This window comes from Protopterus annectens, chromosome 7.part0 (genome assembly GCF_019279795.1).
Source record: "Protopterus annectens isolate FY-2018-M chromosome 7.part0, PAN1.0, whole genome shotgun sequence".
In the NCBI taxonomy this organism is placed as follows: Eukaryota; Metazoa; Chordata; order Ceratodontiformes; family Protopteridae; genus Protopterus; species Protopterus annectens.
The window spans coordinates 1409698186-1409842364 of record NC_056739.1 but is presented as its reverse complement, the minus strand read 5'-3'; positions in this window follow the sequence as shown (position 1 = coordinate 1409842364).

Sequence of the window (144179 nt, the reverse complement as noted above, 5' to 3'; positions counted from 1 at the left end):
TTCAAGTCCAAATTGGCCACATCTACTAGAGACATTCATAAGGCCTTCTTCTCATATGTCCACAATCTCAAAGGAAGCACACAGATCTGTTCAAAACTGGTGGTCAAAGATGCCACAACATACACAAATGCTGTAGATATAGCCAATCTACTGGCTGACAGATTCAGTGAAAACTTCTCTCCTTTGTCCCCACATCAGTAAATCAGGACATCCCCAGTACCTGCCCCCCTCCCCTTATCTATAGGGAACAGGTCATCACTGCCCTCTGAAAGGCAAACAATACAGCCTCTGTGGGACCTGATAACATCCCAGGCTGCATCCTACATGAACTCAGGCATGAACTTGCAGCACCATTAGGCACCCTATTCAAACAAAGCCTGAGTACCTGCTTTGTCCCAGAAGAGTGGAAGACAGCCACTGTCATCCCTTTGCACAAAGGTGAAGTGTCCACTGATCCAGGAAATTATAGACCTATCAGTCTAACTAGCCTGATCTGCTAGGCCATAGAACAGATTATCATGGACCTCATTAACAGCGACATTGGCAACCTCCAAACACTCAACCCCACACAGTTTGGCTTTGTAAAGGGGAGGTCTTGTCTGTTTAATCTGGTTGATGTCTTTGAGACAGTTACCAAAGCCACGGATGAGGGGAAGATGGTGCACACCACCTACCTTGACCTGGCCAAAGCCTTTGATACTATTCCCCACTCGGGCATAGTAGAAAAACTCTCTCAACTAGGCATCAATCCATATGTTACCAGATGGATATCAAACTGGCTCACTGATAGAACCCACCTAATTAAAATAGGGGAAGCCACCTCAAGCAGTAGACCCATAATGAGTGGTGTACCCCAGGGATCAGTCTTGGGGCCTCTGTTATTCAGGATATACTTCTGTAAGGTGCAGGCCAAAACCCGTGGGCTATGGCTGACCAGGTTTGCAGATGACTGCAAGCTGGGCACAGTCATCAATTCCCCAAGTGATTTGAAGAAGCTCTTCTAAAAAGAGGTTATATTTTATTATTATACGTTAACCTTTCTTCACAACTGGAGTTTTTTTTGGCTTGCCTACCTTTTTCGTTCACGCTGGTTGGTTTTTTTCTGTTGTTCCCCAAGTGATTTGGATATCTTCCAAGAGGGTCTCACCCAAACAAATCACTGGTTCCTGAAACATGGCCTCAAGCTGAATGCCAAAAAATGCATCATCATCATCCCCTTTGGGGTGAGTGATGTCCCCACATATTATCACATTAATAACAATGTCCTAAGTCCACAATCTGACTTTTGACCACCATGTTGCTTCCATTTTACGGAAAGCTTTCTACATGGCCCACCTCATAAGTATCCTGGATCTCATCCAGGGACAAAGAGGTCATAAGATTCTTGCATTCTTCCTTTCTTCTTCTTCTTCTTTTGGCTTTTCCCAGTTAGGGGTTGCCACAGCGGATCACCTGTCTGCTCATGACTGGCAGTGGAGTTTTACAGTGTTGAGTTGTCAGCCCGGCGCTCAACCTTCCACAGAAAGCACACACATGCACACACTCACACCTAGGGCCAATTTAGAGTATCCAATCCACCTACTGCATGTCTTTAGGATGTGGGAGGAAACCAGAGCACTCAGAGGAAACCCATGTGATCACAGGGAGGACATGCAGACTCTGCACAGAAGGCACCCCAGCTGAGAATCGAACCGGAGAACCTCTTGCTGTGAGGCGGCAACGCTAACTGCTGCACCACCGTGGCTGCCCTTTCTTGTATTCTTCCTTTATAAGGCTAATTATAGAGTACAATGCCCCCTTTGGCATGTACCTTGCAAAGCACATGCAGCAGCTGGAGAGACCACAGAGGTTCCTCACCAGGAGAATATGGAGCCTCAAATACCTACCCTACACAGAAAGGCTAAAAGCCCTGTCCCTCTACTCAGTTTCACACAGACTCCTCAGAGGTAACCTCTGTATGGAATACAAAGTAATCTCAGACCCCGGCTTGATGGTACAGCTGCATATCGGCAAGTCAAGCTACACTCAAGCAACTCATATGTGTGATCTCAACCTGGTCTGTGATATCAATAGGACTTGCTGGTGGGACAGATTTGTATCACACTGACTCCCCATCTGTGGAATAGACTCCCTCTCCATGTCAAGCAGAGTTCCTCATTATCTCTTTTTAAGCACAACCTGGGTAACTGGATGGGAAACAGAAAATACACTTCTGGGATTCCACCTGTGTCCCTGCTGGACAGGGGTTCTGGGTACTGACTTGACTAATTATGGGCTAAACACTTGGCTAAGCTTATAAGGGTCTCAGAGCCAATAGCCTAGTAACCTCCTATGATCCTATGAGCCTATAAACAAGTTTACACTGGGGGCCAGAATCCAAAAGACCTGCTTTCAACCTGCTCTCAGTGTTAGTGGTCACTTACACTAAGAGCAAGTCTTTTGGAATCTAGTCCAAAGTATTTTACAGCTTTAAATTCCACAAAACACATAGTGCTACCACACCGACAGTGGACAAATGCCTAGTGCCCCTCTGAGGAATGAACAGCTTTAAGAGCTACAGACTTTACCATTCTTTTATATTTCAGTATGTTTGACAACAAAGTGTCCTACAGCTATTAAAGCTGTTTTAGCTTCCCCGTGTTGTTCTGCCATGACTAGCACCGGCCAGTATTAAACTCAGCTATGAGATGTACTCAGCAAAACTTTGTTAAGTACCTGTCTTACAGCAGAAGAGTGCTTAACAAAGTTGCCTTTTTCCCAGATTCAGAGTGTAATCATGGTGCTCCATCCAGTACATGTAAAAGACATGACAACTAGAGTATAGGAGGATTAAGTTATTGCTTTGGTGATGAATCACCCATACTCTTCTAGGTGACAGTAGTACTCTGAAAGCATGTCTACTGGGTAATATTAAATAGGCACTTTTTATTCTGAGGCAAAAATTAGTGCAGGAGTCTATGGGTTTTATATTTGGAGGAAGAGATTAACATTTTTCAGATGTGAAGACTGAGAAGAAGTGATCTATGGAACAGATGTTAATTCAAAGAAGCTAAAGTTTGGGGGCAAACACTGGTAGGATCTCAGGTCTGCCAAGCAGAAGGGAAAAGAGTTTAGATTATTAAAAAGTAAAGTCATTAGTAGTGTTGATCTGAGTTGCAGTGGTTGATATTTTGCCTTAGAAAGTGTTGTGCTTTATATCAGATGAGATTTTATACATCTGCAAATATTATTTGATGTTATGTGGAGTAAATTCACATTCTTTTTCTGATGCAGCTGCAATCATATAGGAGTCCATACTCAGTCTGTAGAAGAAGAAGATCATAGCCAATTCCTTTGCTAGCAGGGGAGAGTAAGTGAATTTTCTTTTTAAACCCAAAAGAGGATTTTTTTTACTTCAGCATTCATAGCTTGAGTATGGTTAAAAGATGGGTCTTGTGAAATTACCAGTTAAATAAATACTCCCCACTGTCTCAAAAGGCTCAGTATTTCTGTAAATAACCCGGGTTTTAGGTTTTTTTTGCCAGATTTTGGGTGGTTCCAAAAAGCATAGCTTGATGGTGTTTCTTTGGTTAAAGAAGATAAATTTGCTTCCTTTTAAACAACTCATTCAGATGAACAATTCATACAGTGTAAGTCTTTGGCACATTGTAGTCATTTTGATTTATATTCATACAGTGTAAGTCTTTAGCATACTATAGTCATTTTGATTTATAAACTGCTTATCCAGTAATTTTCATGTTTGCAAACATGTATTTACTGACCCCAATGTGACATTACACTGGGTCCCACTTACAATCCCTTGTATAATCTTAAAAAACTCGAACTCCTCCCTTACAATCACTTTTATAGTCTTCAAAATGTGTAGTATATTAATTTTGGTTAACATAATTTCCCAAAGCAGTTATTAAACTATGTTTTATACCAAAATGTCAATTCTATATCTGTCTTGTTCTCAAAAATATATGGTAATCACACAAGCATTCATATTTGATTGTACAAGTTTTTTTTTTCAATCATAATGTGCCACTATTTTTTATTTTGATTTTTCATTTTCTTTTCTCACATACTCTTCCAAGATTTATTTCTGGGGTTGTCAAAATTCACCTGTGCACATGGTCATAAATGTGACTATACTGTGCCTGATCTGAGCGGCAGCAACATAGCATGCCAGTGAATAAGAAAACAGATCACATATAAGTTCCATGTTGTTTTTGCTGCTGAGGTATAAAAATAAAGCAGATGTGCCTTAGCCAGGTGCATATATAGATGTGCACATGCACATGAGGTCTTGCATGAATCAGAGATACTCTATACATCTCTAGTTCGAGAGTATGTGACCTAATATGTTCCTCTCCAAGGAGATTTCCGATGTTATCTATAGACCTTTGCACCTTACTTATTATAAGCACCTTCATTTAAGCAGATGCTGTTCGTTCACAGCCAGAGGCTACAAGGTAATTAGTGAAGCTCAGATTTTATTATTATAAGTTGGAACTCAGGCAGTATAGCAGGAAATACACCAGGGAAGATATTATTGAAAGATTCATTAACTATTGTGATGCCTTAAGAATAATCCACATTGGTTGTGAAAAGAAGTGCAGACTTCTTCTCATGTCTGATCTAGCTCTTAGTAATGATTCCCTATTTTGAAAAGATGCCTTAGGAGTGCTCAAAGACTTTCTTATGGCAGCTAGTGCTGTTCGTTCCAATTTCCTTTGCCCATCTTTACTTAGTTGAACATCCAATTATTTTATGCCCTGTGTGATTCTTTCTTTGAAGAGGAAAACAATGTTCTAGCATACATCTTAAGCCTAAAGACTGAAACTTAAGTGCTGAGATTATTGAGCAAAAATAAGTAAATACTTGGCCACTTAGCCAGTTTAATGATGAATCATTTGTTAAAGCCCGTAAAGAATGTGATATGATCATTTTCCCAGATAGCTTACAAGACCTAATGAAATCCAGTGAAAGACTAAATTTTTACTCATTTGCTAAAGGGCACTCGTTAGCTAATAAGTGATAATAAAGCCAAAGGCTTATTTCTTTTGCATGCATGTACTTTAAAAGAGTAAGTTAATACTATAGTACTTAATAATACTATTCTTTGTCCTTCCTACTGTGCCACTTAATATTAACTGTGATGTGCATGGCAGACATTTTTTTCATAGTACTTGTCAAATAATAATCCTTCACATGCATGTCAAAGATAAAAGCTACATAATGTCATCTCTCATTTAGATAATCTAACAAAATGGGCAGCTGTATTCATGAAGACAAATAAAGTCATAGTCAAGTAAGTCATAAATGTATTGTGAGTAGGAATGCAAATTTTCAAGCTTAACTGCCTAAGAGGTAAATGTAGAGACGCATAAAACCTAACGACCTCACAATGTGCAAAATTATGTGCATCATGGCTAAAGTATCCATTACATGAGTGTGAATTTAAATAATCTGCTGCTTCTTCATTTCAAAATTAAGTGGAATACCGAACTGCTCAAACACCTTTAATAGCACCAAAGCCATTGCATGCCCTTTATCGTATCATAGCTTATTTTCTGCAGGTAATTGTTTAACAAGTATAAATGTGCCTGTTCAGTAATTGCCTTCCAGCTGTGTATTAAAAATGCATCAGATAATTTATTTTATTTACATAAGTAATGAAGTATTAAGCTTCATGACAAAATGCTGATCACGAGACTTAAATGATGAGATTTGTATTTGTATTTTACATCATAACAGAACAACTGAATTTGATGAAAAGCACTGACATAAGGCAACAATATTACAACTATGATGTGACTGACATATACTACATTTTCCTTTCAGATGCCTTTATGGGAGCAGATAGTTTTTTTGAGATTATTTAACTTCAGAAACATACTTTTAGTTATATACTATTGAGCGATCTCAGAGTTGGTATATTTAGTAATGTAAAGTAATGTTTTTTTGGGTTGTGGCCGAGGGATGTGTTTCCCTGGGATGTTCGACATTGTCCAGTTCGATATTAGAAGATCGATGTTTACGTGTTCGATCACCTAATCAGTCGGTCTTCTAATATAGACCCCAAAATAAAATGTGCGATATTGGCAAGGATACGGCAAGATTGCAAAAATAACCGATATGAGTGCTTACAATATGTTAACTGCAAAATAAAATATCAAATGCAATGCAAAATACTGTTCTTTATAGAAAGCAATGTTTTTTTTTTTTTTAGAAATGGGTTTATAAACTGCAGAGAGTCAACTGGTTTTATTAAACACTAGTAACAGTATTCTGCATATTTTTAACAAATGAATCAGTAAACACTACATTATTAAAATTGATGCCTTGCCCGAATAAGTTAATAACTTGTACTACATCCTGTTCATAGAAATTCACACTTATGTTGTTGGGGAAAATGAGAAAGTAGAATCTCTTCATTGCTTCTCAGTGAATGACCAGTTTACCTTTCTTCTCAGCTATGCTATTTGGAGAACAACAAATAGCTGCTAAATATATAGTATTTTAGTTTCTTAAACATAGTTTGCTTTATCAAACACCTTGTTAGATTTAAAAACGTTTACTCACAAGTTTAATTTATCATTACTGTTTGAGAATATGAATGGTAGTGCTGAGAAAGGAATGAATTTCAAAAAGGAATAGTATATATATATATATATATATATATATATATATATATATATATATATATATATATATATCCCTTCACTACATCCTATAGTAGGTATGCAATGAAAACATTTGTGAATATTAGTTGAGAAAAGTTAACAGGATAAAGCGTTGTTGGTTTAATATGTCACAACATGAAAGGGAGTTACTGGGTATAATTTCCAGGGACAAGAGGTATTGGAGCATGAAACCTGACAAGGGAGGCGGGTTAGTTATTATAAACTAGGAAGAGTATATGAATAAGATGGATTGTATTTTGCTAAGCAATTCACATATTTTTAGGCATCTCTTAATGAACTGAATATTGTATACAGAAATATAGTCTTGATGCAAAAGTATTTATATTTAAGTAATGTCATTTGTAAAGATTTGCTTAATTTCTCAACTGGTAAAAGGTCAGTTATTGCAAGTATTTTTAGTAGACCAAAGATCTAGATATCAGTTTACGACACACCTATGTGTCCTATAGTGAATGCCCATGGATATGAAGCATAGTCACTAGCTATTTTTGTAGATTTTAAACTAAAAGCTTTTATGCATACAATGCCTTATTTTTGAAAGATGCTTGGCAATTTTTAAAGGATGTTAAGGTTTACCTATTGATCCCAGTTTTATATTTGTTACTATTGATGTAATTGATTTGTTTTCAGTTATTTCCTTTAGCCCAGGATTACAATGGTTTAGCAAAGAGTTTCACAATTAGATTTTTATTGATACTGTGAATTGAATTTTAGATTAATTATTTCATTTGTGGAAACAGTGCTCAGAAAAAAATTGATTTTCTTTGAAGGAAAGTATTACAACATACAGGTGTCACTATGGCAGTGGCATGTGCCCCAATTTACGCAAATATTGTTCATAGTTTTTTTAGGGGGGCAAGTTTGTTTTTACCTCAAAATTTGGTCTGGAAATGAAACTGACTTAAAAGAATTTATAGACTTTCTTAGTAGCACTATGATTTTTTAAGTTTCACTTATAATGTTAATGTAGATTACATATAGTTTTTGGATGTTAAGCTAATGAAAAATAATGTTAAAATTCTCATCCACAGTCTTTCATGAATTCATGTATTTCAACACATTTTCATTTTTAAACAGCTGCTGTGCTTACAACATAAAACAGTATAGTTAAGTGCCAGTTTGTTAGGACGATGTGAAGGATTTTCAGATGAAAATATACTGCTTCAGGAAACTTCTAAGCTGAAGCAGATGTTTATGCACAGAGCCTACACCAAGATTCAAAGAAGATTCAAAGATTCAATGAATCTTTATAGTCATTTAGGACCACACAAGTGCAGCCTAAACAAAATTACAAATTTCGGGCTTCTAAAAACAGAGGTGGTTAACTTTACAACACCCATGCAAATGGAAAATAGGTGCATGACTGCTGAATCATACACCAATGCACTGTATGAACACATAAACAAGTGCATGGAATGGGCTATACCAAACAGAACCAAGACACTCTCCTCCAGAAAAAGGAAGCCAATCTGGTGGTTTCCCACCATAAACAAACTCTACAACAGAGGACAGAAGGAAAAAAAAATTGTTGCAGAAAAGGGTGAAGTCTCAAGACTGGAAAAACTCCTTTGTTAGCTACAGCAAAAAATGTTATCCATCATCAAATCCTCTAAAGCTAGCTATGAAAACAAAATTGTTGCAGATTCTAAAGACAACCACATGGCATTCTATAATTATGTCAAGAATCTACATGGCAATACTCAGATCTGCTGTGAGTTACAGCACAATGGCAATACATACACAGAACCAACTGATATTGCCAACATATTGGCTGATAGGTTCAGTGCAAATTTTACCCCCTTTTCACCCCCTAAAGCGCCTATCACAGTACCTGAGGAATGCCAAGTCCCTATTATCATGGCTAAACAGGTAAAAAACACACTGTCCAAAGCCAAGAATACAGCTTCCATGGGACCTGATAATATCCCTGGCTGTATTCTACATAATTTATTTATTTATTTATTTATTTTATTTTACATTTGTTTACCGGGCTAGTCCAACTGGATACAAATCCTTTTTCAGCAGAGGCCCGGGGAGAAAAGCTCCACAGTCAGAGCCCGGGAGAAAAGCTCCCTGATGATCAACATACATTTAGAATTCATAGTAAATTACAGTTTTGTAGGAGAACAAAAAACATGTGAGGCCAAAGTATACATACAATTGAATTGGCTAATTAGAAAAGAAAGCAAATAATAGAAAAGATAGTTAATTATTACAGAGTCAGTAGTATATAGGAAAGGGAATAGGTTAGTGGTCAGCAAGAAGGAAGGCAGTGATCAAAAGACTTAGTCTGGTTTAGTGCATGGACATAACCAATGAGAGCTAAGGAAAAGTTTAAGGTTAGTTTTGAATTGGTTGAGAGAGGTAGGTAATTATTAAGTGAACTGGCACTACACCTGAGTACCCTGTTCAATCACAGCCTCATTTCTGGCTTTGTTCCTACCAAATGGCACACTGCTATGGTCATCCCACTCCACAAAGGGGGAGCAACTACAGACCCAGGGAACTACTGCTCCATTAGCCTGATGAGTCTGATATGTAAGGCTATGGAGTGCATCATCATGGCACTTATAAATAAGGTATGGTTGTTTACTTATAAATAAGGACATAGGGAATCTCCAAACTCTGGACCCCATGCGGTATGGGTTTGTGAAAGGTAGATCATGCCTGCTCAACCTAATAGACTTCTTTGAGTCTGTCACCAGAGCTGTGGATGAGGGCAAGGTAGTTCACACAGCCTACCTACATTTTACCAAGGCCTTCAACACCATCCCTCACTCAGGAGTCATAGATAGACTAACTAAACTAGGCATAAACTCCTATGCAATAAGATGGGTTGCCAACTGGCCCACTGATAGAACCCACACTGTGAAAGTAGTGGTCTCCAAATCTGACTGCCGACCAGTTACAAGTGGTGTCCTACAGGGATCAGTCCTAGTTCCTCTCCTGTTTGGCATCTACTTATCTGAAGTTCAAGCCAACACAAAGAGACTATGGCTGACCAAGTTCACAGATGATTGCAAACTGGGAGCCATTATTGATTCTCCAACTGATGTAGACATTCTACAAAAAGGCCTCACTGACACCAGTGACTGGTGCCAGAACCATGGCCTAAAGCTCAATGCCAAAAAGTGCATTGTCATTCCCCTTGGGAAAAAGTTGGTGCCGATGAACTACCACAAGACAGTAGTCCACTAAACACTGAAGGTGTGATAAGAGACCTGGGGACACAGGTTGACAGCAACCTCTCCTTTGATAACCACATTTCCACTGAAGTCAGAAAGTCCATCTATGTGGCACATCTCATTACAAAAGGTTTCTCATCCAGAAAGAAAGAGGTCATAATCCCTCTCTACTCATCCCTCATTAGATTTATTATAGAATACAGCACCACATTTACCTCACTAGACACCTACAATAAGTGGAAAGGCCACAAAAATACCTCACTAAGAGGATCTTAGGCCTTAGACACATATCCTATACCAACAGACTCAAAAAACTCCAGCTATATACTGTCTCTTATCACCTGCCTAGAGGGGAACTCTGCTTGACCTACAAAGCCATGTCTGACCCAAAGCTGCAAGATATGCTACACCTAAAGAAATCCCAATCCCTCAGTGCCACACGCTCCAGGGACATTAATCTTATTACCACAATAAACAGAACATGCTGGAGAGACAGGTTCCTAACCCAGAGACTTCCCATACTCTGGAACAAACTTCCCATTCACGTCAAGCAGAGCACTTCACTGGCCCTCTTTAAGAGAAATCTTGACGAGTGGGTGGGCAATAGGAAGTTCACCCCAGGGATCACTTCAGTGGCCTTGCTTGACAGGGGCAGTGGGAACTAACTTTGGGCAGATTACAAAAAATATATACACCAAGTGGAAAAACGCTAATTTATTTTACACAAGATAAAGCTTTCGGGAAACACCCTTCATCAGTATTCAGAACTCATTTAACAAAGTATTTATTAGTTATTTATTAGTTTTTATGAAAAAAAAAGATTTTTCTATGATTTTGTATTTAAATGTATTTTTAAGTATATGGTATCACTTTAAAAGTGGACATGATATTAATTATTTGTTCATTGTTTGCTTTTTATTATTGGTGGCTGTGTCATATGGTGTGTTTAATTTTGATATATTAAGTAGTTTGCTAAATGAGTTCTGAATACTGATTTTGAGTGTTTCCCAAAAGCTTTATCTTGTGTAAAATAAATTAGCGTTTTTTTCACTTGGTGTATGTTTTTTTTGTAATCTGCCAGCTAATATCTTGTGGATGTAATTGCAGTAAATTCGACTGTTTCTTCTAACTAACTTTGGCCGGCATGATGCCAGGGAATCTTATTGAGATAGGCTTATATAGGCTCCATGGCCGTTAGCCTAGTACACACCTATGAACTTATGAACCTACCTAAATATCAGCTCACAAGAGAAATCCAATGCAAATATTATAGATATAGCGGTATCACAGAATAACATAAGAAAGAAAATAACATGTATGACATGCAAGTAGTAGTTCACATTACAAAAACACACTCAATACCCATTATTCAATGATAAATAATAAATAAATACCCACCACCAAACCCCTTTACCATTAAGATAGAGAATAAGTAGAGACTAATGAATAGCAGCTGTTTAGTTAATGTATTGCAATTGTTAACCTCAGATGTGACTCAGTATAGCCACCATATTGCAGAATAGTGATACTGGTGGTAATTGCTCAAAGCAGCAGGATTAAATGAAAAAAAGAGGCTTCAATGTATCAAGTATCATAGTTGGTGTCTGAGTTAATAAGCCTCACAGCTGTAGAATACAATGAATCTGGCAGTCCTACAGCAGAAACTGTGGTACCTCCTTGCAGAAGCAAGTTGTGAGAACCAGTTATGGGCTGGATGGGTTGAATCAGCTAGTATTATGTATGTTCTCTTTCTTGTTCTTATAAAGAAAAGCTCCTGTATAGAAGGGAGGTTTGTGCCACCCTCATTACCCTTTGTAGTTTCTTCTTCTCAGCAACTTTGCAGTTGCTGACCCATGCTATGAAGTTGCTAGTGAGGATGTTTTATGATAGCTACCTTGTAAAAAGTGGTAAGAGGAGACAATCAGAGCCTGGCCCGTTTGAGCTTTCTCAGGAAGTGAAGTGTCTGTTGAGTTTTCTTGACTATGTACTGTAGTTGGCATTAACAGTCCAGGAGAGGTCATCTGGAGATGTGAAGGCCCAGGAACGTGGTTGTTTTGACTTCCTCTCCTTTGATAGTGAGTGATTGGTGAAATGTTGCCTTTCTCCTGAAGTCCATAATAATTTCTTTGGCCTTGTTAACATTCAGGTCCAGATTGTTCCTGTCACACCAGGCAAAGTCTTCACCTCATCCCTGTAGCTATGTTCATCCCCACCACTAATGAGACCCACGACTGTGGTATCATCAGCAAATTTTATAATATGGTTTGAGTTTGTTTTACAGTACAGTCATGGGTAAAGATAGTGAAGTGCAAGGGGCTGGGCACACAACATTGGGGAATACCAGTATTCAGGACTATGCGTTGAGAGGTGTTGTTTCCAGTGCATGTCCATTGGGGTCTACCAATCAAAAAGTCAAGAGTCCAGTTACATAGATGCTTGTTTATCCCGAGTTTCACGAGCTTATCCACCAGTTACATCATTATCACAGTGTTGAATGCAGAACTGAAGTCAATGTACAACAACCTTGTGTAGTTCTTCCACCCTTCTAGGTGTTTTAGTGCAAGGTGTAGTGCGACTGATACCATACCCGCAGTCAATCTATTTGCCTGGTATGCAAACTGGAGTGGATTGAAGAACTTGGGCAGATAGATGTTGCTTCACAATCCTCTCAAAGCATTTCATGACATTTAAGGTTAAGATGACTGGTCTGAAATCATTGTGACAGGTGAGGTTGGATTTCTTCAGAAGTGGGACAATACTTGTTTCCTTGAAACACAAGGGAACCTTTTCCATAGCAAAGTCTTGAGTTGAAGATGTCTGTCACTACCTGACATAACTGATCAGCACACACTTCAACACCTTGCCAAGTATGTTATCAGGTCCAGCAGCTTTCCCAGGATTCACCTTCTTAAGCTGAAGTCTCACCTCTTCTGAGTTTAAGGTGCACACTATCTCCTCTTTGTCAGTGTTTGTTTTAAAAGGTAAGTTGGTGTACTTCTCCTCAAATCTTCCAAAGAAGGAGTTCAATTTGTTTAGGAATTCCAAACTGTCATCACATTGAAGTGTTTTGGTCTTATAGTCCATGAACTGCTGTATCCCCTGCCATAGGCTTCTCATGTCCCTCATGTCTTGGAAGCAAATCTGAATTTTCCTCCCATACTCCCTCTTTGCCTCTTTGATGCCCTTTTTCAGATATGACCTGGCCACCTTTAATGTTTCTTTGTCATTTGCCTTGAAGGCTGTGTTTCTTTCCCTCAGTAGCTTGTAGACATTCCTGGTGAGCCAGGGCTTTTGATTAGCTCTTATAGTGATGGCTTTCATGGTGGTTACATCCTCTATGCATTTATTTATGTAGGCAAGATCTGATTTGGTATAGATGTCTATGTCTAACTGGAGGTTGTGCATAGCCGCTTCTTTGAAGACCTCCAAGCAGGTGGTATTGAAATATTCCAGAAGGCAATCCATGAAACCCTCCTGCCAGACTCAGATCTGTTTAGTTGTTGTTACTTCTCTGATCAAAGTCGTCTTATAAGAAGGCAGAAGTAGGACGACAGTGTGATCAGAGCTGCCTATGTTGGAGTGCTTCAAAGCTTTAAAAGATCCTTTAATATTGATGTAGGCTTTGTCAAAGGTATTCTTCCCTCTGGTGGGGAAATCCACATACTGATAAAATTGGGGTAGCACCTCCTTAAGCTCAGCTCTGTTGAAATCACCCGCTATCACATGTGCAAATTCTGTGTTTCTGCTTTGTAGCTCAAAGATAATATTAAGGAGTTTATTTTGAGCTCCAATTGTGTTAGCACTGGGGGAATGTACACTGCTGTGACATATATCCCACTGATTTCCCTTGATACATAGAAAAGTCTGCATTTTAGTGTCAATATTTCCACATCTTCAGAGCAGTATGATTGAACCAGCTTACAGTCTTTGCACTGTTGTTAACATAGATGCACACACCACCACCTTTAGCTTTAGCAGTCTGTGCTGGTCACAAAGTCATTTATATAAAAGATTTGGGATAGAGTGCTTGGTAGGTTTGAAGGAAGAACTGAAAACATTAATACAATGTCGGTAACACTGAACACCCAGTAGACATTGTGAAAATTTCATTACCATGTTCTCTACTAATAGTGTGGTTCTTACACATATTATAAGGAAGAATTGAGAAATTTTTAAAGTAACGACAGTTTGAGTAAATCACTTCCCCCTAAAGTAACAGCTAAATTCAGGAGTGGTGCAAATATTAAGAACTTGTTGCACAGATCATTCTCCATGAAAAGAAATGAAGGGGACATTTAGAAGCAATGGCTGCACCATTTGCAACTGCATTATACAGGGTGACAATTTTAATTTAGGAAACACAATGGGTACAACATTTGTCACTTGTCACTCTTGTTCAGCTTTTTATATAGGAAAAAACAGGACATTAAGGGAATGTGTACTTGACACATATATGATATAAAAACTTAATATGTTAAGAACGTCTTTTACATATTTTATTATTTTGGAAAGAATAACTCCAAATCTGAGAGGGGGGCTCTGGGTGCAGACAATAGAAGTTAAGGAACTTCTATGGCTGATGAATCTACATATCTGTCGACCTCCGGGTATACATGAGAATGTGTCCCTTGTGTGGTGCCTGAAAATGAAGGTTGCCAGATTGTGATTTTGAATACAGTTTGAAATATATATTTTTTCTCTTTTCATTTTTTTCAATTTAATATTTTTACATATGACTATGTTCGTAGTTTGCTATCTTGTAGTGTGCTATACTAGGACATAGATTTTAGAGCAGCATACTTTTCTGCATTACTGTCCTTCACCTTAAAACCTGATTCACCTAAAAAAAGACTCACAACTGTTGTGCAAAAAACTATCATCAAAGAGCATGACAGCAATGGTTTTAAAAATAATGAGTCAGAATGAGAATGCAGCAAAGTTCCACAGAAAAGCAAACAGAAGGATGTGATGTTACTGAGAAGAAAAAAAAAACAGATGTTTTTAGTCAACGTAAATATGACACTTAGAAACTTTGTCAAATTTAGATAAATGCAACTGTTCCAAGCAGGTCCACACCAGTGAAATGAAAGAACAATTTCTTTATTACCACAGTAGTTTTAGTGCTTTTGTCTGCTTATACCACAAGACTTCTTCAGAATCTACCTTCATACTGTTCAAGCACATTTGGAACAACCTAAATAAAGAATAAGTTACAGCAGGGCATGGTATACACAGAAGGATTCCTAAAGTATATACAACATATGCAGAACCCCACAGATCTACTGGAATGACAGTGATACCCAGAGGGGGGCATCACAGTACAGGCATATTCAAATATGTGGGGAACAAATAATGATGTGGAGGACCAGCCAAAATGCAGCCCATCGGTAAGAAAACAATAAGGAATGAATACAGGTGTTGGGGTTATATGTCAAGACACAGGAAATTACCTTTACAAATGTGTTACCTAAGAACTAGATTCCCAGATGAGACATAGTGCCAGTACACATCCTGGTACCACTTTTTGCAGTTCTTCAATGACCATCTCTGGTAGGATTTTACAGTGAAACCTTAGAGTAACGCCTAGTACATATTTCTGAAGAGTCATCCCGCCTCATGGATGCCCAAAGGCAATCTCAAGCAATGGCTGCCACAGCTACCCTTCCAACCTTTGTGATATTAGGGCACTGAGGGAACACAGCAGTCTCCCCAAGAGTTTGCTTAATTGTAGGTCTGTGTGACTGTGAATGTCTGGAATCTTAGTGGGATGAAGAAGGCTCCAGAACACGATCCTACTTTTTTCACCTAGATGTTCTCGCCTGAGAGTTTTCTGTGGAGCAAGTAGTAGGCATGAAGACAATGTTATATTGAATAGTGAAAAATTTTGTGGCCAAAATGGGGTACAGCAATCTGAACATGTAAAATAGCGAACACAGAAGAACAACAAAACTCAACTATTTGGTATTAGTCCATTTTTCTGTATGTCTGCTAATTTGAGATGTGTAATTCAATCAGATGAATGTGAAAATGTATTTATATGTCAAGGAGTTAGTATGACTAAAAAATGTATATCTCTACATCTCTAACAGTTGTATGCATCTGTGATACTAGATCAAAAAATGAAACCAGATTCAACATCAGACTTAGCAGTTGATGCAGGAAAAATCTACAGTGGTATGGTATCTGCAACCCAACAACAAGCAACACCTCTGTGTTACTGTCAGTTCATATCTACCAGAAACATCATCTAGTATGTCTGCCACACATCTCCTTGTGAAAAACTAAGTTAAAATGCTACACAAGAGATATTAGCAAATGCTCCCATATTACTCCTATAGAAATTGCATGTAGACCTTAACCATTCTTGAATAACAACAATATTCATGATTCTTCTTAACAGTTGTCTTTTCTTTCTGTTGTGATAAACATTTTAACAAAACAGTGAGATTACAGTTAATGAAAACAGCAAATACTACTTTTATAGATATTCTGTTTTCATAAATATTACAAGATTATGGTTCATACCATCCCAGCTGTATTCAGATCTCTCAACCAATCAGGGACAAATTTGAACAGAATCAGGGAAAAGTCAAGAAAAAATCAAGGACAATCAGGGACACTTTTAAAATATTAGTGTTATTAAGTTGAAACAATGAGAGAGAATCAGAGCATATGAATGAATACACCTTTTCTGAAGTAAAAGAAGTGTATAATTCTTAATTATTGTCATTATTCATTAAGTGTAATTCTCCACCTTTCTGCCCAAAGTTTTAGGAGGGATTCAGAGGGACAGAGCTAAAATTTGAGTCAAAATCAGGGACGTCCCTGAAAATTAGGGACAGCTGAGAGGTATGGCTGTTTTCCAAGTACATTGTATACAGTGAGAAGGTTTTATCTTCTTCTAATATGCATTGCACTCCAAGTGTGAGTCAAATCCCAGTAAACAACAACAACTGGATTTTTATAATTTCTTCTATATGTCTTGCATGCCTGCTGATGATAAAGTCACCACTGTCATTGTTCCCATTATTTCCCAGTCACTAGTTCAAGAGCCACTCCTGGTGCATCTGTTATTCATCTAGGCAGCTATGAGATTTTTTTTTTAAATATCTCTGACTGCACCCCAGTGGTTATCATGTAGAATCACATACTCATGAGATTGCTATGTTTTCTCCTGTGAGTGTATGCATTCCTGTAGATGTCCTAAGAAACCTGGCTTGATGGACTAACACAAATTCCTGGCCCATGCATTGCATGGTGTACATCACCTCATCAAGCGCTGTCTGCATTACTGTGGATCAGATTACCTTCTTCACCTCAGGATGCGTGAGCCAACATTGGCTGCTCTCTGCCATACCCCTCCTCTAAACTGGCTGCTCCTGCACTCAGATCACTGGACAATCTCAAGTTCTCTGAGTCAGCGTCAGGGTTCCAGTCCTCTAAACTACAGTACTGCCTTCCCAGTAAAGAGTGTGTAATCTACTTTGAAACAGAATGCAGTGCAACTAGGACATGCTTAAAAATTACTGACACCATTTATTTTTGCTTTTAAGTGGAAAATAATGTTAACTTTTTACTGTAAAAACATTATTAATTTTTCTGAAACAACAATTCATAAATGTAGTTCAGTACCATTACATATGTACAAAGCTAAGCTTTTAGTAAATCTTATCATCATCTACATATAAAGATGTCATGTGTTTCTTCCTCATGTTGTCATGCTTATAGTGGCTACAAGCGCATTATTCTTGGCAACCATATAAACAGGCATGCCACAAAACATGGCTAGGTCTTCCCCACTGAACAAAATCTGGGCAGAAAGATGTGAATTGAATTATATAATGTCACTATTTAAAATAAGCATGATATTTGTTGTTTTGTTTGTTTGTTTTGTAATAATGAAATGGTATAACAAACACATATCATTGCATGGTTGTGGGGAATTCATATTCCTGTTTTAGGGAAGACTGTAGCTTGGTCAGCTTAATGACCAAACATTGTCCCTCTCTCTGGGTACAATATAAATTAAGCTCTCCATCCAATGGTGGATTGCCACAATGTCAACACATAGTTCTGTGATAACAATGAAACTGTAAATGCTGAAAGGTAAACTACAAATTAAAAAAGATATAAAAGGATAAAGGCTGGACATAATAGATATATATCCTCTAAAAATGAATCCCAGCAAAAGTATTACTTTCTGTCTGCATGACTTCATGATTTGATGGCTGAGGCCAGTACGTACTGTCCTGATGGTCAAATGCAGTTGATGTGTTGTTTGTTCTTTGTTGCAGCAATATTCTATAGATGAGATGCAGGAATGGATGTTTTCCTTCTAGAATGTTTGCTCTTTGTGGTGCAATGATGGATTTAGTATATGTAACAAACATAATGTGCTGATGTCTAGTTCACTCATGAGAGCTGTAATAAAATGCTATATCTGTGCATTCCTAGTTTATGGGGTTCAGTATTCGTGGTTTCTGTATTTGCAGTTTCATTGTTAAGACACAAATCATATATGGACAGCAATATATCATACAGTGTGATTACAGGTTGAGTGATTCTCACTTTAGTACTATAAACAGATATGCACACATTGCACATTTGTGGTATAGCATTGTATAGTTTACAATATCAGTGCTTATATGTTCATCATGTGTATTGTTTGGAACATTATATGTTTGTGAGGAGTAATCTGCCATGCATGGTGATCTTCTAATGAATTTAATGTGTTATCTGGTTTGCCCACAAGCTTTGTTTTAGAGATACAGGTAATATGTCCCCTCACAATGGTCTTTTGGCTGGGTCTACTGTTGTGGTACACTCTGTGCCAAGAACAGCAGCAGTAATGGATACTTTTTAATCCTCACTGGAGCTCTACACTTAAGATGTTTGATCGTGTTTCAGAAATGCAGAGTACAGCCAATTTCTCACAGAAGTCAAATCTTGGGGGTATCCATTCACCAATTTACAAACACGTTTGAGTCTGTCAGTGTGGAGATATTTATAGCACAGTCACTGATTGATTCTGGATTGAGCTCCTTTAAATGAGAAGTACAAAATGTCTGGAATGCTGTCTTACAACTGACTCCTCCGCAGGATGCACACGAGTTGCATGTAGTCGCTTGTGGAAAATCACCATTATAATGATTAGAACCCATCAACTTTTTAGCATGAAGTCTTCAAGTTCAGCACATATGACCTAGACATGGTTTCTGTTCATATGGTTGTCTTGCACTTCACAGATCCACCTGTAACTGATGCTGTTTTTTCTGCTACACAGTCTTTCAATCATATGTCACTGCATGATGTGTCTCTCCTATTGCTGTTACTTTGTATATGATGATGACTGAGACATATAATGCCTGAATGCAGTAATGTCTGTTGCATAGTATACGTGGATCACACACTGGTCATCATACTTGCTTCAGTCAGTCAAGGCAAAACCCTGGTTGTATGCATCATTTTACTGTAGGTGCATTCTGCACATATTATTGGTTATAGCATAACCATTTTTTTCAGATGGTATTCTGCCTTTAGTATCTGCATATAATGGTACCATTTAACACTGTCTGGTGGTTGATGAGCCTTTTTAGTGCCTTCCTCCTCTTATTTCAGATATAAGTCTTCAAGAATCATGGGCTGCAATGGTAGATATGCTTCCATTTCTGGAGGATAACCACTGTTCTTGGCTGCTGAGTGGATGTGTAGAATCATAGAGATGGAGAACATCTAAGATATTTTTTCATGCAGATGCATTAATGCAACCCTGGATATTTAATTGCAAGAACTGAGACTTAAATGTTCTCCGACATGCCTGGTTTGCCTGTGTACATCATTGAGTCTTTCTTGTCCTGTCACTTTTGGGCTGCAGATAAGAATGATAAGCCATGGCTTGAAAGACTAACCATTACCAGCTGCTGGAGAAAAAAAAACATACATGTTATCTCTTTTCACTGCTGCATGTCATATGAGTAAAAAATGCCAATTATTTTGCATCCTTTGATTCATATAGAACTATACTAACCCAACAGCTGGCCATGTTAGATATATTCATCCTCAGGTATTGAGTGCCAAGTGTATACCATCTAGATGTGTGCATTATGTATTTTACATGGTATTAAGCTCATATTCTACCTGTTACACCATTGGCAGACCAGACCATCTACGTACTACTTGTGTCACCAACCTCCATGTCGTTGTGTTCAATACTGACTATATATTAGAAAAATCTATGCTGTTATTTATTTATTTAGTCAGTTAATTTATTGCATATTTATTTGCATGCAGTCTACCATTTCAGTTGTGTCATAGTTACTAGTTGTGATATTAATTGTAAAACATCTATATGTCTCACATACCACAACTTCTCAACTATGCAATGTGAACAAAAGCGCAGTGCAGTAGATTATATTGATTTCTGACTCCAAATTAACTGTTCACAATGCAGTGAGTCAGACACTAAGCAGGACTAGAGAAACCATATGTATGAGACTGGCACACCAACACAGAATAACAATGTAAAACTTATAATATTCTGCTTTAGTACCATGCAAGGGCAAGTTCTGAATAGTTCAGCCCTTTTAAACAGCACAAGAAATAGTTTAGTCATAGAAAAAAGAAGGGCAGTAACTCTATTTGCACATATTCATAAACAAAGCAAGGAGATTATTTTACATTAATTTATAAAATTAACATTGCCTGTTGAATTAAGTTGTGTTTATCACACTGATTAATCTGTTAATCAGCATTCTAATAAGACACTTTTAAAACATCATTAGAATGTAAGTGCAGGGCTTCAATAATACAATGCAAAACTGAGTCACCCTTGCAATTAATTATACATTCAAGACATTAAAATGGGTCTTGCATCTGTACCATAGGCTCATTCTGAATAACAGTATCAGATAACTTGTATTAATTCTGAGTACAAGTAAAAGTGGAGAAAAAGCATTATAGTTCATAGGGTCATCCTTCAGTAGGAAGTGACCATTAATCTCATTTAGACAGTACCAAGCCATTATTGCTTTCCTGGAAGAAGAATGTCTATTTTTAAATGCAGATTGTTAATCCTGTTTATCTGTTTTATAGGCTGGGTCCATTCAACTTTCCATGCATTCTCGTGTTTCTAGGACCATAAACATAATACCTGAAAATATATAGCACTTGTTTTAATGTCACATGCTCAGATGACAATAATTGTCTTAGCATACCAATATGTCAAATGTTTTGTCAGGAATCTTTGGTTTATTTTATGTTATTTGTTTAATTCTTTTTACTTTATTGAGGTTGAATAACTATCTAGAAGTAACAAGGATGTAATAGCATGATGCAGAGGTAGGAAGAAGTCGAACAGCAGTTTGTATTTATGTATCATGCCTTACCCCAAAACATTTTACGCAGTACTCTGACATGTAGACAAGTAACTTGGTGTATGACACCAACCTATATGCATTTGGAAACTCAGAATGAGTCTATCTATCTCATTCATTAATATTAGGGGATGATGGGACATGACTAAGATAACTGGGAAATTTGAGGTATCTCTCAAATAATGATTTGGGGTTAAGAGGGGATCTTTTACTTCTGCCTGAATATAACACAATTGTAGCACTAAGAATTAAAAAATAAAAGACCTTCATTGCTGTCTCATGCAAACTGTGGTCCCTGCCCATATTGCTGTACTACTTATATGGTATACACAGGTGCCATGATATGAAATGTAATATTAGTCTTGATGTCTAACGAGAACCAGCAGCCTTGCAGTTTAGAGGTAGCTGTGCTACAAACTCAAGCCTATATTTCTCATGTTATGGCAGAATATGCTATAGATGGTGACAGAAAGCATAAATGGAAACGTGTTATATCCATGCATACCAAGCCAGGTAACCATAATGATCCACAGTATCTAGTTCGTGTCCTAAATGTATTACAGACAGGACTGGTGTGTGCAGCGTATGTTTTTATTTTTGCTAATAGCTCTTTGATAGCAGTAAAATGAAGAGCAACATTTTTATCTTTGACTACATTCCTTAATCTACTGTAAATACACACACAGCTTTATGAGATTCATTTTTTTATTTAAATAATTAGTAAGGATTACATTTTAGATCTGTGGAAGATGAATTGAGCTCAAATACTGCAGTGGATATAAGGCATTTCACTGAGTTCCTACCTTAGACTACAGTGCTATGGCTGAAAATATTTGTACCTTCTGTGATAGGGTGTATAAAACTTGCAGCTGTCATTTCATAAAGATGCAGTAACATTTTGAAATTTTAAAAAAATGTGTTAGCTAAATTATGTTTAGAAGAAAAATGAAAAACCCTATAAATACCAGTTATCTTTCATGAAAAAAATGCATCTGAGTTGCAAAGAAATGTATCAAAGCTGTATTTAATTCTGCACATATTTTTATGTGAAACTGTAGCTGTTGTTTGTATTTCGGCTTTTCCCGGTTAAGGGTCGCCACAGCAGATCTCCGGTCCACTAATGATTGCCAGTGGATTTTTACAGTGCCGAGTTGCCAGCCCAATGCCCAACCTTGAAAGAAGGCACATGCATTCACTCACGTAATCACCTACCTGCATGTCTTTAAATGTCACTCGACTGCGGGTAGAACATGCAGACTCCACACAGAAGGCGCTCCAGTATGTGAAACTGTAGTATGACTTTAAAAATGAAACTGTTCACAAGTAGAGAAACACATTAGCAAAGTTTTTTTCAAGAATTCCAATAAGTGGGCTGCAACTTCTCCCAAAGTTAAGACATTCTTGAAACAGGAAACTTACATTTAAAATTTAAAACAAACATTAAATAGAGAAGCTGAGACATTTATTTATGTATTTATTTTTACTTTAGATAGCAACTGGTGGGTAACAGTTAGACTTTGCCTTCTGAAGTGAGCACAGAGAAACTTTAGAATAAAAGATCATCCCTAGGATTTATTAACAATTGTCTAAGTGCCACACTAAGCCTACATGATATAAGCATGATAGCATGAAAGGCAACAGTGCTAATCAAATATGCATACTGCTCATCATGCCAACATCTTTTCAAACACCTTTTTATGGCCACCAATAGTTTTTGCAGCCATAGAAAGGTACTTGCATGCATGAACAAGGAATGTAAACAAAATAGCTTGCTTATTGGCAAAGCTGATATACGAGCATGAGCTGTAGCCCCGAAATATGAAGGGCAAGTATAGTAAAACAATTCTGAAGGAGAGGAAGTGAAATGGGAGATTGTACATAAAGAATAATGGCTTGCACTGCATAATAATTAATAGGGAAGATGAAACGGGTAAAGTGTAGTCATGTACCCCATCAAATGTGCTGAAATATCTAAGAAATGTTCCTAACATAAATCCTGCCATATTGATGTAATGATAATTAAAATGTCAATAACAATACCAGTGTGATGCAGATAAAAAAATGGATATGCTGACAAGGATGTGATAGGGTTATGAAGCTGCAGTGTAACAAATGGAATGTAAAATGGGATAAACATGTTAATAAAATGAGTTGAGGTAGCAATTAACAAGGACAGAAGATACAGTATGGAATGAATGCACAGACTGTGTAGTTATTGTCTATGAGATATATAGACCATGAATTTTTGTAAGCAAGATGACAGCACAGCTGTATTCTCCACCTCAGCATGTATACACAAAAACAAATGGAGATTACAGCTTTAATGTCATATTTACTGGAAATGGACATGTTTTTGCAAAGAAATTTAAGTGGCACCCATAGGAAAGGGGCTTATTGCCTATAACCATGAAACAGACAACCAAGTGTTGTCTATTCATGTAAATGCTAATTTGTAATACGATAACATACAACATGCATAACTGACAAATGACAACACAGATCAGATGAAATGTCATGATTTCGGGTTTTACACTGATGATATACAAACATGTCAGAGACCATTATACTGGACATGCTCACATGAAATTACTGGGAATAGTAACATAACAGCAATTTAACAGCATCAACACTGAAGAAAGTGTTGTAACACAGGACCAGTCACAATTTCTTATGGTCTGACTGCATACCTCACAGTAAGAAATGTTTACTGAACTGTCATCTGGCACTAAGCTGTATAATGTAATGAAAACAATAACAATAATAAAGAAATGTCTGGATTAACTCATTACAACTGTGCACCTCCAGGCATTTCTGCAGTTACCTTCTACTGCGACTCTAGGCATCAAATATTGCTTGTTTAGATTTGCATTAATAATTTCAAAACCATGCTACATACAAGGTATTAGAATATTTTATCTTGAAGTATACATGATGGCAAATACAATTATATTGATATTTGATCTCTGTCAATGCATATTTGTTACATCTGTAAGGTGATTACTTCATTTTTTTAAAGAATTAAGCCACACCCTCTGGGAGTTAAATGTACACACTCAAAATAGCTGTACTGGAGGGAATTTGGTTTGTTTGTGTCTTTCGGCTTTTCCCAGTTAGGGGTCGCCACAGCGGAACTCCGGTCCGCTAACGATTGGTAGTTTGATTTTTACGTGCCGAGTTACCAGCCCTGACGCACAACCTTCAACGAAGGTACGCCCATTCATGCATGTCTCCACGCAGAAGACGCAAAGGGAATATATTAAAAGACCAAAAAATTAAAACCATGAACGCCTAAAGAGCAAAAGAAATGGAACCTTGAACTTGTTATTCCCCCACCCCACCCCCACTAAATATATATTCCAACTCCGAGATTGCACTGCAGTGAAGAAATGGCAAATATTTCAATCTTCACTGTACAGCAATCTGACAAACAGCACTTTGAGGTTCCATTTTTTTCACTCTTTAGGTGTTCGCAGTTCTGCTCTTTCAGTCTTGTAATATAGACCCTCTGTTAATGCATGCAATACAGAGCATAATTCTTTTGGGATTAGGTAATGCCTCTGAGCAATGAATGACATAATAAGTATTCTGCATCAAAAAAGAAAAAAAACAACCCAACCAAAAGTTCCACACCTTTTCACTTATAAATATAATATAAAAAATAATCTTAAAAATGCTAAATGCACTTCATCAGACCACAATAACTCTTAAGAACACACACATTTTAACACACACATTTTATATAATATAATTATTATATTTTAATTACTATAATACAATTATTACCTAACCTATGTAATTAATATCCTGGCCTTCTGTTCTTTAATGCTTAATTTAAATCAGCACTCCCTGTCCCTTTTATGCAAAATAATCTTGTATGCAATAAATTAATGTGTAATGGCTTGGATGGGTGTACGGTTTGTGGATTTGGGTGGTTGGCCGGTGGCCACGGGGACAGGCAAAAGCACGGTGAGCAAAAACCAACGATACCACCACATTACAGTTATATTATTATCAATATTAATATTTGAAAAAAAAAAAAAATTTTTCTTTAAATAATGGCGTTGTATAATGCCTCCTCTTGCTGCCCTTCCAGCTGTCTGGTATTTCCATGAAGTTCCTGATGTACTGCGATGCCCTCGCGGTACATCAGAGCTGTGAGCAAAAGTGGGTTTAACATGGCTAAAAAAAAAAAAAGCAGCGTAGCAGCTCAACAGCTTTTTTTTAGCTGTGTTATCGCTGTATATTTACCCTTTTAACATTTTGAAATTTTTTGAAAAACAGAAAAACAAAAAATCTCTTTTTTTTTTTGCTTTTTACACATATGCTATATTAATAAGGAGTTATGGTAGTGAGAAAAGCAACTTTAAGAGAGAACAGTTTCTTTTGCTGTTTTTTAGCTATGTTAAAGCTATGTTAAATGACTTAAAAAGACAGTTTTTTAAAGACTTAAAAAAAAAAAAAGTCGACACGGACGGACCCAAAATATATAAGTCGATCGATCTAACGCTACGCTGACCTACAGCGTTCGTTTCGTTAAATATTAATGGGAAGCGGTCATGGTATAATTCATACTTTTGACATGTTTATTTAAAGAATTTACTATGGTTTTCCTTCACTCATTCTCATTTCTTTAACTTGTTTCATTGATTCAGTCACTTCTTTATTCCTATAACCGCTTGTTACTCATAATATCAAAAACTTTTTCAACTTCATAATTATTAGTATGCAGTCTAGAAGCTCTTAGAAACTGCCCTTTAATACATTATTGTAGACATCATTTGGATACATACATGTGCGATGCAAAATTTAATTTTTTCTAGCAGCTTTTCCTAAAAACACTTGTTTCTAAATCCCCTAGCTGATTTTTAGTGACCTTACATCTAAAAAATCAAAAGTATCATATATTACATTAACTGTAAATTTAAAAAAATCAGTACGTATTCAAATGTAATAATTGTGATTACCAGACTTGAATTGTCCTTGACATATTATTGCTGTTAATATTTAATAAATACTTATCCAGTAATAAAAACTAATTGCTGCTTCTGGGAACATTTAATCGGATGTTCTCATTGTCTTACTCAAGCAGCAACAGTTACTAGGGAGACCATGCATGCTTGTGCTGAAGGATGAGGTACGCCTGCTCCAGATGCTACTGATTGAGGAAATGAAAGTAAAGCTCTTGGCTGAATTTGGTCTTGAGTCATAATTACCCCATGCCTCTCTGAAACAAGTTAATGTCTCCTGGTGCACCTCACAGTTTGCAGCTATCTTCTGTGCAGCTGTACAGTACTAAAAGAAGATAAATATGCATGAAAGCATAATGAGTACGTGAGTTGGCTAACTATCTTCTGTGCAGCTGTACAGCATTAAAAGAAGATAAATATGTATGAAAGCATAATGAGTACATGAGTTGGCTAGCTATACCACTAATGCCATATCATAGACAGGTTATGGGTCAATATAGTTACACAATTGATGGATGTTTACAATCTTAAATTCAGCCTCCCATCATCTTAGGAGGGTCTGCTTGCACTTCGTAAGGTCACTATAGTGGTGACAACATTATTCTTCAATGTGTGGAATGCTAGTTGCACTGGAGACAGCCTTCGCTAAGCTATTCCAAGCCTCAGCCTTATACTGAGACCCACTATAATCTTCCTGCAGCAGCAACAGCTGTAGTACTTCACAAGAAATGCTACAATATGTCCTAGACTCCTCAAAACCACACCTTTGTGCTCTACATTTAGTACCATTCCTTGGCAGATGCATTGGTTCTACTTACATCACATAGCAGTAAAGTTGGGAAACATTGCCATAGGAAAACTATCTTTCAAGCATGAATATTAGACATATACTAACTTGGGAATGAATGGGCATCCACTTCCAAAAGGCCTGTATGTGTGTGACTGTAATTAGTTCTGGGAACGCATTCATATGTGAAAGTCAATATTTCTGTTAGTAAATATATTTCAGATGGATGCAGCTGAATGAGCTTAGTAATACAGGTTAACGTATGTTACATACATACTTCAAAACATATAAGTGCTCTAAACACATAGTTTGGATATGTGATGAGTCATGATGACTATAACAAAAGTATTCTACCTATCGTAAATATGCAAGGGAATTTTATATTAAATATCATTGTCATGTTTCAGAAATTGTACGCATATTAAGTTGAGGTTATGTGTGAAACCTTGTATATGCTATAGAGAAAAGTCTGCTTATGCAAGCATTACTAAGACAATGCTTGCAAGAAACATGTTTAGCATTATATTTTTTCTTTAGTGTAACTGTCCTAACCAAAATGTTATGAGAAATAGGATTCTTACATCCTTTGTAAAGGTATCTTTCAGATGGATTCAAACCCTTAATCAGCTGAGTTATCTAGCTAAGTTCACTGCACTTATGCCTTATGCCACAGAGATAAGTATGTGACAGGTGGTATTTCTCTGTTCATTACTGTCCAGAGTGCTACTGAAAGTGCACCATTGCCAGGCATGACTGCACTACATAAGGCAGCTTGAACTATATTTTTCATATTTTTATAGGTAGGGTACTGTGCCTCAGACTGCTAAATGGAGAGTAAATGCAAATTAAAATGACAAAACAATTATATATTGTGAATAATTGCAATGTGATCTCTAAACAGGATTTGAACAATGCATCATGTGCCTTATTTCTATCAATTCACTTCAGTTACACCTTGTGCAACCGAAATAGACATCTGGGAGATCCATGGTGCAGAAGGCCACACAATGCTAGGCATATTTGCTCTAAATAAGGCAGCCTAAACTAAACATTTCATTTTTTTTCCTTTGGCAGTGAACTGTTTTTGTGTTTTGCTGAGCTGAGAGCAAATGGCAAAGGCATGATTAAAAAAATATATAGTAAAAAGCTGATAGTAATTTAAATGCAATCAATGGCTATATGTAGCAATGACCAGAGAAAAAAAGTGCATTCAAGTGACACATTCATCCTTTGTGCATCTCATTGCAATGTCAGAAATTTACTTTGTGAAAAACATTATCCAGTTGTAGTTTATGTTAAATAACATGAAAGTGGACACAATACAGCTCACATATTGTTAGCAATTCTGACAATATTTCATTTTTGAACAATAACACAATGTATCACTAAATGTGATTAAATATGTATTCAGACCACCCTCTGTAAAATTATCATTTAAGTGGATTTGAACCCTGTATCAGTTGTTCTTTTTCTCTAAGCTCATTGCACTTTCATCTTGTGCCAAAAAAGTTACCTGACACATGTATTTTCTTCACTGGGTACTACCCAGATTGCTGGCGGCCAGGCAAAGCCACTTAGCTGGTTTACACTACATAAGACAGTATAAACTAAATTTTTCACTTTTTTCCTTAAGTCTTGAAAGTTCATTTTGCAATGCCAACTAGATCAAAAAATGAGGAAGACAGTATTTATCAGAAGCATTCACATAACTTTTTGGAATAATAACTTAGAGAAATATGAAATGAATCGCAGTGTATATCTAGCAATGAGCAGAGCTACTGCTGCATTACATTTCTATATTCTGCCTTCTCACATCTCCTTGCCACATTAGCATGAACACATCATCACATTCACATACCAAAATGAATGTCAAGATATAATATGATTTCCCTCAATAAAATAATCTATAAACAGGTTTCAAGCCTTGCATTACCTGCATTGTTTCTCTAAGCTCAATACATTTACACATTATGCATGGGAGATAAGATTGTGACAACTTGAATTTCTTCACTCTATCTAGACTGCTGAGGAAAGTGCAACAATGCCAGTCTTAACTGCAGTATCGATGGCAGTCCAAATAACTAAATAAATACATGCAATTTGCCAGTTTTCCCTTGGATAGTTAACTGCCTTTCAGTGCTACTGATTACTGCCAGTCAATGGAGCACAAAAAATACATTTTGAAACAACTACTGGACTTGCACATTTCTGATGTTTAATCAGTTTTGTTATCTTGCAACAGGAACGTGTATGGAAATGAACTCTCAAACAAGGGTAGTAAGAACAATCATTGAAGATTATTTCCAGTATTTGCCTCAGACAAGGGCATGTGATGCTACCAACAGTCAGAACAGCCATGTGATTACACAATATTAAACAAAGACTGGAAACATTGAAAGGTGTATTCCTCTCTTTCTGCTTCCTCATTCCCTTATCTATACTTTTTCACAGGAATTCTATCCCTGTATTATTGCACCTGTTATCTGTATCAATTGTTAAAGTACTTGCATGAATATGAATAACATTTCTTTCTAAGAGGCAATAAATGTGCTCATTAAGGCCAGCATCTGAATGTTAGAAATATTGCTCTCCTAAATCAATCAGTGTACTTTCAGACTTTTTGGCACACCTGTATTTCCTGACACAGCCTAAGTGTACAACAACAAAGGAAGACTGTGAAAACCTTATTGTTCCTGCAGGAATCAAACACATCCAAGACATTAGCATGTAACATTTTGCAGTGCTCTTCCTTGTAGTGCTACTGTGTGTGAATGCAATTGTTTATCTCCTTATACCATATTTACATTTTCTGTACTTATTGAGATTGTGGCATTCAGGAATGCTAATCATTTAATACCTCGTTTGCATACTGACAGTACTCACAGGGCTGACTCTGCACTATATAAAGGTAATCATGTATCTAATGCCCTTGTATCTTACTGAGGAGACTGTTTGGATACAGAGAGCTTGGTACTGCTAATTAAACACAACTTTTATAGCATTATCTACTTCCTACGCTGCTTTATTGTCAAAGTATGTTGCTATTTCTTACATAATGCTTTTAGTGTAACATTAAAAGGTGAATTGCACTAGCTGCTCAAAAGTATTTATTTATCTTAATGATTTTTCTTTCTCTCTTTCTCTTGGCATAGCCATGTCTGCATTATAAAAAGTATGCTACATTACCTAATTTTAGGTTGAATCTAATTGTTGTTTGCACAGTTATTGCAGATGAGTGTATTATAATTTTGTAAGAAGGTCTGACATTTTTACCTGTGTTAGCAGAAAGAAAATTGTGTTATGTTTGTGGATTTTTACCTGATTGCCCTCCACAACAGTGGAAGCTGCACTTACAATAGTTGCCATAGATTTCTAATGAGACAATGGACATTTTTATTGTTATTGCTGCAATGTACACCTCAGTTAAATTTGTAAGAAACTGATAAATTAAATCCAAGTAAACCAACGGACCACTTCAAGAAGTTAAATCCACAAACTCATAAACAAGAAGTGATGCCATAGCTGAATATATTTATTTGAAACGCATAGACTCTAAAAACACATAAAATAAAGAGATGAGCGCTTTTGGCTTTTAGTCCTCTACAGATCTGATTTCCTGTTATTAAGTGCTCATCTAAATATTAAAACTACCCAATGAAATCCTTGCTTCACTGTTGTAATGGATAAACAACTCTGATGTCTCTCTAAACATTCACAAGTTCAACTAGCCAGTTATGCAAGTGAAAAAGAGGGGGTGTGCCCAATCAATATCATTGCTTCAGCTGACACCTCTTTAAGATAGATTTCATTGGTAGCACTTCATTAAGCCCTGGCTCCTTGTACGCCCTTAGGTCAGCAATCCATTTACTTTCCTCATATTCAGTCAGTCCTTTCAAATCACATTTTCTTGTGCTAGGTTTCAGCACCTGCAAGGTCATAAACTGAAAGAAATTATCAGGGCTCACGCTAATGTGTTTGTAAAGAGCATTAGTACTATTTTTATTCTTAATGACCCTTTATATGCGATTGTATCCTGATCCTAAATTGGCAGTTCATTTTGCCTATATAGAAGGCAATGCACTTCATGCACTTTGCAACATAAATAATGTTCTTCATTGCACAAGTCACAAATACAGGAGTTTTATATGTCTTGCTGGTGATCGGCTGTTGTAAACATTGATCTTGCTTCAGATGCTGACATGCCGTATATTGACCACATCTAAAGGTATTACATTTCTGTGTATATGATGTCTCCACTTTTTCTTTGCCTTGACATAGTAACTGTTTCAAATTCTTCTTATACTTATAGCAGAAGCTTGGATTGTCTCCTACTATACACCTTATTGACTCATCAGTTGTTAATATCCACCAGTTTCTTCTGATTATATCACATATCTGTTTAGCATCTTTACTGTATGTTAATGTACATCTCATGGAATGTCGTTCTGTCCTTCTCCCAGTTAAATCATCTTCACAACCAGGGTTATGGTTCCTATGAAAATAAGGTTGACCCTTAGTAGTTCTTAGATGTCACAAATTCACTATAGTATCATTAATTTCTTGATCCTTATAGCATCTCTGCAGCAGTTCTCCCTTTGTATGTATTTCACTTTCTTCATAAATATTATCCTCAGTATTCAGCCTAGATTGGCGTAGATATTTGTTATTAACCATTTGTGGAAAAATATGTTGTGAGTGCATGATCATATGATGCAGTGTGTTGTTCTGCCAGCATCCTTTTCTATAGGTTTGAGTCTGCATATTACCATCTTCCTGTTTCACTATTGTGACATCTAGGAAGTCAATGATGGTTTCAGAACTCTTGACCTCAAAGTCTAGAAATTCTGTAGTGGTCTTTAAGAAATTCACAAATTGAACCAGTTCATTTTCACTGCCATCCCGTAACATAAATATGTCATCCACAAATCGTTTAAATTAAAGGAGCCTATCTCCCCAGGTGTTATTGGCATGAAATACAAAATCCAACTCCCACTGTGCCATTACTGTATTTGAATATGAGTTGGCACCTGAAATGCCCATTGCCTCCCCTCCATTTCTTTATATAGTATTGGTTTCCAAAGGTTAGAACATTATTATCTAGTATAATATCTAATAAGAAGCATAGTTGCCTGATATCAGCTGCAGTATATTGATTGGTCTTGTGCAAGAATCTTCTAATGGATTCAACACCATAATTGTTTGGTATGACTGCAAAAAGGCTTTTTACATCCATAGTTACCAATACTATACCTGTATGAAGATTTTTATCATGACAGTATCTTGATAACATCAACAGAAGGTCCTCTGTATCTCTTAACACTGTTGTTGCTTTAGTCAATGCTCCCTTTAGTCATTGTTCTGTATAAATGGAAAGGGGTTCTGTAATCGAACCTAACCCTGAAACTATGGGTTGTATAGGAGGATTATGTAATTGTTTATGTATTTTTGGCATCCCCTTTATCATTCGTACTAGTGGATCTTTTATCATATAACTCTGGACTAATCAAATGTGTTAGAATGAGGTCATGCAGGCTATGGTTCACATCCATTATCAGTTTATCCAGCTCATGTCTTCGTTTAGGTTTACAGGTGTTGACATCATTCAATAATTCAAACATCTTCTGTTCATACCATGAGCTATCCATTACAATGATCGCTCCTCCTTTGTATGCAGGTCTTATTCAAATTGAGTAATTGTTCATCAGTCTTTGTAAGGCATCCCTTTCATCTTTGTTCATGTTGTGAAAGCCTTTAGACCTGTTCATTTGTCTCATATTGAAAACCTCCTCTTCACAAACTTTCACAAATGTATCTACTGTGGGGTGCAGCGTTGGAACCATGAGACTTGGTTTCTTAAAATTTGTAGCCATATTTGTACCATGTGCCACATTCATATTATTTGCATTAAACATTTGTTTTAAGGCTATGTTTCTAGCAAAATACCTTATATCAATTCACAAATTCACTATATCATGATGGTGCTGCAGGAATAAAGGTCAGACCTTTGTTTATGATCTTATATTCATTGTCTGTTAGTAGATCAATAGATTCACCACTAAATCTAGTGTCTGATCATTTACATGGATATTTTACATTTCTTCCGGTCCCTGTTTTGACACCGATTCCTCTGATGCAGGTCTTTCTGCTTCAGAAAAATTGAAAAATTTGAAAAAACAGGTAGACTGGAAGTTTTAGGACAAGCACCTGCTGACCAATTGATGTTATTTATCATACTGTTTGTAGTAGTAGTCTGTGTAACACAGAATGGGACTGAAGTGCTTGTTTGTATTGTATTCTGTTCTCTTATTTTTGTATTTTTTTGTTTATGTACCTCTGTTCTTTGGAGCTTTTCTCCCCGGGCCTCTACTGAAAATGGACATGTATCCAGCTAGACTAGCCCGGTCAACAAATGTAAAATAAAATAATTAAAATAAATAAATTAATAAGCTTAACAGTATTAACCAATGTATTATTATTTAAATTCACTTCTTGATTCCTGGTGCTCACTGGAGCACTAATATTGGCATTTACATTCAAACTTTCTTTTTTTTTTCTTTTTCTTTATCCCTACTTGGTATGGGCACATCCAATTTTCGCTTCTCTTTGTTTGCTACATTGATATGTGGACGCTCATTGTTGGTCGTATTAATATTAATAGTTTTGTCTTTTGCTGCATTTTTCTCATCTCTAGCCCTTTCAAATATATTCAAACTATGAAAGTCATTAAAATCATGCATAAGCTACTTTGTCTTTGTTTCCTTTAATTTATCATCATATTTAATCAGTGCTATCTATAATTCAGTAAATGTATCCAAAATGGAGTCAGATAGTGTAGCTTTCTCTAGTTCCCTCTGGTTTGATTCCAGGAACTGCTCTACCTCCTTCTCAATAGGCGAAAAGTATTCTAATAGCAGCTTGATATAGATAAAACTTGTATTCATATTTATTTCTTGCCATTTTGCTAACTCTGGATACATATTTCTGTATGAAGACATACATTTTATTCAAATTCCCCTAGGTATCAGGCCATGAAAAATACATTCTTCTAAGTGGAAACACTGCCATTGCAAATGTTTCAGTTTAAAAGCAACATTTTCCACTTGTTTATCAACAGTTAGATATTGTTCAAACAAATCACTCACTGTTTCCTTGGCCTCCCCAGCATTCAAAAAACTCAGTTGTAACAGAGGGTTGCTGCTGTTGTTGGAAATAAACATTTCTTTAACCATATTTTGTATGTTCTGCGTCCTTTGACTCAAGTTAACATCACTTTCTGGATGGTAGTTTAGTTCCACTTGATTACTGCCCACCATGTTTGGTTTACAAAAAGACAAAAAAGCAAGAAAGTGATAAATTAAATCCAAGTAAACCAATGAACCACTTCAAGAAGTTAAATCCACAAATGCATAAACAAGAATTGATGCCACATCTAAATATATTTATTTGAAACACGTAGACGAAAGTGCTCATCTCTTTATTTTGTGTTTTTAGAGTCTACGTGTTTCAAATAAATATATTCAGCTGTGGCATCACTTCTTGTTTATGCATTTACAGTTAAATGTGTGCTGCCTGCACTACAGAACTGATATAGGTTGTTGTTGATATTTGCTTTGGATTTTTTTTTTTTTTGGGGTACTGCCCTAACTTTTAAATTGTTTTGTGCAAGATGGATGCACACACTTCACACATAACTGAGTTCACAGCAATCTTGTCTGTGTATTATATATTTAAGCATGTGTCTGTTTTCTGTTTCATCTCATACAGGGATATGGTACCCAAGAAGAAATCTGTACCCTACAAGCCACCATGCAGTGAAGCAGAAAATGAGGTAATTATCCAGGTCTTACATCACCATGAATCTTATCTGTTAGGGAGAGGTAGAAGTAACCAATCAGCTCAAGACAGGATATGTTAGCACATGGCTGATGACATCAGTGCTTTCAGAGAGCATGGAAGAACTTACCCTCATTATGGCACTGGACAAGGGATATGATAACCTCTATTCACTGTAGGGTGGCTGCAATTGTCTAGAAGCAGGGGGCTATCAGAAGTGTCCTGCTTCCAAACCTCCAGTAACTGAAGCAGAGGAATCCCTGTCCACTGTCAGAAATTCGGATAGGTCAGCAGAGGGTTCTTACAGAATCATTGCCATTAGTGCTGATGTGGGTGAGAGACTCACCCCAGGATTCAGCAATCTTCTGTGCAGGAATAACTTATTCCTGCATGGAAATGATCGTTTAAGTGCAGCACAGCAGTGTGCCATGCATATTTATGAAGGCGCACTGCCTCTGCACCTAAATGAACACTGAGCTTGGATGGGTGCAGGGTGTATGTCTGAGAGCAGAGCTTCCACAATATATATGCCCCTGCACCCAAGAATTGCCATTCGGCAAATACAATGAGTGAGAATGCTTATAGCACAACAAATGTATATCTATCAACCATCCCTGATTGTCAGGGACGTCCCTGATGTACACTCAAATGTTAGCATTGTCCCTCTGAATCTGTCTTATCACTGGTGCCATTGGAATTATACTGAATAAATGATGACAATAATTAAAAGCTGATCACTTATTTCACTTCAAGAAATGTACATTAATTCACATTCTGTAATGCTGTAAATGTCTCAAGTTAATAGAACTAATATGTTAAAAGTGTCCCTGATTTTGTCTGGATTTGTCCCTGATTCTGTTGCGAGTTGTCCCAGCTATGACAACAATCACAATTTTATTTTTTTTATAAAAGTGATAAAGTTTAACCAAAGCTGCATGGGTTAGTCTGTTGCTTAGCTATGCATACTCCAGCTTAAATGGCACAAGAAGTTAAATAGCAAGATTCACTCAATAGAAACAGTACTTTGCGAGCAGTCATTCCAGGTTAGATCCTCACTATAGCAAATTCACATTTTACATGTGAAAGGAATTTATAAACTATTTTTATGTTGTATAACCTACTAAGTAACATATATTTGTGAACTGGAGTACTGCATTAATTTCAGATGTGAGGTGTCATTGTAATAAAGTGATGAAATCCCCCAATAAACACAAGTGCCCCATACAGTATACATTTTACATGTGAAAGGAATTTATAAACAATTTTTTATAGGTTCATAGGTTTATAGGTTCATACTAGGCTATCTGCCCGGGGAAAATTATAAGCCTAGCACGATTCTGAATGGCTTACGCCACCCCTTGATTTGAGTATACTGTGCCCTTTTTAAGGTTTAGTTTACTGTGCCTCTGTCTAATAGTGACACAGGAGTAATCCCTGGGACAAACCTACGATCCCCCATCCACTTATCGAGATTCTTCTTGAAGAGATTCAATGAGGTGCTCTGCCTCACATGAACTGGAATTCTATTCCAGAGCGAAGGGAGCCTCTGGGTTATGAACCTGTCCCTCCAGCAAGTTCTATTTATAGCTGTGCTGAGGTTCAAGTCCCTCGAGTGTGTGGCTCTAAGAGATTTAGATTTACTGAGGTGGAGCATGTCCATTAATTCTGGATTTGACATAGCATTGTATGTCAGGCATAGATCGCCTCGAAGTAGGCGGTATGCAACTGAGTAGAGCTGGAGTTTTTTTAACCGAGCAGCATATGGCATCTGTTTGAGACCCTTGATCCTCTTGGTGAGATACTTTTGGGGTCTTTCTAATTGCTGCAGGTGTTGGGTAAGGTACATCCCAAAAGGGGCATTGTATTCTATGATGGGCCTGATGAGGGATGAATAAAGGGGCACGATTACCTCTCTTGATCTAGATGTGAAACCCTTCGTGATGAGGTGGGCTATGTAGAAGGTCTTTCTAACCACTTTGGCAATGTGGTTTTCAAAGGAGAGATTACTATCAACTTGGGTCCCCAGGTCCCTAATAACTTTCTCTCTACTTAATGGGTTTCCGCCTATGTGGTAATTTGTGGGTACATTGTTTTTGCCAAAGGGTATAACTATACATTTTTTGGCATTTAGCTTTAAACCATGGTGCTGGCACCAGTTATCTGTCTCTGTGAGACCTTTTTGAAGGATGTTTGGGTCAGCTGGAGAGTTGATTATGGCGCCCAGTTTGCAGTCATCTGCATCTGCGAACTTGGTGAGCCATAGTCCTCCCACGTTTGCCTGTACCTCGGAAAAGTATATACCAAACAAGAGAACCCTGTGGGATGCCACTTGTGACCAGTTTTGAGTCTGACATGGCTCCAGCAACTCTCACTCTGTGGGTTCTGTCTTTGAGCCAGTTTGCGACCCATCTTGTGACATAGGGGTTTATATTTAAGCTGGATAGCTTATCTATGATGCTCGAGTGGGGTATTGTGTCAAATGCCTTTGCAAGGTCCAGATAGGCTGTGTGGACTACCTTCCCTTCATCTATGGCTTTGGTGACTGTTTCAAAGAAGTCAACCAGGTTCAAAAGGCAGGATCTGCCCTTGACAAAGCCGAACTGAGTAGGATCTAGTGTCTGTAGGTCCCCAATGTCTTTGTTTATGAGCTCCATGATGATCCTTTCCATAGCCTTGCAGACTAAGCTAGTCAGGCTTATGGGGCGATAGTTTCCAGGGTCCGTAGAGGCTCCACCTTTGTGGAGTGGGACCACTATTGCTGTACGCCATTCTGTGGGCACATATCCTGTAGTGAGGCTGAGATTGTATAGCTGTTTTATTTGAGGGATTAGTTCCTCTTGTAGTTCATGTAGGATGCAACCTGGGATGCCATCTGGTCCCATGGAAGCAGTGTTTTTTGCTTTGGAGAGGGCAGCCTTCACCTGAGCATCTGAGATGTTTGGGAGGCAGCCCTCTGCCGGGATAGATACTTGCTCTTTTGGGGGGTGGAGAAGTTTGCACTGAACCTGTCTGCCAGGATATTGGCGATGTCTGTGGGTTCAGTGTATTTTTTGTCGTTTAGAATCAACTCAGAACAAGTCTGGGAGTTGCATCCCAGGTTTCTAACATAACTGAAAAAAGCCTTATGATTGTCTTTGGTGTCCTGTGCAATTTTTCTCTCGAAGCTGGCCTTGGAGGATTTTATGAGGGATCGTAAATTTTTGCTAGTACTGATCAGAGATGCCTTCCCTATTAGGGATTTTGCTCTATCATGTAGTAGCTTCCTCCTTCTGTTGTACAGTTTATTTATGGCAGGGGTCCACCACACTGGATGCCTGCCTTTGGATGATTGGGTCTTCATTTTGTTTGGGATAGCATGATCCATGCATTCCTGGAGATGTCCGTAGAATGCATTTATATAGGATTCTGCAGTTTGGGCTGTAGTTTCCACTGGCCCTGGGGCCTTGAAGGATTCCACTTCGGTTTTGAGAAGTGAGAAGTTTGCTTTTGAGAAGTTTTTCACTGCGGTTTTCTGGGCTGGGGGTGGGGTCGGGATGTGGACATCCAGTGAAATTAGTTTATGGTCTGATCTTACCAATGAGGGATATACTTCTGGTGTGGAGCATAGAGTCCTCATGTTGGTAATGATCAGGTCTAGTATGTTGTCCCCTCTTGTGGGAGTGGTGACTAGTTGTTCCATAGCATTTGAGTTTATAATTTCCAGGAATCTTTGGGCTAAGGTGCTGGGGCTTGAGTAGTGCTCCCAGTCAATGTTTGTGTAGTTGAAGTCACCCAATATAATGGTGTTTGGAGAGATCTTCATGTTCTCCAATGTTTTCAGGAAAGCCGAATGGGATTCCTGACTTTGAGAGGGTGGTCTGTAGGATGCTATAAACTGAAAAGCAGTCTTGCCCACTGTTAGTTGCACATGGATGGTCTCCGATACTTCATGCAATGCCACTAACCTGGAGGTGTGGATATCATTGATAAATATGGAAACTCCCCCTCCTTTTGTGGTTCGGTCTGGGTTTTGGGGCCAAAAAGCATGATACGAGGTATAGCCTGGTAGTGCTGGGGTGCTCTCTGGAGCCTTAAACCAGGTTTCTGTCACTGCACAGATATCGATGTTCTCCATACTGAGAAGAGCTTCAAGTGCGTGCATCTTGAGGTTAAGACTTCTGGAGTTTAGCAGCATTTCCCTTGGTTTCTTGTTCCTTGTGCTGTCTATGGGGGTGGGTTTGACTTTTGAGCCTTGCCTAAAAAAGTCACTATGGGGGTGGCAAGAGCCTTTGCCAATATCGAAAGCCCAGTGGTGACAGGTGCAAGCCGTCCCTAGTGAAGCAACGTGGCTTGTCGAGCATGTCATCCCAGGCTGACAGATACTGGATCCCCTTTGAATGACACCAAAATTTTAGCCAATTGTTAAAATCGATCATTTTGTCTTTGTACTGTGGCATCATTCTAGGTGAGCGTAAGATGCTGCTCAAGGTCAGGGTCATACCAGCCTGGGCTACATGATCAGAGAGTTCCTCTATGTCTCTTTTCATGTAGTCCAGGGAGGTACGTCTCAGGTCATTCCCACCAGCATGTACAATGACTGAGTCATATTTGTATTTGCTTTGGAGTGACCTGAGTGCTTGCGTTATGTGTCGGATCCTAGCACCTGACAGGCAGCTCACTGTGACCTTCTCTTTATTCAGCCTGGTGAGCGGGACGTCAGTGTGTCTGACAATAGAGTCACCTATAACAAGAGTATCAGGTGTGTTATTCAGCCTTAAGGGCTGTGGCTGCTTGGCACACTGACTTTGTGGGTTATGTGTTGTGTGTGTCTTGTTTTGAGGTAGTGTTTGCTTGGATGTCTGCCTTGGAGGTCTCTGTTGCTTAGGTAGATTTTTATTTAGAGCCTCCGAGTATGTTTTTGTGTATTTATGTGTTTGGTTCGCTGATGTGGTGGGACTATGTGATACTGGAATTGTGTTGTGTGAGGTTACCTTCTCCTCCTGACTGGTTACACCAGTTTTGAGATGAGAGAGCTCAGCCTCCAGTTTGGCTAAATAGTTGCATCTCTCACATATATTTGAACCTGTTTGGAGGAGGAGAGGGTTGTCCGTGTACATGAGACAGTTGTAACATTGCCTCAAAATTACCAGATTCACCAGCTGGACTGGAGAGGAAACCATTGACTGACCTTTGGACATGCTAGAGTAACAGGGAAACTGAATTTAAGATGGACCAATAGAGGACAGGGTAATCGTAGAGAGTATAAGAGTAAGTAGTGCTTATGGTTTAATAGTACTAACTTGTAGGATTACTTAATTGGACCAGTGAAGGGCCTTAGAATGAGAATATGGTGGTTAAATTGAGAGATAGAGCAATTCTAAGGGAAAAAGTGAAGAGCAGACTTTGTGGAGCCAGGAATAGTTTAAACCCAATTAGGCGGCGCTGCCCGTTGTTGCGCTATGCTCAAAAACGCGCAAAACCGTGCAAAAGAGCGTTTTAAGAGAGGAAGATGAAGGAGTTTTGGAATTGACCCAAAATGGCCAACAAAACTACAGTTTCAAGTCAGTAACCACTCCCACAGGGGCAGGCAGGCCACCCAATGTCCCTCACTGCCATTGATCAACAGAGAGACTTTCCTTTGGCCCAAGCAAAAAATGGCCTCACAGAAACTTACAAACAGTTCAAGAACAGCAAGCCTGTAACTGAACTTTTTTAAATCTCAGAAAAGTGGGAAAAAAGCAAGATTTTTTTTTGTTTTTTTGTTTTTTCAGAGATAGCAGAGGTTAACAAGTATCAACAAGTTATAACAGTGCAGTAAATGACCCCACACAAGAGTGCTAGGCCAAAGACAGATAAAATGCAAGTTTTGAGAAAAAAACGATTTTAAAAATAAGTGTAAACAGGAAATTCAGTAAACAGCTCTAGGTTGTGCTCTAAATACGGTTACTAATGCAGAAATCAAATTTAACAAGCCAGAAAATGCTCAAAATAAGCGGCTATGCAGAAAAACTTAGCAAATAAACAGAGGAAAAGTAAAGTCTCAAAAGTGGCTCCTTTCTTCTCTCAGCATTTTCTCCTCTTGGTGGGTGCTTCACCAACAGCCAACAAGCCTGAAAAGACGCCACAACCACGAGGCAACCAGGTTTTAAGAGAGGAAGATGAAGGAGTTTTGGAATTGACCCAAAATGGCCAATAAAACTACAGTTTCAAGTCAGTGACCACTCCCACAGGGGCAGGCAGGCTGCTCAGTGTTTTTCACTGCCACTGATCAACAGAGAGACTTTCCTTTAGCCCAAGCAAAAAATGGCCTCACAGAAACTTACAAAACAGTTCAAGAACAGCAAGCCTGTAACTGAACTTTTTTAAATCTCAAAAAAGTGGGAAAAAAGCAAGATTTTTTTTGTTTTTTTGTTTTTCAGAGATAGCAGAGGTTAACAAGTATCAACAAGTTATAACAGTGCAGTAAATGACCCCACACAAGAGTGCTAGGTCAAAGACAGATAAAATGCAAGTTTTGAGAAAAAAACGATTTTAAAAATAAGTGCAAACAGGAAATTCAGTAAACAGCTCTAGGTTGTGCTCTAAATACAGTTACTAATGCAGAAATCAAATTTAACAAGCCAGAAAATGTTCAAAATAGGTGGCTATGCAGAAAAACTTAGCAAATAAACAGAGGAAAAATACTTAACGTCTCAAAAGTGGCTCCTTTCTTCTAACCTACTAAATAGCATATATTTGTGAACTGGAGTGCTGCATTAAGTTCAGATGTGAGATGTAATTGTAATAAAGTGGTGAAATCCCCTGATAAACACAAGTGCCCCTTACAGTATACATACACATGAATCACGGATACTAAACTAATTTATAACATGTAATGAATGATAAATCAATGCCATACAGCAAACAATGTGTAAAATTAAAAATAAGCAATGCTACGCACTGCACACCTCTGCTTACCAGATGTAAGTAATGAATAGCCTAGCTAAATAGATTTGCCCATTGGTTTGCCCCTTTAAACAATGCCAACCTTAGGTAAGCAGGTTTGTCCATAGCTTAGCATTTTCAAAACCATCCAGTCATGGCAAAGTGTGGAAATCTACCCAATTTAAATCCCACAGGTGGGAATACATCTCATAACTGGATGCAGCTTCCTCCTATAGGCACAATGGCTGGGGTTGGAGAAGGATCGTGCTTCTGAGCACAGCACTGGGGCATCCAGGAGTCATAGGTCATAGTAGGACTCCTGGTAAAAGACCATGAAGAGAGACTGCTGCAGGGCCAGTACCAGGGCTCCTAATATAAAGCGGAAGCCTGGTACTTTCTCGCCTGTGATCTCACCAGTGCCACTGGTATCCCTCGAACTGGTGAGAAGGTCAGGCATCACTATGCTGACTTGAAATGGAGGAAGAGGGAGATCTTGGATCAGTGGATCCAAGAAGCTAGGCAGAGGGGTGATGTCACAGCAGTGTGTAAGTACTCATTCTACTAACTGTTTAATAATTGCCTAGCTTGTGAATATTATGGATAGGTATGGCTAAATATTCCTCTATGTCTCTGACAGCTGCAGCAGAGTGGGCTGTGAATCAGGAAGCCCATGCAGGTAGGCTGCAAAGCCTGCATAGCAAGGCAGGTTAGTAATAATCTTGCGTGTACTGTCATAAGGAATAAATATAAAAGTAGCAGAAAGTTAATTGCCAATATAAAAACTGTATTGTATATGGGATGTACTGAATAAACCAGACAATATGGCAGGAAAAGTCTCATATAGGTTGTATTTAAATAAAAGGGTAACAGCCTGGCAATAAAGGTCTAACTCCTGGCCTGCTTGTGTTTACTATGGTATCATATGGTAATGTAGTGTTGCAATCTCTTAATAGTACTGTTGTATTAAGCACTGTTACCCACACTGTGCTACATAAATAAAATGTGTAGGAATGTCTGTATAAGGCTGTTGTAATCACAAGGTCATATTGTACGACTGAGAGAGACTTAAACAGAAAACAGTGAAAAATATACACAGCAAAATCCAAATAGCACACTCTACTGTGATGTAAACTGTTGTATCTTTAGTGCCCACAGCCATGGTTAGAATCCTGGGAGTAGTAGTAAGCTGTATGCATAATCATACCCTCAACTGTACAGAATGCTCAAATAATTGGCTTATATATTCTGCCTGTCATCCTGTCCCCCTGGTAAATCAGTGGGATGATCCCAGACATTTAGGCAGCAAATAATGACATACAACTGATTGTTAGACATCATAACCATCAGAAAAATGTCTATAAGAACAAACCTGTCAGTCTAGCAACTCACCAACATGTTATGAGAGTAATATGCAAAATATGTCCCATCTCTATCCCCATGTTGTGAAGCTATGACCAGAGTGTGTGCAGTAACAGAGTGAGATGTATGTGCATAATAATAACATGGAATCTGGTAATATGTGTGGCAACATTCAGGTAGTGTTAACAAACATTCCCTCCACAGGTCTGTCAGATAAGAAAAATGTGCCTGGAAATAAAGATTGAACTCCTAGACTGGTACTGTTTATTCTGGTATTGTATGGCATTGTTAGTATTGCAGTTTCTCTGAATAATAATGTATTAGTCATCACTGTCACCCACATTGTGCTACATAATAAAAATGTCTAGGAATGACTGTATAAGACTGTTGTAATTACAAGGTCAGATTGTAAAACCATGAGAGACTTATAGACAGAAAACAATGAAGAAATGCACAGCAATATCTAAATAGCACACTCAACTGTGACGTAGACTGTTTTATTTGTAACAGACACAGCCATGGTTCGAATCCTGGCAGTGGTAATAAGTTGTATGCATAATCATACCCCTCAACTGTACAGATTTGTTCAGAATGTCCAGATAATTGTCCCATATCTGCTGCCTGTTACCCTGTCCCCCTGGCAAACCAGTGTGATGATCTCAGAATTTTAGGCAGATTTTAATGACATATAACTGATTTTCAGACCTGTAAATATTCAGAAAATGTATATGAAAACAAACATGTCATTGTAGCAACTCACCAAAGCTTTATGAGAGCAATTGTCAAAATATGTCCCATTTCCACCCGCGTGTTGTCAATCCTTGACCAGAGTGTGTGCAATAAGAGATTGAGAGGTATGTACATAACATCAAAAAGAAATTACACCCACCAGGGCAGATTCAAATAAGGAACTTAAAAGGCACCACAAAGTCCAGTAATTGTCCCATGAAAGGCAAATTCACCAAAGGATTTTAATAAACACGCTGACAGGTACAGACTGAGCACAAAAAAATGCTTTCACCAAACAATTCGGCTTCATCAGAGTCATAACATAAAATCAACATGAACTTGGATATAAATACAGTGTCCACAACTACCATTGGCTGAAACAAATACCTCCCCCCTACACATAATTAATTAAATAAAATAAAATTAGTTATCCCTTTAAATACTGTTAAAAACTGTTTAAAACACCTTAATAACACTGACCCAATAATACATTCAAATACACAAAGATGTCATTTCAAAAATTTTTTTCTTAAGACACTACCAAACATCCTATTCTAGTTAAATATATTTAATAGTTGTTGTAAAACTAAATATTGTACAATAAATACAAAAACCAAATGAATAAAAATAAAAATTACTCTATAAATATTCACATTTACACCCTTGAATACCAAATTTAATTCTGTTTAACATTAAATCTGTTGTGATCTAAGTTTTAACATAGGTTTTATAGAGATGTGGTCATTTAAACCTGGGGGCCTACAGGCATCTAATCTAATTTGCCATTCTGTCTCCAAAGCCCCCACCCTATTAACCACATCTCCACCTTCCCCACAGTCAATCACACGACCAATGACAAAAAATAAAAATTTTTTAAAATCCGTACATTTTGTACTGTGCAGATAAAGTGCATTATGCAAATCCTTCTTTCTAATTGACCTCAGATGTTCAGCAATCCTATCCCGAAGCCTCCTAATAGTTTTGCCTACATAGTAGGCATCACAGGAGGAACACGAAGCTAAATACACAAGATTTTTAGTACAACAATTACATTGTCCAGGGCATGGTATGGTGTATTTATACCCTTCAACACAGACGTATGAACCTTCGTTCACATACCTACACCACCTACAAAATCCACACTTTTTCATACTGGACCTATAATTTTTTATGTTTTTCTTTTCTAGAATTCCTTTCAAATTCTCTCCTCTGCTGTATACAACATTAGGTCCTTTACCCAAAATCTTTTTGACCTCATCACTAAAGGAGAGGTTCCATGCTCCCTTTACCATTTCAATAATTTCAGATGTCATATAGTTATATTTCACCACTAAACATACACTTCCTGCCAAGTCTGCCTTTACTGCTTCCTGCTCATCTCTTGAGGTCACACCTCCCAATAAAATCGGAGCATATTTACCTTCTCTTTCCCTGAGTACATCTCTTTTCACACTAGGTAAAAGCTTCAGAGGGTAACCACGGTCAAGAAACATTCCTACAAGTTTAAACATTTCATCCTTGAAAACTACCTCTTGACTGACCAATCTAGAGGTTCTAACCCTTTGGGCCTTTATCAAACCCTTACGTTGATGATAGGGGTGACAACCATTAAAATGTAACAGAGAGTTGGAATAGTTCTCCTTCCTGTAAATGTTACTTGTAAAACCCCCCTCACCTTTACAAATCAACACATCCAAATAATTAATAGATTCCTTGTGCCAATTAAATGTAAATTTCAAGAAGTTTGTTGTTTTGCCCAAATAGTCAATAAATTCACTTGCTGATTCCTGGTCACCCTTCCAGAGAATCAGTATATCGTCTAAAAACCTGTTATACATAAGTATTTTCTCCATATATTTATTGGAGGCGAAAATGTGCTCTCTCTCCCAAGTCAATAACACTGCATTCGCAAACAAGGGGGCACATTTTGCCCCCATGGCAACTCCTAGAACCTGTTGAAAAAGATCACCTTCAAATGCTATAAAATTATTTTTCAATACTACTTCCATTAAGTCTAACAGGAAATTAACTTTTTGTCCATTAAATAGCCCACTTTTAACCATTGTATCATAGAACATCTCTAAACCTTCCTGCTGTGGAATAACTGAAAACAGGTTCACAACATCAATTGTGAGAAACCCAAATTCACAATCAACATCCCTTAAAAATGGGCTATTTAATGAAAAAAAGAAAAGAAAAGAGAAGGTAAATATGCTCCGATTTTATTGGGAGGTGTGACCTCAAGAGATGAGCAGGAAGCAGTAAAGGCAGACTTGGCAGGAAGTGTATGTTTAGTGGTGAAATATAACTATATGACACCTGAAATTATTGAAATGGTAAAGGGAGCATGGAACCTCTCCTTTAGTGATGAGGTCAAAAAGATTTTGGGTAAAGGACCTAATGTTGTATACAGCAGAGGAGAGAATTTGAAAGGAATTCTAGAAAAGAAAAACATAAAAAATTATAGGTCCAGTATGAAAAAGTGTGGATTTTGTAGGTGGTGTAGGTATGTGAACGAAGGTTCATACGTCTGTGTTGGAGGGTATAAATACACCATACCATGCCCTGGACAATGTAATTGTTGTACTAAAAATCTTGTGTATTTAGCTTCGTGTTCCTCCTGTGATGCCTACTATGTAGGCAAAACTATTAGGAGGCTTCGGGATAGGATTGCTGAACATCTGAGGTCAATTAGAAAGAAGGATTTGCATAATGCACTTTATCTGCACAGTACAAAATGTACGGATTTTAAAAAATGTTTATTTTTTGTCATTGGTCGTGTGATTGACTGTGGGGAAGGTGGAGATGTGGTTAATAGGGTGGGGGCTTTGGAGACAGAATGGCAAATTAGATTAGATGCCTGTAGGCCCCCAGGTTTAAATGACCACATCTCTATAAAACCTATGTTAAAACTTAGATCACAACAGATTTAATGTTAAACAGAATTAAATTTGGTATTCAAGGGTGTAAATGTGAATATTTATAGAGTAAGTTTTATTTTTATTCATTTGGTTTTTGTATTTATTGTACAATATTTAGTTTTACAACAACTATTAAATATATTTAACTAGAATAGGATGTTTGGTAGTGTTTTAAGAAAAAAAAAAAAAAATTTTGAAATGACATCTTTGTGTATTTGAATGTATTATTGGGTCAGTGTTATTAAGGTGTTTTAAACAGTTTTTAACAGTATTTAAAGGGATAACTAATTTTATTTTATTTAATTAATTATGTGTAGGGGGGAGGTATTTGTTTCAGCCAATGGTAGTTGTGGACACTGTATTTATATCCAAGTTCATGTTGATTTTATGTTATGACTCTGATGAAGCCGAATTGTTTGGCGAAAGCATTTTTTTGTGCTCAGTCTGTACCTGTCAGCGTGTTTATTAAAATCCTTTGGTGAATTTGCCTTTCGTGGGACAATTACTGGACTTTGTGGTGCCTTTTAAGTTCCTTATGTACATAACATCAACCTGGAATCTGGGAATATGTGTAGAAACAGTCAGGTAGTGTTAAACACTTCCTCCACAGGTATACCAGGTAACAGGTGTAGACTATAGGTAAAACACAGTTCACATATACACTTACCTACAAACATACCACTTTCTAAACTAAGGCCATAGGGTAGTGTAATAATACCTGTAAGCTACATATTACAGCAGTGACTAAGAAAGTTGTGAGAGCTACAGGACTATATAAGTTGTTAATTGACATCTCTACCCCCCACCATATCTGCAACAATAATCTAAATACACAACTCAATGGGTATGTGTACAATTAAATCTACTGTTGGGACATATGTCCTATTGTCTAATAAATATTGAAATGTGTTTCTATGCATGTTCCATGTTGAAATACTCCTAAATTGGTGGTGTGCTGCCATCAATGTAACCTGCATGCTGTTGTAATGACCACTGTGGTTCCATATATGCATGGGCTCTGTTTGCTATGCAACTGTTCCAAATCTGGTGTTTTGGGTTCATGGGAATATCTATTCATGCTGTTATAACTAATCCTGGAATGTGTTGACTATTACTAACCCACATACGTTTTAAAATTTCAATACCATAGCACGTTTGGGAAGGCCGGTCCCAGCGGACTCACCTCTCCCACCTCATTTGGCCATGGCACCAGCACTTCTGGGGCCCACTCTGGGACCTCCTTGTTTGCTGGTCCTGCACCACCTTTGTGTGGAACCACCTCAGGGGATGGGGCTTGCCCTCCCTGGGAGCAGGCATGGATATCAAACTGTCACCCATTGTCAGGTCCAGGGTCTGGTGTATAGCAAGCTCCACAGGGAGTTTGGAGATCTGCTACACCAGCTTGAGGGCTGCATGGTGCATTTAGAGGGTCAGCCTGCCCCTCATACCCAGCCCCAGCACAGCCACCATCGGGGCAGTGAAGGTGCAGTATTGACTGCCCATGGGTGGGGACCTCAGTCCCACTGTTTCCATTTGGGGGCTCACGGGCCTCCATCTTCCAAACACCCCTCCCCATCCAAGGTGTTTACCCCCCACATGTGTCATATACTGCTCCTGTATGATGTCTTGTCTGTCTTGTCTGTCATCCTACCCAACCTACCTCTTAAATATGCCTACTATCCTTCCCCAACATCCCACTCTTACCTTAAAAAAAAGGGCAATCTGCCCCCCCCAATAAAATCTCCCTCCATACATAGCTGTCCATTTCACACACATGTCCAATGGACACATGTAATCTGGTGCAATTGGCTTCAAAACATATTATTGTTGTCCTCACCCCTCTCTCAGCGGTTTGAGTGTCCAAATCTATCTCCAAATTCAATGTATATGCACATCTGTTACTGTAGCAGAAATGGGCAGCTATGCACCTTCCCTACGCCAGTCCTGCACATCCCTTGCTATTTTCCCTATTGTCTTTCCCTCTTTGTGCCCCCTTTTTCACCACTTTACTATCATCCCTTTTTCTTTTAAAGAAATTACTGTGGGGGGAAGCGAGAGTAAGCATTTTTCAGCAGTAGTAAGCAGGTTTAAGCCTGTTTGCATGGGGGTAAGCAATGTCCACACAGAATAAGCAGTTCTGAAGCTAACGCTCTGTAAGCATATTTATCTGGAAGCTAGCATTGTTTACCATTGTGCAAACCCGCTTACAACTGCTTAAAAATGCCTTAGTCACTCTGTATCCAACAGTCCTTGTTCTGCCCAGCAACAAAATAATCAGCCTTTGCAACTCTCAAACACAGGACTCTGCACCCCATAGCCACAGTGAATCACCACTATGCCATATGAGCTGTACCTAAAATTGGGGTATTGTCAAACATATCATGCAGCACAGTCATTCAACATTAGGGAAAATGTTTTTTATATATGTAGATGCATGTATGTATGTATGTATATATATATATATATATATATATATATATATATATATATATGTGTGTGTGTGTGTGTGTACAGACATATATATATATATATATATATATATATATATATATATGTGTGTGTGTGTGTGTGTGTGTGTGTGTGTGTGTGTGTGTGTGTGTGTGTGCAGACACACACATATATATATATATATATATATATATATGTATATGTAAACAGATATATATATATATATATATATATATATATATATATATGTCTATATATATTTGTATATATTTTTATAATTAAAATATATTTATATAACATAAAATGTGTATATGTATATATATATATATATATATATATATATATATATATATATATATGTGTGTGTGCATGTGTGTGTGTGTGTGTGTGTGTGTGTGTGTGTGTGTGTGTGTGTGTGTGTGTGTGTGTGTGTGTGTAGTGCAATTGCACATTGGAACAACATCCTGAACCTCTCACTGCAAAAGATATTATATAGAAGAAGAGTAGATGTAGAGGGTGCACAGTATATCCAACAGCCACAAGTCCTGTATTTGGCACCTGTTTAAATGTCCAGTGTATCACTCATTCCCACAAATGATAATATTTGCTTGAAACATATACCCACACACAATGCAAAGGACATGACACCACACACAAGTATGCATACACAGAAAAATGTATTTGTGTACTATTGAATTGTTTATGCCATTTGTTACAGCACGTAGGTGTCTGAAATACATAATCACTGATTAATGCAAGTCTCACACAAAACAGTTGATGGAAGTAATGTGAAAAATATAACATACTATGCTGTCCAGGCTAAGGCCTTCAAGTAGTACAACAGTAAAAAAAGCACTTGCTTTGAAGATAAGAAACAATCTGGACTTAATTACAGATGTAGTTCAGCAGCCTCCAGATACACTCTGTACTCAACCCCTAGGGGGAAACGTAGTAGTTTTGAAAATGTCAATGTATCTGTTACATAATGCTTAACTTAAAATGTCACTATCACACTGACAAACAAAATTGTGTGTACCTCTTTAAGCTGTAGGCCACTACTGTTCTCATGGAGAAAAGTATGGAAATGTGCAGCCATATACCTCAATGTGTCTAACACAGCTATCCCTCACATGTTGTAACAGCCTAGGTTAAAAGCATTGAATACCCCTCCCCCATAAAAAGTTGTACAAGGGCAAATAACACTGTGTACCACACACTGACCTCTGGAATGTACAAGGTCACGTGTGTTTTGTCCAGCTGTTGCCCTTATATATATGGACCCTACCCCACAATGTGTGTGGGAGTCCACAACATGACTGGAATGATAGCAGGATTGTTAGCAGTAAATAATGATAGGACATTACTTAACAACCTCTTACTGTATTACATCAGGACAAAGCCTGACATATATGTGGAGGACAGAGGCTGGAACACAAGGCCATATTTCCAATATTGCTGTTATAGACTGTGGAAGTTGCTGGTGTTACATAATTTGCTGCAACATATCTGTACTCAGGAATATGAAGTCAGAAACACAACTGAATGTTGTCATGTACTAATAGCAATCAACGGAGTTATGCCACTGATCTGTCAGACACATGACCTATGTGGTGAACTGACAAAACTTAATAGCCAATCCTCTGGCCATCATGTGGATAGGCCCACAGTTGAGAGCTATGCAGACAGACTGCATTCAAGCATGTACACATAAACCGTGTAAAGCCAGCAGTATTAAATGCAGACAACAGCAATACTTACACTCCGTCTGTAGTTTTTAAACCTTATACAAACTTGTATGTGTCCTGTGTCCGCAAGGCCTGTTGTGGAAGGTATTGCTACCTGCTGTCTGTAACAATGCTGCCTACACACAGGAAGGATGTCTTGCATACAGGAAAGGTAAAGAGACAAACCCCACAATTTTGCAGTCATTTACAGTAGCGGGTTGCTATAAGATTGGCTATTGGAAGTACTACACAGCTCGCTGCATGCAATTAGCAAGTGGGTAAAACCATTTGGTGCAGAGGCCATCACCTGCTCCTCAGGAACATTTACAAAGGCATGCTGCAACCTGTTCAAAGTAGCTCAATCCCTGTAGTGAAGCGAGAGACACAGAAAAAGACTGAGAGAGAGGGCGACTGAGATCCCAAAAAAAAAAAACAGTCAAATCAGAACTAAAAGTTAAAAACAAAAGTTATGCAAACAAGAAAAACAGCAATCAAGCCAGACATCCTTGAGTTGCAACACAGAAAAGAGCATACTACTACAACAGGTACGTGAACCATGATACCATTGTATGTGAATGTAGTATTTGGTCTGTAATCATAGGACAGATGACTTTGAATGCTTGATATGTGCCATCAAGACTTGCTGTAATGATGTCCTGCTGAACAACTGTTATGGACATAGCATCTGGCCCTGTGGGTAGTGGGCCATACCTGTCAAATGTGTGGATCTGCACAGAATGACAAGATGTAACCCATCATAATGTCTGTGTTGTTCCTCCAAACATGTATATGAGTCTAGCAAATAGCTGAAGGTGGGAGAAATTATGTCATTATACACACGAGTGTCAGACCCCACCACCTGCTGAACAGTCATGCTAGTGTGAAATATATCATGCACAAAAGTCATAGGCATCTAATAGGCCTATCTACAATCTGTCCCTATATATTCCCCCTAATTTGAGGCTGTGTCCACATGTGATGCTCTGTGTTGTAGCAAGGCAGAACAGTGCAGCAGTTCAGGAAGGAGTGTCAGGGTGTGGATCCCATGTCTAGCATCACTATATATATATATATATATATATATATATATATATAAATATATATATATATATATATATATATATATATATATATACACATATTCGTATCACTTCACTGAATAACCATTTCACTGGCACCCATTTCACTGAGACCAAATCACCTACAGTTCATTTAATTGAAAGTTAATTTCATCCAAAGCCCATTTCACTTACAAGTAGTGGTCTTAGGCACGTCAAAGGTATATGTCCTGCTCCCCACTGTAGTGCAATATTGGTTGTAGTAGATATAGTTAGGGGGGTTGTGGGGGCACACCCCCGACAATGGGGGGTGTGGGGGGGTGTAGACCCCCACATAAGTCGGTTTATTGTTGTCTGGTGTTGTTTTACATTATATGGTAAAACCCAACTTGATGGGGGGCTATGGCCCCCCTACACCTCCCCTAACTATATATACTAACACCAGGATTGCAATACAGTGGAGAAAAGGACATATACATTTGACTTGCCTTACAGTACTACTTGTCAGTGAAATAATTATTAGGTGCAATGACTATTAGGTGACATTGACCTTAGGTGAGTTTGTCTCAGTGAAATGGGTGTCCATGAAATGGTCTTTCAGTAAAGTGATACAAATCCGTATATATATATATATATATATATATATATATATATATATATAAATGTGCCTACTGTTGAGTGACTGTACTGTATGATATGTTTGGTACCACCTCACACATACCTGCAGCCCAGATGGCTTACTGGTAAATATATGTGGCTATGGTGTGCAGGGTTCTGGGTTACACACTTGCAAAAATTGATAATGTATGTGCTGGCCAAAACAAAGGCTGTTAGATACATAGTGATTAAGGAAGCCATAAGCACATGTTAGTGGGTGCAAAATGGACATATATATATTTATATATATATATATATATATATATATATATATATATATATATATATATTAAAAAATGTGCCTACTGTTGAGTGACTGTACTGTATGATATGTTTGGTACCACCTCACACATACCTGCAGCCCAGATGGCTTACTGGTAAATATATGTGGCTATGGTGTGCAGGGTTCTGGGTTACACACTTGCAAAAATTGTTAATGTATATGCTGGCCAAAACAACGGATGTTAGATACATAGTGATTAAGGAAGCCATAAGCACATGTTAGTGGGTGCAAAATGGACAGTCATGTATGGTGTGACATTTGTGTTAGTAAAACATTGCCCTGTGTGTGTTAAGGTGAGAGTAGAATGTTAGGGAAGGATAGAAGGTATATATATGGGGAGGTAGGGTGGCTTGGAAGACAGACATGATGGACAAAACAGCATACAGGGTTTGTGTATGACACAAGTGGTGGGTAAACACCTTGGACAGGGAGGGGTGTTCGGAAATAGGAAGCCCTATACAGGCCAAATGGAAATAGTGGGGCTTAGGTGCCCACACATAGGAAGTCACCACTGTACCTTAATGGCCCTGAAGGTGGCTGTGCAGGGGGATGAGCAATAGGGGCAGGCTGAACCTCTGCATGTGACATGAGGACTTCACAGTTGTGTTGCTGATCACACAATTCTCTGCCGAGCTCTCTATGCACCAGGCCCTGGACCTGACATCAAGTTTCAGGATCCTGTCTGTGTGCACTCCCAGGGGGGCACAGACCCCATCCCCTGAGGTAAGTCCACCTGAAGGTAGTGCAGGACCAGCAGATGAAGCGGTCCCGTGTCGGATCCCAGATGTGATGCAGCCTACAGCCAAGGCAAAATGAGGTGGAAGAGGTGGGTCTGCTGAGAACAGCCTTCCCAAATGTGATATTGAGTTGCAATGTTACAGCATATGTTGTCAGTAATAGTCAACATAATCCAAGATTAGCTATAAAAGCATGCATACATAGTTTGTGTAACCCAAAACACCAGATTTGGGATGGTTGCATAGCAAACAGAACAGATGCCTATATGGAACCCCACAGTGGCCATTACGATGGCCTGCAGATGACATTATTAGCAACAGGCCACCATTGATACTGTTTAAACATGGAACATGAATAACAACAAAGTTCAGTATGTGCCGCACAATAGGATATATGTCTCAAAAGAAGGTTTGGTGTACACATACCAAGTGATGTGTGTGTTCAGATTAGGTATGCATATATGATGGGGGTGATGGAGATGTTAAGTATCAAGTATGATAACCTTGCAGTATGATGTCCTCAGACCTTGTCACCTGTTAATGTCTTTCAGGTACCATGTCCAGGGAAAGGTTGCCTGCATATACTGCAGATGAAACAGATATCATTGTGCAGTACCTCGTGTAGCGTCACTGAGCCCTGTTTTCACGGACATCACATGATATGCAGGAGAGGACTGCCCTGTGGAATGAGCTTGTCCGCAGGGTAAACCATGTTGGCCTGCATTACCAAAGTTATGAGCAGGTACAGCATCATTGTACTGACCTCATATGCCACACCCATCAACGTGTTGCTGCTGTCAGAAGGGACCAGCAAGCTACAGGTGGGGGGTCATATCATCCAGCTCCAACTGACTCATGTGGAGGAACTCCTCGCCAGCCTTGGGGCACCCACACGCCAGCAAATTCCAGCAGTCAAAGAAAGTATTGTGGAGGTGGGTGCCACTCACACAATGGAGCAGGAGTGTCCAGGTAAGGCCCCGGGGCACATTAGTAGACCAGTGCTGCTTATCTATCCTCATCTGTAAAGTCTATATATGCATATGTCAGATAATATAGTCTGTTGCTGCAGTGTATTAAGGAGCAGATGTGCATAATCTCTAGTATTGTGGGGTTGTATAGATGATGTTGTGAAATTCTGCCCCCACCCTGTAACACTGGAACAGGTGTGGCTACTGACATTACATTTCTCACACAATCATGTAGGTCCCTCTGGTATCCAACTAGGGTAGCAGCTTGTGGCTGGTGAGTATGGAGTTATTATTTAGGTTCATAGGTTCATAGGTTGATACTAGGCTATCTGCCCTAGGGCATTTACAAACCTAGCCAGAGTGTGTTTGGCTTTCGCCACCCTTTTTAGATTAGCTGACTGTGCCTCTGTGTAGTTGGTCACAGAAGATAGCCCATTTAAGGTTAGTTTACCGTGCCTCTGTCTAGCAGTGACACAGAAGAGATCCCAGGGGTAAATGTACAATCTGCCATCCAAACGTCAAGATTCTTCTTGAAGAGGGTCATAGAGGGGCTCTGTCTAACATGGATTGGGATTTTGTTCCTGAGTGAGGGGAGCCTCTGGGATATGAATCTGTCCCTCCAGCATGTTCTATTTATTCGAGTGCTGAGGTTTAAATCACTGGAGCATGTAGCTCTGATGGATTTGGATTTCTTGAGGTGCAGCATGTCCATTAATTCTGGGTTGGACATGGCTTTATACGTCAGGCACAGGTCGGCTCTGAGTAGGCGGTAATCAACTGAGTAAAGCTGGAGTTTCTTTAGCCTAACTGCATAGGGCATCTGTTTGAGTCCCTTGATCCTCTTGGTGAGGTACTTTTGGGGTCTTCCTAGTTGTAACCCACAAAATGCAGGACACTATTTCGGTACAATAAAGGCTGTCTTTAAACATATACCAGGACTCGAAATATCCAAACCAATCCAAAGGTCATCAAACCAAGGTATATTTATTACAAAAAGCCCAAAGGCTAAAAACAGAACAAAAACAAAAAACGAAACATATAGTTCACTGATTTAGCGCTTACATCTCCTATTCAGGAGACTTCTTCAGAATCACTGTATCCTCAAAATTCCATAATTTTATACAACTTTCAAAAACTTTTTAGGCTGTGTAATTGGCTGGCATTTGATTACCTCCTAGATTGAAGGTTTAAATTTAAAGGCAGAACGTCCACATACATAACGCAAAAGACTTGAATATACAAAAGGCATACATGACAATCACCTTATTTCTCATTTCTTATCTCAATTTTTAATAAGTACAATAAATTTGTTAAATAAATATATATAATAAATAAATATATATAATAAATATACATAAATATAAATAAATATATATATATGTATAAATATTAATAAATACTTATTAAAATTATGTTGAATAAAATGATGTTGAGTAAAATGTTGGTGTATATATACAATAAACTAATAAACTAGTACCTACTGATAAAAAATTGTAAAAATATATTACAATAATTGTTTCTAAATGGTAATTATTGTTGTGTTAATATTATTATAGTTGTTATTATTATTATTATTGTTACTGTTATTTCACCCATGTTTCTTCGGGTCAGCTGCAAGGAGTTTTAATGCAGGGGTGATGGAAATATGGTCACTGAGACCTTTGCCACAACATGCATCAAGTCTCAATTGCCAAATCATCTCACAAAATTCCAATAATGTTTGCCAATCACCCCCTCTTTCTGGGTATGCAACTTCTTCTATGACCCAAAATTTATAATTAGCCTCCTTACATATTAACGCATGTCTGTATAGTGCATTATTTTCACAATGTTTATTAATATCTCTGATGTGCTCATAGATTCTGGTCCTAAGGTGGCATTCCGATTTGCCTATGTAGTAACTCCAACAAGTTTTACATAAGGCCAAATAAACTACTCCTTTTGAGTAGCAACTGTTATATTTCTTTCCCCTTAAATTAATTCCAAGACTGGGGATACTAACCTCCTTACATCCACCAATATAAGCACATTGAGCACATCTCCCACATTCAAAAGTTCCTAGTTTAGTACACATCCCTCCTACTTTACTCTTATTACTTTCAATAATGTTCTTAATATTTTTACTCCTCCTATAACTATATTTTATCTTACTCTGAAATACATTGGTTTTGGTAGGCATATTTTGGAACATTTCCCAGATTTCGTTAATACCTCTTTTTAACCATCTAATTCCCTTATAGTAAGTCAAAGTTAAATATGGTGTAATATCTGTGTTACTAGATTCCTGCCTACTAAAGGATCTTCTTCTCCCATTTTGATTGGAATCTACCATCAGAGTATCATCTTTATTCAACAAAGGGACATATTTAATACCCCTTCCCAACTGAACATATTCCTTAATTGGTTTGATAAATTCAGATGGATATCCCCTTTCCAAAAACATCTTTTCAACACTGTTGATTTCATTTAGAAATTCATTGGTATCAGAGATCATTCTAGAAATTCTGATAATTTGTCCCTTGACTATATTCTTTTTTAGTTGGTGGGGATGGTCACTATCAAAATGGAGATACGAGTTGGAATAATGTTCTTTTCTATAAATATTAGATTTGTAACATTTATTCTGATAATCTTTTTCTAATTTAACATCTAAATAATGTGTCGTATCTTCCCCTGTTTGATATGTAAATTGTAGGAAACTAGTGGTATTGTTAATGTATTCTATAGATTTACCAATACTATCATAGGAATCATTCCATAGAACAAAAATATCATCTAAGAAACGAAAATATTTAATAATGTGTTGACTGAAATCCGAACTAAAAACATACTGTCTCTCCCAACAGAGCATAATAATGTTGGCATATATTGGGGCGCATGCTGACCCCATTGCAACCCCTTCTTTTTGGTGATAATAATCCCCTTGAAAATATACATAATTGTATTTAAGAACTATTTCCATGTTTTCAAGGACCAGTCTATATTTGTCTGCTGTTAAAAAATCTGTCTCTGTCAACATCTTTTCAAACCACATTAATCCCTCCATCTGTGGGATGACTAAGAAAAGGTCCCTTACATCAATAGTAATAAAAATAAAATCATCCATAAAAGGACTCTGTCCAATTTTACACAAAAAGTCCCCATGAATCATTTAAAATGTGTTTATGATTATTATACAATTTCTTTAACTTAATGTCCACATATATCGCTAAAGGTTGTATCTTGGAACCTTGTGAAGAAACTATCTGCCTCAAAGGTGGATCATATAGGGACTTGTGTATTTTTGGGATACCAAAAATAACAGTTATGACAGGTTTAGGTACTTTCAAAAATTTGTATAATTCTTTGTCAATCAGTCCTTGTAATAAATTATCCTCCAATATCATGTCTATTTTATTGTAGGAAATGTTTATCTCATTCCTAGAAACAAGTTCATATTGATTCTCCTTGTCCAGAATATCCATCATCCTTCTAGTATAATCCCATTTGTCCATGATTACAACCCCTCCACCCTTGTCGGGTTTCATTACCCTAATTCTTTCATTATTACCTAATTCATTAAGCAGTTCCATTTCAATTTTAGTTAAATTATTATCAGATGCATGTTCCTTCTTGTAATCTTTCCTAATTCTATTGACAACGCATTTCTCAAAATTCATAATTTCATAGTTAAGGGGAGGGGTATATGTGCTTGATCTTTTTAAACTATTTTCTTTGAATTGTGAATGTTTGTCCTTATACAAATACTTGAAACTGAGTTTACGGATGAAAATTTTTATGTCCAGTAATATGTTCTCTATCCTAGGTTTTTTAGTAGGCACAAAAGAGAAACCTTTTATAAATAGGTTAAAATAATTTTCATTAATAACAATGATTGTGTAGTTAAAAATATTAAAATTGTTGGAAGTATTAATAATACTATCCTGTTTTTTTCTCCTATAACTTCCGTTATAATTTTTTCAACATTTGAAAATGAGATATCTGTTTCCCTTATCTGTATGTCCTCCCCATATATTTGGTATTCCTGTTCTCCATGACTTGCGCATATGAGGGTTGCTGGGTCTGATTCCGTATTCTCTCGGACCTCCTCGGCTCTTCCATTTCTAAAGGGATAACATCCCCCATATCACTATCTCTATAATTATCCTCAAAATGTAGTTCAGTATTGTATAAATTAAATCCACTATTATTTGAATTCTGTCTATCATCCCTACCTGTTCCACCATTTTGATATTTGTTACTTCTGTACCTGTTATGATATTTATTCACATTATATCCTTTGCCTTTTTTAACTTCACCATAGTAGGCAAAGCTTCTCTCATATGCATCCAAGTCTCTTTCCAATTTCCTTAATTTCCTATTCATATTGATATTGATATTGTAATCAATGTCATGAAGCACCCTATGGTACATATTTTTATATTCATCTATTGAAAATAAAAGGTCATTGCTAATCTCATTGTACAATTTATCTACCTCTTTCTTAATGTCTTCCATAATCTCAGTATTACACTTCATCATAACTTTAATTATAGCCAGCCCACAGTCATTTAATATATCACATACAGTTTTAAAAAACATTTTGTCATCAGTACTATTGTTTGGAAACTTACTTAGTCTCAAACCTTTCGGTACAATTTTGTCTTTAACACATCTATCGAAGTACTAATTTTCAACAACCAAAGTTTTGTATCTCAATAACCAATTTTTGAATGTCTTACATTTGTCCTTATATGTCAGGCTACCCGTCGAAGCGTTCTTTTTTGCTTTGGTGTGAGCATTGAGCGACTGGTTTAGCCATCTATTAAAGTCCATGTACTGGTAAAAATCCGGTGTATTGTAGTCTTTGTTACCCCTTCGGGTATTTCTAAAGTCTGTTCCACCACTCGGTTCTGTTTGCGAACTGTCTCTAACAGTCTCGCCACCACGCTTGCCTTTTTTGGAGTCTGACGTCATCCCATTCTCTTCTGCCTCACTCGGGCTACTCTGCGCACATGGGATTATGTTATCAGATCCAGGTGGGGAAATCTCCATTTGTGAATGGGTTTGAATAACCCTAATCAATTCGCTTAGCAGAGAACTGTTATTCATCTAAAAAAGACTCTTCGTGACCGAACCAGCATCCAAAAAAGTCCAACTTATAACCAAGATCACACAAAAACGTAACCCTCAAAATGCAGGACACTGTTTCGGTGCAATAATGGCTGTCTTTAAGCATATACCAGGACTCGAAATATCTAAACCAATCCAAAGGTAATCAAACCAAGGTATATTTTTTACAAAAAGCCCAAAGGCTGAAAACAGAACAAAAACAAAAAACGAAACATATAGTTCACTGATTTAGCGCTTTCATCTCCTATTCAGGAGACTTCTTCAGAATCAGTGTATCCTCAAAATTCCATAATTTTATACAACTTTCAAAAACTTTTTAGGCTGTGTAATTGGCTGGCATTTGATTACCTCCTAGATTGAAGGTTTAAATTTAAAGGCAGAACGTCCACATACATAACGCAAAAGACTTGAATATACAAAAGGCATACATGACAATCACCTTATTTCTCATTTCTTATCTCAATTTTTAATAAGTACAATAAATTTGTTAAATAAATATATATAATAAATAAATATATATAATAAATATAAATAAATATAAATAAATATATATATATATATATATATATATATATATATGTATAAATATTAATAAATACTTATTAAAATGATGTTGAATAAAATGATGTTGAGTAAAATGTTGGTGTATATATACAATAAACTAATAAACTAGTACCTACTGATAAAAAATTGTAAAAATATATTACAATAATTGTTTCTAAATGGTAATTATTGTTGTGTAACAAAGATTACAATACACCGGATTTTTACCAGGACATGGACTTTAATACATGGCTAAACCAGTCGCTCAATGCTCACACCAAAGCAAAGAAGAATGCTTCGACGGGTAGCCTGACATATAAGGACAAATGTAAGACATTCAAAAATTTGTTATTGAGATACAAAACTTTGGTTGTTGAAAATTGGTACTTCGATAGATGTGTTAAAGACAAAATTGTACCGAAAGGTTTGAGACTAAGTAAGTTTCCAAACAATAGTACTGATGACAAAAATGTTTTTTAAAACTGTATGTGATATATTAAATGATTGTGGGCTGGCTATAATTAAAGTTATGATGAAGTGTAATACTGAGATTATGGAAGACATTAAGAAAGAGGTAGATAAATTGTACAATGAGATTAGCAATGACCTTTTATTTTCAATATATGAATATAAAAATATATACCATAGAGTGCTTCATGACATTGATTACAATATCAATATCAATATGAATAGGAAATTAAGGAAATTGGAAAGAGACTTGGATGCATATGAGAGAGGCTTTGCCTACTATGGTGAAGTTTAAAAAGGCAAATGATATAATGTGGATCAATATCATAACAGGTACAGAAGTAACAAATATCAAAATGGTGGAACAGGTAGGGATGATATACAGAATTCAAATAATAGTGGATTTAATTTATACAATACTGAACTACATTTTGAAAAGAATTATAGAGATAGTGATATGCGGGATGTTATCCCTTTAGAAATGGAAGAGCTGAGGAGGTCCGAGAGAATACAGAATCGGACCCAGCAACCCTCATATGCTCAAGTCACGGAGAACAGGAATTCCAAATATATGGGGAGGACATACAGATAAGGGAAACAGATATCTCATTTTCAAATGTTGAAAAAATTATAACGGAAGTTATAGGAGAAAACAAACAGGATAGTATTATTAATACTTCCAACAATTTTAATATTTTTAACTACACAGACATTGTTATTAATGAAAATTATTTTAACCTATTTATAAAAGGTTTCTCTTTTGTGCCTACTAAAAAACCTAGGATAGAGAACATATTACTGGACATAAAAATTTCCACCCTAAACTCAATTTCAAGTATTTGTATAAGGACAAACATTCACAATTCAAAGAAAATAGTTTAAAAAGATCAAGCACATATAACCATCCCCTTCACTATGAAATTATGAATTTTGAGAAATGCGTTGTCAATAGAATTAGGAAAGATTATAAGAAGGAACATGTGTCTGATAACAATTTAACTAAAATTGAAATGGAACTGCTTAATGAATTAAGTAATAATGAAAGAATTAGGGTAATGAAACCCGACAAGGGTGGAGGGGTTGTAATCATGGACAAATGGGATTATACTAGAAGGATGATGGATATTCTGGACAAGGAGAATCAATATGAACTTGTTTCTAGGAACAAGATAAACATTTCCTACAATAAAATAGACCTGATATTGGAGGATAATTTATTACAAGGACTGATTGACAAAGAATTATACAAATTTTTGAAAGTACCTAAACCTGTCATACCTGTTATTTTTGGTATCCCAAAAATACACAAGTCCCTATATGATCCACCTTTGAGGCCGATAGTTTCTTCACAAGGTTCCAAGACACAACCTTTAGCGATATATGTGGACAATAAGTTAAAGAAATTGTATAATAATCATAAACACATTTTAATTGATTCATGGGACTTTTTGTGTAAAATTGGACAGAGTCCTTTTATGGATGATTTTATTTTTATTGCTATTGATGTAAGGGACCTTTTCTCAGTCATCCCACAGATGGAGGGTTTAATGTGGTTTGAAAAGATGTTGACAGAGACAGATTTTTTAACAGCAGACGAATACAGACTGGTCCTTGAAAACATGGAACTAGTTCTTAAATACAATTATGTATATTTTCAAGGGGATTATTATCACCAAAAGAAGGGGTTGCAATGGGGTCAGCATGCACCCTAATATATGCCAACATTATTATGCTCTGTTGGGAGAGACAGTATGTCTTTAGTTCAGATTTCAGTCAACACATTATTAAATATTTTCGTTTCTTAGATGATATTTTTGTTCTATGGAATGGTTCCTATGATAGTATTGGTAAATTTATAGAATACATTAACAATACCACTAGTTTCCTACAATTTACATATCAAACAGGGGAAGATACAACACATTATTTAGATGTTAAATTAGAAAAAGATTATCAGAATAAATGTTACAAATCTAATATTTATAGAAAAGAACATTATTCCAACTCGTATCTACATTTTGATAGTGACCATCCCCACCAACTAAAAAAGAATATAGTCAAGGGACAAATGATCAGAATGGCTAGAATGATCTCCGATACCAATGAATTTCTAAATGAAATCAACAATGTTGAAAAGATGTTTTTGGAAAGGGGATATCCATCTGAATTTATCAAACCAATTAAGGAATATGTTCAGTTGGGAAGGGGTAGTAAATATGTCCCTTTGTTGAATAAAGATGATACTCTGATGGTAGATTCCAATCAAAATGGGAGAAGAAGATCCTTAAGTAGGCAGGAATCTAGTAACACAGATATTACACCATATTTAACTTTGACTTACTATAAGGGAATTAGATGGTTAAAAAGAGGTATTAACGAAATTTGGGAAATGTTCCAAAATATGACTACCAAAACCAATGTATTTCAGAGTAAGATAAAATATAATTATAGGAGGAGTAAAAATATTAAGAACATTATTGAAAGTAATAAGAGTAAAGTAGGAGGGACGTGTACTAAGCTAGGAACTTTTAAATGTGGGAGATGTGCTCAATGTACTTATATTGCTGGATGTAAGGAGGTTAGTATCCCCAGTCTTGGAATTATTTTAAGGGGAAAGAAATATAACAGTTGCTACTCAAAAGGAGTAGTTGATTTGGCCTTATGTAAAACTTGTTGGAGTTACTACATAGGCAAATCGGAACGCCACCTTAGGACCAGAATCTATGAGCACATCAGAGATATTAATAAACATTGTGAAAATAATGCACTATACAGACATGCATTAATATGTAAGGAGGCTAATTATAAATTTTGGGTCATAGAAGAAGTTGCATACCCAGAAAGAGGGGGTGATTGGCAAACATTATTGGAATTTCGTGAGATGATTTGGCAATTGAGACTTGATGCATGTTGTGGCAAAGGTCTCAATAACCATATTTCCATCACCCCTGCATTAAAAGTCCTTGCAGCTGACCCGAAGAAACATGGGTGAAATAACAATAACAATAATAATAATAATAACAACTATAATAATAATAACACAACAATAATTACCATTTAGAAACAATTATTGTAATATATTTTTTACAATTTTTTATCAGTAGGTACTAGTTTATTAGTTTATTGTATATATACACCAACATTTTACTCAACATCATTTTATTCAACATCATTTTAATAAGTATTTATTAATATTTATACATATATATATTTATTTATATTTATTTATATTTATTATATATATTTATTTATTATATATATTTATTTAACAAATTTATTGTACTTATTAAAAATTGAGATACGAAATGAGAAATAAGGTGATTGTCATGTATGCCTTTTGTATATTCAAGTCTTTTGCGTTATGTATGCGGATGTTCTGCCTTTAAATTTAAACCTTCAATCTAGGAGGTAATCAAATGCCAGCCAATTACACAGCCTAAAAAGTTTTTGAAAGTTGTATAAAATTATGGAATTTTGAGGATACACTGATTCTGAATAAGTCTCCTGAATAGGAGATGAAAGCGCTAAATCAGTGAACTATATGTTTCATTTTTTGTTTTTGTTCTGTTTTTAGCCTTTGGGCTTTTTTGGAATAAATATACCTTGGTTTGACGACCTTTGGATTGGTTTGGATATTTTGAGTCCTGGTATATGCTTAAAGACAGCGTTTATTGTACCGAAACAGTGTCCTGCATTTTGAGGGTTACGTTTTTGTGTGATCTTGGTTATAAGTTGGTCTTTCTAGTTGTAGCAGGTGTTGGGTAAGGTACATCCCAAATGGGGCATTGTATTCAATTATGGGCCTGATGAGTGATGAGTAGAGGGGCACAATGACCTCTCTTGATCTAGATGTGAACCCCTTTGTGATAAGGTGGGCTATATAGAATGTCTTTCTAACCACTTTGGCAATGTGATTGTCAAAGGAGAGATTGCAATCTACTTGGGTCCCCAAATCCCTAATTACTTCTTCCGTACTTAATGGATTACCACCTATGTGGTAATTTGTGGGCACTTTGTTTTTCCCAAAGGGGATGACTATGCACTTTTTGGCATTTAGCTTTAGGCCATGGCTCTGGCACCAGTTATCCGTCTCTGTGAGACCTTTTTGGAGGATGCTTGTGTCAGCCAATGAGTCGATTATGGCCCCCAGTTTGCAGTCATCTGCAGACTTTGTCAGCCATAGTCCTCCTGTGTTAGCCTGTACCTCAGAGAAATATATACCAAACAAGAGTGGTCCCAGGACTGAGCCTTGCAGGGCGCCACTTGTAACTGGTTTAGAGTCTGACATGGCACCGGCAATTCTGACCATGTGGGCTCTATCCCTAAGCCAGTTTGCAACCCATCTTGTGGCATAGGGGTTGATATTTAAGTTGGTGAGCTTATTTATGATGCCCAAGTGGGGTATTGTGTCAAAGGCTTTTGCAAGGTCAAGGTAGGCTGTGTGGACTACCTTCCCTTCGTGTATGGGCTTGGTGACTGTTTCAAATAAATCAACCAGGTTCAAGACGCAAGATCTGCCCTTAACAAATCCGAATTGGGTAGGATCCAGTGTTTGGAGGTTCCCAATGTCTTTGTTTATGAGTTCCATGATGATACGCTCCATAGCTTTGCAGACCAGGCTAGTTAGGCTTATAGGGCGATAGTTTCCGGGGTCTGTTGTGGCACCACCTTTATGGAGTGGGACCACTGTTGCTGTACGCCATTCTTTGGGTACATATCCTGTTGTAAGGCTGAGACTGAATAGTGATTTTAAGTGAGGGTTCAGTTCTTCTTGGAGCTCATGTAAAACACAGCCCGGGACACCATCCATTCCCATTGATGCTGTGTGTTTTGCTTTGGAGAGGCAGCTCTCACCTGTGCATCTGTGATGGCAGGGGGGCTACACTCTGTTGGGATAGTCATTTGCTCATTTGGGGGGGAAGGGGGGAGAAGTTTGCACTGAACCTGTCTGCCAGGATGTTGGCAATGTCTGTGGGTTCAGTGTATTTTTTGTCATTTTGCACTAACTCAGAGCATATCTGGGAGTTTCCACCCAGGTTTCTGACATAACTAAAGAAGGCCCTGTGATTATCTTTAGCGTCTTGTGCAATTTTTCTTTCAAAGCTAGCCTTAGATGATTTTATGAGGGATCGTAGTTTCTTGCTAGTACTGATCAGAGTTGCCTTCCCTTTCAGGGATTTTGCTCTATCATGTAGTAGCTTCCTCCTTCTGGTGTACAGCTTATTTATGGCTAGGGTCCACCAGACAGGTCTCCTGCCCTTATAGGAGTGTGTCTTGGGTTTATCTGGGATAGCACGATCCATGCATTCCTGTAGGTATCCATAGAATGCGTTTGTAAAGGATTCTGCAGTTTGGGCCGTAGTTTCCACTGGCCCTGTGGCTTTGAAGGATTCCACCTCAGTTTTGAGAAGTGGGAAGTTTGCTTTTGAGAAGTTTTTCATTGTGGTTTCCTTTGCTGGGGGTGGGGACGGGATATGGATGTCCATAGTGATTAATTTATGGTCAGATCTTACCAATGAGAGGTATACCTCTGGTATGGAACATAGAGTCCCCATGTTGGTGATGATCAGGTCCAATATGTTTACCCCTCTTGTGGGAGTGGTGACCAGTTGTTCCATAGTATTTGAGTTTATAAATTCTAGGAACCATTGGGCTAGGGTGTTGGGGCTTGAGTAGTGCTTTCAGTCTATGTTTGGGTAGTTAAAGTCACCCAATATAATGGTGTTTGAAGAGACCTTCATATTCTCCAGTGGCTTCAGGAAAGCCAAGTGGGGTTCCTGAGTTTGGGAGGGTGGTCTGTAGCAGGCTAGAAATGGGAAGGCAGTTTTGCCCACTGTTAGTTGCACATGGATGGTCTCAGATGCTTCGTGCAGTGCCACTAGCCTGGAGGTATAGGTATCTTTGATGAATATGGCTACTCCCCCTCCTCTTGTGGTTCGGTCCGAGTTTTGGAGCCAAAAAGCATGGTAAGAGGCATAGCCTGGTAGTGCTGGTGTGCTCTCGGGACCCTTGAACCAGATTTCTGTTACTGCACAGATATCGATATTTGCTATACTGAGGAAAGCCTCGAGTGCGTGCATGTTGAGGTTTAGACTTCTGGCATTCAGCAGCATTACTCTTAGTTTCTTTTTCCTTGTGTTGTCTAAGGAGGTGGGTTTGTCTTTTGAGCCTTGCCTAAAAAAGGCACGTTTTCCAATACACTGTCCATGTTATGGCCATGCTATGTGCCATGCACAGATGTAAAACACCTACCCATAGTGCATGCTGTACATGTTCACTTATTGTTGCTGTTAACTGCACTGCATTACAGTGGTCACCTTGGTGCCATATCTGAAGGGTATGTATGGGTCTTGCAGTATACCGCACAACCTGTCAGTGCAAGATGTGTGGACAGAGATAAACATAATAGTTGGAGGAATGGGCTACAGTATGGACATGTTTGACACAGTACACTTCTACAGTGTGTAAAACACTGTATACACCACTATCACAATGGCAACTATTCCATATTTCCACACTGGCAAATCACAGCGCCACATTATACACTGTTTACAACCTGTAATGTGATCATAAAATGAGCAATGCATGTGTAATATGGAACCCTGTGTTAGGACAACAATTATGGGGAATACATACCTTAACAAACACTGGACGCATATGTGTGCACACACTCCAAATAACATATTGTGGAAGCAGCTTGTGAGGTACTAACAGCATTCACTATTTTGGAGTACACACCTTCCATCACGTACAGGGCCTAAATGTCACACCAAGTAATGTTCTACTGTCCAAGACATCTGTCCATAACATCTGCCAACTCACCTGCAACAGAGGCAGCCCTTGCTTGCACACCTGCTACAAACCATGGAATACATCCCATATCTGAATGGTAGCACTCAGGAGTAGGAAAAGTAGCCTTGCATCAACATTGCATATACCATGGCAAACAGTGCAGACAGTCATGTATGTGTGTATGACGTATGGGACAACATTCATGTCAGAAATAAACAGATGCCCATCCAAGACAGATGACAGCACATGTTACAAACCAGTCATGGAGACTGCCCAGAAACATGCAGCAACACTGGGGACTTGCAGGAATGTCTAGCAGGTACTGCCTGCACAGTACCTGTGCCGACAATTACCCGGACTCTGCAGCATTGTGGCCTATGGGATAGGGTACTCAGATCGAAGAGTAGTTCCACAGGGGACATCATCCAGGGCTCTCTCCAGGTACCATATGCATAACATCGTCTCCAACAGGAATGTGCTGCAATGTGTTATGGTGTTCCGAGACTAAGGCTGAAATCTACAGACATTATTAATAAAGATGCATGAGCTGCACAAGCATCACCTCAGTCCACCTCATGGCCACATCCCCATCTGTACCCTGCTTTTGCCAGTGTATACCTGCAGGTTTGCTATTAATTAGCAGAAACTATGGAGGAAGACATGTTGCTCTGCATGTGGGACACTGCCAAGTGACACTCATGTGTGGCCCATAGTTATCATGCATCTGCAAAATGGCTGAGGATGGGGTGGTGTGTCACCCTGAAACACAACAGTGAACCAAAGCATTTGTCTGAAGGTCACATAGAATGGCTGTACCTGAACACAGTCAAGGTCATGCATTATGCAAGACATAACCGTGACTCAACAGCAATAGTGTAGAGACTGTGTGACCTCCAAGGGCTGTGCACATGAGACATGCTTGCAATATGGCAGAGTTGGCGGACATTTGTAGGAATGGGTGACCACATAATGGCAAGTGAAGATGGGCCATGCTAGTATACACCTTCCATGAAAAGTTACTGCTGTTGTTCATGTACAGATGCTGCAACAAAACATTGTGTTAAGGGTGTTATCCAACCCACATATTGTATGCATCGCAAGAAACATCTGCATAACACAATTGTTTGATACTGCATGTGACTGATCAGGGAAGATGATGGCATGTCAATAAGGGTGTGTACACTCCTCATAGCCACAGTAAGCTTGGAAGGTTGTCAGTATAATTGAATATCATTGCTGAGATATGCACTGCTGATGATGAGATCTGCAAATCAAACATCAGGCACTCACTATTGCCATCTGTCTTCATATCCGCCCAGGTAAGTATCTGTCAAACACATTGGGGGCTGTGTCAACAGAGCAAACATAAGTGCCACACATATACACAGTCAGCAATGGTGTGTACACTTGTGAGGTATGGTGCACAGTACATGGCAGGGTGCTGAACAGGTGCACAGCAATACTGTGTACATGGGTGCAGTGCATTCCAGGGGAAGGGCCATCACCTACCAACACACTCATGCATCACAGAGATGTATAATGTCAGTAACAGGGATTGAGATAGCTGCACTGCATTCTGTTGATTGCTATATGTCATGCATGCTGATATGTGGGTAATAAAAGGTGTCTGCAATATCTATATGCCACCTCACCTGTAAGTGTGTGTGTGTGTGGGGGGGGTGTAGAGGTAAGCAATGACATACATGTCTGAAAGTAAGGCTTCTGTTTTCCCCTCAATGGTGGCAAGGTGTGTCAGGGTCATTCCTGCAGGGAATCTGAAGTTAGTGTCTATACAGACTCTGACAATAATGACAGGTGTGGTGAGGAACAGACGGGGTTGTCAGTGGCTGAAGCTGTGCCATTGGTTGACATTCCATTGTTATCCACTCCATCCCCACACACAGTCATATTGCCTATACATAACCCATAACCAGTGGTCATAGATCGGGGCAATTGGCAGGTGGTGGCATGGAACAGGGCAGTGTAGGGACTATGGCAATTGTGTCTGTACACAGCAGCCATAGCCGGATGTCCAGCAAGTCACCATACAAGTAGATGTACAGGGCTGCTCATATAAAGGTGAATTCAGAGAGAAAAATTGCTAGGGTGAGAGATCCACTGGGTGCAATGCAGGTGTTGTTGGTAGAGGATTTTTTTCTTTTCTCTTCCAAAATATTTGATTAACTCGGGCCCAGAAGTTTTTTGGAAAAGGTGGGTAGTTTGGTGATGCAGTGGATAAACTGCTTTGTGTCCCTGATGTTTTTTTAGCTAGGCTGCATGGGTTAATGATCTTTCTTTATCCTTGCTATGTTGTTTTTTTTTCCGTTTTCCAGGATTCACCTCTAAGCTTTAGCAAGGCTTTCAGTATCTTCACAGATTGTATGCTATGAGTGTTGCACATAAGAAAAATAATTTTCTTAACAAAGTCTACATTGCTACATAATTTTGTCTTGTGTATGACACACTAAGCAGAGACACTTACACATTTATTTATTTATTTATTTATTATTTTGCATTTGTTAACCAAGTAGCTAGACTTGTCCAGGGATTCCATTAAGCCCCGACCTGAAACAGATGCAGATTACAAAGATATGATAACCATTTAATAACATACATGAAGTTCAAGTTAACACTCAGCAGATTAATATTTTCAGGGAACTTCTTCTTAGTCTTATTACTTTCAAGAAGACATTTAGTTTCAATTGTTATTATTTAGACAAGTGTGTTTCTTAATGAATGTTCATTGTTTTAGAGTTGCAATTCATTGTAGTGTTTCTTTACATTTATCGATATTACATGGGTAGGAAAATCATCAGATATTTACAGTTGTATAATAAAGCATGCAGTGATATATGAGGCAGCATATGAGGACCTTGCCATAGTGGCAAGGTTAGTCACCCAGGGGAGTGAACCTTGGATTTGTTGAGGTGATACCCTGACCCATGTGCAAAAATGGGAAAAAAGGGTTGTGGATTAGTGGATAGATGGATATGAGTACTTTGCCAGTATCAGTGCTGCAGGCATATTTGTATTCATCCTTTAGGTGAAACTTCAGTTTCTTCCTGAATATTGAATTGTTGTTTATATTTATTATTTCTGTTGATAGGATATTGCATGCTGGAGGATATATTTTAGAAAATGATTTTTCCACAATGGTTAGATTAAATTTATGTCGGTTCAGTGTGAGAAAATGTTCATTTGTATTGTGGAGGGTACAGGAAATACATCTATGCCATTGGTTGGATTTTATTAATTTGTGTTTGAAGAAATTAAGCACTAGAGAGGCACTAGATGATACAGGAGTGGGCTTTTTTCACTTAATGTAAGATAGCAGTGTTTTCTGAGCTGAGTCAAAATTATAAAAGTGACATATATTTGTGGTTTTGTGTGTGTGTGTGTGTGTGTGTGTGTGTGTGTGTGTGTGTGTGTGTGTGTGTGTGTGTGTGTGTGTGTGTGTGTGTGTGTGTGTGTGTGTGTGTGTGTGTGTGTGTATACATATATAGTGTTTTCTGGGAGGAATTTAAAGTTAACATAGGTTTGTTTGTGTCTTTCGGCTTTTCCCGGTTAGGGGTCGCCACAGCGGAACTCCGGTCCGCTAACGATTGGCAGTAGATTTTTACGTGCTGTCTTGCCAGGCCTAACACACAACCTTCAATGAAGGAATGCCCATTCATGCATGTTGCCACACAGAAGAGAATAGAACGGGCAACGTCTAACTGTGAGGCGACAACGCTACTGCAGCACCACCACAAACAATATTATAATATGGGGATAAGATAACCAGATGTGATAGTTCTTCTAGCTTCAGTGATAAGCATATTATTGAATTTGCTGGTATGACTGTTTCTGGAAGACCAGTCTTGCTATTTAATCTGTATTTGGTGTGAATATCTAGTTCTGGACAAGTATTACTCCTAAGTATTTCCACTAGATATTGGATATTAAGTTTCCAGATGAATATTTTACTTTAATTGTTGGAATGTTAGCCAGTTTTTGATGGTTGCCAAACAACATGCCTGATGCTTTGCTGGATTTATTTATTAGTCTATTCCTTTAGTCATTTTCAGTGTACTTTCTACTGGAGTTCGATCAGAGAAGTATGATGTCACCTGCATACAGGACACATAGACATATGCCAACCAGAAAAGTAGTACATCTGGAGCCAGCAAGCATACTGGTCTAATACTTTGTCAGAAATGTTGGGGGAGGGGGTAAATAGTTGTAACCAAGGAAAGGATTATTTTGAGCTGGGATATAAGATCAATTGTTCATAGTAATGTCAAAAAGCAATTAACTTGAAAATCAAAATCAAAATCTAAACCAACTGTAATTAAAGTATTAAATATTGCAAAGGATATCAAGGAACTAGCAATGGGATCTTTAGAAATGGGAAGTAGCAGATGGCATAGAAGTAAGTGAAAATTCTGGAGATTATACCTACAGAATACTGTTCAGGAGGAGGAGAATTGAAATGCAAGAGAAGGCAGGAATTCAGCAACTTATGGAATGTCGGAGTGAAGGAAAATTGTTAAAATGCATACTACATGGGAATAATAAAAAATGTTAGTATGGTTTGTTTTCTTTTTTATTATTGTATGTGTACCTATGCCACTTATTAATGTCATGTTTGATAAAGATGTTAAAGAAAATCATACCGGAACCTGAATTTGTCAGCAGATCATCCATATATTGTGATGGGTCTAGTTCAGAAGACTGACAAACCAAAAGACTGAATCCCAAAAGGCTGAAATTTCAAAATACTGAACACATTTTTAATCCAAGTGGCAAGCCCCCCTGCACCCCTCATGTGGGGAGACTGCACCCCCACACCCCCTGCTAGCTATATATACCAACTCCAAGATCGCACAGCAGTGGGGAATGAGCAAATTCCGTTAGTCAGTATTTTGAATTTTCAGTCTTTTGAGATTCAGTCTTTTGGTTTTTCAGTTTTCTGAAATAGACCCACTGTGACATGCCCCTTCATACTGTGACCAGGTTGAGGTATGAAACACTGCATTGAACCTGAAGATTTGGCAAGTTTTCTCCCTTCACCCTCTGCAGGCACCATACATATGTACAGTATGAGCTGTCATAGAGATATCAGCTACAGCACCTTTGCCAAGAACAGTTATATTTTTGCCGTAATATCAAATATGCCGTGTGCAAACATTCCAAGATATCTGCTATATCCTAAATGGGTGGGTTAATTTATCATAGGTACACATTGCATATAGATTTCACATGGATATGCATCCAAGCCAAGGTTCATACTAGAGTTGTGCACTGGTCAGTGCAGGTATGCTAGTAGAGGAGCACCTATCCCAGCAGTTTCCTATGAAATACTGTTACTCAATAGACTACCTCCATACTTACTGTATTTCACATTCCAGTATATCAGTCCCACATAGACATGGCTACTCCATTGGGCCTTTAGATTACGACTAACTCTTGTCCCTAACAGTTCAAACCATGATGAATGCTGCCTTGCCAGGCCCAGCACTATATACAGTGGCCACAACATATCCTAGATGCATTAATTTATGCGTACAATGCCATTGAGTATACTTTAAACATCTTTTTAGTAGCCAGGTTAGTCTCTAGCTATGCCGTTGTATATCAGCATTATCACCTGACCACTGCATGTATTCTTCTCATTGCAGCAGATAGCATAGTGCAAGGTCGATTGTATCTCATCCCTGACCAGTGGCCTGACAAAATATTGAAACACGAATGTAGTGACCATTAACAGTACGTTTATATATTTACTGTTCTGTAGTACCTGCATGACAAGCATGTGTTGTGGGTAGTGCAAATAAAAATGTTACTACATGCCCATAACCCTAATTGAAAAAGTGTTCTGGTGCCAAGACCCATTACAGGTCTTGTGATACTTGCTCTGATAGCTGCCTGGATAACAGATATATTTGTGCCCAGGAAAGAAAATACATGTAGAAGACTCAGTCACTCATGCATCATTTACACTATTAAAATGTAAGATATCTACTTAGCTGATTGCTCGGAAACATGTGTGCTGCATTTCCCCCTGATTATTTGTAAATGGCAGGCCCTCTGTACTGCTTGTGTATATAGCTAAAGCAGGTAGAACTATCATTGGCTTCCTAGCATGTATTACTATACCCTTATGTTTGTTCATTTCCTGTGTGTGCCAATGTATAAACAGTCATTAATGATATGACCAGCCTGTGTCAGTGGCATGGGGGAATAACTCTCATTTATAAGTGTCCTGATCTTGAACAGTAGCACAGGAGCTTGCCAGTGCAGACAGGGAGGATAGTCATCCTAATCCTTGGGGGGCGGGGGGTATGTTTGTACACACTTTGTTGGTTAATCCACTGTAGAGGCCAGGGACACATGGGGGCATTGTTCACAGGGTGGCAGTCACATAATGATGCATGAACAATGTGCCAGCACAGCCTATTACATGCCTTTCCTAAGATGATACAGCGGTGTGTGTGAGGGGCTAGTGCTTAGAGGAAATGTTACTATCAACAAGATGCTGTCCTAGGAAGCCTAAATCTCCTTGCCAGCCCCAGACATGGATTAGAGTTAGTCCTGGGGTGTCTACTTGGGTTCAATAGACCTGATGGATGAGGACAGAACTTGGGATACCAACTTATGATCAACTGAGGGGAAACCAAAAATGCAGAAAGAAAAAAATAATGATGCAAACAGCTACCCATGCTAACACCGTCACTGTCTAGATATAAGAATCTTATAAATAATCTATGGATGGTCTGTGCTGTTTGCTCAGAAATGAAGGTAACTAACAACTCATTATCTGTTGTGTAGTGTTTTCTGTGGCAACTGGCTACCCGTGAGCCTCTTTTGCCAGTTTGCAATGTTTGCCTGATTGTTGATGCTGTTCCTCATGTAAATAAGCCACCATCCCTAGCCAAAATGATGCAGGACATGCATGTGTACTGCATATATCTGCATAGTTATCACATCCACTGTATAGAACTTTCTATTATATGTTATGCACTTCTTCCAGAAAGCTTCCTCTCCATATCGGGACCTGTGGATGGACTTACCATATAGTCAAACTACTTTCTCTACTCCCTTGTGTGCCCTTATCCCAACAAGACACAGAGTCTTGTCTACCACTGCCAATCATATCATCTGAATGTTCATAAAACCATCTATATGAACTGATAAACTGATATTTATTTCTTGCACTACTTACTACCACAATGCACAGCCCATCAGGGCACATATTTTGTAACGACCTTCTATGTGGAAGGAAGTTGAATGTTTTACAAGAGTCAATGAAAAGAACATCAATAAATTGGTATGCCCCAAATTCATTGTCATTTATAGAACTTGATCTAATTAGCTGTATTCTAAGTTTTCCTGCAAGACACAAACTCAAGATGAGGGCTTCTCTGAAGGTGGTGATCCTCTAAGTTTATTTTCCTTTCCCCTCTGTAAATCAGTGTGTGTGTATGTACCTTTAAGAAGCTATCCAAGGGCTTGCACATGTGCATAAATACTGATCATGTGGAAGCTAGACTGCCATTTTGTAGTACGCTGTTGAAATGTAAACGTATGTATGTATGTATGTAAGGTCTGCCCGTTAACTAGTTTGTTGGTATTTTATGATGCTGCTATTTTATATTATATTATATTATAATATCATTATAGTAATTATATATTATTATTATTATTATTATTATTATTATTTATTTATTTATTTATTTATTTTTATTTATTTCCAGTTTGATTACTGGGGAAGTCCACTGGGCCCAGAGAGCCCATTTTCAGTGGAGGCCCGGGGAGGAAAGCTCCATGAAACAGATTACAGTAAAGATAGCAGTCCAATAAAAATAAAAGTACAAGTACAAATACATATCAAATAATACAAAGTGTGAGCAATATTGCCATAGTGGAAAAATATCATACAGATAATTTTAACAAATTCACACAGTTAAAGTCAAAAGTCAAAAGCTATTTACAATATTTACAGAGTGTGAGAGATCATATGGGAATTAGCTATAGAAGGTTATAGCCAGCTATGGGGGTTTTGTTACAGAGTTCTAGGTAGGGAGAATACAGTTACATTTCCATTTGTAGGAGAGGTAGTTGTAAATTTCAGTTGTGAAGTTGTTTGTGTTTGATATTGTCCTTAGTGTGGAAGGGAGAGAGTTCCATTTCTTACCTAAGGAGAAGAGAAGTTGTCAGCAGGACATTAAGGTTTGTGAACAGTCATTAAGTTTTGGTGTTCAGATCTGAGAGTTCTATTTGGGGTGTATGGGGGAAGGATGTTAGTTAAAGCAGGGCATTTAGATGGATTAAATATTAGTCTATGTACTGTAGTGAGCTGGAGGAAGTCTGGGTAAGTTGTAAATTATAACCAGTTGAGGGTAACACAGTGATGAGTGGAATGTTTAGCTTTGGTAGCAAATTTAGAAAATATTTTATCAACATCATACATATCAGTTTATATGTATACATATCAAATATTATATTTATATTTTTATAACTGAATGTGTAAATATCTTATGTATAATATGTTAGAAGTTGTTCTGGAGATTTTCTCCTCGGGCCTCTGCTGAAAATGGACAGCTCTGTCCAGTTGGACCTTCCCGGTAAACAAATGTAAAATAAAATAAATAAATAAAACTAGTTCATTTGTATTTTATGATGCTACTATCCATCCTGATGTGGTTATATGTATTAAAGCAGCTAAACGAAATATACCACCTGTTTGTCATCTTTATTAGCCAAAGATGAGTGACATGGTGTCAGAAGTGGGATGTCTAAAAGGACATGGTGTCAGGAGCGGCATTTCTAAAGGGCATGAAGTTAGAGGTTGCTTGGCGAAAATGACTTTAGGCACTTGTTTGGAACTGGTGGAATATACAGGAGTGAATCATCGCTAAAATGTGCATACTTTGCAAAACAGGTCAGAGACAAATTTCAGACATTAAAACTTGCTCAACACTATTTCTTTTTCATAAAATATGAAACAAGGCATACAGAATGTTCTAAATGATATTTGTATAAACTGATATGTGTGATGTTGATACAATATTCAAATTACTTTGGGAACATTTTTGAAATAAGTTTGAATTGCATAAAATGAATAAAATAAAGGGAAATGACTGCATTTTTGCATAGCATGTATTTTCATAGCAGAGATATCCAAATTATCACAAGTGTATAAAGCGTTCCCATGTTTGTGCAGTGTTACAGTAAAGTTATTTCACAGAATACAGCCACTGCAGAGCATATTTTTCAAAGTACAGTATTTTGAAGAGTTTATTGTGCATTTGAATGTTATTACAAGCTCACAGAACAGTTTGTTCATACATAATTACAAGGGCCATATTTTCACTGTTTTTGTGTATACTTTGTGGGCATGGCAGGTGGATTTCAAAAACCCAGTGCACTTGTAGTTGACATATTGCTGAGAACTGGAGAGTGTTTGAGCAAGAGTACAACATTTTCATACAGGCTGCATTTTCTGATAAAGATGACCATACAAAGGTATTTATTCTACTTAATTTAGCATAGTCAGAAGCCATAGAAAGGGAACGTTCATTTGTGTATGCACCTGCTATCTTTCCATGAGAGGGGGAAAAATCATACTGTTGTACAGGCTGAGTCAAGGGAGGACCCTGAGTGCTTAAAACATAAATTTAGAGAAATGTGTAACCTCCAGACAAATGTTACTAAGGAAATGCACTTATTTTACATAAGGGATCAAAAGTCTGGTGAAACTTTTGCAGCATATATAACTAACTTGAGAAATAAGGCTAAAACGTGCAGATTTGGTGATTTAAGGGATGAGTTGAGGACAGACTTGTGTGTGGTATTAAAGATAATGCTGTGAGAAAGATTTTGCTTTGTGACAGTGATTTAACTTTGAATAAGACCATTGAGATTTGTCAGATATATGAGCTCAAAGAAAAGCATACAGATATGCCTACAAATGAGAACAGTGACAAAGCTCATGGTGACAGTATGCAGCACGTAGTCAAAAGAAACAGGCCCAAGCACATGGCAGCAACTGTAGCCCCTGCAGCACTCACTGGTAAACCCCAGAACTTTCCAGCAAATTCCAGACTTTGCACAGTCTCAGTGAAGCATAAGAGTGAGTCAGCAACTCAAAACATGGGCCCCTACCTAGTTTCATTGCCAACTATCGTAATTGTGGTGGAAGTCATGAATCTAAAAGGTAAAACTGTTTAACTTTTGGTCAACAATGCCACAAATGCAATAAATGGAATCATTTCAAAAGGTTTTGTAAATCAAAAGGCCCACATACTTTTATTAAAAGGGAACATTTTGAGAAATGAGTTGATCAATTAGAGAGCTGCAACCCTACTCTTTATGTTAATAGTGTGTCAGTGCTTCATGAAACAGTCACTGCAGTAGATTTAACCTCAAAGAATGAACTATGTTGTACTGTTCGGATAAATGGCAAATCCATAGAACTCAAAGTTGGTACAGGTTCCAAGTGCAATGTTACGTCAACAGAAACATTTGCAAGCATGTGTAATGGTGAAAGGCTTGATTTGGCAAGGTGTACGAAGCTTGTTGCTTATGGAGGTGAAGAAATTCAGACTGAATGCCCAGTAGTGCTTTCATGTTACTCTGGTGGAAGAAGCTACAACTTGTATGTGTCAATTATATGGTCTTATGTGGTCAAGATGCACGTCCAGTCATTATTAGGGCACAGAGACAGTTTGAAAATGGGACTGCTTTCATTTAATAAGGAAGTCCACCAAGTTAGCATAAAAGACCACACTCTAATTTCATCCAGTATATTTTTTCCACCTATCCAAGGGCTTGCACAAGTGTATAAATGCTGAGCACGTGCAAGCTAGACTGCCATTTTGTAGTAAGCTTTTGAGATGTAAGCATGTATGCATGTAAGGTCTGTCTGTTAACTAGTTTATTCATATTGTATGATGCTGATATACATCCTGATGTGTTTCTATGTATTAAAGCATCAAAACGAAATAACCTACCTGCATGTCATCTATGTTACAGAGAGACAAGTGACACCCTCCAAACTTTTTCCAGGATTTTGACAAACTATTAATATTAAGCAGGCCAGACTGTTGTTCTCCAGTTTGCTGGGATGATTCCTTCATTCTTGGATACAGTGAACAAAAGAGCACTCCTGCTGGCCTTGTTTAAATCCTGGAATCTAGCCCATAGACCCGCTGTGCATTTTCCTCACTCTAGGTCAATAGTTTCCTCTCTCTCCATTGTTTCTCAATCTATTTCCCAGTTTTGTCTACGTCTCATTTAAATCTTACTTACCCTCCCATGCTGACATCCTTTCCTCTTTTCTGGTAATCAGTGCAGCAGATGGTTCCTATAGAAGGAATGATTCATTCTATGTTTCCTTCTGGTTTGGCATTTACCAGTTTACCTTCCATTTTATTTCCTCTACCATATTTGCCTTCTGAATTCTCATACTCGCATCTTTAAAAATGACTGTAAAATGGCAAGAAATTTGCTGTCACTTCTATCTACATTCCCTCTGGGAATAATATACCCACCCTAGAAAATATCCTATCCTGGTTTAGTCACAACTTAGACTATGAAACCCTCATTCTTGGTGATGTCAGTATAGACTAGTCCAAACTTACTACTGACTCACCACAATCCAGCATCAACTTACATGGTTTCCATCAACTAATTACATCCCCCACCCATTTCAATAAAGACTTATCTTCCAGCTCCACTATATACTGGATACTCACCAACTCTCCTCACCTCTACCATAGCCCATGAACCCTACCTGACTCCTTAAGTGATCACCTCCCCACCTCTATCCTTAGACACACCTACCTACCAGACACACAAACCACACCTATTTAGAGATTGTCGTAAGCTCTGTAACTTCAATAACACCCAGTTTAATTCCACGCTATGCAGTATTGATTGGTCCAGCCTTAAACATATCTCTCTTGATGATGCTGTCATTAAATTCAACAACATTTTCCTAGATACCCTTAATTCCCTTGCTCCCTCTAGGAAAATCAGAATTAAATCAAACCATGCTCCATGACTCTCTAAAGATACTAGAGCACTAATGCATACCAGGGATAGCACCTGGAAGTTATGGCTTAAAACCAGGCATACTCCCCATCTACTTAAATACAAAAAATTACGTAACCTAGTTAAGAAATTGGTCACCAAAGACAAGACCTCTTACTATGACTCTCCTCAACTGGACAACAGGTCCAACCCACGCAACTTCTGGACTACTCTTAACAAAATACTTTACCCTGGCAAGCCTTCTTGCCCCTTACCCTACCCCAACAAATCTCCTCCTGAAATTGCTACCCTACTCAACAAACTCTTCATTGACACTATCCAAAACCTTACACCCTCAAATACTAATGCTGAAACTATCACTACTACCAACAACCCTCATAGCCAGAATCTCTTCTCATTTAAACTTGTGTCAACTTCCTACATCAAATCCATTCTTCTTAAGCTTAAACCATGCTCTCCTTCTACCGATAACCTACCTCCTACATTTCTCAAACTCGCTGCTGAATCTATAGCCTATCCTATATCCATTCTTATTAACAGATCTATACAAGAGGCTACAGTTCCTATTATCTGTAAATCCTTCCATACTATCCCACTGCAAAAAGGTGGCAACTCCACTGATCCATCTAACTATCGTCCCCTTGCTATTCTTTCTCCCATCTCCAAGTTGCTTGAAAAATGCATATTCACAACTTCTCAACCATCTCCTCCAACACAGCCTTCTCACTCCCACCCAGCATGGTTTCTGCCCCACCACAGCACATCCACCGCTCTCCTCTCTTTCACTCATACCATAACCAATGCCCTTGATAACAATCAGCTAATATCCTGCCTCTTTCTTGACCTTTCCAAAGCCTTTGACACAGTCTCTCACCCTATACTACTTTCTAAATTATCTAACCTCAACTTGTCTTCTTCCCCCCTTGCTTGATTCTCCAGCTATGTCTCAGGTAGGCAGCAATCTGTCAAATGGCTCTCCTCCTGCTCTCCCTTTATATCTGTTCCAACAGGTGTTCCTCAAGGCTCTATCTTGGGTCCCCTCTTATTTAATATCTTTACAAACAAACTATTCACCTCTTGCAGCCAATCTTCTCTTATACAATATGCAGATGACTCTACACTCATCTCAATCTCCAGTAGTATGACAGACGTTCTCACCCTTACTCAAAACTCCTTTCTATCCACAGAGAAATGGCTATTTGACAATCTGCTTATCCTTAACCCAAAGAAGACCAAGCTCCTGCTCTTTCTCCCCCACTCTTTTTCCAATCACAAATCTACATTTACCATAACATCCCCTAACAACACAATCATAAAACCTGAACCACACACTAAACTGTTAGGCGTCATTATAGATGATGAGCTCAAATTTAACTTAAACTTACTGTAAGGAATAAAAAAACACACCAGAAACTTGGCTTGCTCTATCATAACAAAAGATTTCTTACTCCAAATGCTAGACTTTCCCTAACACAGTCCTTCCTCCTGCCCACACTTCTCTACACAGCCCCAGTACTAACCAATATACAAGCTACTACCATGAACAAACTGCAACAAACATACCATAAAATTGCAAGCTTCATTACTAACTCCCCCTACAACTCCCATCACTGCCTTGCCCTGAACTCATTACAATGGTTCAGATTCCCTCAGCTACTGCTACTTTCTCAATTTCAAGTTATTCACTCCATTCTATACAGGCCTTCATCCTTTCCAGCTCTCACTACTCTTGTATCTACCTATACCCCTTCTAGAACCCTCCGCACCTCTAACCAACAACTTCTGAATGTAGATCATCCAAAGAAGAACACAGGCATACTGCACTATAACTGCTCTATAGCCCACACTTGGAACAAACTTCCTCTGAACATCCGCTCCATCATACACCCTGCACACTTTAAAAAGGAACTCAAACATTATCTTCTCAACACTAAATCATGTCTCTGCTTAGAACCTACCTGATATATCCCCTTTATACAATTGGTGCTCCTTCCCTCTGAACTCCTGAAAGCAACTATACCTTCCTACAAAGCCTATGCAATGAAATCTGTTTCACTTGTATATCTCTTATTTGATCACTTGTATATAACTTGTTTTGTACATTAAAAAAAAAAAACACATTAGGGATTCATATACTCATTTCTTTGAGAAAACCCTCTTGCCGTAATTTGAATATGTTTGAGTCATATTTGTATTAATATGTTATGGAGTTATGTTATGGTTATGGTACTTTCTATGTTTTGTTACCTATGTTATCCTAATTGTTTCTGTAATTGGAGCTTTTCTCCTTGGGTCTCCACTGAAAACTGGCTCCTGCCCAGCTGAACCAACCCGGTTAACAAATGTTAAATAAATAAATAAATAAATAAATGCATGACATAGGATTTGGCTTCCAGTGCATACCCACCCATGGGAACAGGCTCTGTTAGGAGTTGCACAGGCCGTCTCACGACCTCGGCTAGAATTCAGTATGGAACCTGACTTTTTCACTGGTATCTATTGGAGACTGTACTAGTATGATGAGAAACACAAATACAGAGGTGGCCTCTCCTGGGTGCAGACTCATCCTCAAACAATATTGCCATGGCAATTCTAGCATTGCTTCACTGGGATCTTGCTTGCCCATGGTCAGGTTGACTAACATCTGAAGAGATCACAGATGATCATCCATGAAGACAGTCCCTCACCTCTGACAGATTACTCAGAGTAGACACCGCAAGTTCCAATGTGTGATTCATTCTATCCAATGAATCACACACACACAGTTCATGAACACCCATATGTTAACATGCGCAGCGTGGGTCACCATCACCACCTCTATCAAGCCTCTGGTGGAACTCCCCTGTGCCTCTACAATGGCCCCAACAATAGCCATACCAACTTCAGGAGGACAGCAATAACCATACCTCCAACAAACAATGGTATCAATTCCCACTGTGTGGACTCTCCCACCCACAGCTGCTAGGGGCAGGTTGAGAAATATGTCTACTGGGAGCCACCACACTTCCCTGATCTGTGGTGTCGCCACCAATGTGCCCACTTTCAGATAGTAGTGTGTCCTGGGTATGTGCAGTCACAGAGACAGTGTCCATAGTCTGAGGAAGGATGTTTAGTTCACACTCCATGTGTCAAACACACATACTCTGCATTCTCTGAATGTGCCATCTCATCCTCATCATCATCATCAGAGTCAAAATATCTTCCAACATCAGATGGAGATAATTCCCCTGGCCAAAATATTCCAACACTAGAAGACTTCCTATCATAGACTACCAACAATATTACCAATGAAACAATTATTATGGGTGACATAAATATCAACTGGCAAAACCTCATCACTGACCCTTCAATAAATAGCATTAACCTCCAAAGCTTTACATAGCTTATCACTACTCTTACCAGAATGTAAGTTAATAATCACCTAGGTGCCAACTTAGACTGGTTCTTAGTATCTGATCCCCATAAATATTCCAACTCCAGCGCACTCTGAAATACCCTGAGTGATCACTTACCAACATATACCTATAGGACCCCCCCCACACACACACACACACACACACACACACACACACACACACACACACACACACACACACAAACCTATGCCAAATCTCATACCTTTAAAACTTCAGTAAACCTAACTAAATTCAGTCAACAGCTACTCAATGACATCTTAAAAATGATAAATTGGTCCCCATTAAAAATATTACTGCTTGATGATGCCATTGATCACTTCAATAAAGTCTTCTTAGACACACTTAACAGCTTAGCCCCTCTCTGTAACAAAAGAATAAAAATAAATCATGCATCCTGGCTTACTAAAGCCACAAAACAATTATGAAAAACTAGAGACCGAGCCTGAAAAAACTGGCATAAGAACAAAAATTATAGCAATCTACTTGTATATAAGCAGCTAAGAATTAAAAGTAAAAAAAATGGTCATTGCTGATAAAAAACTACTCTCAAAATATATCCAGCCAAATCAACAGCCCAAAAAAATTTTGGAAAACCATCAGAAATCCTCACTCCCAGGTCCACTCAAAACGCATTACCAGCCCCTGATAAAAAAACACCTGTAATAGCAGACATGTTTAACTCCCACTTCATAAACAGTATATTCAAACTTATAAACTATTCTACACCAAACACAAAGATCAGTTCCACAACAAAATCTACTCCCACCTGAGTCATTCAATAGCAGCACCAGTACTAATACCTCCTCTCATCAAGGAACTTTTACAGCTATCCCTTTAGCACCTATTTTCTCTCTACAACCCATTCCCACCTTTCTAATACATAAGCTTCTTTTGAAACTAAAACTTTGCTCTCTCTCTCTGCCAACAACCCCCCATCAGAATACTTAAAACTTGCCACTGAAGCAAATGTCTACCTTGTTTGCATCCTGATTAACAGATCCATCACACAATCTGAAGTTCTTAAACTTTGGAAAAAAATCCACTGTAACATCCTTACACAAGGTTGTAAAAACCAACAAATTAACACACTATCATCCTACATCTATTTTCTCCCTTCTATCAAAATTACTGGAAAAATGTATAAACGTACAACTACTGAAACATCTCACTGATAACAATCTCCTTGCACCCACCCAACATTGTTTCCATCCAGCACACAGCACAACCACGGCCCTATTATCCTTCACAGACACAGTGAACAAAGCCTTGGACTCTGGCTAATTAACTTCTGCAATCCTATCGGACATAGCTAAAGCCTTTGATACAGTATCCCATCCTAAACTATTAAAACAGCTATCTTTAATAGGATGCTCCCAACCTACCCAAAAATGGTTTGCCAACTATTTAACCAATAGACAGCAATGTGTTATGTGGCAAACTAATCTGTCACAATACCAGGTTAACAAAACAGGAGGCCCTCAAGGATCCATTCTTGGGCCACTGCTTTTTAATATTATCATTAATAACCTTCATGCCACCTCCCTTCAAAGCAAATGTATTTAATATGCTGATGATTCTGCCATTATCTCCTCCTCCAATAACTTTCAATATCTCCTAAAAATAACCCAAGATGTCTTCACCTCAATAGAGACCTGGCTAAATGAAGCTCACCCACTACTAAATCCCAATAAAACCAAACTGTTATCATTTTCATTAAAACCACTGTTGCAGCACTTCAAAATATATTCACAAAATAAAACAGAAATAGAAACTGTAACTCAGGCAGAATCATTGAGTATCACCATAGATGATAAACTCTCCTTTGAACAACACATATTAAATGCCATTAAAAAAACACATTTCAGACTTGAAAAACTCTATAGACAAAAGCATTTCATGTATAATTCCACCAAAAAACACTCACCGATGCCTTTCTACCCCCTCCCTCCTGTATGGAGCCCCTATTCTTATTAACCTACACTTGTCTCTAAAACACAAGCTACAATCATGCTACTACAAAATTGCTAAATTCACAACTGTCATATCTTACCGCACGCATCACTGCCATGCCCTCAGTGAAGTAAACTGGCTAGAATTCCCCCACTACCTTAACTTTGTACAACTATCCCTAGCACATAAAATAATATATAAGCCAGACATCTGCCCCACCTTAAAACTTATCCTACAGCCTTACACCGCATCCCAAAACCTCCGCTCCATAAACAAAAAGCTTTTAAAAGTAAGCAAACCTAACAAAAGTGCTGGTCATAGCCTCTACTCTTTTACCATAGTAAAACTATGAAGTACTCTACCTCCAAATATTAGTGCCTTAGATTCCTTCAAGACCTTCAAAATTACATTATAAAATCTCTTTCTTAGTACCCATATCTGTCCCTGTTCCTTAACTAATAACTAATACTAAATTCCTATCTCTCTGCAATCGTGTTGACCCCTGTCTCCCATCCCTGCTGCCACTCCTTTATCCCACATCCCCTACTCCACATTATCCCGCATTATCACACTTTATCCCACATCCTCCCTAAACTGACACACAGTATCTGCTTTCTTCTTTACCTTTCCTGCTTTCTGAAACCACATCCTAACATCCTGTTCTCCTTAATGAATCCTGAGATTCCTATACTCCTGTTAACTCTTACCAATCTCACCTATACTTCTATCCTTAACTATCATACTACCCCTGTCTCACAACCCAAACTTAAACTTTCTACTCTTCATAATCTGTAGAACAAAACCACAGCCTACCTAACCACAGTGACTTAATCTCCTCTTTAGTAATGTATAATCTTAGGCTGAATCTCTCTGATTATAAATTGCAATTACCCACATGTTAAATTATAGCAAGCCTTTAGCTGTATACAGATGTATACATGTGTAACTATATTTTCCTATAATTGTATGTAAAATGTACACATTACTGTAAAAATGTACTAATGTCTGCATTTGTGTGGAGCATTTCTTCCCAGGCCTGCAGTGAAAATGGATTCCTAACCCAGTCTGATGTTCTTGGTCACCAAATGTCAATAAATAAATAAATAAGTTTCACGTGTGGATATAGCAAAAGAAAACATATCCAGTACAAGTATGACTCAGCAACAAAACTATACATGCAACTGATATAATTACGGCTATAAAGATATGATACTGGTTAAAAGCCTGCCCATATCTAATAGACTGAAAACGTCTGCACAGTCTGACCGCCACCTTATTGGACAGTGAATCAAGGATCTCTGCAGCCACACGAGCGCCTTTCTCAATCTCTGTATGCTCCTGGTTATTTAATCTGTGCATATTCTGTATTAACTGGTTGGTTTCTAAAGCTGGTCATACATCTCCACAGCATTAAATCCACCTTTCCCAACCTTTCCCTTACCACTAAGACCTTTTGCTCTGTTTTGTTTTTCCTCTCCACACCAAACTTCATCTAGCCCTATTGTCTATGCTATTCTTCTTTGCCAGTGTTTCTCACCCTTCCTATTAAGTGCCTCTCCCCACTCAGATTGCACTGACTGTCTGTTCTGAATCCCCTCATAGTGTGCTTAGTTTTCTTTCCTGATCTTCTGTCCTTCCTTAGAGCACCTCTAAATCCCAACACTGACAACCTTGCTTCTTGCATCACTCTACATAGTGTGCGAATACTGCAGCTACCCATATTGGCTTACCTGTACTTACTGATTGTTTCTCCTTGCCCATCTCTGCATCCGGTTCTACCCCTCCATTCACCTGGCTCACTTTATCACCTCCCCCTCTTCCCATACTCACTTGTGCCTGTTAAAACTCATGTTTTGGCGGTTAGCACCATTTTCCCCTTACACACATCCTAGTTTTACCCCCTTCTTGTCCACCCATTGTGATTTACGACCAGGACTGTTGTTACTATTTACAGAAAAGTAGTGCTTTTATCTTACAAACATGATTGTATGCCACCTAAATTCAACTGTATTGCAATGGTTTCCAACTTAAAAGATATGGTGTCTTGCTGCAACAGTGTTTGAGAAAATAGTATATTTACAACACTGCTAGACTACAGATAAATGGTTTTGTGTAGTTGCAAGATTGCTAGAATACAGATAAATAGTGTTGTTTTTGACATAAATTTTCTCAATAGTCCAGATAACTATCAGGGTATTACATCTGGACTATAGTCAGAACTACATGTGTTTTGGTGACCTTTGTAAATGTTATTGCTGAACAGCAACTTGCCAACTATACTGTGCTTGTATAAACAAGATAACCTAGCCCTCTATCTCACCTTGCAAACTACATATGGTAGTTCTAGTGTTATATTTCAGACATTGCCTGAGACATGTACATTATTTAATTGTGTTTGTACCTCATAACTCTATATATGTTGGTTAGACCGTATATATCCAAATAATGCAGAGTGTCGCAGCACTATTGTAGTAGGACTCATGCACTATTTCTTGTGTTTGCTCCACCTAGCCCAACATATGGTGTTGGACCGTGTTTAGCCTCATACTGCAGTTTGTCTTAGCAATATTGTATTAGACTGCATATTACATGGTACAAAATATTTGTAGTTGGTTTTGCTTCATTTGCATGTTTAACTTTTTACCCAGCTTTGCTCCACTTGCAAGTTTAACTTTTTTTCCTGTTGACTGTTTTACCTGCATCTACTGGTCTCTCCACCTCACCTGTTTCTTTTTGTTCTCTCAGCACTCTACTCTCTCATTCCTCTTTAACTCCTCCTAACTCCAACAGTGTAATTCCCCCCCCGCCTCTGTGATTTTAGTGGCTAAGCATTAGAAGTGTTTCTCTCATGTACTTCTAATTGCCCCTATCTCACCTCTGCTTTTATACTTTCAGGTCCAACTCCCTGCAGTTTTTGTGAAACAGCTTGCACCCTCCCAATAATCAGAGTTAATGGACTGATAACATCTGCACAGTCTGACCGCCATCTTATTGGACAGTGAATCAAGGATCCCTGCAGCTGCATGAGTGCCTTTCTCAACCTCTGTATGTGATACCTTTCTCCTGGTTATTTAATCTGTGCATATTCTGTATTAACAGGTTGGTTTCTAAAGCCAGTCTTACATCTCCACAGAATTAAATCCATCTTTCCCAACCTTTCCCTCACCACTAAGACATTTTGCTTTGTTTTTTTCCTCTCGACACCAAACTTCATCTGGCCCTATTGTCTACATTATTCTTTTTTGCCAGGGTTTCTCACTCTTCCTATTAAGTGCCTCTCCCCACCCAGATTGCACTGACTGTCTGTTCTGAATCCCCTCATAGTGTGCCTAGTTATCTTTCCTTATCTTGTGTCCTTCCTTAGAGTACCTCCAAAGCCCAACACTGACAACCTTACTTCTTGCATCACTCTACATAGTGTGCGAATACTGCACCTACCCATATTGGCTAAGATGTACTTACCGATTGTTTCTCCTTGCCCAACTCTGCATCCGGTTTGGTACTACTTGCTCCATTCACACTTGCTATGCTTGGGCTCACTTCACTCCCCTACTCTGCCCCCATTTCCCACCCACTCCTACTACTCCTACATTTATTCTGACAATTTCCCCGCCCCTCAAAATCCAGTATCCAATCAACACATACCCTGGTCCAGCCCCTCCTTTCTCTCCAGTTCTCAGCTTATACATCACTAACACCCAACCTCCTGCTAACAACTCTCCCCACCCCCATTCATCCTACACCAGATCTCCACATTCTACTCACTAGTATCCACTTATTCAACACCCACTCTTTATACATGCCCTCCTTACTCTTCCAATCCCGCCTTTCTCCCATAACTCTACTGACATTCCTAATTCCATTATACCATGCCAGCTCAGATTCCACCAACCATCCCCCCCTTTTTTTCACCTTTCACCTACACCCTAGCATGAAATTTATATCTCCACCCCACTACCAATTTTTTCCTCTCCACCCCCCTCTCTGATCCAGCCTAACATTCTCCACCACCTTAATCTTAGAGTTATATCAACCACAGGAAAATCTCAAACTAAACTCATAATATACTTTTCCCAATACTTTAAAACAAAAACAAAACCCCTAATAGCATCTCTTCTCAACATCCTTTACCTAGAAGGTGATATTCACCCTAACCCTGGACCTAACACATCCCTAATAAATAATACACTTCTGTCCTACCATTCTCCATCCTATAAAATTCTTCAACTCTTTACTCTCAATGTCCAGAGTCTCTGTAACAAAGTATCCAACTTTAAAGCCTGGTTAAGCCACAACCAACCTGACATTGTTGCCATGTCTGAGACTTGGCTCAAACCCCATATTTCAGACTCTGAAATCCTACCCCCCCCCCCCAGATTTCAAGCTTGCAGGTCTGATCGCACAAACAAAAAAGGCGGAGGCATCTCCATAATCTACTCTAACCTACTGACTGTAATTCCTTTCCCAAATCCTATTCCTCAATTCACTAATACAGAACTAGTAACATATTTACTAAAAATGAATAACCATAAAAGCCTATGTATCAGCACCCTATATATGACACCCAGAAATAACACCCCAGTCCTTGAAGACATTCTCTCCTGGGCAGCATCCAATATAAACTTTGAGACATATATACTAGGTGACGTAAATATAAACTGGGACAACATCAATAACTCCACACCTTCCCTATCTATCAGTCTCTTCAACTTTACCCAATTAATTAATTCCATAACCAAACCCAATAAATCAAATCCCCCAGGTTCCACCCTTGACTGGATCCTAGTCTCCCATCCAAATAAAATTACCAACTGCGGCACCATTCCTAACTTCATTAGTAACCACCTTCTAGCCTTCACCTGTCACTCAACCTCCTCCTCCCTCCATCAACATCACTACATAAACACATGTAACTTCAAGAATTTTGAGCCAACACACTCTCAAATTCCCTCAAACAAATGAATAGGTACATTCTAAAAACCCTTCCTCTCAACAACGCCATGGACTATTTTAATTCCACCTTCCCAAATGCTCTAAACTCTCTAGCACCAACAAGAACTAAAAGAATAAAAAGCAATACTTCCACAAGGTTAACCAAACACACCAAACAGCTCATGCACTAAAGGGACAGATTCTAGAAACTGTACCAAAAAAAAAAATCCTCAAAAACCTACTTCAATACACTCAGCTCTGTAATCTCATAAAAAAATTATCAGAGACAAAAAAATCCTACTACAGTAAACTCCATTCTAATCATTCAAAAACACTAGACAGTTCTGTAACTCAATAAATACACTTCTCAACCCAGAAAACAAAAACAATCCCTGCCCTGATGCCAGCAAATCTGACCAGGAAATAGCCTCATTATTCAACTCTTTCTTTATTAATTCAGTATCTCAACTAACCAAGACCATTCCCAACATCAACCTCCTCCCTCTGCATACTCCCTCACCCAGGACCTCCCCCCAGCCTACTGACCCCAATTTTCTCCCCATGTTCGACTTTAAACTCATCTCCACCAACTACATAAAAAGACTTCTCTGCAAAATAAAACCCTGCTCTAATGCCCCTGACAACATGCCTTCAGACTTTCTCAAGTCCACTGCTGATGAGATTGTACTCCCTATTAGCATTTTAATCAACAGATCCATGCAGGAATCCTATGTCCCCGAACTGTGGCATACAACCTTTATTCTACCTCTCCACAAAGGAGGGAAAAACACTAATATCTCAAACTTCTGCCCCATACCCATCCTCTCCCCAATCTTCAAGATACTAGAAAAATGCATTTACTTCCAACTTATGCCATTCCTAGCACAAAACCAACTTCTCACCACAACCAAACATGGTTTCTGACCCGGGCACAGCACTATAACAGCTCTCCTCTCATTCCTAGACACAGTCAATCATGCCCAAGATTCTGGGAAAATAGTATCCACAGTGCTGTTAGATCTCTCCAAAGCATTTGATACTGTTTCCCATACCCATCTTTTGAGCCATCTTTCAAACCTAAATCTCTCCCAAAATACCCTATCCTGGTTCTCAAGTTACTTATCTGATAGATCTTAGGCTGTGAAATGGAGAAAAGGTATCTCTCCTTTTCTCCATAGCCCTACCAGTGTACCTCAGGGATCCACTCTCAGTCCAATGCTGTTCAATATCTTTATCAATACCTTTCACTCTGCTATTCCCACTGCCAATATCATCCAATACACAGATGATTCAACTTTAGTCTGCTCTGCAACTAACCTCCCCAAACTTCTAAGACCCAGACCGTCTTCTCAATCACCGTGGCCTAGATGTTCCAAAACCACCTTTCTCTAAATGCAAACAAATCCAAAATATTAATATTCCCACCCTCAAAATCCTTCCCTTTTGACAAAACCTCATTTTAAGTCCTAAGCCAAAATAACTCTCCTATTGAAGTCATTCCCTATGCTAAATTACTTGGTGTAACCATAGATGAGCACCTAAAATGTTATATCCACATACAACAAAATATAAAAAACTCAACAAAAACCTGGTATGCTATACAGAAACAATTGCTTTCTCTTTCCTACTACCAGACATACGCTCGCCTCTACTTACCCCCCCCCCCAATGTATGGTGCTCTTCTACTAACCAAAGTATCTATTTCTAGCTATTCCAAACTAGAAAACTGCTATAACAAAATTTATAAATTTGCCACCAACGCCAAGAACTCCTCACATCACTGTATTGCCCCCCACTCTCTAAATTGGTTAGAACTTCCAAATTACCTCCAACTTACTACAGCTCACAGACTAATCTTTAACCCCACCAAATGCCCACCCTCTCAAACATCCTAGCCCCTACATTCCAAATAGAACTCTTAGATCTGAACACCAAAACTTAGTTAGTGTCCACAAACCTAACCGTCCTCCAGGTCAACTTCTCCTCTCATTTTCCTTAACCAAAAAAAATGGAATTCTCTTCCTTCCTCCTTAAGCACAATGCAGAATGTGGATAACTTTAAAACACAGCTCCATTCCTACCTCTCTTCTAAATGGAGATGTACTTGCATTCTTCCAACTTAGCTCTCTTCCTCTCTTGTTCATCTAGGTTATTATAAGCATGGTTCAATCCTATAACTGATCTCAACACAACAATTACAATTGTTTTTCCCTTATGTGAATAGTATAGATATATTTCTTATGTGAATATTGTAAATAGTTTTTTGTGACTTAGATATGTATTAGTATTTGTCATTCTGTTGTTTTTTTTTATTTATTTATTTATTTTGTATATTGACCTGTATCTTGTAGTGTGGAGCTTTTCTCCCCAGGCCTCCACTGAAAATGGGCTCTCTGGGCCTAGTGGACTTCCCCAGTCATCAAACTGCAAATAAGTAAAAATAAATAAAATAAAATAAATCTTGGTCAGATGGATGTTGCACCTAAAAGTCATATGGACCTATGTGATGCAAGTAAAACTGGTATGATACACTGCAAAATGAATAACAGTTAAAAATAGGAGCAGATAGTGATATTAGAAAGACATACCTGGGGCATCATCAGTAGAAATTCTCTAGGGCCTAGCTATCTCTGCTGCAACATCTTGCACACCACTGTGGAATGCTGTGGAGGTGGTACTGCTGTTAAGTGAGGCCAAGAACTCCTTTGTCCCTCTTAGGGTTAGTTAAGCAGACAGCCCATCACCTACCACTTATCAATTCCTCTGCCATTGTCACTGCTCTCTGGATGGCAGCATATAGCATGTTGATCACTTGGCTGTGGACTATGTCATACTTGTGATCATGACCACCCACAGCATTGATGTAGGTGACAACTTCATGCCAGACAGGGCCAGTGAGTAGAAGTGGAAGCAAAAAGACATCTACTATGGAAACAGAGGGCCTGTAGTACCTCCTCATTTTCTGCCTCAGTAAGCTTGCACTTTCAGGTTGATGTAGCTTTCTGTGCCTGTTTCTTTCTCATATCTCTATCAGTATGGAAAACACTGTAATTAATTGTTATGGTCTTACATAGGTGTTACAGACCTTAACAGGCATACTCTCTTAATAGCATAGGTGCTACACTTTACTAGGGCCTGACACCAAAATATATGTATCTCCAAAAATAATCTTTACCTGAATGACATGCCCTATATGCTATTTACCAATGTTCTCTTTTCATTCTTTGATACTTTTCTTACATTTTCTTGAAATGTGTTTTCTGACCTATATTCATTGCAATTTCTTTTTTTGTATTCAGTTGATAATGCACTAGTCTAGAGAGTATAAGTTAGGCAAGCAGGGGTTCACATCCATGGAGTTTTACCTTGTACTAGTCCTCACTCACAATGATCCCTAACATGCACTAATCTTTTACAATGCATATATGAAATGAGGCTAAAACATCTTATCTGTAGGTAACAATCTGCCACTGATGTGTGCATTGCTAATACACTAGGTGAGAGTTTAGATATTACAAATGTTGCATGTTACTTACTAATCTTCATTTTTCAGTCTTCCATGGTGTTCTAACAGCCCCTTAAAATGTGTGTTTCTGACCCCCTTTACTGCAAGGTCTTCTGTAGTTTCACTTGATAATGCACTTATCTAGAGGATATCAGTTAAATAGGTATGGGTTCAAATCCATGGAGGGCTAGCTTGTTGCAGTATTTCAAAAAATCCATACCCTACACAAGTCACTTGTAATGCATATGCAAAGTAAAGTAAGCATAATATACATATGTCACAGCTTCCATGGCTCAGTTTATTCATGCAGTGATGAGTACATTTTCAATGCACTGACTGAATGTTTTACATTTTATACCATTTAGTATTAATCTTGTCACATTCTGAATAGGTTTATAGGTTCATAGGTGTGTACTAGGCTAATGACCACAAGAGCATTTTTAAGCATAGCCATGCATCCCAAATCTCTGACAGGTTCTTGTACCCTTGAAAAATGCAAGCAGGGGCTTGGGAGATGAAACATTTACAGGCTATTTGTGTCCATTAGATATACAGGTGCCAAACCAGTGATAAACTTCCTGTTCCCCATCCACTTGTCAAAGTTACACTTGAATTGGATTAGGAAGGAACTCTGCTTCACATGGATAGGGACTCTGCTCCAGAGAAGGGGAAGTCTCTGGAATACGTACCTGCATCTCCAACATGTAGTATGTATATCAGAGGCAAGGTTTAAGTCTTTAGAATTGGTAATTCTGATGTTCTCCGATTTGTAGATATGTAAGAGGTCCAGCAGGGTGGGCTCTGACAGTGCCTTGAATGCCATGTATAGATTTCCCTTCAACAACCTTTAGGAGAGAGAATACAGGAATAGGGCTTTTGCAGCAGTCCGCATAGGACATGTACATTCCAATTGCTGGATGTGCCTGGTTAGGTACATATTGAAGGGGACATTGTACTCAATGCCAAGTCTGATGAATGCTGAATACAGTCGAACAATTACCTCCTTGGACCTGGATGAAATAATTTTGTTGATATGATGCACAACATAGAATGATTTTTTTTCACTACTGTAAACTCATCATGGCCAAAGTCTGGATTACTGTCTACTTGTGTCCCCAACTCCCTCACTACTGGGTCTACTCTTAGGGGTGTGTTGTCAATATGATAGTTACTGGGGTAATTTAGTTTTAGTCCATGGTTCTGACACAAGTTATTTGTCTGTGTCAGTACTTCCTGGAGTACCTTAGTGTCAGTGGGGGATTCTATGACTGTTCTTAATTTGCAATCTTCAGGAAATTTGGTCAGCAAGAGGCCCTTGACTTTGACCTTGATTTCAGAGAAGTAAATGCAAAAAAGGAGCTGTTCCAGGTTCGATCCCTGAGGGACTCCACTTGTGACTGACCTCGTTGTAGCAGTGGATTCCTCAATTTTAACTTCCTGTGTCCTGTCTGTGTGCCAACTGGCTATCCACCTGGTGACATACAGGTTTATACCAAACCTCTTGTGTTTGTCAGCAATGCTTGAGTGGCGTATTGCGTCAAATGCTTTGGCCAGGTCAAGGTAGGCAGTATTTTATGCTCAAAAGCTAATACATCTTCTGCCCATATATTCAGTAGTTTTCTATATCTTTGCTTTTCTCCCCAGTTTTAGGATCCTGTTTTTTTTTAATAATTTCAATTCACGATGTACAAATTCAGAATGCTGGTTGCCTACTGAGGGCTTCCCAATTTTGTCTGATAGGAAGGCTTTAAAAATTAAAATAGCTTGTAGTTTGTAATCTGATGGCAAGCGGTTTGCATGATAAGAAATCTCACAATTAGCAAAAGAGAATTCTGTAAATTTTAAAATCTCCTGATTTCCTACAAACAATTTGGAATAACTTTCCATTCTTTCTGATGGATGTGTTCTGGAAGCAACACACACATTTTAGTATTTCATAACAGTATTCGATAAAATATTTGTTCTCCATTGTGATTTCTTCAGTTTTAGAGAAGGTGTGGATTTACATAAGGAAGACATCTATGCCTGGGGAATCTTGATGTGCCTAGAACAGGAAAAGGATCATTTTTTTTCTTGAACAGAGAGTACTAAATGATGCAAAAATATCATAAGTAGGCAGCACCTCTCCAATAGCTGAGTACTACTACATCACTGTGTGAAAAAGCTCACAGCTGTACCTGTATAGCCTGCTGAGTGCGCAATTTTTTCCCTAGCCATAAGAATATAATGCTGCCCCCACTCTACAGATGCATTTATCAGAGATCTAAAAAGTGATTTTTATGTATGTGGTATATAAGTAGCACAATCTAAATGCTTTTTGACTGTCAAGAGAGAAAAAAATAATAATATAAAGCCTGCCCTGTATGGGATCTACCAAATTATAGCATTAATCTTGAACAATGGAAGGCTAATTAACACCTTTGCTTTCTGTGATCTTGCAAGCTAAGAATCTATTTGCTTTCTGAGAGCTTTTCTCCAAAATCCTCTACTGAAAACATACTTCATTATATTTATAATACACAATAAATGGTGTGAGTTACAAAATTGTAAAATAAAGCTTATTGGTAGATAATGGGTGAAACAGTGGTATTAGTATCAAAGATCTGTACATAGATGTTTTTATATTGCAGATTTATGAAAGAAAAAATGTATTTTATTTGCCAAAAGAGTAGTGTTGTGATCAGACAAAGAGTTATATTTCTGCCAGTGTGCTAGACAGATTCAAGATATCAATGGGAAATTGTCCGTTCAAGAGATTTCCAAAGATGTATGACAAGAGGGGATAGCATACATCTGTTCTGTGATATTGCCAAATCTGTGTAAATTAAGCATGCACTAACTTCACAATATTTCATAATATTAATCTATAAAACTGTATGTGTTAGATGGCAAGTATAAGTGGCAACACTGTGTGTCTTAATGTCTTATATAAGATGGCACCATTTCTTTATATGTAGATCACGCAGCTTTTATGAACTGAATGCAGTTATGAAATTGTGGGTAACATTCATAACTGCTTTACCAAAAGAGGATTTATATCTCTGCCTACTATGTTTTAATGTCATTTTTTACTAATACCCACTCCTTGAATGCACCATTCACTTCCACCTCCTACTTTTGCATTTTTAATATAAATATGGAATATATCACATTTTTTATATGTTTAGTCCTTAATAATTCAAGTTCTGCACATCCTAAGCTAACTATTTCACTGTCATGCTTAGCAAATCATGTCAGCTTATAGATGCCCCCTTGTGGCTTTAGTTTTCTGTATATACCTTTACCGGGACATCCAAAATTAGACTTTAAAAACAGTATACTCATTTTAGGAATAGAGGGAAGTTTCCTGTAAAGATGAGTATACACTTACAGGACACACAGGAAGTCTGCTTTCCCAACAACTACATTCTTGTTGGAACCAATGAGTTAAATGATTTTAGTGATAATGACCACCTCATGGCCTGTCTCATATTTCCTGTCAGCAACTCATCACTGACATAAAACTAATCTATCTTTTGTTATAATTAAAAAGTTTTTGTTCTGTAAGATATTTTCTACAGATATAGAAATCTTAGTTTTTGATTTCTAGGCAAGATGCCAGAATAGCTTTCATATTTCACTGTCTGCAAACAATTGTATTCCATGAATGTGTAAACAAGTTATGTGGATATCCATGAGTCCTTGATGGGAATTTTGTTCAGAAAGACAATCTGCAGGACTGAGTGTATCCATGTACATGGCCGTAATGTACTCTTGGCAGCAGGCAATGCATATTAATATTGCACGGTGCACCTAAGTGAAATTTCGCTGCACACCCCAGTAGTGTTGGCCATGAAACCTTGTAGAACAACACTGATAATGAATCCGTGTACAGGAGAGCACCGATGGCCCACCCACATACCTCCTAACCTCTTAGAACAAGACATCTGTACAAAGCTACAAAATACAGTGGGGCAAAGACCAGCATAACAGTGGCAACTTGTCTCATAAACTTAGGAAGCTGACAAAATAAATCTTCTGAAGATTATGAAGTCCTAAACAAAGACATCTATCACTATTTAGTGCCATTCATCCTGAATGATTATTACAAAACCATACATTTTATGAATAGCACCAGAAAAATACCAGCCAAAACCCTGGAAAGACTGCCAGAACTAGTTATATCTATATCGCTTGACTTTCCTCCTAATTTTATTTATTTATGTCATGTTTGCGCAATGTGCTGTGGCATTTGGCAATGCTTACCTCATTTGCACACCGGGACCACCCATGTATCAGACATGACCCAGACATCTAAAAATAGAAACCGGATGCTTTAAATTGCTATTTGTCAGCACTGCTGGGCACAGTGCAAACCGGTAAGTGGGGCTGCACTATGCACATACCGTCAACTTAACATGGAATAGTAAAATACAGCTTACAGATAACAAATCTTATGGCAACATGTATAGAATGTTGTACAGCAATACAGATAGTCCTGGGTTCTAGTCCAGGGTATGCAATCTTGTATTATTCAGGACAACAGTGGAGGGCAGTGTCTCCACTCAGCATAGGGGTGCATCATTTGTGTGGTACACAATTCTATGCACCAGTCCTGGTGGTTCAGCTTGGGTGACAAAATCACACTTTCTGTCTCTGCTGTCAGAGGGAACCAGAGGCCTCACCTCTGGGGCAGAACTACCTAAGGGTCCAGGTAGAGCCAAGACAGCAGGGGGCATGCTGCCAGGCTGCAGCCCAGAAGTGCTGGCCTTAGTGCCATAGCCAGCGGAGGGAGTGTAACTGAACTATGGTGAAATGACCTACCCTGCCATGCTGTAGTAATACCATAAATACAATAAAAATTCCATAATTAAATAAAACATAACACAAACTAATGGACAGAATAACATTAAATGAAATGTAAACATAATAACAAATTAATACAGAAATAATAAATAATAAAATTACAAACACAAAGAAAAATAATATGAAATGGAAAGGTATTTAACAGAAAAACACAACAGAAAATTATACATAAGAAATAAAAGATAAGTAATAAAAAAGAATTATGATAATGAAAAATATGAGTATATACATCATATAATAACAATTCAAATGATAACAAGTATGAATAACATAAAAAACAAACAAAGAGAAGAGGTGGGGTGAGAAAAAAAAAGAAATAACATTAGTAACCACACAGTTAATATACAAAAATTTCTACAAATAATGTACAATATTCTGATACATTTTACTTTCAATAATACAAAATGCTAATACATATGTGTATTACTTTGAATTCTACCCTGTTGTTAACACAGACACACTATAGTGCAGATCATACTGCATCCAACAATCATTCTTGGGAGGCATATATTGCACATATGCATGTTCCTTGAACACTGATTACATTTGACAGCAGGCAATACGAGCTAGAGTTATAAAAGTCTGCACTTTTAATACTATCATTATGAATGCATAACACTACTGTACTTTTATTGATGATAATCTAAAATATTATTCTAAAGAGCTGATTTTAAATATGGGGAGTGTTTATTGTAATACTGTATCTTTCCTTTGGAATACAGCATAATGCAATCACTCTTTCCTTTCACACTTAATAGATTCAAGTTCAGTGTTATAATCATAACAATCTGCAGTATGATCTTGTTGTCCCTGGTTTATATGTCACACTTTATATTGTAATAGTTATGTCAAGAAACAAGTACCGTCTACTTTGGATGAGTGGCTTTCTAAATTACCACCCCTATCTACTCTGTAATACTGGACTGCTTTTTCTAAGTAACATACTAATGCATGCATGCTTTTGCTTTACAATGGAAAAATGCATACTCAATGTAAGTGTTTACCACAGTAAGCTTTATTTATTCCCAATGCTAAAATAACAGTAGTATTAGTAAGCATAAATACCACTTGTGCCACGCATCCATCTCATCTGTTCTTCATAGGTCCATACATTCAGTTCTCACTCTGCATTAGCTGTGGGAAGAAACAAAACACAATGGAATACCATTGAGAACACCAATAATGAACATATGCAACTGCTACATCCTACAAACAGTGCCTGTAAGCGATACTTACACATTTGTGGAGTGTTATCATTCCTGCGAGGGCTGCCCTCTTCCTCTTCCTGAGGTGTCGGTAGTCATTCCTACACCGTTCTCCAGTGCGAAGGATACCAGTATCACTGGACAGATCCCGGGCCAAAGTATTCTATGCATCTTATTTGTAATCTGATCCATGATAGTGGTTCTGCAACAGCCAGGGACCATAATCATTTACTAAGAGTCCAACAAACACTTTGGACTCCTGCACACCCCACTTTTGAGACTAAAATCTCAGAATCTCTTCCTGAACACCAGCCATGTCCAAGGCAGATGAACACTAATGTATATTGACTGTTTCGGCAATTCCAGTTACACCAGATGCTGAGAATGCACACTACTGGACTTTTCAACATTTGAAAATGATGTGCTGCTTAGCATCATGCAAACACAAACAGAAGTTTCTTATTACAGATATTAATGTATTTTTACAGACCTGACAATATTACTGTGTCATCCATCAGGAAAATACTTAGGATATGAGAAATACTAGGGTGACTATAATGTGAAGTGGGGCACCATTGAAAAGAGATAGATGTCTGTTGTATTAGAACTTTGGACCTTATCCATGGTAGTCTAACACTCACAGCTGTTGCCAGTAAAAGAATTAAGGAATGCATGTGTATGTTTAATTACATTTCTATGTAATGCAAGGACACATTAGGAAAATACAAGTTGTAACCCTTGTACTAGAACCCTAGACCATGTGAACTTCAGCTCAACACTTAACATCTGCAGCCACAGGGGAGGTTACATGAAAATCTACTACATTAATATTAATCCTGAGATTCGCACTGTTATACGCAGAGCAATGAAGCTTATCATGTTTGCGCTATGCAGCTTGACATTAAGAGCATACATCTGAGGTCTATTTTTAGTTATGTGGATCCCATCTGTTACCTGAGTGGACCACTTCCACAGTTTATGCACTGCAGCTGTGCGTAGCTGATGCTGTTTACGCTACATGGAGGAATGCCAGGCAACTCGTAAACAGTGGCACCAAATATTAAGATAAAAACAAGTGATAATAGGCCACATATGAATTTAATGCATTACACACACTACTAGACTATGTAACTACAAAGGAAATATCACTGTATAGTTCTAAAATCCAATTCACCCTCTGATGCACATAGCAAGCACAGGATGGGTGCCTTAACCCTGTGTTTCAAACATACACCTTTGCAGCAACAGGCATCCAGCACCATACCTGTCAACATCTTAGAGCAAAGAATCCGGACAAAGGCACAAATAATGGGGGGGACAAAGGCATAAAAACAGGGATGCTCTAAATATTGCTCTTACATACTTAAAAAGTGGATAGAAAAACAGGTTATACATTAGCATAACCTTTCTGAAGGATAAGAAGTCTGAAACTCAAATGTGTGCCATTACTTTCTGACATCAGTCCTCAATGATTTACCAGGTGATGTTACAGAAAACCAAAATTATATGAGAAACAGACCAAATATATGAGCCCAACATTTGGACATTCTGCAAAAATTTGTACAGTTGGGAGGGATGTTCAGCACACAAACTGAAAATAATGTACTGACATTATAAAATATTACATGCTACCTGTATATCTAGTGAAATGTTTCACTTTTGTGATACTGCACTTACTGATTTCACAACCCGTTATGGTGCCTGCTTGCAAATATACAGCAATATTTTACATGTCTGTGTTTCTTGGCCATTCATCAGTTATCTGTCCAGTAGTCTGGGGCATATTGTGTGTACACCATTCAATATCATTGCATTTACAATGTCAAAGGATATTAATTGGGAATAATATGATATGTGGCTTTAGCTTCTAACTAAGGAAAGACAGGTTGGATGTCACAATCAAGCATTGACTGTTATTTTTGGGGTGGGGGAGCAAAGATGTGTGTCTGTTATGGCACTAAGATGACTGCATTGGTCTGGTTACAGTACATGGCTGGCATCCTGCCTGTTAGATGATTTAGTTATGGTTGATAACTGTTATCTCTAATGCATCCCTAATGGAAGTGTCTAGCGATCTCAGAGGATGGTTTTAGCCTCCTAGGTGTTAAGTCAATGTGCTTTGACTTGTCTCATAGCAACGTGAAGGACGTACTGAGCATGACTATGTCTGCCTACAACCACACCTGCTGCTGGTTTCGCCTATGAGTCATCATTGGCCTGTGGCTGTGGTGACCTTGGCATTGTTGGTAGGATGTGTCTCCATCCCCTTGATGATCATGCAGCACCTGTTTTCACTATGTTAACTTGGATATCATAGCACATACTATAAGCATTGAGGGACATGTCGGTGGATTGTAATGGTGCCCTTGGCCAGAGGTACGTAGGCACTGGTACTGTGAGCGCAGTAGATGAAAAACATGCTCTATGGCATTACTGTTTGGACTGGGATTTTCATGAAGGTGTTCCTGTGTGTGTGTGTGTGTGTGTGTGTGTGTGTGTGTGTGTGTGTGTGTGTGTGTGTGTGTGTGTGTGTGTGTGTGTGTGTGTGCACGCGCATCTCTGATGAGTTTCCTCAGCCTTGACTGCAGTGCATAGCATGCATCCACACCTAAGTGAGTCTTGGAGATATCACCCATAGCACACATCTGGTCGTTGTTGTTGTGTCTTTCGGCTTATCCCGGTTAGGGTCGCCACAGCGGGACAACATCTTGCTGTGAGGTGACAACGCTACCTCAGCACCACTACCGCGGGTCTATAGCACACATGGGGAATGTGGCACATACACAAGTTGTGCTAACTGTAAGGGTTGCAAGCACACGCATTTCACGATTTCCATTACGTTACACATGAATTGGCAGATGTTTGAGTGGCAGACCTTACAGTTAATTTAGACCCTACCCTGTTCCCTAGGTGTTGTTCTTTTTTGTACATGACTTTGATTTATGGCACACATTACTGGAGAGTAGTGTGATATACGTTACAGTTGTAACATACTTGTGACCCTCTCCTCAGAACTTATTTTAAAATATATGTGCTCTCTGCCATGATGTTGCATAGCATGCAGGAATGTTTGGAAGATACTGGATGCAGATGCCTATGAAACACCAAGCATGTCTCCTGGTAGTCTGTTAACTGCACCTGTAGCTAACATACTAACTTCAACACATACCTTATATTCAACTGGGATGGGTTCCTTGCATTTGCCTCTGTATGTGACTCAAGATTGACAGAGGTCCCACAGTATGATGTTGGCATGCAAAGCCCACACCCTCTCTGTCTATGGCACTTGGCAGAGCAGCAGCTTTGCCATCAGCCTGTAGCACAGACAAATGTATGTAAACTACAGCTGCTACTAACCATCAGTCAGTGCTTACATTGTATCTGTACTCCACTGTTCCCTCACTGCACATATAAGAAAGGGCATGGTGTCTATATTGATGCCTTATATCTTGTTGAGTAGCTCCATGGGATTGGTTGATTAGCATGCATTAGCTTTAGCATCTCGGAAGCACATATTTGGTCAGATGCAATCAATTAGTAATGTACACCATTATAAAAAGGCAAATGTGTAGCTAGGCAAACCAATGTGGATGAGAGTTGTATCAAAATTCAAACTCAGTTACACATTTAAATTGAAACAGTTATTTCAACAGACAGGAATTGTACAGGTATATATCCATTTTGTTACCTAAATAATGCATATGTTGGAATGTACTTAGGAATGATGTGAAATAAATGAGTAACATTGATAGAACTGTACTCGTGATATGGCCTTGTTTCCCAGCCATTTGAGAGGTACAGAGGATGTAGAGTAGGCGGAAGGTCTAATGCTGTGTGATAACTATGCACATATGTTTCATGGATAGGTCCTTTAAGAGCACTTTGGAATTTACATTGTTGTTTGTTCAGCACATTTGTTCCTTAGCCTGTTATATTTTATTTTCGGTGGAGGGAGTCCCTGCAATGGCACAAACTAGAATGGACTGCTGTGTTGGGTGCGTTAGCATTAAGTGAGTATCTGTTATGGCACAAACAAGGATATGTTCATTATGCTACTCTCCTTGTTTTGTAGCTCCCATATTATTTGTTGGCCACTGTTGAATCGTTAAATTGTAATCAATTGATGAATACTGACAGCCTTCATGTACTGCCTTATCTGTATACAGTTTATTCTTACTTACGTGATCCTTATATGTGTTATCATTATTTTGTCTTTCGGTAGACAATATGTCCACTTGGTGTAGGCCCCCATTTTCTGAGGTAGAGAATGACTTCATCATTGAAGCTTTAAGGCAATATCATGTGGTCCTTATGTCCAGGGGGTGGACCAATATGTCACAACGTGCAGTCTTGTGGGATGAATTGGTCCAAAATGTAAATGAAACAGGTGCGCCACAGAGCCACTGATATGATTAATGCTGTTGAAGTGGCACATGATTGTCAGGTCACCAGTGGTAGGGCTGCAGCAGAGCAACCACTCACCACCACTGAAGAATTCCTGGCAAATATTGCCAATCAGGAAAGCTCCTACCAGTTCATCAGCCAGTATGTTCTGGATGTGAGTGCCAATCCTGCATCTCAGGAGAAGCTTCCAGGTAGGCTTTGTTATATAATGAGTAGAATACTCTTGCATTCATTGTGTAATAGTGCATATAGTTTTAATGTGTGGCAGGTTGCTTTTTGGGAGGGTGTATTTAAGATAGCTGCAGTTTTCAGGTCATTAGAGGTTTTCAGCTACATTCTTGTTAACATTGCAGTTACTTTAGATAGAGATTATTAAACATAGCTGCAGTTTTCAGGTCATTAGAGGTTGTCAGCTACATTCTTGTTAACATTGCAGTTACTTTAGATAGAGATTATTAAAAGTATTACCCCCTGTTATACTGTTAAATGTGGTGCTGTTTCCATTATCTGTCCCTTTATTTTTTCCATGGCTGTCAGGAATCCACAGATCTAGGCCTCCTCCAGTTGGTAAACAGAATACATGTATGTCAGTAATGTAGAAATATTCCAACATATCTGCTAAAGTGACATCTCAGGCCTGCAGTATGGATTGCTGTGTCTCTGCATACTTGTCAACACTACATATATTTGCTGAATGTCCAGATGTGTGACTCATACCTCTGTACAATATTTAAGATCATAGTGCCTCCTACACCCCCACACAACACCTTGTGCAAGTGATGATAACTGTGTCTCATCCCTGTTGTCCATCTTTTGGATTCAGGGATACTAAAGCTGTGTGCCTGATGCACAGGGTGACTATTTATATTAATATGACGTTATTACCTTCATATGTGCTGTTGAACTGATAATTGTACCTGTCATTTAGATTGTACATAGCCATTTAGACAGTTGCTAGCACAATAATTTATCTACTTTGTAGTGGATGCTTTTGTAAGAGCTGTGAATTCAGACAATTAACTGTGTCTCATTAATACATCTAACTTTCTCTTTAAGGATTGTTTAGTACAAATGCATAGGTGCACATCCAAAGTCATCCCATCAGATTTAGATCTTGTCAGCACTGAAGACAAATCTCATCAGAACAGTATAATGTTCTTTTTTGCATGCACATCGACATAGGTTCTGAGGTTCATAGGATGTGACTAGGGTATTGACCTGATGGTGTTTAGAAGCATAGCCGTCACATCACAATATAATATTAACAGTCAGATGTAATGCATGGCAAAGTTTTATCTAGCAAGGATGTTCAGGAGTGAAGCAGCAGTGATTCATGGCAGATAACATTTTCACAGCAAGTCATCCAGCATGTCCTTCAACATGGTAATGGAGGTGCTCTGCATGACATGGATTTGAAGCCTACTGCAGAGGATTGATGATCTTTGAGAGATGTATCTGTCTCTCCAGCATGTCCTATGTATGTCATAGTGTACACTGAGATCCCTGGAGCAGGTAACTCAAATCCCAAATTACTTACGTATGTGCAGCATTTTCATCCCATTTTGGCCACAGATAGTCCTGTAAGGCATCCATAGTCTGCCTCAAAGTTATCTATGTGATACTGCACACAGTGACAGACACGTCAGTCTGCCCACAAAAAACACATGTTAAAGACCCTCTGATGTTTTATTTCTCAGACATGTCTGAAGTCTGTCAAGTTGGTACAGGTGTCTGATAAAATATACTTCAACGGGCAGTTTATATTCATTAATACGGCCAATTAGGGATGAGTATAGGGGATTGCTAACATATATTGCTATTGATGCAATGCTGTTGCTAATGTATGAGATATAGAATGTCTACCTCCCCACAGTAGACCCAGGTTGCAGTTGACATGTGTTCCGTCTATCAATACAGAAGTGGGGACTAGTGCACTCATGATTATTTTATAATAAGAAGGAACATTTATTATCACCACAGGGTATGCTGATGCATTTCTGTGCAATTCATGTAACACCCATGGATTTGTCAGCAGCCATTAGTGCCACAGACCCTCTGTTTTCTTCAGGACTTCTGGGATATATATGTCAAATTTGAGGGGGCCACAGCTCCACACAGGTGACGTGTCTGCTGCTTGAGGTGAAGTCTTGCACTGTGATGGAATGTAGTTGGTATGTGATCCCATTTGCAAACCAACTGATAACATAGGATTTCATATTCACCTTGGTCAGTTTCCCACTGACAACAAATGTTGGATATAGTTGAAGGCCTTGACCAAGTTACAATAGGATTTGTGCATATCTTTGTCTTTGTGTATGTCTCTGGTTACAGTCTTGAATCCCTCCAGGTTTTGCAGCCACCAGATACCCTTGAGAATACCTAATTGGAGCACATCTAGTGTTTGGACATCACCTATTTCCTTGTGTCTGAGATGCATGAAAACTATATCCATTGCCTTGTGGCAGAGGTTGCATAAAGTTATGGTTCTTAATTCCACTTGTATTTTGCCACTGATCTCTTGTGTGGTTGGAAAAAGGTGACGGTATTCCATTGAATGTGAACAATAGCAGTCTTCAGACTATGCTTGCATATGGTACCTAGGGGAGTATCTCACTGCTGAAGCACACAAATAACACAGGCCAGAATGTCATCTGGTCCCACAAAGACTGTGCTCCTAGTGTTGGAGAGGGCAGTGATAACTTTCTCATTGTAGATACCACAGCATGGAGGTGATGTTGCACAAATAGTTTGTAGTAAGTTTGGTGGTGGCACGGGGACACTTTTCAGCCAAATGTGCCTGCTAGCAGGTTTGGAAATTGTACTGGGTCAGTGTGTGTGTTACCATACACAGTTGGATCCAAATGCATCTGAGTTATATATATCAGTTGGCAGATGTAGATGAAGAAAGCCTTATGGTCATCTCTGGATATGTTGTTGTGTAACTAATTACCATAAGTGCTCTGTGAGGGATTTTCAAGGTGTCTTATTTCCATATTTACTCTGAGGAGAGTGACCTTCCAGTCCTAGATTCTTGGTGTTGTATTTGTAAACAACAGCTTCTTTCAGTTATTGCATAATGTAGTAATGACAGACAGCCACCAGTATGGTTTGTATTTTCCAGAGGATCTTTGTTTGAGACTATCAGGCATGGCTGCATGTATACATTTATGTAGATGTGTAGACAGGGCATCAGGGAGTAAGTTACTATAGCTGTCAATGTATTTTGTGGAATTTGTGTCTTGGAAGTAGTTTAGACCATCCCTTAGGAGGGAGGGTGTAGTTACCTTGGATGATGTTTGTGAACCTGAATCACCCTTTGAAGAGTTCAGTAGCTATATCTACTTCAAAATATACTGCCTTATGGTTGGATTAACACTGCAGGTACTACACATGTGCCATTACATTGTTCACTCATATTGGTGAGGTACAGTTCTGGAATATGAGATAACCTTGTGGGGTGATGCACTATTTCTTCCATAGCATTTCAATTCACAAACTGTAGGTAATATTGTGCAAGTGTGTCTGTTGTCCTATATTTATCCTGATCAATGGATGAATACTTTCATTCACCCCTGCCTGGGTTGTTTTGTTCTACTGTAATTGTTCCATGTAGTAATGTATAGCCACCGTGGCCTTTAGTGTTTATGGATGGTGACCTATTAATGGCGATAACATGAAGGGACTTCCCATTCATAGTATGTTGGAAATAGAAAAACTCCATATACTTATCTTCTCTAAACAGTCTTGAGGTGTACTAATCTTCAATGTAAATAGATACGACACCTGTTGTTCACACAACTTCCATTTGCTGTCTAGTTGTTTGGAAGGCATTCTAGCCTTTCAAGAGCACAAGTTTCTGTGACTGCACAGACATCAACATCTTCACTGTGAAGAGTACTTACAGAGAGTGCGGTTTAAGATGTGAACTCGGGGTTTAGCAGCAAGGCCCTTACTTTGTTGGAGTTTAACATTTTCACATTGGTTATTCTGCTTTTGTGACCTTGACTAATAAAGGGATTACGGTACAGTCAAGTGGCTTATATGTGGCAAAACTGCATGCTCTGTCAACCAGGTCATCCCACAATGACAGGTACTATACAACCTCAGAATAACACCAGAGAATCTGTTGTTCTTTATATAGTGGTATCCTTTTAGGTGAGGGTATAACTCTGCTCAAATATAGGGCCATACCTGCCTTGGACCCATATTTAGCTCAATCATGAATGTGTTCATATATTTCTTTTAGTCACATCTCAGGTTGTGCATACCAAGATGAAGTATGCTGGATTAAAAGTGGGACTTGTTGTGAGACTTGATTACATGTGTGCTGTGAATACTATGTCTGCTACACAACTGACACTAAACATATTCTTGTTTAAGCTGGTGAGTGAGACATCAGTATGTCTAACTATACAGTCAACTATTATGAAAATCTTTGGGATACATGTTCATTGCTTTAAGCACTTCTATGGTGAGACAGTGGTGATGATATTTCTTATGTGTCTTGTCTGCTTCTAGCCTGATTGTGTTTAGGATGTGTCTGCTGTTTAGGTTGGTTTGTGGGAAGTACCTCTGCACATGATAGTTTGTGTTTGGTGCATATTATGAGTAGGAATCAAGGTGTGTGAGCAGACATCCTGTTTAGTGTTACCCTTCTGGAAGCAAGAGAGCGCAGCTTCCAGATTCCTACTATAGCTGGATCTCTTCAAATTTGAACTTCAGTGATGTAGGATACAGGCTATTCAGTGCACATGAAGCATTATCACAACAACCATGTCAACTATGCAAGCAGGGAAAATGGAGGGGAAATGATAGGTGATAATGGGAGGGGATAAGGAATGCAAAGAGGAGGGGTATATGTGATCTGGCTGGTATTTTTATGTGACTAATCTATGGGGTGTATATTATGAGATCCTTCATAAGGTGGATCAATACCTCTGTTATTGATATGTGTGAATTACCACTTGTTATACAACAGAGGTTCTGACAGGTAGCTCTGCTCTGCTACATAGCATCAGCCATTTTTGTCTGAAAGCAACTGTACTGACATTTTTGAATGTATGAGGACAAAGCATAACAGCCTCTGCACACAATCCAGCGTAAGTAATAGAAAGACATACTGTTAAAGCCCAAACTGAGAACAGACACACTAACTTTCATTTAGATACTCCTACTGTACACTCCTCGCACAAGTGTACTGATGGGGCTTCTCCAAACACAGATGTCATCTTTTTCTTCCTGTTCTTTTGGATAGTACCATTAGGGCTCACCACAGCAGATCACCTGCTTCCATTTCTACCCGTCCTCTATATCTTGCTTTGTCACACCAACCACCTGCATATCCTCTATTACCACATCCATAAACCATATCTTAGGCTTTCCTATTTTCCTCTTACCTATCACCTCCATCCATAGCATCCTTCTCCTAATATACATAGCATCACCCCTCAGAACATATCCAAACCAACGCAATCCCACCACTCTGTCTTTGTCTCCAAACCGTACAACATGAGCTGATACTCTAATATGTGGTTAATACTGATGGCCATCCTCAGCAGACAAAATGCAAAACATAACATCTGAGACTCTCCCAACACCTGTTATGAATCCTGTCTTTTTATCAGTGGATCTGCAACCCGTATGACCTAGCTGGTCTCACTACCACCATGTAGAACTTCCATTTCAGTCTTAATGGTACCTGTATGGCAAATATCACTCCGAGCACTGTTTTCCACCCACTCCACTCTGCATGTTCTCTCTTCTTCACCTGTCTTCCACACTCACCATTACTCTAAACTGTTGATCCAAAGTATTTCACACCATATGCCTTTGCTAACTGTATTCCCTGCATCCTAACCATTCCTCTATCCTCCCTTTCATTCACACACATATATTCTATCTTAGTCCTGCTGAACTTCATTCCTCTCCTTTATAGAGCATATCTCCACCTCCCAAAGCTCTCATAAACCTGTTCCCTACCCTCAATACAAATCAGAATATCATCTGCAAAAAGCATAGTCCATGGGAACTCCTATGTTATCTAATGTGTTGACCTGTCCATCACCATTGCAAATATGATGTTTGTGCATACAGTAACATGATGTCACTGTTGTTTTTTATATAGGATAAGGTGACATCTACCCATCTTTTAGGCCTGTGTATGACCATGGCATGTTGTGATGTATACTTATCCACTAATCTGATATTGCTGATGACATCAGCAGTATCTGTTGAAGACAAGAGGACGGTGTCCCTTAGGCTGCTGTAAAATGCTCTGTGTAGCATTCAACAACACCTCATACATAAGCACATACAGTTGACTGCAGTGAGAATAGAACACCTACGTATCTAAGTTTATATACTACAGACCAAAGTACTTAATGCACGCACCACAGCAAAACTTTGTTTTCAGCATGACTGTAGGTCACCACATGTTAGATGACATCATCAGACCATGTGGAGGACAACAGTTTGAAGGACTGCCTTGACTGGATGTTTGTGAAAGCACAAAAACAGCATAAAACCATGCCATTTGAAAAATCAATGTTGGATACACACATACACCATTCTTTATGGTATAGACACACACACACACACACACACACACACACACACACACACACACACACACACACACACACACACACACACACACCAAGGTCATTGCGTGAGAATAAAGCCCCTACCTATGTAGGTTTACGGACTAAAGATCAGAGTTCTTAACCATGCTCTACAGCACATCCTTATCTACAGGACTGCAGGTGATCCTATGGTAGATGACATCACCAGGCCACATAGAGGACAAACGTTTGGAGGACTGCCTTGACTGGATGTTTGTGCAAGTACAAAAAAAAATTCAAAACCATGCCATTTGAGAACAGTGTGAGATATATACTTACACTGTTGTTTATGGAGACACACACCAAGCTGCCTGCAATAAGAATAGACCCCCTACTTATCTAGGTTTATATACTACAAATCAGAATACTTAACAAACACACCACAGCACAAACCTAATTTTAATAGGACTGCAGGTGATCTTATAGTAGTTGACATCAGCAGGCCATGTGCGGGACAAGTGTTTGGAGGCCTGCAAGCATTAAAATAATGGAAAACCATACCATTTGTGAAGTCAGATTGGGACATACACCCCTGCAATTCTTTATACACACAGTTGACTGTAGTGAGCTTAGAACCCCTAATAATATAAGTTTATGGACTACAGATCAGAGTACTTGATGCATGTGCCACAGCTCAAGTCAAATTGATGTAGTACTGCAGGTGAACCTATACTAGATGACATAATCAGGCCATGTATTCAACAACAGCTTGGGATGCCTGCATAGTCACATTGCTTTGTAGTATCATCTGAGACTAGTAGCCTAGCAGGCAAATACTATTTAGTAGATTAGTTGTGTAACAACTATACCCTTATAGAGCCTATTTGTCTGTTTGCATTTGGATGAGCAAGCCTCTAAGCACCATCAATTGGCCCTGTCCATGAGGAAGAATACATCATATATTACAACTTGTATAATGGTTAATATATGTGTGAGAAAATCAAAATGACCCAGACTTGTTGTTCTTGCTGTTGTTGTTGCTGCTGCTGGTGGCTAAACAAATGGATGGCTTGTAAATATATGCACATACACATATTGTGCCTTGAATTTGCAATGTTTTCACATATGGTCTTAGGGGAGACAAGATGTCTAAGAATGCTAAGGCACTATACCTCTCAACTGTCCAGATTTTCTCATAATGTTCAGATGTTTGACTCATATTTTTAGTCTGTTTCCCACACTGTTGTGGGTTTCTGTTAAATCAATGGCAAATCATTGAGAAATCATGTCAGAATATATTGACAAACATCAGAAAAGTCATGCTAATGCAATGCCTGTTACTCTATCACCTTTCTACGTTTGTAAGTGCAGTATTTAAAAAGTGTCCTTATTTTTGGTCTATTGTCCCCCATTATTTGTGGGTTTGTACTGATTATCTGCTCTTACAGCTTGAGAGGTATGTAGGGCACTATGGATACACACACACACACACACACACACACACACACACACACACACACATATATATATATATATGTAGATCTAGGATGTTTGATCGAAAGATCAAACGTCCGAATCCATAACCATCAAACACACTTTAATGAAAGTGCTTTCATCAAAAAAGCACTTTCGTTAAAGCATGTTAATAAAAAAAAAAAAAAAAAAACACTACAATTAGGTTTCTGCAGGGGGGGACCCCCCACACCCCCCCTACTTTAATATTCTCCCTCTGAGACTGCACTATAATGGGGAAAAGGGAATTTTCCCTTATCCGCACCATAGTACGGCCTCAGCAACAGGCATACTTACGTGAAAGTGCTTCTTCGGTGAAAAGCACTTTCGCGTAAGCATGCTCACCCTAACTGATTTGGACATTTGATCTTTCGATCAAACATCCTAGATCCATATATATATATATATATATATATATATATATATATATATATATATATATATATTTTAAGAGAGAGATAGCACGAGAAGCATCAGATCTGCTCTATGGTTAACTAAGTGTACACTCATGTACCTTTGCCTTTTTTTAATGTTTGCACATAGGTAAGCAGTGTGCAAACATGAGATGCATTGCTCACATCTGAGTGTTACTATTATGTAATATATACCTGTTGCTGCAGCCCACTCTTATCTGTACTCCAGGCTGGGATTTCCATATTACTAACAGCAATAACTGAATGTATCTGGTGTCTGTGGTTGGCCGTCAGATATAAATTGTATTTCCCCTTTTCACTGTTTCGGCAGTACTGCACTCCATGCAAACCAGCTAAGCCTTATCAAAAAATATTTAAACGTGGTGCATCACACAAATGTGGAATTAAGACAAGACAAAGTTGATAAGAGTATGGGACACAGAGTCACAATCTATAAAACATACCCTATTGCTAGTACACATCTAAAACCTCCACTTATATCAGGATTTGAACCCTCAACAGTCTTACAGCTTCATCAGACAGGATGGCTGCCTTAGTCATTTTGGTCACAGAAGCAACTTGTCAGAACAGGGCTCATTCTTCACACAACCACCTGCATAACAATGTACACTGCTGTACATGAGTTACGTAACATATGCAATGCATGATCAAATCTATGGTAGTCTCCTGGAAATGCGGGAGATAATAAATGTGACAAACACCCATATAATGTGAGTTTGAGGGTAGCATAGAAGAGTTACTGTTATGGCAGTTATAAGGGAACACCCTTGTTTTGGTGGGTGGGAGAACAAACCACATCTACTGTTAGGATACAGAAAAGTCTGAAGTCAGACACAGCAATGTGCAGCCTCACTTTCTAACTTCTGTCTTGAATGATGTACCAGTAATCTGCTGCAGTAGGACAGTATGAATATTTCATGCATGCAGCCTACTAATTACAAATGGACACATAATAGTAAAGTAGTGTCTGTAGTCACATGTTACTTTAATTTGTCTACAAATACATCACTATTTGTTTCCATACAATACCAAATTTGTAGATACAAAGGATATATCATGCTACTCTACAACACTATAGTGTAGATTAAGGACCTACCTTGCAAATGCAGTGATTGACACAACTGTAGTGCAGGGCTGACTCTGTCTGATGCAAGCAGTACACAGCCAATACATGAAAAGGTACAAGTTGAGTGAGTTTCCTGGCATCATTTGTAATGTATGTATGTGAGTAGGAGAAAGGTATTAGTCCCCAGATCCCTAAATAGTCAGTGAATGTGCAATACATTGTCTCTTAGCCAAAGCAAGGGCATACTGAGCATGCCTATGTCTGTCTATAGGGACAACAGCTGGGGGATCCTCCTCTGAGACTGTGACTGTGGTGACCTAGGCATTGGTGGGAGGATGTGTGTCCCTTCCTCTTGCTGATCTCATTGAAACTGTTTCTGCAGGATCAGATTGTGGAGAATAGCACATACTGTAAATATCTGTGAACATGTGCATGGATTATACTGCAAGACTACCAGATATATCTAGGCACTGGAACCATCACTTCAGAAGCCCAAACACATGCTCTATGATATTCCTAGTTTGTGCGTATGCCTTATTATGGCATTCTTATGTGGGTGTGTGTGCATTTCTGATGGGTGTCATCATCCACAGTTCCAGGACATAGCCAGCACCCCCCAGTAAATGGCCATGTGGGATGCCCCCCTATCAAACATCTTATATCTGATGTGTGCAAGATATGGGAGGTATGATAACTGACAGGGTTGCCAGCACACACATTCAAGTTAATCCCCTGGGCATTGCACATGACTTGGAAGTTAATGGAGTGGTATTCCTTGTGGTTAATGTAGATTCTACCCTGCTCACCAGGTGGTGCCTTGATGTGTACATGAGTGCAACCTATGGCACCCAATACTTCAGGATAGTGCACTTCATTGTAGAACTATTGCATATTGCTGGCCAAATCCTCAGGAGAAAGGGGAAATTATTTGTGCTCACTGGCATGTAGGAGCATAGCAACCAGGAACTGGGGGAGTATCCTGGATGCTGCTGCCTGTGACACCCCCATCATGCCCCTAGTTGGTCTTTGAAAAGTATCTATAGCTAATATTTTAAAGGCTACACATAACTTAGTTTCCATTGGGATGGGTTCCCCTTGGTTGGCTCTGTCTGTAAGAAGAGGCCGGCAGAGCTCACAGAGCTCTTGTGATATGTCCCTGTCCACTTTGTAGTGCTCTACAATCTCCAGCTCATGTAGCCCCTGGAAGGTTACCCTAGGCCTGAACACTCTTCTCCTTCTCAGTGTAGGCCTATTGTCAGCAGCACCAGCAGTATTGATTACAACCTCTGCACATGCAGATTTAAAATAGATGCAGCAGCCCCTAGCATTATCTCACTTAAAATTTCCACGTCTCTACTCCAGTGGTCTTAAAGTATCAAGGGAAAATCAGAATGTAGGCTGTATGCATACTTCATACATTTCTTGAGTAGGTCTACCACGCAAGATTAGCTAATTAAGATGGAAGTCACCTGCTTAGAATATAATTTACATGATTTAAAGGTCCTGGTTCAGTGCGCAGTAGTGCGCTGAGTGCATAGGCACACAGCACAGCACAGCTGTGCATAAGTAAGGTAAACCATGTAAAAATTAATATTTTCATCCCTGTTGTCGTGAAATGTACATAAAATGCTAATTACTGCAAGTTACAGTTATTATGTATAAGTTGCAATGTCAGAACAGTATAAGAAAAGTTGCCCTAGCCTGAACTTGAATCTAGGACCATCTACACTTCAGTCTAATACCCAACACCTGTCACCAAAGGAGTAGAAATGCAAAGTATCCCAAGTGGAGGCTATTAGTAGAGTACATTGCCACTTACCACGTTTGCACGATGCTCCGCAGTGCTCAGAAATACAAATTGAATCCACTTGGTTTCCATTTTTGGATGTCTAGCTCATGTCTGATACTTTGGTGGTCTTGTTGGGCAAACAAGGTATGCATCACCAAAACCATTTGCGGCAAGCAGCACACTGTGCAAACACATGCAATACACCCAAAAAATAAGACCTGACACACCCCATGATGTAATTGACAGCCATTGGATACATAATTACTGTGTAGGAGCTTACACGAAGTGGAAATCCCTACACAGTACCTGCTTTTTCTGATTCAACAAATCCACTGATTTTTGCACTCATTTGCATAATAACCATGTTGACAGCCTAGAATCTACAAACTTAGTAGCCGTGTAAGCTGGACAACAGCAAGGGAACATGAATTTAAAGATATAAGGCAGGGTATTACTTTACCTATTGTGAAACTACACTTTACTCCTCTTTTACATGATGTTTCCCATATTCATATTTATAATATTTTGCAACAAGTAGTGCACTGCACAAACATTAGGCGAAAAAGTAATATAAAGTTATACCAATCTGACCCCCCCCCCCAATGTTTCAGACATCCATGGTGTATACATCTTCCATCATAGATGTGTTTTGACCTTTTCATGGGCATTCTGTCCACATCTCTGGGCTTTTACATGTCTTTGGTATTGGCCATGAGTGCAAGTGATTGCACACTGCTACACAGAATTTACTGAATCTAAAACTTGCTGTGCCCGTTTGCATCACACAGTTTTGCGCAAACGGAAAAAATGACAATGTAAGCTTTATTGAATTTGCACCGATGTATCAGTAACTTAGTTATGGAATTTAATACTCAGTAGGATTCTATAGGCTATAGGAAGTAAGAAAAAAACACATAAAATAAGTGCTTACCTACTAAACTGTGGCATTGTGTAAACCCTAGCATATAATCCCCATCCCTGTGCTGATGGCAATTAGGCCTATAAGCACATATAACTAACTAAAATTTACCATTCACCTCACTAATAAAAATAAAAGAAATGCGGTAACTAAGGTATATTTTAATAGGCATTCCCACAAATCCCTGTCTTATACCAATCACTGCATTCAAACTCTCACTTGGATCCATTTAGTATGACAAGTAAATTAATGATCATTGTTTGAACACAAATTCTAAATCTTCAGAAGAAAGTGATGCCCTTACATTTTGACATGTAGCATTACATGCCAGGACTAAATTGACTGTAGCTTGAAAAACTGCAGGAGTTAGCCAATATTCTATTAAAATGTGACATTAACTAAAAGAATTTTGATGGAAGCTGGTAATTATGCAAAAATCCATGTCAAGAAATGCCTAAGTGACAACCTGCTATGTATAATAAAATATTTAGATAGCTGCCAGATTCAAAAGTTAAGCCTCTAGTCACTTGACTTGGTAACAAAAAAAAAATATTTCTGTAACAAGTCTTTGACAAGGCAGTGTGCCATTCTGTAAGTTCTTTTTTTTTCCTCGATTAATGCTTTAAGGTGGTCCATGATGCCATGAAAAAAAACTCCTTTGCATACAGACACCATGCTCACAGCACCTTAGTTTATTTTTTATTAATCAGTGAGTGTTCTCAAATCCAAAGCATTAGCATCCACTGAAACTCAAGCTAATTGCTTCACATTGCTGAATCCCTCAAGTGACTATTATGCCAGAGAGTTGTTAAACCCAACGAGAAACAAGATCACCTATCCCATCCCATGCATAGCCAGTACAGGTTCACTGCATCTATCCTCCAAAACTACTTCTAAATATGCACAGGCCAAAACAACCACATTGGGAGAAAGTGATAGTACCCTTTACCCAGCAACAGAACTTAGTATCGTTTATTAAAGATAGAGCCATCCCTACAATATTGTTTTTGCAATTATTACTAGACCACTGCAGGCTTAATAAAAAGCATCAGCATCCTTGCAGGAATGATTTTATCAACAGTTATGCCAAATGCTTCAGTAACAGTTTATATTCTACCACAAATCACGTATCAACAGAACCAGTTCAGAGGGGAGCTGCAAGAGTCAGCTGACCATCACATGCTGAGGAAAAGTAACAAGGACTGGATCACTAGGACAGGATTTTGTGAATGTCGTACTACTTAAGCCTTTATATTGACATTGGAAGACCGAGTAGTATTTCTTGTTAGCTTGGCACATACATCATCTGTTTTGCTGCGTTATCCTTATGAAAAACAAAAAGAAAAGAAAAAAAAGAAAAAAATGCTGGATAAAATTCCATTTCTGGCAAGGTATATTCTCCTGTAGTCTATATCAACTGTCAGATTTTTCTTGTTAATAAGAAATATATTTTTATCAGAGTTAATGATGTAATATGTGCAGAAAGTATGAGGTAGGTCATTTCTCTAAGTGTTAGTGTTCTTTCTGGACCAGAAAGGCTAACTGCATGAGTGGAAAGAGATGTCAAACCACTGGATGACTGTAGTCTTTCCATCCCGGGCATCATCAACTTATACAAGATCAGTTCCACTCCGAGGTCAAGTAATCACTTATTCCTGAGTCAGAGATGAAAGGATCTCCTCTGTGTTGTTTAATGGTGACTGCAGGTAGCCGTCCACCCATGGCACTTCTCTCCTGTGCCAGGCAGGTTACTTTGATGGGTGCATGCACAAGTATGTCACTGATCCTTCTTACCTGTGTATGTGTACTACTGTGGCCACCCACTGTGGCCACCCACTGCAGTTGCTCCACAATGTCCCAAAAAGACATGGTCCCAAAGCATCCAGTCTTATCTAGTGTTTTAGAGCATCCACCAGCCATGCTCACAGATGGCCTAGAACAGGATGTAATTCTTTACCTGGGAGAACTTCTCATTCTTCTTTCTCATCATGTTAAACATGCTAAGCATGTCTACCTCTAATTCTAGTGGTTACAGTTAGTTGTGTATAATTAAATAGTTATTTAGGATGTATATAATTGTAATTGAAAGGCATATTGGAAGTAACAAAGAAAGAGTAACACAAAGGGGATAGGGGGGTGTAAAGTATAGTCAAGAGAACATATGCAACATGTAAACAGCTCACACACACACACACACACACACACACACACACACACACACACACACACACACACACACACACACACACACACACTCTCTCTCTCTCTCTCTCTCACACACACACACCTCATTTTCATAGGTTCATAGGTTTATTGGATGATACTAGGCTATTGTCCCAAATGCCCTTATAAGCCTAGCCCAGAGTTTTACCCATGTTCCCTCAAAGTCAGCACCTGTTTCCCCTGTCCAGCAGGGACACAGGTGGTATCCCATGGGTGTATTTTCTGCTTCCCATCTAGTTTTCCAGGTTTCTCTTAATGAGGGCTAGACAAGTACTCTGCTTGACATGGAGAGTCAGTCTATTCCACAGACAGGGGAGTCTTTGGGACACAAATCTATCTTGCCAACAAGTTCTATTAATGTCACAGACCAGGTTAAGGCCTTGTGTGCAGGTTGCGTGAGTGGAATTTGTCTTACGGATATGCAGCAACTCCATCAAGGCTGGATCTCAAATGGCCTTGTATGTCAGACACAGGTCATCTCTGAGCAGTCTGTATGAGACCAAGCAGAGGGACAGAGTTTTTAGGCTAGCTGTATAGGATAGGTGTTTGAGACCATGGATTTTCCTGGTCAGGAACCTCTGGTCTCTCCAACTGCTGCATGTGGTTGGTAAGGTACATGCCGAAAGGGGCATTGTACTCGATAATGGGTTTGATAAGGGAGGAGTACAGGGATGTTATGACCTCCTTGGTCCTGGATGAAATGCACTTATTTATGAGGTGGGCCATGTAGAATGCCTTCCGTACAATGGAAGCAACGTGGTGGTCAAAAGTCAGGTTGCTATCAACCTGGGTGCCCGATTCCCTCACGATTGATTGCATGCTTAGTACATTGTTATTAGTGTGATAATTAGTGAGGATGACATTTTCCCCCAAAGGGCATAATGATGCATTTCTTGGCATTCAGTTTGAGGCCATGCCCAGTCATTAGTTTGGGTAAGACCCACTTGCAGGATGTTTACATCACTAGGAGAATTTAAGACAGTGCCCAGCTTGCAGTCACCTGCAAACTTCTTCAGCCACAGACCACTGGTTTTGGCTTGCACCTCAGAAATGTATATCCCAAACAGTAGAGGCCCCAAGACCGATACTTGGGATACACCACTTGTTACAGGTCTACTACTAGAGGTGGCTTTCCCTACTTTGACTGAGTGGGTTCTATCAGTGAGCCATTTAGCTACCCATCTGGTAACATATGGATTGATGCCTAGTTGGGAGAGTTTCAGAGGTCACATCCTGTAGACCTGTGGAATACATAACCCACTGCGATCACACTCCTGTTAGAAACAGGTTATAAGCCTCCACCACCGCCACCACCAGCAGCAAGGAAAAGTACAGCTACTGTTTGACTGTGCTCTCAGCAGACAAGCAAGGCCACAAATGAGAAATTTTCCATGTACAGCGATAACTAACAACAGGATATATGACAGCCTACATCAGTCATGTGCAATTAAACAAAACAACAACTGAGATACACCAAGTGTGAGCATGACATACATGGGCCTCCACCTAAAAACTAGGCCTATGGATCCAATATACTACAGCACAGATCAAAGCTTCCAATGTGAAACTTGTAAATTTTCATTTATTTATTTATTTATTTATTTATTTGCAGTTTGTTAACTGGGAAAGTCCATTGGGCCAAAATGAGCCCGTTTTCAATGGAAGCCCGGGGAGAAAACTCCATATACAAATACAAAGCTAATATCAACAAAGTTAACAAGTACAATACAATTTTCAAAAACTACTAAAACACAGTAATATAGAAGACAAAATAGCAACATTTGAGCAAGGTGTTATAACAAAGCATTGAATGAAATTAAAAGATAAGTATTTTGGAGTACATAAGTATAATTTGGAGTGCAAGCATTTATGCACTCAAAGTTTCATGAAGTGAGAGGTAGGAAGAATTCGAGGAGGAGAGTAGAACAGTGAAAAGGTGAATAAGCTGAGTTATGAGAAAGGAAAAAAGGGAGAGGGAGTGGAAATGAAATGAAGGGAGTCACTAGGGTGCGTTATGAGAAAGGAGGAAAAAAGGATGGGGGAGCAGAAATGATATAGAGTGAGTCAGATGGGGTGAGAGCATGAGCATTCCCAGTAAGAAGAGAGATATGAATGGAGCCTGGTCTTGAAGGCAAAGTGGTTTTGGGTGATTTGAATGTGGGGGAAAGTGAATTCCATAGATGAGCAAGGGAGAAGGACAAGAGAAATTGTCCATGTGCGCAGAATGCTTTGTACACTTCGAGGCGGTTCTGGTTACTGGACCTGAGCATTCTGTCAGGATGATGCAAGGTGAGTATAGAGGAGGGGGAAGGGCAGTTAGAGGGTTTTAAAATGAGTTTGTGAGCAGTTAACAGTTGAATGTAAGAGATATAGTGGGGGAGTTACAGCTAGTTCAAGGAGTGGAGTGCATCACAGTGGTCGGAGGATGATTTGGTCCCAGTAGCAAACATAGATTTGTTTGTAGCAAGATGACAGTTCTGACTTTAGGGAGGATTGAAGGTTGGTGAGGAGAGGGGCTTCATACAAGAGAGAAAGGGATGAGGTAGGAAATAGAGACTATATGATTGGATGAAGGAGTGAGATAACATCTGTGACAATACAGCATTCTGAGCTTTTGGTGTGTTTTCTTAATACTCGTTTGTATATGAATGTCAAACTTTAAATGTTCATCAATGATAACACCTAGACGTTTTGTATGGGAGACTATTTCAATGGGAATCTTATTCTGACTAACTATGGAGAAAGAGCTTTTATCAACAGAGGTGTTTTTAGATGGGGTAAAAATCATGATTTTGGTTTTGGCTGCATTGAGAGCAAGGTGATTATTCAGCATCCAAGACTTGGTACAAGTGAAGGCATCTTGTGTTAGTTGCATGAGTTTGGGGAGAGACTGAGCATAGCAAATTATGGTGGAATCGTCCGCATTTTGGACAAGTTTGGTATTGGGAATGCACTGATGAAAACTATTAATGAAGATGTTGAAAAGTAAGAGACCCAGTATACAGCCATGTGGAACTCCTGTTGGAGTGTGAAGGAAGGAAAAGGTACTATTGTTCCACTTGACAGCTTGTTGTCTATTAGAAAGGTAACTGGAAAAGCAGCTAATAGAGGAAGGGGAGATACTGAGAAGAGAGAGTTAGGACAAGAGAAGGTTGTGGGAAATAGTATTGAAGGCCTTTGATAAGTCTAGAAAAAGGGTAGCTACAATGTTGCCAGAGTCTTGGGTATGGTTGATGATATCAAGGAAGGAGACAAGGGCAGTGGTAGTACTATGTCCAGATCTAAATCCATGTTGAGTTGGAGAAAGAAGTTAATTGTGTAGGAGGTAGGGAAGGAGTTGCAAGTGTATGCATTTTTCAAGGACTTTTGAGATAGGGGACAGGATAGCTTTAGGATGGAAGTTGGAGATTTCAGTATTGTTGCCTCCATTCTGGAGGGGAATGATGAATGCTTTCTTTCAGAGGAGGGGAACATAGGATTCTTGGATTGAATGGTGGATAAGTATGGTGATGGGAACGGCTATAACATTGTCAGCTAGCTTGAGAAAGTTAGATGGAAGGTTGTCTGGGGCATGAGAGCATGGTTTTAGTTTTAGTAGAAGTTTTTTTTATGGTGTTTAGAGAAACAGGTTGTATGGTAAAAGGGGGAGATGAGTAATGCTAATCTCAGTGGGACTAGAGTTGATTGTGTGGGATGAGGGTGGGGTAGAAGTGTTATTGGAGAATGATGTGGTGAGCTTGGCTATTGAATCAATAAAGAAAGAGTTGAATTGACTAGCTACGATATGATCTGGAGAGTTAGGGTCAGGGCAGGGATTGTCTTTTTTGCCAGGAGAGAGGAGAACAGATATACTGTTAAAAAAATTTGGGGGTTGGATCTATGATTGTTTTGAAGCTTGGAGTAGTAGGACTTTTAGTCTAAAGCAATTTGTTTTTTTCACTTTATTATGAAGTTACTTATATTTGGTAAGGGTGTTAGGTGTTTTAGATTTAAGGTAATGCTTCCAAGATTTATCTCGTAGATGCATTGCTTTAGTTAGCCAAGGGGTGGATTTGATTTTGATTCTTTTAGTTCTGGGGGGAGTGAAGCTATCTAGTAGGTTACTAGATGTAGTATTGATGTAGGTAACAGTGTCATCAAGAGGGAGGGTTTTTACAGGGTTCCAGTTCATATGTTTTAGTGAGTCAGAGAAAGCTAGATGGTTGAAGTTTTTTAGGGTATGAGTTGTGATGTAGTTGTGGTGAAGATGGTGAGTGATGAGCAAAGACAGGGAGATGATTGCTGAGGGAGTCGGATATGGTGCCATTGTCAGAAATGGAGTTGAGGTGAGAAACTAATATCCAGTCCAGTCCAGAATACTACCAGAGTTATCTTTATTACATCTGGTAAGAGAGGTAATTATTTGGGTGTAGTTGTATAGGTTTATATTCTGAGGTGATGTAGGTGATTGAATAGAAGTCCAGTTTATATTTACATCACCTAGGAGTACAGTTTCATTACTTATATTGGATGAGAACCAAGAGAGGATATCTTCGTGAACGGGGATGTTATTTCTTGGTGGAATATAAAGGGCAGTTATGCATATGTTTTTATGGTTATTAATTGTTAGGAGGGCCAGGGTTAGTTCAGCTGTTGCAAATTGGGGTATAGGGCTTGGTAAAGGGTGTCACTGTTAGGGAGGAGGAGAAAAGTAGGGCTACTCTACCACCTTTCTTTAGAGTTCTGTCATTTCTTCTGATCTTGTAGATGGGAGGGGTCATTTTGGAATCATTTATATGGGGTTTTAGCCATGTTTCGGTGATAGAGAGAATGTCAGGGTGGTAATAGGATAGCCAGGCATGAAGGATAGGAAGTTTATTGCATAAACCTTGAGTGTTAATGGCAGCAAAAGGAAAGATTTATGGTGAGAGGGTAAGGAAGACAAGTTTAGGTTAGAAGCATAGATGTCTCATGATCTGGGATTAGGATGTATGTCACCAGAGAGGAGGATAGAGATTAGTTGGAGTAGGAAGGAGGCAGGGTATTTAGATTCTTTGGAGTTGGAGTTGAGAGCAGGGTAGCTGAAGAGGTATGGATTTTGAGGGACTGGGACTGTATTATAGATATCGGGAAGAAGATTTCTAGTAAAGATGAGAGAGTCACTATAGTGATAGAGGTGCAGAGAGATATAAGTGAGAGGTGAGATTCTTTTAAGGCATGTATTGAAGTTGTATGACAGAGAGGGGAGTAAGAAAAGTCAGGTAGTCTGGTAAGATAGAGTAGGCAGTAGAGGAGGAAAGGTAGACATATTAATGGTAGAGTATGTGTAGGTCTGATTTACATGGTAGTGTAAGGTTATAGTATGCAGTGAGGATGTGCAGAGGGGAGAAGGAATTATAGAAGGTAAAGTGGTGTGTGGCCTTTGGTAGTAAGAATGGGGAAGGAGAGAAGATAAGAATAGGTAAGCAGAGGGTCTTGGGTAGTGGAAACAGGAGGGGTTAGGGGATGAGGAGGTTGGTGGGGATTGTTCAGATATGCTGAATGCTAGAGGGGTTGTGGTTTTGGGGATATAAGTGTAGAGGCACTGGGGTCGGGTGGGAATTTGGGGCAGTGTAGAGGAGCGGAGTGAGCACAAAGGGTGAATAGTTTGGGCAGAGTTGAGAAGGAGGAAGAAGTAGAAGAGACCTACAAAAACAATCAGTTATACAGGCACTCTCAAGCACTCAAGGGTACTGACAAGCTCAGAGGTACATACAACTGACACACCATGTAACAAATCCTAGACCATGTTTACCACATAGAGAGAACTCGGCTTTTGTCAACTAAACATATAAACTCAATCCTCTTCCCAAACCAGTAAGAAGTAGTAATCAAAATCTGCAGACGCTCCTCCCCATTCATTTTACTCCCATGTAACACTGATAACTGAAGACTGTCCCACAGATTCTGCAAGCCCTGCACAGCATGCAGGACTAGTGCAGGAGCCCCAGCAGGCAATATGTCTGCCGTGCGATCCAGAAATAACCTGCAGGGATGTGCACGAACACTCCTGCATTAGTCCTACACAGACTCATCCCCTGTATGCAAATTACCCCATCTGCAGGATAAATCCATGCAAATGGTGAATTTGCCACCCTAGAAGCTGGAAACCAGCTGTGCAGGACTAGTGTAATCTGCAGAAATATATTCCGCCAGTAATGGAGTACATTTCTGCAAATTACAAAACAGAGCCATGACAGCTCCAAATAAAGGGTGGATATCATGTAGAAAGCATGCCAATGGCCAACTATAAAGCCATTGGAATGGGAAACATTTGCAAAAATAAAAAACTAAACTTTTATTTTTTTTTTAGATGATCTCGGCTGTTTAAGCATAGGACAGCGGCACTCAAATGGGATCAGCTGGAAAATAAGAAAAAAAAACATAAAATAACCATTCTCACCGAAATCACTATTTTGCCATTATACCCAATGTCAGGCAGAAGACAACATGGCCAGTGAATAGTGGTTACTAAGGGGGAAGGCTCAGTGTGGGACATGTAACTATGCATCAGCAGGCAATCCTTTGCAAATGAGGGGAATGATACTGAATCCCAGATTTTCACTGCATGCTTGTCAGCATCCAACAGTGTAAGAGCAGGAATAGCTTGGTGCAAGCCTACGAGTTAGCTGACATCATAGGGGGGGGTGTCAGGGATACAGTAACTGGATTGGATCCCTGTGGCTCAGGTTTTCTCCTAGCTTAGCAGAGCTAAGCAAGGGTATGTGTCTGAGGTCGCTTAGCACTCTGTACATTGCCTAAGCAGGTGTGCGCACCACGCACCAGGTTTTAAAGGAAAAATAAAAAAGTAAACCAGGAAATAGCAGCTCTGTGCATATTTGAGCACTGTGTTTGTGCGGCACGCCCCCGGGCTTAAACAGAAAGGCAATGGGAAGGGAAAACAGCAATAGCAAGGTAATCTAGGAGAACTAGCATAGCTGGTAGGTGAAATGTATCAGAATTAGCCAATTACACAGGCAGCAGACCAGCCCAGCCCAGAACACTACTATAAACTATGCAAACACCTTTCCCTTTGGTTTTTCCCACACTCTACACCACTGGTGTATACAAGCAGGGACATTTTTACAAACAAAAACAACAGAATGATAGAGGCTGCAGCAGCTATTAGACATCAACATGTGGAAGAAGCTGAGGGTGGTGAGGATGAGAATGCTGTCGACCAACCCACAGTGAGGAGACAGAGAAGGGTGTACAGACCCAGGGTAACCTACCAGGGGTTACATGAGCTGGAGATAGTGGAGTGCTGTAGGATGGACAGGGACCTCCTACAGCAAATTGTTGAGCTCTGCCGGCCACACCTGACACATAGAACTAACAGAGGGGAACCCATCCCAGTGGATATCAAGGTATGTGTAGGCCTAGGAATATTAGCCACAGGTACCTCCCAAAGACCAACTGAGGATATCATGGGGATCCCACAGGCATCAGCATCCAAAGTAATGTCAGCACATGCAAGTGAGCACGTATATTTCCTCAACACCAGTGAGGTGTTGGCCAGCAATATGCATCTCTTCCACCAAATAGCAGAATACCCTGAGGTGGTGGGTGCTATAGAGTGCACGCACATATGCATCAAAGCACCACCCGGTGAGCAGGGTAGGGTCTACATCAACCGCAAGGGCTTCCCCTCCATCAACTGCCAGGTCATGTGCGATGCCCAGGACATTATAATGAATGTGTGTGCTGGCTGCCCTGGAAGCTATCACAATTCTCACATCTGGCATCTGACACAGCTGAACCAGAGATTTGCCAATGGGGACATCTCTTACAGTCACCTAGTGGGGGATACTGTTTACGCACTGGAGCCATGGCTGATGGCACCCATCAGAAATGCATGCACACCTGAACAAGAATGCCATAATAAGGCACACTCACAGACCTGAATCATAATAGAGCGTGTGTTTAGGATTCTCAAGTCATGGTTCCAGTGCCTGGACACATCCAGTGGAGCCTTGCAGTAATCACCAGCTACATGTACCCAAATTGTTATCGTATGTGCCATGTTACACAATATGATCCTGTGGAAACAGCTGCAGCAGGAAGGGCACGGGGCAGGGCCACACAGCCCCCCACCAATGCCAAGGCCTGCACAGGCACAGAGTACTCAGAGGAGGAACAGCCTGAGCCTGCCCCAGTAGGCAGATGGAGGTGTGCCCAGTATGCCATAGCCTTGGCAAAGAGGCAACACATAGCACATACACTGACACTGTAGGGACCCAGGGAATGAAACCACTCTCTGACTCGCACATACAGTAAAAGGTATGCCAAACATGACACTACCTGTGCTCAACCATGTATTGGGAGTGTACTATGTGCATCTGACATAGGCAGCCCCCAGCACCATCCTCAATACTGGCACACCCACAAGGTAAGTCACTCCCCTTACTGATTGCTGATTGGAGTAGCATGTGTAGTTACTTGTATCTATGGTATGGATGTGAGCATGCAAGGGAATCGGGTGGGTGAATAGCATGCCAGCAGATAGTAGACACCTATAGTGGCAGCATGAGATCTGTAACAAATATGGGTGTCACCACAGTAGCCAGTACTACACATGTTGAGAAAACCCACTGCAGGAAATGTGCTGGGCCACATGTGTGTCCATATGACTCACATATGCCAGTCAGGGAGGTTCACATACCCAATAACAGTCACAGCCAACAGGACAGACAAACACAAACAAAGGCTGTGCTAAGGCCAGTGAATGATGCCTATGGGTAGCCCTCCCTCCCAGGCCTACACAGACAGACCACATCAGTTCAAGGAGCGGGATGTTAGTTCTGAAGTGCAGGAAGTCAGAAATTAATATGTAGGTCAATAAAACATAGGACCTGTAGTACACTGACATGCCTCTAGTCAGCATGATAGGTTAGAAAACAGAATGAAATGGAGCACCTGACATACCAGTACAGTCATAGCAAATGTGTACAAGTGTCAGGTGTGCACCCCACCAAATCCTGTGTAGCAATGTATAAACAGTCAGGTGTGCTCTCCATAGCCTATGTAGACATGTAGTAACAGTCAGGTGCCCCCCCCAATCTTGTGTAGCAATGTAGAAACAGTCAGGTGTGCCCCCCATAGCCTATGTAGACAGTAGTGACAGTCAGGTGTGCCCCCATAATCCAACGTAGACATGTAATAACATTCAGGTGTGCCCCTCCCCATGCTATGTAGAAATGTAGAAACAGTCAGGTGTGCCCCCCAACCCTAATTAGACATATAGTAAAAGTCAGGTTTGCCCCCCATCCTATATAGAAATATAGTAACTGTCTGGTGTGTCCCCCCAATCTGATGTACACATGCTGTAACAGTCAGGTGTGCCCCCCCAATCCAATATAGAAATGTAGTAACAGTCAGGTGTGCCCCCAGTCCTGTGTAGCAATGTAGAAACAGTGAGGTGTGCCCCCCCATATCCCATGTAGACATGTAGTAACAGTCAGGTGTGCCCCCCCAATACTATGTAGAAATGTAGTAACATGTATGTGTAGGTATAATACCAGTGGAGCACGGATGCCCAGAGGTGGCCAAGGTAGCAGGATAGATTGTAGCATTTCTACAATATGCAGGTATGTGTGTGTCAGGTTGTTGTGTGTTTCATATTGTGTGAGAGTGGCCAGTATGTATGCATGTTGAGGTATGACCTGGTGGCCATTGCCCACTACTGCTAATGACATGGCCAAGTCCTCACAACTGCAGTGCCAAAGACAATTCCCACCAGTATATCACATGCTAGCAGTAAGCCATTGTAAATGTATGGTGGTAATATGTGTCACCATCTGAAAGATTGACATGGCATGGCTGGCGGGCTAGATATACAAGCAGTACACAGGGGAAAATACCCCAGACATACAGTATATAATGTGTAACTGTGAAATGGACATACCCTTGGAATTGTACATACAAGTATGCATCACATTATCTGGGCCTGTAGTAGGGAATACCTACTGTAGGCTGCCCGAACACTTGCAGATCACAAAGGTGGTAGGACTGATGTATTGGGAAACAGCTGATGTACCTGCACATTCCACCATAACTGGAATGCCCCATGCATATCTGTGCATCAGATGCAAGTAGTGTCCATAGCACACTTGCACCCAGCTCACCCAAACACCATCCACAGGTACCTCTCTGGTCGTATCCCTGCTGTTAGGAATGGGTGCAATATGACCACCACCTGTATATGGCAATAATGACAGAATGCAGCATGCAGTGCAGGTGCCCCATGCAGGTGGGTCCCTAGCTGTAGGTAGCACCCTGCCAGCATCCACACCACCTGAGCAGTACTGATAGAAAGTACTGGCATGAACACCTAGCACACCTACTCTGTCACCCCAGGGGAATATACTGTATGGTGGTCTGGGACTGTAGGACTGACAGAATGCAAAGGCCTGCCACAGCTGGCCTGCATCACCACCAAATGGTCTACAGGCCTCTGCCAAAAGCATGTGTCTCACACATGCTGCCAATGCATGTTATGTCATGGACACCCACATAACAACATAACACACTCCACATAAGCCATATGCAAGGCCATGTGGACAAACCACAGTAACATGTCCACCATGTCCCACAGCATGAACTGTGGACCAACACTGAAACACAGCTGTGATGAGGTGATAACCTTAGGGAAAGCATCAGAGATTGTATGCATAATGTATGGCAGAGGATATAATAATAGATGGGGGGGTGGGAGCATGGGCAGCATGGAATGTGCAAGGTCCGACACACAGCTGTGTGCACATGCTATCCCTGACTGCAAACACATAAATGGGTGGCTACAAACCTGCCCATACATCACAATAGGGGTAATGTCCTGACTCATGTCCCCTGCTTTTGGGTAACCTGTGTGAATCTGTACAGCTGTGAGGTATTGCCACAGCAAGTTAAGGCCATGCTGTCATGTTGATGGATGTACATGTATGGGATCCTCTGCCAGCACTGTACTAAGGTGCTAAACTGGATACACAGACCTAGCAGCAAGTGTATGTAGCTCCCACATCCAAAATGGCATAACTTACCATGAATATGTAGGTGTCAGCCTACAATACAGGACACAGCTGCATTCAGCAGGACATCACAGCTGCATTCTCCAGGACATCACTGTGAGCAAGAATCTCCACCTAACAGTACTTGAGGACATAAAGCATCACAATGTATAACAGTACACATGTCTGAATATCTCTGCTAACACCAGTAACATGTAGTAGAAGCAGCACAGATACAATCACCTACAGTACACACTATCCCTTGCACAGTTTGTCCCCATATTGCCAAATGATCCACGGATACCCTGCAGAAACAGTTTGCTACCTGTAGGTGTACAACACAGAGGTCTGCACTGGAGTACAAATGACCTGGAATGGATCCAGTCATTCAATACAGAAAGGCATACTGAGCATGCTCACACAGAGAAATGAAGGCAATGTCAGACAACAACATACCAAAAGGTCATACTGGGCATGCTCACACACTTAAAAGAATGAAGCCCATGTCTGCAAACAACAGTGGACCATAAATATCTGACTATTGCAGATGTTAGTGCATACACTCCTCAGTATGCACCAGTCATGCTTTGCACACACAGTGGATAGGAATACAGATATCTATCCAAGGACAACAAACTATAATAAGCCAAAAGTAGACATACATAGATGTGTGGAAGAGAGTGACTGTGACAAAGAGCCAACCATCATGAGGCTTGTCCCAACCAGCACAAAGCCAAATGGCTACAACCACATGATGTGTAAATGTCACTCACTGTAGAAATTCACCACTGGTATCCATCAGCATTACAGACTATGTGGTGCAAGTGCTAGCTGTGCAACATGACTGTACAAGGAAGTAGTCATCTAGCAGCTGTATACACGTACCTGCGGAATATAACCCTGCATGTGCCTGGATGTGGTGTGTCAACCTCTGCATGAATGGGGTACGGCCCATGCACACACACTGCCCTCCCCATAGCCCTACTATGACAAGCCGGATGATGTCATCCACTTTGAAATACACCTTTGGGAATGGAGTAGCCCAGTAATCTCTGTGGTTCATCCTAATACTGCGTAATGCTGTAGTGTGATAAACTAGTTAGGTAGGAGTTTTAATCCCTGACATGGCAACTGTGTGTGTGTTTGTGTCTCTCTGTCTGTGTAGGGAGCAATGCTTTTTATGCTAGTCGCACTCACTACAATTCAAATGTCTTACTTTAGCAATGCTGCTGATGTCATTCACTGTGAAATACACCTCTGGGAAAGGTGTAGCACAGTAATCTCTGTGGCGTGTCCTATAACTGCATACTGCTGTAGTGTGATAAACTAGTTAGTTAGGAGTTCTAATCCCAGACATGGCAACTGTGTGTCTCTCTGTATTGGGAGCAATGCTTTTTAGGCTAGTCACACTCACTACATTTCAAATGTCCTACTTTGGCAAGGCTGCTGATGTCATTCCCTGTGAATTACAACTTTGGGAAATGTGTAGCCCAGTAATCTCCATGGCATGTCCTATAACAGTGTAATGCTATAGTGTGATATAGTACTCTGGAAAGGGTTCTATTCCCACACATTTCAAGTGTGGATGTTTGTGTGTGTGTCCCTGTGTAGGGAGCAATGTTTTTTAGGCTAGTCACACTCACTACAGATCAAATGGCCTACCTTGGCAAGGCTGCTGATGTCATTCACTGTGAAATACACCTTTGAAAAAGATGTAGCCCGGTATTCTCTGTGGCATGTCCTATAACAACGTAATGCTGTAGTGTAATATAGTACTCTAGTAGGGGTTCTATTCCCACACATGATAAGTGTGGCTGTTTTGTGTGTGTGTTTCTATGGCTGTGTAAAGAGCAATGCTTTTTAGGCTAGTCACACTCACTACAGATCAAATGCCCCACTTTGGCAAGGCTGCTGATGTCATTCACTGTGAAATACACCTTTGGGGAAAGAGTACACCAGTAATCTCTGTGGCACATCCTATAACTGCGTAGTGCTGTAGTGTAATAAACTAGCTATGTAAGAGTTCTAATGCCAGACATGGCAGGTGTGTGTGTGTATGTATGTCTATTTGTGTGTCTCTGTGTTTGTCATTTGTATCCTGTGTGGAGGTGGCAGTGAGTGTGTAACAACTGGACTCATTGGGGAATGGGTTTTACAAATGTCTTATATGGTGGCCCTATCATTTGTCACAATGTCCACCATACAAGTATAACAGATGTGAAATAGCCGGGAGGCTGGGATGCCAATCAATACCCCTACATGTGACATCAAGGCCTGGCGAACAAAGTTAGCACCCCTTGTATTACTCAGCGAACACTCTCAACCCATGTCTCATACACAAATACACTTGCCTAGGCAACAACCATGGTAGTACCCTGCATATTACCCACAGGTAGTAACCATGGTGTGATTGCAGCGGACTACAGAGGGCATGCCACCCTGTCCATCAGTACAATAGGCATGTACATGCAGAGAGTGCGCCTTCACTATGTGCCCTACTGGACACTTGCAACACCTGTGGTGCCATCAAATGTGACCCACAAAAGACATACCATGCCTTAAACACATGCCCTGTATGGACAGATGCCACTGACACCAGGGAATACCTGTATCATGCTAACAATGTAGGTGCAAGACCAACCTGCTGTCCATTACCTGTTTCCGCCACATGAGGCCAGGACTGGCACATCTGATGATAACAATCTGTATACACAACATGGGCCAGACATCTCAGGTACAGTTCCACATGTCACTGTACATGCATGTGGGACGTGTGCACATCCCAGACACCGTCCATGTCATGGACTAATGAACACATACATGGCAAGCAATGGCCACACACAATAGTTACCCAGGTGACTACATGGTGAATACAATACCCACCTATGTGGGACAATCCAGACACTACACCCTGAGCCACACTGCAGACCATTGTCATGTGGCCTGATGCCAAGGTATACCCATCACCTAGCCTTGTATAGCCTTCTGGCAAAGTCAACCACTACACACCCATGAAGCAATGCACCCATGCATGTCAGTACTGGCACCGTGTGTGTGTGTGTGTGTGTGTGTGTGTGTGTGTGTGTGTGTGTGTGTGTGTGTGTGTGTGTGTGTGTGTGGTATATGATGCTTCTGACCACATTCACACTCACTACATCCCCCATTGACATACTGAAGCATGCTGTCTGATGTCAGATGCCTCCATATACCCTTTGCCCATATAAACTCTGGATAACCCCTGGGGTGCATGTGATACTTGCACAGTACTGTATTGTGGCAAACTAACTAGTGAGGAGGTGTATTCCTGACCCTGCCAGTGTGTCAATGTGTGTGGGTCCCTGAGAGAGTGTGGCTGTGTTGACACTGACACCTGTTCATGTGGACAGGCACATGTACTACACCTACCTTATCGCTACCATATCACTGTTGCAGATGTCACTCACCATCACATATACGTATGGAGAGCTCCTCAACATGTAAGCTAAGTGGTGCATCCAATTACTGCATAGACATGTGATTGCAATACATAGTCAAGGGGTTGATACCCTGTACTGGTAGGTGTGTGACACAAACATGCTTATGTTTTACTCTCTCACCCCCTCCTGATTTATATTTGCCTCTGTCTGCCTCTTTCACTCCCTCTGTGGTTGATGTGGAGACATACACCTGCTTTGCTTAAGCAGCAGAATATGTTTTGTAAGTGATGCTCATGATCAGCTGATGGCCCCTGCATGAATTGCAGCCCTCCTCTAGCTGACTGCATGTGGAACAGCTGTGGTAACATTCCCATGGCCAATTGCATGGAAACACACTCCAATATTTAGGAACATCATGTTGGTGTTGTGCCTTTTCATTCACTGTGAGCAGGACCTAGATCTGTTGTTTGGCAAACAGCATCACAGATGGTTGGGGATTTACTCTAACAACATATAGTGTGGAAACAGGCCAACACACAGGATGGGGATGTGCCTAACATGACTACAGAATGTAAGTGTCGCTATTCTGCATTTGGAATAATACTGGTTTAACAGGGTGTGTGTGGATATGGCTGGTCTACATGTTTTAATACCTGTCATGACAGTGCAATGTTTCTGAGGAAACCCCCATCTGTAGGGTCATCTGCAGACTGGGCAGTGTGTGGTGCCTTTTGTTTCTTGTGTTACTCACAGAGCACCTATCTGTGAACTGCAGAAGCATAGTGTGAGGATTGCAGACAGCACATGGTGACAGACATGAGTGTTACTGACTTCATAACCCTCATAGGACATATGTCATAACAAACCTTGTTAGATCAGTAAATGTATGAGTTTATCACAGCAACATGTAAATATTGGCCCTGTGCTTGTGCCCCCAGCCACAACTCTGTCAACCTGTGTACATATGTCATGCGGCAAGAGGTGCATATGTTCTGTACACCATAATTTAGTGACATCATATCTGATAACAAGCCAGTGAGATATCAGACTGTGACATGTGTTATGTATAGTAGGGATTATCTTTGAGGCCATAGCCTGGGCATTATGTGGTTGTGTGTACAGTACTGAGGTCTGTGTACTTGGTGATTGTCAACAGTGTGTGTATTGTGAATATGTACCTTGGCCTGTGTACAGACTGTGGTAGATGTCATTGTTCTTGGTCCTCTTCTATGTGATGTTGCATGCTGCTTCACTGTATGTTACACAATCCGCTTACATGTTTGTAGGGCCAAACACACACATGTTCCATACCGCAGACAGGCATCGGACCACACTGTGTAGTGGCTCAGTATATGTAGGGTTAGTGTGTTAGTGGCACAAATGAAGATGGTGTTGATCAGATAGTCCATATTCTGTAATATTATGCTAGCTACTATATGTGGCTGTGGCTGTGTTCACATTGGTTGTGGTTATGTACATTCACAAAGGTGTCTGTTACTCTGTGCTGTGACTTGTCTGTAGAGCCTGCTATATATGCAGGTACATGTGTATTCCCCCATAAGAAATGTAGGCCAGTGTTGTGGCAGTCTGCCTGTAGCCTGCACAGTGCATTGTTACATACCTAGCAGCTTAGTGTACTTACCCAGTGTGATGTTATGTCCAGATACTTAGCAGATGTACTGCGGCCAGGCCACCATAACAATCATGTATGTCGGACAAAGCAGTGGCTGCTGTACAGATGTATGTCACTAACTAGTGGGTAGTATGTGGCCATGGCACCTCTGTACCAGTGGTTAGTATGTGTCAGGACAGACAGGGGTGTGTGAATGTATAACCTATGGGGGCAAATGTATACCAGTGTTTACATGATATACCCATCTACATGGCTAACATCCACATTGTCAGGGTCGGTCCACATGTCTTGCACTAAGGGGTTCTGTGTATACCTCTGGACTGACCAGAGTGTGTCAGACTGTCCACATTTCTTAGCCATATCTCTGCTGTAGTCCACAGGATCATTACTGTGCTAGCATTGGTACTGTACTATGATGTCCTAAGGATGTCTGTCTGTGGCCAATGGCACACATGTTAAAAACAGATGTGACCTCCAACACACAACATGTCTGTGAAGACAACCGCTATCAAAGTAGCAATAGTCTACATATATACCTGCAATACATACTTGACATCCCCTTGCACTAAGAGGTTGGGACTACTGGGGCTGAGGTAGGGCTCCACTCCATGTGCAGGACATATGGTGAACATATATGTATATATACTTATCCATATATCTATATAGATATATACACATATACATATCGACATACATAGAAGGATATGTACATATATATATATATATATATATATATATATATATATATATATATATATATGTATATATATATAGATACATGTACATATACTTATATATACACTCAGATATATACATATACACAGCAATATATGTCTACACAGATACAGATAGAGATACATATGCACATATACTTATGGGCATCTACATATATATTGACAGTAATGGGTATATCAAAATAGATCTGTATGCACATATAGTTATAGATATCTATCTATATATATATATATATATACATACATAAATAGGCATACCTGTACACATAGGATGTGCATACATATATAGCTATATAACATATATCTATCTATATCTATCTATCTCTCTCTCTTTATATATATATATATATATATATATATATATATATATATATATATATATATATATATACACATATGAAGAGATGCACACATGGCCATATATATGTTGCACTATACAGATGTGTATACAGACATATGTATGAATATACATGTGTATGTAGATGTAGACATATATCAACCGATTATATGCATATATCCATATTCCTGTCATGTGTAAGCCTCACGGTTGTGTATACACTCCCAGATGTATCTCACTGTATGTATGTGGTATATGTACATTATGATAAAACAACATATGTGATGCAACAGTCATATTAATAACAAGTACTACATAATTGTGGAAGTAAAGGCAATTGTTCAATACTAATCAATATGTGTATTGACAAATATATTGGAAAAGCAACAGCTGTCTTCACAGTGGTCATGGCATAGTGGTTAAGTGCTGTGACTTTAGTGTACAGAGTCCTGGGTTCAAGGGCTGTTCATTTTGTTGCTGAGCAGAACAAGGGCTGTCAGATACAGCATGGTTAAGGCAGCTTTGAGCAGCTTTAAGCATGTTTGTGTGGGTTTGTGGGAAGCTAAGCCGTGCTAAGCTATGGGTAAAGGTAAGGGCACTTATACTGTGTAGGCTTCGCTTACCAGTGCGCAAATCAGCTCAGCTGTTATATTGCAGCAATGTTGATACCTGCTAAGCATGGCTTAGCCCTGGTAACCAGCTCACACCACCCAGTCTGATAACATAGCAGGGTAATGACATCTGTAATAAATGTATGTAATACCATGTACAATACATGTGCCTATGTGCTGTGATTACTGTAGCAAGGGGTCTGAGTGTCATGTGTAGGACACAGATGTATATGAGGCCTGTACAGCACTGTTATCCATGTGACTGTGTTACATGCAGGGGTAGTAGCCCAGAGTATGTGCTGTCACACTGGCATGTAGTGTATCATAGCGGTACTACTGTTGACAGTGCCTACCAAAGCAAGAGTAGAGTGCTAAATGTAGTACTGACAACAGGCACACCTGCAGGCATAGCTGGGCTCTGAAGCCTCCCTGCTGTATTCCTGGTGTGTGAGCTGTGTCACAGTATATAACCCCTACTGGGTAATGATTCGACATGTGGAATGTAAGTTAGACTGCTGTCTGTACAGCACATGATAGAGAGGGCTCCTGACATGTAGGTATGGCATACATATTGTTATGAAACATCTATCTGTCAACACATTCATCCTACTGCATAGCTACTTGCCAAGCTGATGACTGTTAGTTACTGTACAGATGTGCATATGGCAGGTATTCAGCTGGGATATGTGCAGGCATCATAAGCTTGATTGACACTGACATGTCTGCTCAGCTGTGTAAAAACTAGCACATACTGGAGAGAACACCCGGTATGCACCACATGCCACAGGTACCTCCACTACACTACCACAGTCAACAGAACATGCTTGGGTACAGGTCTCCATCACAGACACTAACTATGTGTTGTAATGCATGTTGCATGCATGTCAACATGATCACCTCAGTGGCCATGTGCAGGAGGAACCTGGAGGAATGGCTGATGCATGTCATTCTCACCCTGAGGGACACCACAGTAGTGTCTGCCAATAGATTGCCTGCTGCCACATGGCAGGTGGCAGGATACCACTGTACACACAACCCCTACACAACCCATCTCTCCTTGGACAATAGCTAGGTACACAGCTATGACCACCTGCAGCGATGCACCCCAGTACTGACACATGTGTATGTGTGCATTACTGAGTATAGCAGTGTCTGTGTGTTAGCACACCTGTACATGGGAATTCCACGATGGTCTTCACAACCACCGCAACACCCATTGCCATAGCCAACCGTGGCTGCTGCTGTATGGGACATTATATGTACCCTGTTAAGCTCCTCCCCATACCGGCTACACAAGCCTTGCAGTACCATCACAACAGTGTTGTACAAATGGGTTGACAGGCATGGGATATCCATTGTTTTCTGGCAAGCGTGGGTATGTGTGCATGTCCATTTATCTCTAGGGTACAGCATTCTGAGGCCACATACACCTATTACAATACCCATTGCCACACGGTAGTGCAGATAGTGTTGTTGCTGCTCATTGGTGAGGCATGACAATGCAATACCCTGATATGCATGTGGCATGTGCATCAGATGCATATGCCTGTAGTACCACTGTTGGGATCTACAATGGGTTGTATCGCAGCCGTGGCCAGTGTGTAACGGTGGGTATATCAGAGTGTCATCATGGGTGTCAGGGAGTACAATATCTACTGGGGGATGTGGGTGCTGTGTACACTGTCATTACACCAAGGTACATCTGGTATATGTCCCATGTACCATGTTATGGTTACCACTGTCACATTCCAGGCCAGTTATGCATGTGCTGTGTGCAGCCTATATGTAACACATTGGGCACATTGGACACATGGTCAAGTTAGTTAGCAGTGATAGGCCCTGGTGTCTCAGATGTGTGTCTGCCTGTTATGTGTCTGTTAATGTGTATATGAAGGTGTGTCACACTATATGTATTGTCCATATATACCCATTACATCCCCCATTAGCATACTGTACATGTCTGGGGATATTCTGCATGTAACATGTAACCTGAGACACACCTCACCCTAAATGCTGTGTGGTGTGTGCAATGTAAGCCACACACTTCAGTGCCTCTACATACCTAGGTATGGGTCTAGTCCCAGTGTTGCCAAGTAACAGTGTGCATGTATGTGGATCGGTCTACATCAGGTTGCAGGGTATACATGCCCCAGTGGGTCACCTGCCATGTGGCACAGGCAATAATTGTTATACTGACCTGTGACATGTGTTCAACTGTACCCCAGATATGTTACAGCCATGGTGTCACCAAAGTGTCATACCCCGTTGTGGAATATGACTGCAGACCATCCTCATGCTGACACATGTACACCTACAACACAACTGGATAACATTATAGAGACTACAATCAACCAGTGTTACTAACAGCTATAATGCATCATTGCTGGATGGCTACACTAACTGACATATATGCATTACACTTTACTCCTTACAACGTGTTACACTGCAGTACTGTGGTACACTGTAGTACAGTCACCGTGTGCATCAGAACCATATTAGCCTATCCCTGCACTGATGGTATGGATGACAGGGATGTGGCACAGGTATCATCATATGCACAGGGCATCCTCATGCTGACACATGTACACCTACAACACAAATGGATATCATTATAGAGACTACAATCAACCAGTGTTACTAACAGCTATAATGCAACATTGCTGGAAGGCTACACTAACTGACATATATGCATTACACTTTACTCCTTACAACATGTTACACTGCAGTACTGTGGTACATTGTAGTACAGTCACCGTGTGCAGCAGAACCATAGTAGTCTGTACCTGCATAGATGGTATGGATGACAGAGATGTGGCACAGGATCTTCATATGCACAGGGTGCGTCATTGGTTTGCCAGAGGCCGAGTGTGGGCCATACATTTGACACCATGTGTGTGGGTGAGATGTGTATCGAGGTGAATTGGGCATGGTGATGTGGTGTGTGTGGGTATGGGGTTGCCCTAGGTGTGTTTTTATAGTGTGTGGGTATGGATGCACACAGTTCTGCCATGTGGCTGCCCTACACAGGTGTTTATGGACAGCTGCAGACCATACCTGGCAGGGTGTGCAGTTCACTGCCTCCGGCCATGGACACGTGGACTGTGCCTGCCAGGAATCCCATGGGCACATGCAGGTACAGGCCTCGATGTACTACTCTCACCTAATGATGACAGATGTCCCATGTAACACTGGCCAGGACCACATTTTCATGGCCTGCTGTGATGTGGTGTGGACAGCGCCCCCCCCAGCAGTGCCAGGGCTAGTACTGCCAGTACAGGAGCCCCTTGGTGTCCTAGCATGTCCATGTTGACTGCCAGCTGTTGGTGTTGCTGGCCTACATCCACACTTCTACCACACATTCAAGCATGGACAGACCACGGTCAATGAGGGCCATCATCTGACCAGACCGTCTATCCATGAACTCAGTTAACACACGGATGGCACCAGTCACTTGCAGATGTGAAAGCAGCCCTTTGCAGACTCAGGCCCTGTCTGGTGTAACATTCTATATGTGCCCATGCCTTCATGATAGCCTGAAATATGCGCCTGCTGGTACCAGCTATGTCAACTCTGCCATGGGCATGATGTCCAACAGGCCCTACCACGAGCACCCTGGGACATCTGCCTATGTGGTGCCCTGCCAGACAGCTGGCTATGCCTGCTGCATCCAGACACAGTAGGCATGGTTACCACACTTTCCTGTGCAGAGCCACCAAATGCCAGCTGTCCCTCCGTTATGCCCACTGGTGATGGCGTATGTACAGGCACTGAAACTGTGTGTGGAGTTGGGGTGGTTAAAAGGAGGATGTCAAATGATGGCTCTGTTTCGGCTCATGACAACCTCACCTGTGCCTCAACAGTACTATCATCATCTTTGATGTCTGTATGGACACCAACATCAGATTACATGCAGGAGGGATCCTGATCCACCTCGCCACCCATGAGGGAAAACAATGAACACACTTTAAAACCTGTACAGCATTGCCTAACAGTACACACACACACACACACACACACACACACACACACACACGCGCACACACACACACACACACACACACACACCACCATAATACCTACCTGTCTGTGACTTTACAGACAGTCCCACGTATATGTCCATGTGTACCCCATCCTGCATCACACTTGGTAACATATACACATTGATACCACTCATTAACAAATCAGTCCTCTACATGCCTACACAAGCGTTCACAACACAAGACCTGTTACACATTACCTGCCTGACCTGTGTGCATTGGTTTTAGATGGTCTCACTGCTGTCATTCGGTGTTCTCCCTGTGTATGTTCAGACATCATATGCATGTCCCCTATATGTGTGGGCTACTATGTTCACTCCATAATATCATGCACTGGTGTGTCATGTGTATGTAATGCTCAGTACATGCCAGATATGTTGTTCAATCAGCCTATCATGTGAAAACTGTAATATATGGATACACTCCCTGGTGTTGACTAGTACTTCCTCAATGCATCTGGAGTGCTGCATACATGGGTTGTAGGTGACCTCTCTGCTGAATACGATATTAAGGGTGTACTGGGTGTCTACCTTCCCTCTCAATGCCTGTTCCATGCTAAAGACCATATTATACTATCAGCTGTCCTGTGATTACATACATGAAAAGTATCCCTAGTGTGTACTGTGGCAGTCCATGACCATGTACTGCACGATACCAAAGGGAGGTACTGCTGTATGAACACCCCACAATCACACATGTGCATACATGGCCAGCTACACAAACACACACACACATGCACACATGCATCCTACATGCATCAACCTCCCTACACTTCACCAGAGTGACCCTACAGACAAACTAACTACCCACCAGGATGCACGCACACACACACATTTATAGGTGAAGTTACACAATGATAGTACACACAGTCCTCCTAGTACCCATCTGTCATCATGCATAACATATGGTACCCAATAGCATGCAGTGCAGCTATAGTCAATCCATGCTAGCAACAGTATACATGTGTGTGATGCATGTGTTGTGTCACTAGGTGATGCTCCTTCCCCTGGATACCACTGCACCCATGTACACAGTATTGCTGTGTACCTGTTCTTCACCCTGCCATGTACTGTGCACTACACCTCACAGGTGTACAGCCCATTGCTGAATGTGTACTCCTGTGTCAGTTATGTCAATTTTAATGTTCACAGCCCCTGTGTTTTCCAGCAACACATACCTGGGATGATATGTGGACAGATATCATTTGTGAATGCTTGATGTCTGGTTTACAGCTCTCTACATCAGCGGACCATGTATGACCAATCCAATACTCTTACACTGACAACCATCAGAGCATACCTTGCCTATGGGGGTGTACACACCCTTATTGATATGACACACCCATCCTTGATCTGCCATGGGACCACATCACAACATATCTTCAAAGTATATGAGCCTAATATGTGACATATGTCCTGTACATTCACATGCAGGCTCTACGGAATATGTTAGGTGTGCAGATGCTGACCATGATACATACACACCATGTGGGCATATGTGTGCACACCCTTATCATGATGGTTTGTCGCACCTCTTGTTTTGTGTACTACAGCAGTCACTACTCCTGGCAGGGGTATACCAACATGGGTCATTTGCCAGTGTATGTTCAGTCTGCCCTAAACATTTTCCCCTAGTCTGCATGATTGCAAGATATGCTCATGTGCACATCCCTTGGTGTTCACACACTGCCGTCACTATTGCTGTTGGGGGTAGGGTTACATCTGTCACAGGTCCTGAGCCTATATGTACAGCCATTCTTAGTATCCTTATGATCATTGCTGCAGTGCACTGGTGTGTCGTGCTGACAACCCCCCTCCTTCAGCCTTTTTGCAGATGCATGACAAGTAAGCCCTACACATGTGTGACACTTTGCAGTGTCCCATACACTGAAAAACACATGTTACAGCCTAGTCCCAGCTGATAATGTGGACCGCTATAATGCCTTATGCCATAGTGTATCTCTGCAGTAGTTGCCATTGTCCTACTGGTATATACACTGGTGTTGCACTGTATATGGGTGTTGTTCCATACATGTCCCTACTGTAGGCCATGTCTCCCACCATTATGCTACTCCCTGTGGACACATTCCACAATGACAGGATGTTAGTTATCATGCAGGTGTCTGACATACCCTTCCAATACCCCATCATGGTTACCTCTGTGATGCTATGCATTTCACAGCAACAATACGTGCATATGTACAGCATGCATTCTAGGTAGGTGTGTTAGTTGTGTGCATCGAATATACCATCGTCATTACATGTTTGGTGTATTGGCAAGCATCTACATAAACAATAGTCACCAGCTACAGGCTGCTGCCTTGGTGGTATCCCAGAGGGACCTACATAAAAGGGTGAGAGATGCAAAGTCAGTGGCCATACCTGTGGCATTTCTACAGGGTGGGTGCAGTATTACAATACATCAACAGTATATTTCCACAATACTATCACATATGGACATCTGTTTATCACTACTATGCACAACAAAATATATCTATGACATCAGATATGCATTATCTACCTGTACTGATGCAGATGCATATGCAACAGTGGTCTACTGATGTGCCCTGTAGCCTTACCTGCATGCTTCTCGGCCGGTATGTGGGTGACACCCACCTCCACAAAGGTGTCCGGCGGTTGGTGGCTGGCCGGATGGGCAGATGCCACAAGGCTGGCCAGGAGCTCCTCCACACGTGTCAGGGTGCATAGATGGCATCCCCCCCCCATGGTGAGGTGATCCCACCAGACTGTAGTAGCATGCTGACGGGCATTACGAAGCAGGTCAGAACAATGATGCCAGACCTGCTCATAACTGCAGTTGTGCAGTCCATCATTATTGACCCTGTGGACTAGGTCATTCCACAGGGAAGTCTGCTCTTTCTGATCATGGACAGCCTGGCCAAACAAGATCACATTGTGCTTTATGAGTCCATTTAGCATATCATTTTCAGCTGCTGTGTAGGCTGGCAGCCTTCCATGAAACATCGTGCCTGAAAGACATAAAGATGGACACAGATGTGAGCAAGTCATGCAGCAAGGCTACCACAGTTCTTAATACACATCATTGTTACCCCACACCATATCAGTGACAACAAACTGTACACACAATTCAATAGGTATGGCTACAGCATACCTACCAATGGGACAGATATTGTACTGTACCACGCTTTGTGCAATGTGTTTATAGCCATGTTCCCTGTGTGAACACTATCATTGCTGGCCTGTTACAGACTATTCACATGCAGGCCATTGTCAGGGCCACAATGGTTCCATATATGCCTGTGGTATGCTTGCTAAGTGTTTGCTGCACATCTGATATTCTGTGTTATTGCAGTTATCTATGCATGCTGTTGGACATGTTCTGGGATTGTGTAGATTATTACTACCGACATATGTTCTATAACAGTGACACAATAGCATGTATATGTACTATTGGCCAGCAGAAGCACCTCTCCAAACTCATCTGCCCATGTTACCAGGCCACATCACATGTGTGACCCACCCTGGGGCCTCCTCATGTACTGGTCCAGCAATACCATCAGGTGGAACCAACCGAGGGGATGTTGTCCACCCCTGGAGGCACAGACATGTTCCTGTCCCCTGAGTTTCGGTCCAGGGTCTGTTCCATAATGGGCTCCACAGACACATGTAGGATGTGCTACATCACCTTGAGGCACCCAGTACACATTCACAGGGCCCACATACTCCTCATGTTCAGCCTCCAGGCCAGGCACCTTCGGGACATGGACTGCTGTTGTGGGTAGCAGTGGGTGGGAGGCTTCTTCCCATTGTGTCCATATTGGGGCCTATGGGGTTTCCACATCACAGACCACACACACACCATCCAGGGTGTTTACCCACCACATGTCACATACCACCCCTGTAGGCTGTCCTCTATATCTACCAACCCTGACCACCTCCACAACTATACCTGCCATACTTCCCCATATTCCCATTCCATACTTTACAGACAAGGGCAATGTGGTCCAAACGAGGGGTTCACATGTGACATACCCATCCATGTTGCACACACTGACAGCTGTAGATATCTGTGTGT